The sequence below is a fragment of the Bos grunniens genome, chromosome 11 (genome assembly GCF_055505025.1).
Source record: "Bos grunniens cultivar Pamir isolate PY7600 chromosome 11, Bosgru_T2T1.0, whole genome shotgun sequence".
NCBI classification, from domain to species: domain Eukaryota; kingdom Metazoa; phylum Chordata; class Mammalia; order Artiodactyla; family Bovidae; genus Bos; species Bos grunniens.
In genome coordinates this window covers 101,164,978-101,294,693 of record NC_141175.1, presented here as the reverse complement: position 1 = coordinate 101,294,693, position 129,716 = coordinate 101,164,978, and the positions used below count along the sequence as shown (strand labels likewise).

The 129,716-nt window shown below is 46.6% G+C and overlaps 2 protein-coding genes across 4 annotated transcripts; both read right to left on the bottom strand.

Moving 5' to 3' along the window:
• Positions 1 to 14,368: 14,368 nt before the first annotated feature.
• Positions 14,369 to 53,285, bottom strand: CREG2 (cellular repressor of E1A stimulated genes 2). Of its 3 annotated transcripts, none has more exons than XM_086323884.1 (4): positions 52,748 to 53,283; positions 49,896 to 50,065; positions 37,777 to 37,890; positions 14,369 to 14,715 (listed from the first exon to the last, which is right to left on the bottom strand). In XM_086323884.1, the coding sequence occupies exons 1-4, from the start codon at positions 53,153 to 53,155 to the stop codon at positions 14,502 to 14,504; spliced, it is 906 nt and encodes a 301-aa protein (XP_086180010.1). In that variant the 5' UTR covers positions 53,156 to 53,283; the 3' UTR covers positions 14,369 to 14,501. The 3 variants fall into 3 exon arrangements, with proteins under 3 accessions (XP_086180010.1, XP_086180012.1, XP_086180011.1); XM_086323886.1 differs by lacking the exon at positions 14,369 to 14,715 and adding an exon at positions 18,044 to 18,485 and having other exon boundaries at positions 52,748 to 53,285; XM_086323885.1 differs by lacking the exon at positions 14,369 to 14,715 and adding an exon at positions 34,997 to 35,534 and having other exon boundaries at positions 52,748 to 53,277.
• A 13,246-nt stretch (positions 53,286 to 66,531) lies between these two features.
• Positions 66,532 to 118,777, bottom strand: RFX8 (regulatory factor X8). The gene is made up of 16 exons (XM_086323887.1): positions 118,625 to 118,777; positions 114,188 to 114,311; positions 104,328 to 104,389; positions 103,136 to 103,222; positions 94,530 to 94,593; positions 92,967 to 93,077; positions 91,865 to 91,942; positions 87,795 to 87,908; positions 86,119 to 86,269; positions 84,209 to 84,289; positions 83,860 to 83,918; positions 82,410 to 82,566; positions 80,999 to 81,093; positions 75,984 to 76,098; positions 71,718 to 72,034; positions 66,532 to 66,889 (listed from the first exon to the last, which is right to left on the bottom strand). Exons 1-16 carry the CDS (start codon positions 118,696 to 118,698, stop codon positions 66,695 to 66,697), a joined length of 1,884 nt encoding a protein of 627 aa, XP_086180013.1. The 5' UTR covers positions 118,699 to 118,777; the 3' UTR covers positions 66,532 to 66,694.
• Positions 118,778 to 129,716: the final 10,939 nt, after the last annotated feature.

Genomic DNA, 129,716 nt, shown 5'->3' with positions numbered 1-129,716 from the left:
GATCACAAGAAACTGTGGAAAATTCTGAAAGAGATGGGAATACCAGACCACCTGACCTGCCTCTTGAGAAACCTATATGCAGGTCAGGAAGCAACAGTTAGAACTGGACATGGAACAACAGACTGGTTCCAAATAGGAAAAGGAGTACGTCAAGGCTGTATATTGTCACCCTGCTTATTTAACTTCTATGCAGAGTACATCATGAGAAACGCTGAACTGGAGGAAACCCAAGCTGGAATCAAGATTTCCGGGAGAAATCTCAATAACCTCAGATATGCAGATGACACCACCCTTATGGCAGAAAGTGAAGAGGAACTAAATAAGCCTCTTGATGAAAGTGAAAGAGGAGAGTGAAAAAGATGGCTTAATGCTCAGCGTTCAGAAAATGAAGATCATGGCATCTGGTCCCATCACTTCATGGCAGATGGATGGGGAAACAGTGTCAGACTTTGTTTTTTGGGGCTCCAAAATCACTGCAGATGTTGACTGCAGCCATGAAATTAAAAGACACTTGCTCCTTGGAAGAAAAGTTACGACCAACCTAGATAGCATATTCAAAAGCAGAGACATTACTTTGCCAACAAAGGTCCGTCTAGTCAAGGCTACGGCTTTTCCAGTAGTCATGTATGGATGTGAGAGTTGGACTATAAAGAAAGCTGAGCACCGAAGAATTGATGCTTTTGAACTGTGGTGTTGGAGAAGACTCTTGAGAGTCCTTTGGACTGCAAGGAGATCCAACCAGTCCATTCTAAAGATCAGCCCTGAGTGTTCTTTGGAAGGACTGATGCTAAAGCTGAAACTCCAGTACTTTGGCCACCTCATGCGAAGAGTTGACTCATTGGAAAAGACCCTGATGCTGGGAGGGATTGGGGGCAGGAGGAGAAGGATGAGGATGAGATGGCTGGATGGCATCACTGACTCAATGGACGTGAGTTTGAGTGAACTCCAGGAGTTGGTGATGGATAGGGAGGCCTGGCATGCTGCAGTTCATGGGGTCACAAAGAGTCGGACACGACTGAGCCACTGAACTGAACTGTATCTGAATAAAGATATTTTGTTCACATCTTCAGATATTTTAACTTTTTCAGAATAGTATCAATCAGGACAAACCTGGGTCTGCTGCACTGCAGGCAGATTCTTTACTGTCTGAGCCACCAGGGAAGCCCCAAATCTGCCTCAGTTCAGTTCAGTCACTCAGTCATGTCCCTTTGCGACCCCATGGACTGCAGCACGCCAGGTCTCCCTGTCCATCACCAACTCCCAGCTCTTTTAATTTCATTCTTCTTCATAGTTTGTAAAAAAAATCCCTAATAAATAAATATCTTAATGGGTGAGGTTGATAAAAAAAACAGAAAGTATCATTCATTACCCCATTAAAGAATTTTGTATTCATTGAAATGGTTCTTTTTCTCATTTTTTGACTTTATAATATGTGTAGTGGGGAGAAATCTCAGTTTATTAATACAATTTTACAACCTCAAAGAATTCTTCACTTCTTTGTTCTTTTTAATTGTTTAATTAGTCCACCTAATTCCTTGTCTAATTGCTCAAGGTAGGACTTCCAAATACTGTGTCAAGTAAAACTGGCAAGAGTGAGCATCCTTGTCTTGTTCTTGATTTTAGAAGTAAAGCTTGCAGCTTTTCACCTTTGAGTATGGTGTTAGCTAGGGCTTAGCATGAAAAAAAAGTTAGTCTCGCAGTGGTGTCTGCATTCCCACGGACTTCAGCCTGCCCCGCTCCTCTGTCCATGGAATTCTCCAGGCAACAGTACTGGAGTGTGTTGCCATTTCCTTTTCCAGGGGATCTTCCCAACCTTGGGATCAAACCCTGGTCTCCTGCATTGCAGGCATATTCTTTACCAACTGAGCCACTAGGGAAAGGCTTATCATATATGGCCTTTAATACATTGAGGTATGTTCCCTCTATGCCTGTTTTGTTGAGATTTTTTAACATAAATGTTAATTTTTATCAAAAGCTTTTTCTGCATCTATTTAGATGATTATATGATTTTTACCCTTCGTTTTGTTAGTGTGGTGTATCATACTGACTGCTTTGTGGATACTAAACCAGCCTTGCATCCCCAGAAAAAACAGCACTTGATCATTGTGTATGCTCCTTTAATGCATTGTTGAACTTTGTTTGCAAATATTTGTTGAGGAGTTTTGCATCTATGTTCATCAGGGATATTGGCCTTTAACTTTCTTTTCTTGTGGAGTCCTTGTGTGGTTTTGATATCAGGGTGATTGTGGCCTTGTAAAATGAGGTCGAAAGAGTTTCCTCCTCTTCTATTTTTTTGGAAGAGTTTGAGAATGATTGGTATTAATTCTTCTTGGATAGAATTAAATTCACCGGTTTCACTGGTGAAACCTTCTGACCCTGGACTTTTGTTTGTTGGGAGAGGTTTCAATCTCCTTAGTAGTAATCAGTTTATTCAGATTTTTAATTTCTTCATGATTCAGTCTTATTTTTAGGAATGCATCCTTTTCATCTAGGTTGTCCAATTTGTTGGTATATAACTGTTCATAGTAGTCTCTCATTATCCTTTGTATTTCTGTGGTATCTTTTGTAATATTTCCTTTTTTATAGAAAACACTAAAGACTCCATAAAAAGCTGTTAGAACTAATAAATGAATCCAATACTATTGTGGGATGCAAAATCAATGCACAAAAATTAGTGCATTTCTATGCATTAATAATGAAATTTCAGAGAAATAAGAAAACAATTCAATTTACAACTGCATCAAAAGGAATAAAATACCCAGGAATAAATTTAACCAAGGAGATAAAAGACTTGCACACTGAAAAGTACAAGACATTAAGGAAAGAGATTGAAAAAGACACACAAAAAAGAACCATATCCCATGCTCAAGGACTGTTGCTTGCTGTTGTTCCGTTGCAAAGTTGTGTCTGTCTCTTTGCAATCCTAGGGACTGTAGCCTATGGGATTTCCCAGGCAAGAATACTGGAGCTGGGCCATTTCCTTCTCCAGGGGATCTTCCAGACCCAGGAATCAAACCCACATCTCCTGCGTTGGCAACAGATTCTTTACCACTGAGCCACTGGGGAAGCTCAAGGACTGGAAGAATTAATATTGCTAAAATATCCATACTACCCAAAGCAGTCTACAGAGTCAATGCAATCTCCATTAAATACTAATGACAATTTTCACAGAACTACAATGAATAATTCTAAAATTTGTATGGAACCACAGAAGACAAGATTGCCAAAGCAATCTTGAGAAAGAACAAAGTTGGAAGTATCATGCTTTCCAACTTCAGGCTATATCACAAAGATACAGTAATGGTATGATATTGGCAAAAAACATGTAGATCAATAGAATAGAATAGAGAGCCCAGAAATAAACCACACACTTATGGTCAATTAATCTACAACAAAGAAGGCAAGAACATACAATGGAGAAAGGACAATCTCTTCAAAAAATGGTGTTGGGAAAACTGGACAGTCACACTGCAGAAGAGTAAAACTGGACCACTGCCTTATACCAGACACAAAAATGAACTCCGGATAAAGACTTAGATCATGTAAGACCTGAAACCATAAAAATCCCGGAAGAATACATAAGTAGTAAGCTCCTTTACTTATTACTTATGTATTCTTCTGGGACTTTTATGGTTTCAGGTCTTACATGATGTAAGTCTTTATCTTGAATTCATTTTTGTGTATAGTATAAGTAGAAAGCTCTTTTACCTAAAGCTGAAACTCCAGTACTTTGGCCACCTCATGCGAAGAGTTGACTCATTGGAAAACACTCTGATGCTGGGAGGGATTGGGGGCAGGAGGAGAAGGGGACGACAGAGGATGAGATGGCTGGATGGCATCACGGACTCGATGGACGTGAGTTTGAGTGAACTCCGGGAGTTGGTGATGGACAGGGAGGCCTGGCGTGCTGCCATTCATGGGGTCGCAAAGAGTCGGACACAACTGAGCGACTGAAATGAACTGAACTGAACTGAAGCTCCTTTACATAGGTCTTGGTGATTTTTTAAAAATCTGATACCAAAAATAAAAGCAACAAAAGCAAAAATAAACAGTGGGATTACATCAAACTAAAAAACTTTCACAGAGCAAGGGAAACCATCCACAAAACTAAAAGGTAACCTATGAAATGGGAGAAAATATTTGTGAATCATATATCTGTTAAAAGGTTAATATCCAAAACAAATAAAGAACTCATATAACTCAATAGGAAAAACAAAACACAAAAACAGGACTTCTCTGGTGGTCCAGTGGTCAAGAATATGCCTGCCAATGCAAGGGACACGGCTTTGATCCCTGATCCGGGAAGATTCCGCATGCCCTGGAGCAATCAAGCCCGTGCCCCACAACTACTGAGCCTGTGCTCTAGAGCCCGGGCTCTGCAACAAGAGAAGCCACTACAGTGAGAAGCCTGAGCATGGCAACGAAGAGTAACCCTGCTCCTGGCAGCTAGAGAAAGCTTCGCAGCAGCAAAGACCCAGCTCAGCCAAAAATAAATGAATAAACATTAAAAAGAAAAAATCTGATTACGAAAAAATTCAGAAGTTCTGAACAGACATTTTTCCAAAGAAGACTTACGGGCGGTCAACATGTACATCAAAAACGTGCTCAGCATCACTAATCACCAGGGAAATACAAATCGAAACCACAGTGAGATGTCACCTGCCAAAAAGACAACAAAGATGTTTTGGAGAGGATGCAGAGAAAAGGGAACTCTGTGCGCTGCTGGTGGGTATGTAGACTGGTGTAGCTACTATGGACATTTGTATGGCGGTTCCTCAAAAAATTAAAAACAGAACTACCATAAGATCCACAATTTCACTTCTGGAAATTTATCTAAAGAAAACGAACACCCTAATTTGAAAACATGTAGCAATCCCAAGTTCATCGCAGCACTATCCACAGTAGCCAACCTAAATGTCCGTTGATGGATGAAGAGATCAAAGCTGTGGTGTATATGCACAATGGAATATTATTTAGTCATAAAAAGCGAAATCTTTCCATTTGCAGCAACCTGGACCTTGTCTCATTATGCTAAGTGAAATAAAGCAGACAGAGAAAAGAGCTTACCTTGTGTGACCTCTCCTATGTGTGGAATCTAAAAAGAAACAAATAAAACCAAGCTCAAAGGTACAGAGAACAGATAGATTGTGATTGCAGGGGTGGGAGAGAGGTGGCAGTCAGGGGTGGAAAAAAATGGATGAAGGGGTCAAAAGTTAAAAAGATAATAATTATAAATGTACCTGCCCAGCATTTTCATGTCTAAGTATTTATCCTGCAGATAAACCTCCATATAACTTAAAGGGATCGAAAAAAAAAAAAGCTCATCTCAAGACTTCAGGTTCAGGATGAGCAATTTAAGACATGCATTTTCTTTGCACTCCCAAGTTGTAATATAAGTTAACATTTTGAACCTCACCACACTTGTTCCTTGGCTAACCATGAAAGTATTTGAGTCTGTGACCCCTATTTGGAGGATTCTGTCTTGTTAGTGGGCAGCCCTGAGGCAGTTCGGTGGTCAGGAAATTTTGAGCCAGGTCAGAGGGATTTTTCCAGTAATCATGTACAGATGTGAGAGTTGGACAAAGGAAATCAATCCTGAATATTTCCTGGAAGGACTGTTGCTGAAGTTGAAGCTCCAATACTTTGGCTACCTGATGTGAAGACTCATCAGAAAAGACTCTGATCCTGGGAAAGATTGAGGGCAGGAAGTAAAGCGGGTGACAGAGGATGAGATGGTTGGATGGCATCACTGACTCAATGGACATGAGTTTGAGCAAACTTCTTGAGATAGTGATGGACAGTCCAGCACTGGCGTGCTGCAGTCGCAAGACTTAGCGACTGAACAACAACAGAGCGACCAGTTAACGAGCAGGATCACAGGTGGCCTTGCCCCTTCCTCCTTCCTCACTTTCTCCACGCCCTCTCCTAACCCCGAGTCTGCTTCTACATGTTGGACTCAAGGCAGGAGCCCTGGCTCCAGGAGCCCAAGTGCAATTTCTCAAAGTGAGTCACAGCCATCAGTCAGTCAAGCTGTGGGCTCTGTCCCTGGGTGGGTGTTGCACCACACGGCCCTGCGGAATGCCGTGGGCTCCAAAGGGGTCCAGAATACAGGGCTGGAGGACCAGGCAGGGCTCTGATGAGTGGCCCATTGTGGACACATTGACCTTCACTGTCAAGGCCTCCAGTGGTTCCTTGAAGCTCATTCACACCCTGCTTCCCTGCCTATCGTGGGGGGCAGGAGGAGGCTTGGCCGGGGGGGCAACCCCAGGCCACCTCACCTGAGGTCTCAGCATCTTCCTGGGGCCTGCCCTGGAGCCTGGCTCCTTTCTTTCCTCCTTCCTCTACTTTGTTACCTTTCCTCTAACACAGTGGCTCCCTCACCTTGATATGTGTGCTCATCGTCTGAGGAAGTTCTTACAAAATTTCCCTGGGCCTCACCCACAAAGATTCTAATTCCAGGGACCTGGTGGGACCCCTGGGCTCACATTTATAACAAGCCCACAGCTCCTCAGAGGAGCACTCTTTCTGTAACACTGGAGAGGACCCCTTCAAAGGATGGAAGAGCTTTAGGACAGCTTCTGTTGTCTGCTCTGCAAACTTCCCAAGGCCACGAAAAGACAAGCCCTGGACCTGCTTGTGTAGGGGAGGGGTGTGAGATAATGTGGTCACCGATAGGAGAACAAAGTAGGATTTCACAACATGCTTGCCTGCTAAGTCGCTGCAGCTGTGTTGGACTCTGTGTGACCCTGTCGCGCGAGTGTATGTTCCTTGGTTCTTTGTCTCGTCACAACAAAGATTTGGAGCAACGGACATTAAGGCCCTCGACGCGTCACAGCTCTCGGGTCTTGGACAAACCGTGCTACAGCTCTTAGGCAAATCAGTGTTACAGCTCTATTTTATTTAGAAGATAGTAGGAGAGTGAGTGAGAGAGAGAGAGAGACAGACAGAAAAGAGCGCACGCACGCGGGAGAGAGAGTCCGTGAGAAAGTGCTTTGGCTCCTCCTTTTATATGTTTTTTCCTCCACCTGGGCCTGCCCTATGCAAATTAGGCTTAGCCAGGAGTGCTGTTTGTTCTGCCTGAAGTCTTCACTCTGGTCCTCGGACCTTCCTTTGACCTTCCTTGTCTTTTAGCCACCGCCATTTTGGACTCCTTTTCCCTATTCTACCTACCTAACAGTACCAACCAAGAAAACAACTACTATTAACAACTACATGATTTCCATTAAGGTCCTTTGCCAGACAACGGACCCAACCCAATACTCAGGTTGGGTCAAGGTGAATGTGTCTTGGAGAATTTTAGTAAGCTATGATTTATTCATTCATTCATTCATCACTGTGAGTTCACAAACCTAAAAGTCACAACCCCTACCATCAGGAAGGTCCCTTGTCTAGGAAAGGGGGTTTTAAGCTTCTTTAGAAACTTTTTTAAATCCCAATGGAATTCTAATGTGCATATAGTCCACATGGCAATCAGATAAGTGATGCTTTCATCATGGAACCCAGTTTTATAATTTCAAACTGGTAATATCTGTTCTGAAATCCTTGTGGCTTCCCAGGTGGCACTACTGGTAAAGAGCCCACCTGACAACGCAGGAGACACAAGAATGAAGGTTTGATCCCTGGATGGGCAAGACGTCCTGGAGAAAGGCATGGCAACCCACTCCAGTATTCTTGCCTGGAGAACCCCATGGACAGAGGAGCCTGGTGGGCTACAGTCCATAGGGTCTCACAGAGTCCAACATCGTCCATAGGGTTGTTAGGTAGGTAGAATAGGGAAAAGGAGTCCAAAATGGCGGTGGCTAAAAGACAAGGAAGGTCAAAGGAAGGTCCGAGGACCAGAGTGAAGACTTCAGGCAGAACAAACAGCACTCCTGGCTAAGCCCAATTTGCATAGGGCAGGCCCAGGTGGAGGAAAAAACATATAAAAGGAGGAGCCAAAGCACTTTCTCACGGACTCTCTCTCCCGCGTGCGTGCGCTCTTTTCTGTCTGTCTCTCTCTCTCTCTCTCACTCACTCTCCTACTATCTTCTAAATAAAATAGAGCTGTAACACTGATTTGCCTAAGAGCTGTAGCACGGTTTGTCCAAGACCCAAGAGCTGTGACGCGTCGAGGGCCTTAATGTCCGTTGCTCCAAATCTTTGTTGTGACGAGACAAAGAACCGAGAAACATACACTCGGGTGACAGTACTACTCTGAGTAAATTTTCTTTTTTTTTTTTTTTGGCCATGCTGTGTGGTATGGGGGGCCTTAGGTCCCCAACCAGAAATCAAACCCACGCTCCCTGCATTGAAAGCTTGGAGTCTTAACCACTGGATTGTCAAGGAAGGCCCTCTCTGAGTAAATTTTCTGGATTTAGCTTTATTTCACTATGAATTTTTAAATTTTTATGGGCTTCTCTGGTGGCTCAGATGGTAAAGAATCTGCCTGCAGTGCAGGAGACCCAAGTTCTACCCCTGGGTTGGGAAGATCCTCTGGAAGAACAAATGGCCACCCACTCCAGTATTCTTGCCTGGAGAATCCCCAAGACAGAGGAGCCTGGTGGCCTACAGTCTACGGCGGTTGCAAAGAATTGGACATGGCTGAGCAAATAACAAACAAAAAAAAATTGTAAAAAAACTCCTCTATTTTAGAACTTCTCTTTAATGCGCGTATCTGACTTCATTGGTGGAAAAACAAATCTTAGAAGCTTAAGTGAAGCCTAGGTCTGCAAAGCCTTCCGGGTTTGGTTTGGGGTGTTAGGAGCACGTCAAGAGAGAACAGGTCACACACCCGGTGGGACAGGACAGGGCTTTGCTGGGCTCCCTGGGGCCTGTGGCGACACCTCAGCCTGGCTGACCCCAGGTGGGTCGTACAGAACCCAGAGGCACACACTCCAGGGTGAACTTCCACTTGCTTTATTCAATCTGAAAACGTCTGGTGGCTTCTAGAGAGAAGAGATCTCTCTAGGCTCGTGAGTGCGTAAGTCACTTCAGTCATGTCCAACTCTTGCAACCCTATGGACCATAGCCCACCAGGCTCCTCTGTCCATGGGGATTCTCCAGGCAAGAATACTGGAGTGGGTTGCCATTTCATCCTCCAGGGGATCTTCCCAACCAAGGGATCAAATCCCTATCTCTTGTGTCTTCTTCACTGGCAGGAGGATTCTTTACCATTGAGCCACCTGGGCAGCCCATGATTCTCTAATTAATATTTCTAAATGGATCAGTGGAAACTGCCTTACAACCATCTGAAAATTTAGCGCCAGTATGTGAAACAGATAGGTTACCAGATGGTGAGAAATTGTGAGGTTGGATATTTACCAAAATACTTATAGACCTTTCTCTATCCTACTGAAATAAGTGACTGTGACATCCTACGAATTTCATAAATGCATAGATTTGTAAATGGTTGTTAAATGCTCACAAACAGGGTTGTGTATAAGGCTTTGCTGCTGGTGTAGCCTGCAATTTGTAAGTCCTTAAATGCATTCCTAATACAAGGTCATCCAATGATTATACTTTGTGTTAGCAGAGCCTGTTATGCAATGTCATAGTTCATCCTGGTAAAATGTCTTCCATTTTCTCAAGCTTGTGTGTTGCACTGCTTTTCTGGAAGCAAGTAGTACATTAATTCATTTATATAATGAGGGGCTTTTCTGAGGACATTAAAAAAAAGAGGCAAGGTTTTTCAACTGTCCTTCATTAATCCTATTTAGATAATCACTTGTACCTTTGGGGCTTCCCTAGTGGCTCAGATGGTAAAGAATGCCTGCAATGCAGGAGACCCAGGTTCAATCCCTGGGCCGGGAAGATCCTTTGGAGAAGGGAATGACAAGTCACTCCAGTATTCTTGCCTGGAAAATTCCATGGACAGAGGAGCCTGGCAGGTTACAGTACGTGGGGTTGCAAAGAGTCAGACACAACTGAATGACTAACACTTGTACCTTTAGAGGGAACCTAAGAACAGCCTGGTGGGCTGCAGTCTATGGGGTCGCAGAGAGTCAGACACGACTGAAGTGACTTAGTAGCAGTAGCAACTAGGGACTTCCCTGGTGGCTCAGTGGATAAGAATCAGCCTGGCAATGCAGGGGACACAGGTTCGATTCCTGGTCTGGGAAGATTCCACATGCTGTGGAGCACCTAGGCCTGTGCACCACAACTGCTGAGCCTGCGTGCTGCAAGTACTGAAGCCTGCATGCCTCGAGCCTGTGCTCCACCACAGGAGAAGCTGTGCAAGGAGAAGCCTGTGCACTGCAACTAGAAAAAGCCGGAGCAAAGCGATGGAGACCCAGCAAGGTAAAAAAAAAAAAAAAAAAATCATAAAAAAAGGAGGCATATGACAGGCTCTTTTACCAATATTCAAAATGTTCTATCTCCTTCCTTAATTTTCAGTTAGTCTTTGAACATATGTGCTTATGGACAGGCAAATAAATATAGCAGCATTTTGTAGGTAACTGTTATATTTGTCTTTCTGAGAATTTTTCTGTTTCATCTAGTTATCTATGTTGACAAATGAATGTTCATAATATTCTCTTAGAACTCTTTTTATTTCTGGAAGGTCAGAAATAATGTCACCTCTTGTTCCTGATTTAGTAATTTGAGTTCATTTTCTCTGGTCAGTCTAACTGAATGTTTGTCAGTTTTTTCTGTGTTCTCAAAGAGCCTATTTGCATTGATTTTCTCTATCATTTCCCCTATTCTCTCTCTCATTTATTTCTGTTTTAAGCTCCATTACATATGACTTTCTGCTTGCTTTGGGTTTAGTTTGCTCATCTCTTCCGAGTGAAAGTTTAGGTTATTGATTTGAGATTATTCTTTTTTAATGAAGGCATTTACTGGTATAAATTTTGCTCTAGGCACAGCTCTACCTGCATCCTGTTTGATATGTTTTGGGTATGTTTTATTTTTCATTTTCATTCATTTCAAATTATTTTCTAATTTTTCCTTATTTTTAAAAAAATTTTTGACCCGTAAGTTATTTAGAAGTGAGTTGCCTAATTTCCACATATTTGTGAATTTCCCAAATTTATTTCTGTTACAACTTCTAATTTTATTCCACTGTGTTTGGGGGACACACTTCTCATGATTTCAATTATCTTAAACTTATTGAGAACTTTAAAAGTGTTCTTTTCATTTCAATCTAATGGACCCTCTTTAAATTTCTTGTAAAGCAGGTTTGCTGACAAATGCATTCTCCTAATTTTTTGTTTGTTTATCTTGCAATGTCTTAATTGCTTCTACATTTTTTTTTGAAGTACAGTTTTCCTAAATGTAGAATCCTTGGGCTATATTTTCTGAATATTAATATTTTCTGAATATTGGTTAATGAATGGTCTGAGATTTTCTTAGGTGCCTTGAACCATTACATCTCCTAGCCTTTGTTTAAGGGCTCTAATGGGGCATGTTTTTTTTCAATGTTCCGGAAGACAGTTTACAATTCTGCCTTAATTTTCCTTTCTGAGTTGTGCAAAGCCTCAAGGTTATTGTGGGTGAGATATCAGGGCCTTTTCAGTTCTGTGCGGGCATGTACCTTTAGAGTCCCAAGAATACACTGGAGCTGGATAGGAGGGGAGTATGGGGGAGAATGGACACCTGTATACGTATGGCTGAGTCCCTTTGACGTTCACTTGAAACTATCACAACATTGTTTATTAATCAGCTGTACTTCAATACAAAATAAAAAATTAGGGGGAAAAAAAGAATATGCTGGAGGTTTTCAAAGTCCCTATACTTTAATTCATCAGCTTTCCAAGTTTTTTTGATCAGCTTCTTATTTGCTGCAAATATTAATACTACTTCAGTACAGTACAGTTCAATCACTCAGTCGTGTCCAACTCTATGCGAGCCCATGGACTTTGGCACACCAGGCCTCCCTGTCCATCACCAACTCCCGGAGCCTACTCAAACTCACGTCCATCCAGTTGGTGATACCATCCAACCATCTCATCCTCTGTTGTCCCCTTCTCCTCCTGCCCTCAATCGTTCCCAGCATCAGGGTCTTTTCCAATGAGTCAGGTCTTCGCATCACGTGGCCAAATTATTGGAGCTTCAGCTTCAGCATCAGTCCTTCCAATGAATATTCAGGGTTCATTTCCTTTAGGATTGACTGGTTGGATTCCCTTTCAGTCCAAGGGACTCCCAAGAGTCTTTTCCAACACCACAGTTCAAAAGCATCAATTCTTTGCTGCTCAATTTGCTTTATAGTCCAACTCTCACATCCATACATAACTACTGGAAAAACCATAGCTTTGACTAGATGGACCTTCGCTGGCAAAGTAATGTCTCTGCTTTTTAATATTCTGTCTAGGTTGGTCATAGCTTTTCTTCCAAGGAGCAAGCATCTTTTAATTTCATGGCTGCAGTTAACATCGGCAGTGATTTTGGAGCCCAAGAAAAGAAAGCCTGTCACTGTTTCTATTGTTTCCCCATTTTTTGCCATGAAGTGATGGTACTGGATGCCATGATCTTTGTCTTTTGAATGTTGAATTTTAAGCCAACTTTTTCACTCTCCTCTTTCACTTTCATTAAGAGGCTCTTTAGTTCTTCTTCGCTTTCTGCCATGAGGGTGGTGTCATCTGCATATATGAGGTTATTGATATTTCTCCCGGCAATCTTGACTCCAGCTTGTGCTTCATCCAGCCTGGCATTTCGCATAAAGTATTCTGCATAGAAGTTAAATAAGCAGGGTGACAGTATAAAGGCTTGATGTACTCATTTCCCAAGTTTGAACCAGTCCGTTGTTCCATGTCCGCTTCTAGCTGTTGCATCTTAATCTGCATTCAGGTTTCTCAGGAGGCAGGTAAGGTGGTCTGCCTTCCCATCTGTTGAAGAATTTACCACAGTTTGTTGTGATCCACACAGTCAAAGTCTTTGGTGTAGTCAATAAAGCAGAAGTAGATGTTTTTCTGGAATTCTTTTGCTTTTTCTATGATCGACTGTATGTTGGCAATTTGATCTCTTGTTCCTATGCCTTTTCTTGAACATCTGGAAGTTCTTGGTTCACGTATTGTTGAAGCCTGGATTCATACAATACTTATGTACATACAATACAACTTCAGGCAGCTGACAAATATAAAAATTGCTGGTTATTTTAAACAAATATCCCTAGGGAAAGGCTAGTCCCACTAAACAAGCTCTGAATGAGGTCAAACAAAGATAAACTCTATTGTGTTTCCAGGGAACTTCCAGACAGCTTAAATAATGCAGTTCTCTGGGAATGGGGCATTATCCGGTGCTCTGAGCCCATCATGCTAGACTGAGCTGGTTGCCAGATAACTGGTTTTCATGACTATTACAATTGCAAGGCGGTTTTTTTTTTTTTTAACCTTTGGTAAATGTTCAATAGCAGATTTTTAAAATTTATGTGCTACTGTGCTGTGAGGCATGCGGGATCTTAGTTCTCCAACCAGGGATGGAACCTGGTTGTGGCCCTGCAGTGAAAGCTCAGAGTCTTAACCACTGGATGCCAGGGAAGTCCCAGGCTGGTGTTCTTTTTTTTAAATTAATTATTTATTTATTTTTGGTGGCACTGGGTCTTCACTGCCGTGCTGGAGTTTTCTCTTGGTGTGGAGAGCAAGGCCATCTCCTTGTTGCGGTGCACAGGCTTCTCCTGTGGTGGAGCTCAGGGTCTAGGCGCACGGGCTTCAGTAGTTACAGCGCGTGGCCTCAGTAGCTGTGGCACACGGGCCTAGTTGCTCTGATACATGTGGAATCTTGGCACGTGGAATCTTTTAGGACTGAACCCATGTTCCCTGCATTGGCAGGCAGGTTCTTAGCCACTGCACCACCAGGGAAATTCCCAAGGTTGGTTTTAAACTCTGGAGCTGGGGAGACATGGAGGGAGGGAGGGTGTGTCAAAAAAACCACAAAGCTTGCTGTTTTCATGGAGATTTGGCCATTTTTCTTGAATTAATGCCTTTCAGATTGTTGCAAAACTTTGGCTAACTTCCACAGATCTGAAAAGTTGATTTAGTCTGTTTCCTGGGAGTGTTTTTATTGCTTTTGTGGAGATTTGGCTTTCAGAGGTTCTTAATTGGCTAATCCAGAAGTTTTCTTTCTCTGTGTATTACATTTGATAAACTTACCTTCATGTTAACTTGCCAAGATGAAAGATTCTACATCAAGAAGCGATGAAAAAAAAAATTACAGGGAACTAAGACAGATAGGGAACTAGCATGTGACACTAAGTAAAAACTAGTGAATAAGGTTATCGATAATGACTTTTAATAGAGAGGAGTCAGACTGCCCATTGACCAGCGTACTATTCATTTAAAATATGTATTGGAAGATACTGTGTCCCAGGGCGGCCCTACCTGTATGTGGACTGGTGCCAGTCTGTAAGCTGCTTGTCAATGGTCTGCCAAGGGACAAGGGGCTTGTGCCAGAGGGTAAATCAATCTACTGTTTCCTTTATCAAAAAAAAGCTTTGACATAAAAAGAAAAAAATTCAGCTGAACTGAGTAGTGTGCTTAGTGACAGGGACCATACTTTGCATGAGGCACTCTATTGCTGTTGTTTAGTCGTTAAATCGTGTCCCACTCTTTGCAACCCCATGGACTGTAGCCCACCAGGCTCCTCTGTCCATGGGATTCTCCAGGCAAGAACACTGGAGTGGGTTCCATTTCCTCCTCCAGAGGATCTTCCCAACCCAGGGATTGAACCCATGTCTCCTTCATTGGCAGGCGGATTCTTAACCACTGAGTCACCAGCAAAGCCCATGAGGCACTGTATGGGAAGCTGCAAAGATAGATCAGATACAAGATTATTTACAATTAGCAGGGATAAGATGCACATTTTTCTATGTCTCATTACTGGGCAAGTTTTAGTACGTATCAGAGAAGCTCCAAATAATAAGAGAACTTTCTAGTGGAAAAATCTGGTGATGCTTAAAGGAAGCAGTGAATATGAACTAAAATTTGAATGATGTTGAAAAAAAAACTTTTAGGGAGAAAAATATTATTTTTCAGCTTTATTGAGGCATAATTGACAAGTGAAAATTGATGTATATGGTGTATGATGTATATGGTATTGATGTATATTGTACAATATGGTGATTCGATATGCATTGTGCAATAATTACCAGTCAAGTTAATGTAATAATCTCATGTAACTACCCAGGCTTCCCAGGTGGTGCTAGTGGTGAAGAACCCGCCTGCCAAAGCAGGAGACATAGAGGCATGGGTTTGATCCCTGGGTTGGGAAGATTCCCCTGAAGGAGGGCATGGCAGCCCACTCCAGTATTCTCGTCGGGAGAATCCCATGGACAGAGGAGGCTGGTGGGCTACAGCCCATGGGGTCGAAAAGAGTTGGACACGACTGAAGCAACTTAGCACTCACCCACATAACTACCATTTTAAAAGCAATTTTCAAGTATTAAATATAGTATTACTAACTCTTTTCACCATCTTGTACATTACATCCCCAGAATTTATTCACCTTATAACTGAGAGTTTGTGCTTTTTGACCAACATTTCCCTATTTCCCCCACCACTCAGCCCCTAGAAACCACCAGTCTACTCTCTGTTTGTACAAGTTTAATTTTTTTTTCTTCTTTTTAATTCATTTTTTACTGGAGAATAATTGCTGTGCAATAGTGTGTTAGCTTCTGCTATACATCAGTATGAATCATCTATATGTGACTTCAGTTTTTTTGGTTTTAAATATGTCATACCATATTGCTTGTCTTTGTCTTTCAGTGCCTGGGTTATTTTACTTATCATAATGTCCTTTAGCTTCTTTTATGTGGTCACAAATGGCAAAATTTTCCTCTTTTTTATGGATGAACTATGTGTATTCTTTATCCATTCATCCATTGACAGACACTTAGGTTGTACCATATCTTAGCTATTGTGAATAGTGTTGAATGGATGATGATATCTCTTCAAGATGAGGATTTCATTTCCTCTGGTTATACAAGCAGAAATGAGATTGCTAGGTTGTATGCTGTGTGCATGTGTTAGTTGCTCAGTTGTATCCAACTCTTTGTGACCCCATGAACTGCAGCCCACTGAGATCCTCTGTCCATGGAATTCTCAGGTAAGAATACTGGAGGGGGTTGCCATTCCCTTCTCCAGAGGATCTTCCCGACTCAGGGATTGAACTCAGGTCTCCCACAGGAGAATCTCCCACAGGCAGATTCTTTACCATCTGAGCCACCAGGGAAGTCCAGATTGTATAGTAGTTCTATTTTTAATTTTTTGAGGAAACCGCATAACATTTTCCATAGTGGCTGTACCAGGTTACTTTCCCACTAACAGGGTTTTCTTTCTCCACATCCTTGCCAACACTCATCTCTTATCTTTTTGATAACAGTAGTTCTAACAGCCATGAGGCAATATGTCACTGTGGTTTTGATTTGCATTTCCCTGATGATTAATCTTTTCATATACCTTTTGACTGTTTGTATGTCTTCTTGGAAAAACTTTCTATTTGGATCCTCTCCCACTGTTTAATTGGGTTGAGTGATGTTTAAGATTTTGATGGGGTTGATAAGGTGAAAAGATGAGGCATTTGATGTAGGACATAGTATAAGAAAAGATTTGGAAGTGGGAAAATGAGGGTTGTGTTTGGAGCCCAGCAAGTAGCCAATTTTGAATGGTAAATAAGTATAGAAGTTAGAGTGAGATAAGGTCAGAGTGGTCATGTATGGATGTGAGAGTTGGACTGTGAAGAAAGCTGAGTGCCGAAGAATTGATGCTTTTGAACTGTGGTGTTGGAGAAGACTCTTGAGAGTCCCTTGGACTGCAAGGAGATCCAACCAGTCCATCCTAAAGGAGATCAGTCCTGGGTGTTCATTGGAAGGACTGATGCTGAAGCTGAAACTCCAGTACTTTGGCCACCTCATGCAAAGAGTTGACTCATTGGAAAAGACCTGGATGCTGGGAGGGATTGGGGGCAGGAGGAGAAGGGGACGACAGAGGATGGGGTGGCTGGATGGCATCACCAACTTGATGGACATGAGTCTGAGTGAACTCCGGGAGTTGGTGATGGACAGGGAGGCCTGGTGTGCTATGATTCATGGGGTCGCAAAGAGTCGGACACAACTGAGTGACTGAACTGAACTGAACTGACTGAAGGTCAGAATGTATTTGAGGCCAAGTTACATAGGACTTGTATTCCATACCATGAAGTTTACCCTTGACTTGGTAGACAAGAGGGACCCACTGACATTTTTTTAAACCAGGAAGTGACATGATTCTACTTTGATTTAGAAGATTAACCTCATATCTTTGAGGACCAGACATCTACAGAGGATGAGACTGGAGTGAACGAAGACTAAGGGACTATTTACATAATAAGAGACCAATAGGATGGACTGAACAAGGGTATTGGCGGCGGGATCTGAGTGGAATGACAGTGTATAAAGAGCTGTGATTGAGGCAATATTTATAGGTTTTAAAACTGCTCAAATATGAACAACAAGGGAAAGAAAGGGTGCTTGGAAGGATGACAGTGCCAAGCAAAGGCAGAGAAAGCAGCAGGAAGAACTGGTTTGGTGGGACAATGATGAGTTGGCTTGGATTGAGTTTGAGGTGCTTGGCAAGTCACTCATGGAGAAATGTGCACTGGAAAGGTAGGTCAGCAGCTAGAGACAGGTGAGGTCTCGGATCCTAATTTGAGAGGTGGACGGCATAAAGATGATGAGGGAGCCATAAGGATTGAAATGCCCAGCAAAGGAAACTATTTGATGAGAGAAGGTAGAAGACCTTGAGAGGAAGGAGTAGTGGTTGGGAAGGGCAAGAGAATGAAGAGGAGGCATTGGAAGGAAGAAGACCACAAGGACATTATTGACTGTAGGATTGGGGGCTGTAAGTATATGCTGTTTTAAATCACTTGAGGAGAAGCAAGACTGGGAATGAAGGTTCGATCCCTGGGTCAGGAAGTTCCCCTGGAGAAGGAAATGGCAACCCCTTCCAGTATCCCAGGAAATCCCATGGACAGAGGAGCTGGTGGGCTACAGTCCAAGGAGTTGAAAAGAGTCGGAGAGGACTGAGTGACTAAACAACAACAATGTAGGATTGAGGGAAACATTTTCTTTCTTGGAGTGGGGGAGCTGGGAAAGTGCGTAGGGTGAGGAGACAGAACCAGGGATAAGTGGAGATAGAGGGTGGAGGTTAGAGTGAGTGAGTGAGTGGTCAGGTCTGCAAAAAGTTGCAAAAAGGTGGGATCGACAAGCTTAGAAGAAAAGGGGTATATACCTTCTTTCATCACAGGAGAGGATGAAATGGCAAGTTTGGATCCAAAGACAGATCAGGAAGCCGAAGGCATTCTCTGTGGGCAACTCACATTTCTCAAGAGAACGGAAAGTGAGGTCACCAGAGACTGCGATGGGGCGGGTATGGGGTTTTAAGGATAAAGGAAAGAACTGAAACAGCTGCTGGGGACTGAGACTCCGAGTAGGCTGGATATGGGCAAATGGATTTCTGAAGACCACTGGGAGCCCAGCTGCAACTAAATCCAGGAACTTGTGGTAAAACCAGTTGGCAAGGCTCATCCATCTGGGGCCCCTGGAGGATGAAGAAAAGAAAGCAGAGGGTGGAATCTTCTAAAGATAGAGTCTAGCCATTTATCTATATATTTTACATTATCACTGCAAGTGAAAAGCAGGCTCATGCCTTACTCAGCATTGTAGTCCCAATACCCAGTACAATTGCCATGCTCATACTTAATAAATGTTTATTGAACAAATAAAGGAAAAGTGCAGCAAGATCAAAATTCTTTTTAACTGGCTACTATATAGCAGAAAGAAAGAAGCAGAGATATTACTAAGGCTGAGTCAGTGTTCTGATGGCAGCCACTCTATCTCCACTTGCCAGAAAGAAGATGCCAGAATCTTGGCTCCCTCTCCTCTGTAGAAGCTTCCCACACCTGCTCATGACATTTCAGAGATCCAGAAAAGTCTCCCCACTGCCTCCGTCTTCCTTTGTCCTGAGGCTTACCTTGCAGTATTGCTAATTTGGCTTCAAACCTAATAGTTCTAATATCAAAACCAACGATTATGGTTTACTACAAATATTTTATTTTTTTAACATTAATAAGTTTGAGCATTATTTAGCATTGCTTTTCTTTGGGATCGGAATGAAAACTGACCTTTTCCAGTCCTGTGGCCACTGCTGAGTTTTCCAAATTTGCTGGCATATTGAGTGCAGCACTTTCACAGCATCATCTTCCAGGATTTGAAATAGCTCAACTGGAATTCCATCACCTCCACTAGCTTTGTTCGTAGTGATGCTTCCTAAGGCCCACTGGACTTCACATTCCAGGATATTTGGCTCTAGGTGAGTGATCACACCATTGTGATTATCTTGGTTGTGACGATCCTTTTTGTACAGTTCTTCTGTGTATTCTTGCCACCTCCTCTTAATATCTTCTACTTCTGTTAGGTCCCTACCATTTCTGTCCTTTACTGAGCCCATCTTTTCATGAAATGTTCCCTTGGTATCTCTATTTTCTTAAAGAGATCTCTAGTCTTTCCCATTCGATTGTTTTCCTCTATTTCTTTGCATTGATCACTGAGGAAGGCTTTCTTATATCTCCTTGCTATTCTTTGGAACTCAGCATTCAAATGGGTATATCTTTCCTTTTCTCCTTTGCTTTTGGCTTCTCTTCTTTCCACAGCTATTTGTAAGGCCTCCTCAGACAGCCACTTTTCTTTTTTGCATTTCTTTTTCTTGGGGATGGTCTTGCTCCCTGTCTCCTGTACAATGTCATGATCCTCTGTCCATATTTCATCAGGCACTGTCTGTCAGATCTAGTCCCTTAAATCTATTTCTCACTTCCACTGTGTAGTCATAAGGGATTTGATTTAGGTCATATCTGAATGATCTAGTGGGCTCCAAAATCACTGCAGATGGTGACTGCAGCCATGAAATTAAAAGATGCTTACTCCTTGGAAGGAAAGTTATGACCAACCTAGATAGCATATTAAAAAGTAGAGACATTACTTTGTCAACAAAGGTCCATCTAGTCAAGGCTATGGTTTTTCCTGTGGTCATGTACAGATGTGAGAGTTGGACTATAAAGAAAGCTGAGCACAGAAGAATTGATGTTTTGAACTGTGGTGTTGGAGAAGACTCTTGAGAGTCCCTTGGACTGCAAGGAGATCCAACTAGTCAATCCTAAAGGAGATTAGTCCTGGGTGTTTATTGGTAGGACTGATTTTGAAGCTGAAACTCCAGTACTTTGGCCACCTGATGTGAAGCGCTGACTCATTTGAAAAGACCCTGATGCTGGGAAAGATTGAGGGCAGGAGGAGAAGGGGATGACAGAGGATGAGATGGATGGATGACATCACCGACTCAATGGACATGGGTTTGGGTGGACTCTGGGAGTTGGTGATGGACAGGGAGGCCTGGCGTGTAGCGGTTCATGGGGTCGCAGAGTTGGACACAACTGAGTGACTGAACTGAACTGAACATTAATAAGTTAGCACGATGCCTTATAAATCAGTTGCATGTGGATTCAATTCATGTTGTTGTTGTTTAGTAAATAAGTCATGTCCAGCTCTTTGTCACCCCATGGACTGCAGCATGCCAGACTCCCCTGTCCTTCACTATCTCTTGGAGTTTGCTCAAACTCATGTCCATGGAGTCGATAATGCCATCCCACCACCTGATATGAAGAGACGATTCATTAGAAAAGAAAGATCCTGATGCTGGGGAAGGTTGAGGGCAGGAGGAGCGGGGGCAACAGAGGATGAGATGCTTGGATGGCATCACCGGGTTCCGGCAGCCAGTGTTCTGAGGACAAACCCCATGGTCAACAGGTTTCCCGGCTCCTGGGAAGGTAGACTGCATTCCAGCAGAGCCTAAGGCATTTCATCAGTGAAAGAAAGAAACCAGGTTATTATGTGATATAGGGGGAAAGGAGTCAAATTTAAATGAAGCAATGTTTGGGTAGCCTCAATGAGGCAAACGGGTCAGCTTTGGGTCTAAACTGCAAAGTGGACTTAGGGCCCTGTTTCTTGGAAATGACAAGTCAAGATACCAACACAAGGTCTTTCCTATAAAGACTTATGTTCGGAGCCTGCATTAGGGTTGAAATAGAGGCTACTTTCTATGTTAAAGACATAGATCTTCCAGGCAAAGTGGAATATTTCCTTTCTACTATAAGCAGATAAGGTAGTGGGTTCCTGGAGAAAAAGAACCAGAGGTAGCTTTTTTTTCGGCTGCACCATTCAGCATGTGGGATCCTCGTCCCCCAGCCAGGACTAAACCTGTGCTCCCTGCATTGGAAGTGCCAGGGAAGTCCCCTAGATGTTGCGGTTTGACACAAGAGAAGCCATTTTAGGTTTTAAGTGTTTTTCGCTCAGTCATGTCCAACTCTTCATGACCCCAAGGACTATAGCCCACCAGGCTCCTCTGTCCATGGGATTCTCCAGGCAAGAATACTGGAGTGGGTTGCCATTCCCTTCTCCAGGGGATCTTCTCAACCCAGACATCGAACCTGAGTCTCCTGCATTGCAGGCATATTCTTTACCATCTGAGCCACCAGAGAAGCTCCATTTTAGGTCTAAGCCATTTAAAAATATATGTATATTTGGTCTTCTACTATTTTTTACTTTTTGGTTGCACAATGTGGCATGGAGGGTCTTAGTTCTTTTTTGTTTTGCTTTTTCAATTTTTTTCTCTTTTTATTTATTTTAAGATCTTAGTTTCTTGACCAGGGAGTGAACTATGTGCCTTGCATTGGGAGCTTGGGGTTTTAACCACTGGACCACCGGGGAAGTCCCAGGTCTAAGCCATTTTGTGATCTAAGCCTGGTCACAATGCTTGCCCTTGAACAGGTCTCAGTAATACTGATCTTACAGGAAGAAAGAACAAGCAGCTGTTATCAGGCAACAGAAAAAACAATAGCAAAGATAATAAATCAGTTGTAAAGACTCCAAGTTCTGTTTCAATGGTAAAGATTAACCTGAAGCTGTCTTGAGCTGTTTTGCAGAATTTGAACCCCTCCTTCCTTGAGCACTCAACCACCGGATCAACTGGAGCCTCTCCAGTTTGTGGGCTGTCTGCCTGTGCCCTTTGTTGGGGCTAATGGCGACCTTCTCCAGGACGACTGATGCCACATGCTGCACTTCCTAGATCTGCTAGAGCCAGAGCCCCTGTCCCTGAGGCAGGCCACTGCTGACCTGTGCTTCTGCAGGAGACACTCAAACACTCAAAGGCAGGTCTGGCTCAGTCTCTTGTGGGGTCTCTGGGTCCTGGTGCGCACAAGGTTCTGCCGGGTATGGACTTTGAATCTAAACACAATTTTGCCCCTCCTACCATCTTGTTGAGGCTTCTCCTTTGCCCTGGGGCTTGGGCTATCATTTTTTGGTGGGATCCAACGTTCTCCTGTTCATGGTTGTTCAGCAGCGAGTTGCAATTCTGGAGTTCTCACAGGATAAGATGAGCAAATTTGGAAAACTCAGCAGTGGCCACAAGACTGGAAAAGGTCAGTTTTCATTCCAGTCCCAAAGAAAGGCAATGTCAGAGAATACTCAAACTACCACACAATTACCCTCATCTCACATTGGCAACCCACTCCAGTACTCTTGCCTGGAAAATCCCATGGACACAGTTCACAGGGTCGCAGAGTCAGACACAACTGAGCGACCTCACTCACAAGCTAGCAAAGTAATCCTGAAAATTCTCCAAGCTAGGCTTCAACAATACGTGAACTGAGAACTTCCAGATGTTCAAGCTAGTTTTAGAAAAGGCATAGGAACAAGAGATCAAATTGCCAACATCCATTGGATCACAGGAAAAGCAAGAGAATTCCAGAAAAATATCTACTTCTGCTTCATTGACTACGCTAAATCCTTTGACTGTGTAGATCGCAACAAATTGTGGAAATTTCTTAAAGAGATGAGAAGGCAGACCACCTTACCTGCCTCCTGAGAAACCTGTGTGCAGATCAAGATGCAACAGTTAGTACCAGACATGGAACAACCGACTGGTTTCAAACTGGGAAAGAAGTATGTCAAGGCTGCATATTGTCACCCTGCTTATTTAACTTCTATGCAGAGTACATCATGCGAAGTGCTGCGTTGGATGAAGCACAAGCTGGAATCAAGTTTGCTGGGAGAAATATCAATAACCTCAGATATGCAGATGACACCACTCTTATGGCAGAAAGTGAAGAGGAACTAAAGAGCCCCTGATGAAAGTGAAAGAGGAGAATGAAAAAGTTGGCTTAAAACTCAATACTCAAAAAACTAAGATCATGGCATCTGGTCCCATCACTTCGTGGCAAGTAGATGGGGAAACAATAGAAACAGTGACAGACTTTCTTTTCTTGGGCTCCAAAATCACTGCAGATGGTGATTGCAGCCATGAAATTAAAAGATGCTTGCTCCTTGGAAGAAAAGCTATGACCAACCTAGACAGCATATTAAAAAGCAGAGACATTGCCAACAAAGGTTCATCTTGTCAAAGCTATGGTTTTTCCAGTGGTCATATATGAATGTGAGTTGGACTGTAAAGAAAGTTGAGCACTGAAGAATTGATGCTTTTCAACTGGGTTTTGGAGAAGACTCTTGAGAGTCCCTTGGACTGCAAGGAGATCAAACCAGTCAATCCTAAAGGACATCAACCCTGAATATTCATTGGAGGGACTGATGCTGAAGCTGAAACTCCAATACTTTGGCCACCTGATGCGGAGAACTGACTCATTGGAAAAGACCCTGATGCTGGAAAAGATTGAGGGCAGGAGGAGAAGGGGACGACAGAGGATGAGATGGTTGGATAACATCACCAGATGGATGGACATGAGTTTGAGCAAGCTCCAGGAGTTGGTGATGGACAGGGAAGCCTGGCATGCTTCATTTCATAGGGTCACAAAGAGTCAGACACTACTGAGCGCCTGAACTGACAAACTGAAGAGATGATGATGTTAACTTTTTCTGACCCTTGAATTTTATCTACTAAAGCTTGGACTCTGTTGACCTTTGCCCCAATTCTATGCTGAATTCTCCTCTACTCAAGCCCCTTCATGCATGTGCATGTACCCGTTAGCTTAAAATTATCTCGATTTTGGGAGGCACTCCTTTGGGAAAGAGCCCCAGTGTTTTCCTTATTTGTTGCAGATAATGAATTCCTTCTTTCCCATCCTTCCTTCTCCCCATCTCTGGCTTCGTTGTGCCTTTTGGCTTGACACTCACCAAGAAGTGAGCCCAATTTTGCAGTAACATTACTGATTAGACTTCAAACATCAAAGTTTCTGACAGCTGCTGAATTTAGAATGTGATTTCTCACTGAGAAATCAGAAGTCACCCAAAAAGGGGTTGGTTATGACATTTTACAGTTGTAGCATGATCTTGGGAGAAATGTTGCCAGTTAAGTTTGCAACTGACTCTACATCTAGTGTGCCAGCCAGATTCAGGGCAAGGACAGGGCAGTTTTCCTTTCTCAGTATAGTGTCTGGAGAGAGAATTGAGTCTTTATTCAAAAATTTCAAAATCACCAGCTACATTCCAGAAGGATACCATGAGTACAATTTTTATTTAAAAATAACTTCTAGGGACTTCCCTGGTGATCCAGGGCTTAAGGCCACCCTTTAATGCAGGAGGTGCAGGTTCAATAGCTGCTCTGGGAGCTGAGATCCCACATGCCTCATGGCCCAAAAACTGAAACATAAAAACAAAAACAATTTTTGTAACAAATTCAACAAAAGATTTTTAAGATGATCCACTTCCCTGGTGGCTCAGACAGTAAAGGGTCTGTCTACAATGTGGGAGACCTGGGTTCGATCTCTGGGTCGGGAAGATTCCCTGGAGAAGGAAGTGGCAACCCGCTCCAGTACTCTTGCCTAGAAAATCCCATGGACAGAGGAGCTTGGTGCAGGCTACTGTCCATGGGGTCGCAAAGAGTCGAGCATGACTGAGTGACTTCACTTCACATTAAAAAAAAAATTGAAAAAAAGAAATTTGTTGTTGAGTGGCTAAACAGTGTTTGACTCTCTGCAACACCATGAATGCAGCATGCCAGGCTTCCCTGTCCTTTGCCATCTAAGAAATTACATACATTTAAAAAATAAACAAACAAAAGACAAAAACCCTGCTGTGTTTAAAAACAAATAAACAAAAATCCCTGTTTTATTATTTCCAGACACTTTCGGGACCTTATTTTAGGTCAACTACAAAATCCTTTTAAACTGCCTATAAACAGTGGCATTCATATAAGTTCAGAACAAAGGTTTATTAAAATATTATATGATAAATTAGGAAACGTCAGACACAGTCATGACAGAACAAAGGCTTTTTTCTTGCATGAGAAACTCAGAGATCAATGCCACAAATGTTTCTTTTATGTTGAAAGGCAAGTCAGGCAGCATTCAATCACTCCAGGTATTTCAAGTAAAGTGGGGTTTAATGCAGGCACTTGGTCAAGAGAAGCTAGAAGATCTGAGGAAGTGGGAGGTTGGGAAGGTGGGGTTGGGGGCCGGGAAGATGGCAAAAGCTCCTACTGCCTGGCTGGAGGCTGTGAGTCCACACTTTAGTTACTGTTCTTGGAAGTATTATTGAATCAAAATTAAAATGTGAATCACAATTTGATACTGAAAAAGACTCAAAGAAGCCTGAGGAAGCCTTTTGGGTGGTGGTTCAGAGCATGGACTTGAAGGTCTGGGCTCACATGGGTGCCACTGCTGACCTAAACAAAGGTCAGCTATTTTTCCAGCAAAAAAAAAAAAAAAAAAAGGGATTAAGTGGCAACTCACTCCAGTAGTCTTGCCTGGGAAATCCCATGGACACCGGAGTCTGTCTGGCTACAGTCCATGGAGTCCCAGAGTCGGACACGACTGAGCACACACAGGGATCAGCAGGAAACATACTTTGGGGTCTGCGACCCTGGGGGGCAAGTGCAAGTCCCTGCACAGCAAAGGAAGAACTCTTTCGGAGTGGAGAAAGGAAGACCAGAGGGCTAAACAAAGAGCCCGTGGATTTCCATTGGCTCAACTGTACTCAGAGAAGAATCTTCTATCCTGTAGGGCAGCTTCCTCCCACAGCGTGAGAGCGCCCCCTTCTGGTCACCTGGCTCTATATAATTGAGGTTTCTGTTCCAGTTCAGTGGCTCAGTGGGGTCTGACTGTTGGCGACCGCCATGGACTGCAGTACACCAGGCTTCCCTGTCCATCAACAACTCCTGGAGCTTACTCAAACTTAAGTCCATCAAGTCGGTGATGCCATCCAACCATCTCATCTTCTGTTGTCCCCTTCTCCTCCTGCCTTCAATCTTTCCCAGCATCAGGGTCTTTTCCTAAGAATCAGTTCTTCGAATCAGGTGGTCAAAATATTGGAGTTTCAGCTTCAGCGTCAGTCCTTCCAATGAATATTCAGGGTTCATTTCCTTTAGGATTGACTGGTTTGATCTCCTTGCAGTCCAAGGGACTCTCAAGAGTCTTCTCCAACACCACAGTTCAAAAGCAATTCTTTGCTGCTCAGCTTTCTTTATGGTCCAACTCTCACATCCATACATGACTACTGGAAAAACCATAGCTTTGACTAGATGGACCTTTGTTGCCAAAGTAATGTCTCTGCTTTTAAACATGCTGTCTAGGTTGCTCATAGCGTTTCTTCCAAGGAGCAAGCATCTTTTAATTTCATGGCTGCAGTCACCATCTGCAGTGATTTTGGAGCCCCCAAAATAAAGTCTGTCACTGTTTCTATTCTTTCCCCATCTATTTCCCATCAAGTGATGGGACCAGATGCCATGATCTTAGTTTTCTGAACTTTGAGTTTTAAGCCAACTTTTTCACTCTCCTCTTTCACTTTCATCAAGAGGGTCTTTACTTTTTCGCTTTTTGCCATAAGAGTTTCTGTTTAGGCATTTCTTATTATGATGTTTTTTTTGTTTCTCTGTTTTTGTATTATTTTTTTGGCTGCGCTGGGTCTTTGCTTTGCTCGGGCTTTTCCTAGCTTTGGAGAGCAGAGGGCTACTCTTTGCTGTGGTGTGAGACCTTCTCACTGTGCTGGCTTCTCCTGTTGTGGAGCACAGGCTCTCGATGCTCGGGCTTCAGCAGCTGCACCTCCTAGGCTCGGGAGTTGTGGCATACAGGTTTAGTTGCTCCGTGACATGTAGAATCTTCCTGGCTGCTGCTGCTGCTAAGTCGCTTCAGTCGTGTCCGACTCTGTGTGACCCGATAGACGGCAGCCCACCAGGCACCCCCGTCCCTGGGATACTCCAGGCAGGAACATTGGAGTGGGTTTCCATTTCCTTCTCCAATGCGTGAAAGTGAAAAGTGAAAGGGAAGTCGCTCAGTCGTGTCCCACTCTTAGCGACCCCATGGACTGCAGCCCACCAGGCTTCTCGGTCCATAGGATTTTCCAGGCAAGAGTACTGGAGTGGCTTGCCATTGCCTTCTCTGGAATCTTCCTGGATTGGGGATCAAATCCGGGTCCCCTGCACTGGCAGGTGGATTCTTAACCACTGGGCCACCAGGAAAGTCCTGTTAATGATTTTTTTTTTCATCACTGTTTACTAGTTGGGGACTCTGTTCAGGTTTTCTCACTTGGCAATTAGAATTCTCTACATCCTGTGGCTGGTAGGATAACTAAACCAGGTCCAGCTTGTGAAGAGCTAACAGAGCACTTAGTAACTTCTCCACCGTCTTTGCACCTGCCCCTCCCTGAGCCTGAGGGCACACCGGGGACAGCCACTCACCTGGGGCCTCGGAAAGAAGGCGGAGAAGAAAAACCAGAGATCCACCTGGCTCTCCTCCAGTCCTCTCCCCACCCACCGAGCATTGAGAAGAGGGAGGGGAGGCTGGTGTCAGTCCTCAGACGGTCCTGGGTTTAGTACCCACTGGGCCTCTGGGGCCGCGGAAAGAAGGCAGAGAAGAAAAACTAGAGATCCACCGGGCTCTCCTCCAGTCCCCTCCCAGTCCTCAGACGGTCCGGGGTTTAGTACCCACTGGGCCTCTTGGGCCTCCTACCTGGTCCTAGTTCCCAGGAACGCCGGTCTGAGAACTGCTTACTGAGCAGATTTCCCACATAGAAAACGGAAGTTCCTTCCTTCCTTGCAGGGCGGATGTAGAAACTAAAAGAGATTTCTTAAAAAGTATATAAAATACCTAGCTCACAGGATGAGTTAAATGACAGTAACTGCTGCAATTAGCTAATTATTTATACATAACTAAAATATAAATAAATAATTTAAAAGTGAAAGTGTTAGTCACTCAGTCAGGTCCGCCTCTTTGGGACCCCAAGGACTATAGACCACCAGGCTCCTCCGTCCATGGGATTCTCCAGGCCAGAATACTGGAGTGGGTTGCCATTTCCTTCTCCAGGGGATCTTCCCAAACCAGGGATCGAACCCAGGTCTGTTGCCTTGCAGGTGGATTCTTTACCTTCTGAGCCACTAGGTTATTAATAATTATCAATGAAAATATCACTATCCAAATGTCAGAGTATTTGTGTTTGTCCTGCCATCACATGCAGGAAAACACTGTATTTTCCAAGTGAGTGCAGAGCACTCGGTGAGCACGGCTGGTGCCTCTGGGAACTGGCCTGGACTGTATACATTCTAGGTTCTTCCTCCGCCAGGAGTCTGGTCTAAACAAGGGGAAGTTTCCAGATCTAGCCACCAGGGGGAGCGACGGTTCTTTGCCGCGGCTGTTAGGACTAACTGCTTTGTCAGAGGCTCTGGTCAGGATGGACGGCCTCCGTGAGGACACGCAGGCTAGGAGGAGGGCCAGAGCTGGAGGAGGAGGAAAGAATACGTGTGACTGAAGGTAGGGGCTCTGGCCCACAGCCCACAGATCCTTTGTCCACTTGCCAAGCACTAAACCATGAGCCACAAATGGCTGGCGTGTTAATCGGCCCCTCGAGTGGCTCACAGCCTTACTGAGGAGGCTGACCCGTGGGCAGACGACCAACATGCACAGGAGAATAATGAGACATATGACGCCTTCATCTCTAACCCTGAGTCCCCTGCACTAGCGGATTCGTTACCACGGAGCCGCCAGGGAAGCCCCTCAGTTGACGCCTTTAAGCCCCTACTCTTAAAGACACGCTATATTTCCCCTTGTCTGACCCTCCTCCATGGCATTTGCTGTTGGTGCTACTGCTAAGTCGCTTCAGTCGTGTCTGACTCTGTGCGACCCCATAGACGGGGTCGTCCCTGGGATTCTCCAGGCAAGAACACTGGAGTGGGTTGCCATTTCCTTCTCCAATGCATGAAAGTGAAAAGTGAAAGGGAAGTCGCTCAGTCGTGCCCGACTCTTAGCGACCCCATGGACTGCAGCCTACCAAGCTCCTCCGTCCATGGGATTTTCCAGGCAAGAGTACTAGAGTGGGTTGCTGTTGCCTTCTCCGAGCCTTGCTCACACTTGCATCCAGAAAACTAACCCAGCCGCAGAGTGTTCAGAGAAGGGGAGCAACAGAGGAGGAGACAATTCTGTGATGGAGGTTGTGTTTATTTGACAGTTCTCCGGGAAGCACTTTTTTCTTTTTTGGCTGGAGAGTGAGGAGGTTGAGGGGATGGGCTCCCAGGGGCTGACGACTGTGGATGGCCCTGGAGACCACTGCGTATGAGAGCCGGAAAGAGCTTCAGGGAGAACCATGTCGGGGTCCCCGGGCAGCCGGAGGGCTGGTCAAGGATGAGGAGCCCTGATTTAAGGTGAGACCGCTCCTGGTAGCTGTGGCTTTTCTCTGTTACAAGTGAAGCTGCAGAGATGGTCACGGAATTTATCCAGGACAGGGTCTGCTGTACAGTGGGGATGCTGAGGATCCGGGCTAACGTGATGGAGCCGAGTCCGCAGACATTACCGTATCACCTGGTTTCAAAACCTGCTTGGTCACCTATTGTTTACAGAACACAAGCCTCCTGGGGGCTGCGCCTTCTTCTCCACTGTAATCCCACCACGTTGTCAGACGCCTGCTTGGGCACGTGAGTCAGACGGTGTCAGAGAAAAGGCTCGGGGCTCCAGAGCAGGAAGAGAGGGATGGGAGGAGGGTGGAGAGGTTGGAGGACGTGCCTGGATGTCCGAATGCATTTTCCGAGGTGGGCCGGTTCTGGAGATGACCCGCTCAGGACTGGGAGTGTGAGATGGAGTGGAGGTACGGTGACCAATCCATCTTGGTTTGCCCTAAGCTTTCTGACTTTACCACTGAAAGTCCTGTGTCCCGGGCACCCCTCAGTCCTGGGTCACTTGGGCTGCTGGTCGCGCTCTGTTTTGTCTCCAAGACAAGAGCATCTCTGAGAAGCCCGAGTGTCAGAGGCTGGTCTGCGAAAGCTGCAGGGTCACTCATGCTTGCAGGCATGCGTCATCTTTTGACCTACGCTTAAGTGTGTGTGGTATATTTTCTCATCAGCAAAAGGGAGCTTTTTTTTTGGTAGCCCTGAATTCTAGGAATAACAACTATGCTAAAAATGGCAAAGATGTCTAAGAGTGGGAACACTGAAATGTGGTTATATCAGCATTTCCAGTCTGCAAATTAACTGCATTGTACTCAGAGCTTTAAAAAAATCATATCAAGGGGCTTCCCTGGTGGCCCAGCGGTTAAGACTCAGTGCTTTTAATGCAGGGGGTCTGAATTTGATCCCTGGTCAGGGAAGGAGATCCCACACGCCAATCCCACACGTGACAAAGATGTGTGCTGCAGCCAAATTAAAAAAAAAAAAAGCCATATCAACAACAGTCACCCAGCTAGTTCTTTTCTTTCTGTTGGAAATGTAACTGCTGATTTACTATAATAGCATCTATTTTCTTATTAATCTAATAATGTCAATTGGTAATATTCCATGAAAGGGCTGTGTAGAAATATTATACATTTATTTAATTGAGCATGGAAGTCATATCCGGAATGAAATAGTGTTTAATTAGATAGACATATCCAGTTGCAAAAATATATTTTACACTCCACATGCATTACATAGCGCAAACCATAGCTTCATTATAATTCAAATTTTTTTTTTAGCAATTGACTTGGTATAAGCAATCAAGCATCAAGAAATTATTCTAGAGAAGTTTTATTTTCAGAACAGTATTTGATGGTTAAATTATTAAAAACGAAATACAGCCTTTCTGGAAAAATTGTAGAAATACATTTTAACCGCAGACAACTCTCTTAGAATGAGTTGACATATACAAGACTGTATATGTCATGTACGTATATGTATACATATACAAATATATACGTATATGTTGACATATAAAAGGCATATTGAAACAAGTCACATCAGAATTACACTGTCTACATCAACATCATAGATTGTACAATCATGGAAAATAACAATGTGTGGGGCAGGATATAGCTTATTCTTAGAAACAAAAAGAATTTTTAGTGGAAGATAACTGTAAATACAGCTCTTTGCTATGAACATCAGTGGAGAGTCACTGTGCCCAGACTTGGAGGCCCATATACGCCTATACCTTAATGTGTTTCTGCCAGAAACTGGAAGATTTCCTCCTCTTCTAAGTGGCCCACATAAAATCCATACAGCAGATTTGTTGAATTCTTATTAAGTTGTATTCAGTATTAAGTTGAATGCCTCTCGAAAACTTTGAAAGAAACATTCTCCCTCTTCCAAAAAGTGCATATATTAATGGCTAAAGAAAACAAACTGTCGTCTGTTTTGCTAGGCTTTGGCACAAGATCAGTCCTTAACTTGATTCGAAACCATTAAGAGGACATAAATGTCTTATTTAAGCTAAGCCTTAAATTTTGTTTGTTAAACTTTTTACTCTGAGAGAATTGTAGATTCTGAAGAATTGCCGATAACTGTAGATTCAAGGGAGTTGAAAGATTGAATAGGGAGACTCTGTGTGCCTTTTATCTATTTTGCCCCCAGTCTTGCAAAATGATACAGTATCACAGCCAGGATTTTGACATTGATACAAACAAGCTAGAGAACATTTCCATCACAGCAAGTACCCCTTTATGGTCACACTCACCTCTTTCCTTCTCCACCCTCCTCCCTGGTGACCCTGATCTAGTCTCAGTTTCTAGAAGTTTACATTTCAAAATGTTCTATAAATGGAGCTACATGGTATGTAACCTTTGGGGATGGGCTTTTTCACTCAGCATAATTCTCTGAAGACTCATCCAAGTGGTTGCTTGTATCGGAAATTGTTTTTTATTGCTGCATGGTATTCCACGGCTTGACTGTATCACAACTTGTTTCACCAGTCACCCATTAAAGGACATCGGGTTGTTTAGAGATTTGGAATATTATGAATAAAAATGCTTTGAACATTCATGTACAAGTTTCTGTGTGAACATAAGTTTGCACCTCTCTGGGATAAATGCCCAGGAGTGCATTGCTGAATGGTATGACAGTCACTGGTTTAGCTTTGTAAAAGACTGTGAGTTGGTTCTCCAGAGTGGCAGTTCTGTTTGATTTTCCCACCAGCTATAGATTGATCCCATTGCTCTGCATCTTTGCTAACATTTGATGTTGTCACTATAATTTAGCAATTTTGGTAGGTGCCCCATGGTATTTATTGGCATTTTAATTTGCAATTCCCTAATGACTGATGATGTTGAATATCTTTTCATGTGCTCATCTGCCATATTATCTTCAGAGGAAGTTTGTTCATGTTCTCCATCATCTAATTGGATTTTTTAAAAACTGTTGAGTTTTATGCATTCTCCCTCTATTCCAGATGGTAGGCTTTTTTGAATATGCCATTGGCAGGTTTTTCCTCCCAGTAGGTAGTCCGTCTTTTCATTTTCTTAACATGATGATCTTTTGTAGAATGAAAGTTTAAAATTTTGATGAAGTCCAATTTATCAAACTTCCCTTTTATGGACTTTAGGCCTTTGGTGTCAAGTCTAAGAAGGCTTAGCTTAGTTCAGCCCTGGGTCTCATAGATTTTCTATCTTTTAAAAACAGTTTTATGGCTTTATATTTCATGTTTAGGGTTATGATCTATTTTTTAAATGGATTTTTATTGAAGTACAGTTGCTTTACAATGTGGTATTATTTTCTGCTGTGCAGCAGAGTGAATCAGTTATACTTTTACATGTATTCCCTCTTCTTTGGGTTTCTTTCCCAATCAGGTCACTACAGAGCATTGAGTAGAGTTCCTTGTGCTACACAGGAGGTCCTCATTGGTCATCTATTTTATACATAGTAATGCATATATGTCAATCCCAATCTCCCAGTTCATTCCCTCCCCTCCCAGTATCCATACATCCGTTCTCTATGTCTATATCTCTATTTCTGCCCTGCAAATAAGTTCATCTGTATCATTTTTTTTCTAGATTCCACATATAAGTGACATTGTACGTTATTTGTTTTTCTCTGACTTACTTCATTCTGTATAAGTCTCTAGTCAAATTGCGCAGTTTTGTTTATTTTTATGGCTGATTAATATTCTGTTGTATATATGTACCACACCTTCTTTATCCATTTCTCTGTTGATGGACATTTAGGCTGCTTCCATGTCCTGACTATTGTAAACAGTGCTGCTATGAACATCAGGGTGTGTGTGTCTTTTTGAATTATGTTTTTTTCTCTCCTCTTGCCCAGCAGTGGGATTGCTGGGTCATATGGTAGCTCTATTTTTACCCTCAAATTTACTTTATTCTTCTATATTAAACATTGCTATTGTTAAAGAATGCTTTTGTGACTTGACTTTTGATAAATAAAGAATTCTGTGCATTTGACTATGCTTTTATGAATAGGCACTTAAAAATATTTTGACAACTCAAACTCTCTTTATGTCTTAATTTTTTAAACAAAAATATAACAATAACACTATTATTTATTAAGTGAATACTTCCTATATTTTGCAGGCTGTGTTTTTAATGTTTATACAACCTACCTAAGCCACCAAAGAGGGTTTAGAGTCATAAAAAGGCAGAAAACTGGGTCTTGCTAGATCCCTTATAAATTTCAAATATAAGCAGTCTCCAATGTGTACTCATAGGTCCTTGAAGGCCTTAGGTGTATACAAAGGTATGATGTGGGTGCTCCTGTGTATAATTTGTGAAAATTTAAAATCTAAAGTAAGAATCAAATTTCAGAGACTTTTTTTCTTTTTTACGTAGAAAATGGTAGCTGATCATCCACAGGTAGGTTAGTCATCGCTTTACCGATTTTGCTGATTCAGTGACTACCTGTGTATTTCAGTAACTCTTTGTCTTGTTCTCAGAACTGGAAGTTGTCTGGGCACCACTCTGTCCATGGCGTGCAGTGCATGCTGGGAGAACCGGAGGCCGTCTGGGTGCCCGTCTGTCCACTGTGAGCAGCGCGTGCTGGAGTCAGACCCTGGGATGCTGACCTCAGCGCTCTGAGCCTCAGTGTTCTTGTCTGAAAGCGGCAACGATGATGCGTCTCCTTGGTTGTCAGACTCCAGTGAGACGATCCTGTCGAGGGCCTGGCCCACGGATGGGCAGGAAGCATGCCTTCAGCTACTGACTTCCTTCCTCCCTTTTCCTGTATGTGGCCTCTTCTTCTTTTCCAGCCTCTCCCTCTCTCCTCTTCTCTCTACACCACAGACTGAGTACCACTCCCTGTGTCTAAGAGAAGGGGGTGCTTTGTCACAGCACCAGGAGAGGGGGTCTGGGGAGCCTGATGGTGAAGCTGCCCTCCCCTAACGCACTATCATGACCTAGAACAGGGCTGCGCACCAAACTCAGGGTTCTCACGTGGTTTGTCACGGTACAGTGGGGAAAAAGCTTCATGAGTGACCAGTACATTTTAGCAGATGAGACTCAAGAATGCATCCACCATTCAGTAGAGGGATGGTAGGGAAAAAGTGAAAGTGTTAGTCGCTCAGTCACGTCCACCTCTTTATGATCCCATGGACTGTAGCCCGCCAGGCTCCTCTGACCATGGAATTTTCCAGGCAACAATACTGGAGTGGGTTGCCATTTCTTTCTCCAGGGGATCTTCTCGACCCAGGGATTGAACCTGGGTCTCCTGCATTGCAGGTGGGATTCTTTACCACTGAGCCACCAGGGAAGCCCAGCAGGATAGTAACCCATAGACAAAGATTCCTGCACCCTCAGCCTGAACACAAGATGACAGCTATATGATGCGTATTTAGTTCTTCTGTGGTTGCAATGAGCTTAGAACCAAGACACGGCTTTGGGCACAACAAGCAACAAACATATTCTTATAATACAAAACAATCACGTTGTACATACAGGCATACTTTTTGTTTGAATGGAACAGCAGCTGTCTCAACATGTCACTATGACAACCAACAGTGCTCCCACGCAGGTGAGTCTGGTTTGAAAGCATGTGAACAGACTCTCCAGGTGGAGTCCCTGTGTGATCTGGGTATTTGCAAAGGGCCACTTCACTCTCCTGCCAGCACAGGGGTCCCTGGTGACCTGCTCTCGTCCTGCTTGCTGTCAGGGAGACAGGCCTGCTGTGAACCCTTCCAAAAAGAGACAGCAGTCAACCACTGTCTGGCAGCGCTGTATAAAAGGTTTCCATTTCACGCAAGCATCACGGACTTTCTTCTCCCTCCATCAGGCCTTTCTTGGAACAGCTCTGAAGTACTCCTCCCTGGAGATGTCGGCTACTCCTCCATACCATTTCTGAAGCCAGATGTGTTCTACCTTCATCTTCATGAAGAACCATTCATATGGCCGAGGCCACTTTCTCATCACTGGGTGTCTGCAGAAATAAAGAAGTCACCAGAGAGCAGTTTTCATTAGAGGCTGTGCCTCTGGAGCACAGGGCCAGATGTAGCCTTGGCCAGGTCACAGGGCCAGATGCCAGGTCTCTTGGGCTTGTGCTCAGTTGCTCAGTCGTGTCTGACTCTTTGCGACCCCATGGACTAGACCCTGCCAGGTTCCTCTGTCCCTGGGATTCTCCAGGCAAGAGTACTAGAGTGGGGTGCCACTCCCTTCTCCAGGGGATCTTCCTGACCCGGGGATGGAAACTGCATCTCCTGCATTGCATTCTTTACTCACTGGGCTACCTGGGAAGCCCCCAGGTCTCTGTGAAACCTGCTCAAACCAGCCAGAGGCCAAAGCCAGGGAGCCAGGGCTGGGGTCTGGGACCCCGAAAGGAGGGCAGGACACTGTCGTCCCCAGAGGGTGGTGGACAGCTCAAGTCTGGAGCCATGCAATGTGGTCTGAACCACAGTTTGGCTGCTGATAAACCGGGAAGCCTCACATGCTATTTGCCCTCTCCTTGCTGGTCATGTGGGGTGATAGGGACGCTGCTGGGATCACAGGGCTGCGTGGGGAACAGACAGTGAGGCTCATAAGGAACCTGCATGGAGGAAGTGTTCAGGGGACGTGGGTCATTGCTATCAAGTGCATCCCATCCGTGGGAAGCATCAAGAAAGGCTTAAAATATCTCTGTGCTATGCTATGCTATGCTAAGTCACTTCAGTCGTGTCCGACTCTGTGTGACCCCATAGACGGCAGCCCACCAGGCTCCCCCGTCCCTGGGATTCTCCAGGCAAGAACACTGGAGTGGGTTGCCATTTCCTTCTCCAATGCGTGAAAGTGAAAAGTGAAAGTGAAATCGCTCAGTCATGTCCGATTCATAGCGACCCCATGGACTGCAGCCCACCAGGCTCCTCCATCCATGGGATTTTCCAGGCAAAAGTACTGGAGTGGGTTGCCACTGCCTGCTCCGAATTAAGGATATAAAGAGTGGTTAAATCTCTGTATGAAATGTTAAAAGAATTTTGAGCCCTCTCTCTTTTTATTTTGTTGTTTAAAAACTGAGTATTTATTTATTTTCTAAATATTTATTGGGCTGTCCAGTGGTTAAGAATCCACCTTCCAATACAGGGGACTCAGGTTTGATTCCTGGTCTGGGAACTAAGATCCCACATGCCTTGGAGCAACTAAGCCCATGAGCTACAACTAGCAAGAAGCCCCAGTGCAGCCAAAATAAATATAAATAAATGTTGTTCAGTTGCTAAGTCATGTTCAGTTCTTTGCGACCCCATGGACTGCAGTACGGCAGGCTCCGCCGTCCTTCACTATCTCCCAGAGTTTGTTCAGACTCATGTCTGTTGAGTCCGTGATGCTATCTAACCATCTCATCCTCTATTGTCTCCTTCTCCTTTTGCCTTCAGTCTTTCCCAGCATCAGGGTCTTTTTCTGTGAGTCAGCTCTTTGTATCAGGTGGCCAAAGTATTGGGGCTTCAGCTTCAGCATTCGTCCTTCCAATGAACATTCAGGGTTGATCTCTCTTAGGACTGACTGATTTGATCTCCTTGCTGTCCAAGGGACTCTCAAGAGTCCTCTCTACCACTACAATTCGAAAGCATCAATTCTTCGGCATTCAGCCTTCTTTATGGTCCAACTCTCACATTCATACATGACTGCTGGAAAAACCATAGATTTGACTAGGTGGACCTTTTTCGGCAAAGTGCTGTCTCTGCTTTTTTATTTTTTGGCGTAGTTGGCAGGACGTCTCTGCTTTTTAGAATGCTGTTTGTTTATTTGGCTGCACCAGGTCTTAGTCCTGGTGTGCAGGCTCAGTAGTTGAGCTGCTTGGGTTCAGCTGCCGCACAGCATGTGCGATCTTACTTCCTGGACCAAAGATCGAACCCGCATCTCCAGCATTGCATGCAGATTCTTTAAGACTAAGCCACAGGGGGAAGCCCCTTAAACCATATGTGTGTATGTGTGTGTATGTGTGTGTGTGTTAGTCGCTCAGTTGTGTCCGACTCTTTGAGACCCCATGGACTGTAGCCCACCAGGCTCCTTTGTCCATGGGATTCTCCAGGCAAGAATACTGGAGTGGGTTGCCATTTCCTTCTCCAAAAAGGCTGTTAGGGCGGGTCAATAACTCCACAAATATTTACACATGAAGGAAGACACTATTGATGTCAGTGTCACAGTAACTTTTAAGGGTTTGGTAAGAACAAACACTTGAACCATATACCAACCTTGAAAACATGGCTTGCTTGGCAAATTCGATTTCTTCTGGAGACACTGCGACCATCCGACCAGTGAGCGTTAACCGGGCACAGCGAGGATCTTCTGGGTCCACGATGTTTTTTCTGCATTTGAAGGACAGTTTCCAGATATTAAAATGATGATAGAACATCAGCTGGACATATGAAGGGTTTTACTAAAAAGAGAAAATAATAGTTACATTGCTAGTTATATCACTCAGGTTTTTACATTTTTCTGGAATTACTTGAAAATACTTTGACACATCTGATCCAGAAATCCCACTGCTAGGCATATATCCAGAGAAAACCATAATCCAAAAAGATGCACACACCCCACTGTCTACTGCAGCACTACACACAACAGCCAAGACAAGCGAACAACCTCGGTGTCCATCGACAGATGGTCGGATGAAGATAGGGTCAGGTGAGTGGCGCCCCCAGAGCTGTACAGAGCAGCGAGCTGACTGAACAGGGGCTCCCACTGAGGGTCTGGCAGAGCCCTGGCCTGGCCTGGGTGCTCTTGCCTAGCACTTCCCAAGTTGTCTCCTGCCCCAAGGGTGCAGACTGACAGCTAGTGTACACACAAACACACCTGTCACACCGCCTGTGTGAAAATAGTTTAACTTTTTAATTTTATTGGAACACAGTTGATGTACTGTGTTCCAACAAAATTACTGGAAGGTTGTGTTAATTCCTGCTGTGCCGCAAAGTGCTTCAGTTTTATACATATATATATATATATATATATATATATAAAATGCTAAAATATTTAATATATTTTATTATTTAAAAATATTCTTTTACATGATGGTTTATCATAGGATAGTGAATATAGTTCCCTGTGCTATACAGTAGGGCCTTGTTGTTTATCCATTCTAAATGTGATAGTTCACATCTACCAACCCCAGGCTCCCAGCCCATCCCTCCCCTAATACCCTCCCCCTTGGCAATCGCAAGTCTGTTCTCTATGTATGTGAGTCTATTTCTGTTTTGCAGGTAAGTTCATTGTGTCATAGTTTAGATTCCACATATCAGATCAGATCAGATCAGTCGCTCAGTCGTGTCTGACTCTTTGAGACCCCATGAATCGCAGCACGCCCGGCCTCCCTGTCCATCACCAACTCCCGGAGTTCACTCAAACTCACGTCCATCTAGTCAGTGATGCCATCCAGCCATCTCATCCTCTGTCGTCCCCTTCTCCTCCTGCCCCCAATCCCTCCCAGCATCAGAGTCTTTTCCAATGAGTCAACTCTTCGCATGAGGTGGCCAGAGTACTGGAGTTTCAGCTTTAGCATCATTCCTTCCAAAGAAATCCCAGGGCTGATCTCCTTCAGAATGGACTGGTTGGATCTCCTTGCAGTCCAAGGGACTCTCAAGAGTCTTCTCCAACACCACAGTTCAAAAGCATCAATTCTTCGGCACTCAGCCTTCTTCACAGTCCAACTCTCACATCCATACATGAGCACAGGAAAAACCATAGCCTTGACTAGACGAACCTTTGTTGGGAAAGTAATGTCTCTGCTTTTGAATATGCTATCTAGGTAGGTCATAACTTTCCTTCCAAGGAGTAAGCGTCTTTTAATTTCATGGCTGCAGTTACCATCTGTAGTGATCTACATATAAGTGATATTATATGATATTTGTCTTTTTCTTTCTGACGGATGTGGTACATATATACAATGGAATATTACTCAGCCATAAAAAAAGAGTGAAATAATGCCATTTGTAGCAACATGGATAGACAGACCTAGAAATGATCACACTGAGTGAAGTCAGAAAGAGATTTCAGGGGCTTGAGGTGTTGGGGAAACGTTCTTTTTATTTTATATATTTCTATATTCTTTGAACATTACAATTATGTAATGCAGAAAAGTGGTTTCCAGGGGCTAGGGGGGCAGATAGGGAGTTTGGTAAAAGGGTATGAACTTGCAGCTACAAGATGAAGAAAATCTGAGAATCTAATTTATAACATGGCAACTCTTGTTAACAATGCTATACTGTATAGTTGAAATTTTCTGAGAACTTGAATGTTCTCACAAAAAAGATAAACAGGAGGTGACAGATATGTTAGTTAGCTACATGGTGGGATTTTTAAAAACTTTTTATTTTGTATTGGCACACAGCCAATTAACAATGTTGTGATAGTTTCAGGTGGACAGCAAAGGGGCTCAGCTACACAGATACATGTATCCCTTCTCCCCAAACTCCCCTCCAGTCAGGCTTCCCTGGAACATTGAGCACGTAACCTTGTGTATCCTTGTGGTACACAGTACATCCTTGTTGGTGATCCATTTTAAATATAGTGTACATATCCATCCCCAATTCCCTATCTCTTCTCCCCTTCCTTCCTCCCACTCCCCACAACCATAAGTTCATTCTCTAAATCTGTGAGTCATTTTTTGTTTTGTAAGTAAGTTCATTTGTATCATTTTTTCTTAGATACTACATATAAGGGATATCATACGATATTATTCCTTCTCTGATTTACTTCACTCGATGACAAACTCTAGGTCCATCCATATTGCAGCAAATGGCATTATTTCATTCTTTTTAATGACTGAATAACGTTCCATTGTGTATATATATACACACACACACACCACATTTTCTTTCACATCTGTATCCATCCTTCGGTTGAGGGCCATTTAGCTTGCTTCTGTGTCCTGGCTATTGTAAACAGTGCTATAATGAACACTGAGGTGCATGTATCCTTTTGGATCATGTTTTTCTCCAGATATATGCCCTGATTGCAGGGTCATATGGTAGCTCTAGTTTTATTTTTTTAAGGACTCTCTCTACTCTTCTCCTTACTGGCTGTAAGGTGGTGGGAATTTTTGCACAATGTGTAAGTATATCAAATCATCAGGGTGTGTACTTTAAATATCTTATAATTTTGTCAATTATACCCCAATAAAGCTGGAAAAAGACCAAAAAAAAAAAATAATAATAATAACGGTCACATACCGTTGTCTCCTGGTGGGCTGTGAAGGGGTAACTCGGCAGACCTCGGTTCTGAAAGGCCTGTCTTCAGGAGGACCAACCCCCTACTGGCTCCTCAAAGATGCCTCTGAGCCCTTGAGATCTCCCACTTCATAAGCATGTTTTTGTGCCTGCGGCCCTGGGCCATGCTGGCTCAGCTTGACCTCCTGGGCCCTGAGTCTGAGTAGCTAAGACCAATCATGCAGATGTTGAAACTGCCAAGTGACTGGATTCCAATAAAAACCCTGGACACCAAGGCTCAGGTGAGCGTCCTGGGTTGGCAATGTCTTGCATCTGTCATCACACATCATTTGTGGGAGGATTAAGTGCATCCCCGTGTTGAAATTTTAGTGGGAAGGAGCCCTCGGAAGCTCAGGCCTGGTTTTTCCCGGACTTCATTTCATGCACCTTTTGCCCTCGATGACCTTGATCTGTATCCTCTCACTGGAATAAACCACGAGCTGTTGAGTCCTGTGAGTTCTTCCAAGGAACTTGAGGGTGGTCTTGGGACCCCAGGTACAGATGACCAAGGAGACTCTGAGGATGCTCTTTTCAAAGATGGTATATATCACAAAACGGTGGCTTTGAGGCTTGACTCGTCAGAACTCATTCCTGTCCATTATAACATTAACTTGAGAAAGGTACATTTGTTAAGCAAAACACATGTTTTGCTTATACTTAGGGAACTTGTTTTCACCTGCCTTCAAGTTTTTCTTTATTACACACCCTGTTGAATCATAACAGGAGAAAGAGTGGCCACGCCCACATAAATTGCTTCATGTGAGAACATTGTGTACCATTTGAAAGTGTTACCATTCATGGTGGTTTTGACATTGCAAAACTGTTGTTGCTGAATTGTGAATTTTTCTAAGATGAAAGAAGGATGGAAGGCAATCTACATAATAGCTGTAAACACTGAATTGACATTGAAGTTTGTATAAAAACCTGAGATGGATAGGAGAAAGTAAAAATAGTAAATGGGAACTAAATTTACATATACCCGACAAGACTGTCATCAGTTGTACTGAATATGATTGCTATTAAAGCCATTTTTTCCCCACAAAGTTGCTCCTTCATGAAAGCAATGAAATGAGGATTCATAAGTAAGTCATAATAGAAGCACACACTGCATTTAAGAAGGGGGCATTTTGCATCTCCACTGGTGGTGATTACACCACCTAGAAAAAACATGTGTGTGTGTGTGTGTGTTAGTTGCTTAGTCGTGTCTGATTCTTTGCAACCCCATGGACTGTAGCCCACCAGGCCCCTCTGTCCTTGGGATTCTCCAGGCAAGAACACTGGAGTGGGTTGCCATATCCTTCTCCAAAAGGAACTATAGAAAGAAAGAAAGTGAAGCCGCTCAGTCGTGTCCGACTCCTTGCGACCCCCTGGACTGTAGCCTACCAGGCTCCTCCATCCATGGAATTCTCCAGGCAAGAGAACTGGAGTGGGTTGCTATTTCCTTCTCCAAGAAAGAAGACAATGTGTTTAAATAGGTAAATTGAAAGCTTTTCATTTACACAGTAGGTAACCCCTCTAAACATCATATAACTTCCTTCCCACCTATGATAGGCAGGATAATGGCCCCTGAAAAAGTCCACATACTAATCTTTGAAACGTGTGACTGTGTTACCTTTTTAACTTTTAGTTTTATATTGGCGTATAACCAATTAACAATGTTGTGATGGTTTCAGGGGCACAGCAGAGCAACTCAGCTATACAAATACATGTGTCCATTCTCCCCCAAACTCCCCTCCCCGCTCAGGCTGCCACATAACACTGAGCAGAGTTCTCTGTGCTATACAGTGGGTCCTTGTTGGTTATCCATTTTAAACATGGCAGTGTGTACTGCTCCTGCTGCTGCTGCTAAGTTGCTTCAATCGTGTCCGACTCTGTGCAACCCCATAGGCGGCAGCCCACCAGGCTCCCCTGTCCCTGGGATTCTCCAGGCAAGAACACTGGAGTGGGTTGCCATTTCCTTCTCCAATGCAGGAAAGTGAAAAGTGAAAGTGAAGTTGCTTAGTCATGTCCGACTCTTCGTGACCCCATGGACTGCAGCCTACCAGGCTCCTCCATCCATGGGATTTTCCAGGCAAGAGTACTGGAGTGGGGTGCCATTGCCATGTCCACCCCAAACTCTCTAATGTGTCACCTTTCATGGCCAAGGGGAGTTAATCAGCTGACCTGGATTACCAACCTGGGATCAGTGTGATCACAAAGGTCCTTAAAAGTGGAAGAGGGAGGCAAAAGAGAAGGTTGGAGTGATGTGATGGGAAAAAGATTCTCCTGGCCATGGCTGGCTGTGAATATGGGAGCGGGGGCTGAACCCAGGAGAGGAGAGAGCCTCTAGAAGCTGGAAAAGGCAAGAGAATGAATTTTCCCTGAAGCTTGTTATCTGTTCTTTAGACAAAATATTACATCTTACAAGGGTTATAGAGCAAAATAATGGAAAGAGATGTTGCTGGTACTGTTTGGAATCCTTGAATGGCCTTGTTCTGTCTGGACCAGTCCAGGGTTTTTAGGGGCCCACTCCCCTATCTGGCGGTGTTAGCAGGCACAAAGGAACTGCCTGCTCTGCCTCCCTGAACCTCCGGAGGCCTCCATACCCCTCCTGTTTCCTGCTTAGCATGTACACAGGCTCCCTAGTCTGAGACACCATCTGCTACTCCTTGACCTCTGACTCTAGCTGAACTTCATTCCTTGGCTCCTAATGGAGCAAGAAAACATCACTATTAAAGATTTTTAATAGCAACTGCTGCCGATTTTGCATTTGTGCATCTCTGTGTGACTGAAGTTGAGGTGGTGGTGATAATGGAGGGGAGCAAATTCATTTCAGGAAGAGTCACTTTTTCTTTTCAAATAGTCTTTTTTAAAAATATTTGGCCCAATATATATATTTATATTGATTTATTTTTACTTTTTGTCAGGTGGCATGTGGGGTCTTAGTTCCCTGACCAGGGAACCCACGCCTCCTGCCTTGGGAGCACAGAGCCTTAACCACTGGACCACCAGGGAGTCCAACACTATTTTTTTTAAACAGTCCGTTCTGGAATAACTGAAAGTTATTTGGGTTCATCTGCAGGCCCTTCCGGAGAAGGCAATGGCACCCCACTCCAGTACTCTTGCCTGGAAAATCCCATGGATGGAGGAGCCTGGTGGGCTTCAGTCCATGGGGTCGCTAAGAATTGGACATGACTGAGCGACTTCACTTTCACTTTTCACTTTCATGCATTGGAGAAGGAAATGGCAACCCATTCCTGTGTTCCTGCCTTGAGAATCCCAGGGACAGGGGAGCCTGGTGGGCTGCCATCTATGGGGTCGCACAGTTGGACACGACTGAAGCAACTTAGCAGCAGCAGCAGCAGCAGCAGGCCCTTCCAGCCTCTATTTTTTGAGACTCTGAACAAGTTGGTCCATTTTCATGCTGTTGATGCCATTTCCACTCCACAGTTTGATGTTCTTATCCATGGCTTCTCTGAGTTTCTTGGGATGAAATTGTTGTCATTTGGAAGCCTTGGCCATGTGTCTTTGTAGGACAGGCTGCTACATTTCTGTGTGTGTCTTGGGCTAGGATTTTCTCTGATCTAGCATCAAGTCTTGTGATTCAATAGACTCCAGAGGGACACGTGCAGAGGTACAAGACATGCAAAAGGGGGAGCTAGGTCCACTTCCAGGCAGGAGAGCAGCAGGGACGCTAAAAACAGTTCACTCTAAAAGGCAAATTACGATTTCACAGGACCGTTCAATTTACAACCCATTTGTCTGCAGTTTTTACCTTTCTCTAGCATTTTGCCATGCTAAGAATATATTAAAGTTTATATGAATTGATTGCATATCACGTGTGAGTCATTTTAATATCTATATTTAAAAACCATGTATATTATAAATAGGAACAATCGTGACTCCCTCAAAATACCAATGAGAGCCTTAGCATGAATCAGAATGAATTACCATGTTTCTCTCCACACTTGCAAATGCACTGAAACTGCACATCCATCCGTGGTGGGCTGAGTAAAGCCTCCCCACAAAGATGTCCACGTCTGAGTCCCCAGAACGTATGACTGTTATTTATATGGCAGTGAGGACTTCATCGGAGAAGGCGATGGCACCCCACTCCAGTACTCTTGCCTGGAGAATCCCATGGATGGAGGAGCCTGGTAGGCTGCAGTCCATGGGGTCGCTGAGAGTCAGACATGACTGAGCAACTTCACTTTCACTTTTCACTTTCACGCATTGGAGAAGGAAATGGCAACCCACTCCAGTGTTCTTGCCTGGAGAATCCCAGGGACGGGGGAGCCTAGTGGGCTGCCGTCTATGGGGTCGCACAGAGTCAGACATGACTGAATCGACTTAGCAGCAGCAGCAGCAGCAAGGACTTCATAGATACGATTAGGTTAATGACTGTGAGATGGGCAGTTTATCCTGGATTATCTGGATGGGCCCAGTGTAAACACAAGGCCCCTTAGAGAGGGAGGCAGAAGATCAGATTAGAGGACATGTGCTCAGTAACTCAGTGTCTGACTCTTTGTGACCCTATCACCATAGCCTGCCAGGCTCCTCTGTCCATGGGATTCTCCAGGCAAGAATACTGGAGTGGGTTGCCATGCCCTCCTCCAGGGGATCTTCCTGGCCCAGGGATCAAACACACATCTCTGCATCTCCTGCATTGCAGACGGATTCTTTACCCACTGAGCCACCTAGGAAGCCCAAGAGAATACAGTGCAGGATAATAGCATTCAATTCAATATGGCCTGAGATGGGAGTCGAGAGAACTGTACCGGCAAAAACATACATGTATTAATAGATGAATGGGACAGAATAGAGCCCGGAAATAAACCTATACACCTATGGTCAACTCATCTTTGACAAAGGAGGCAAAAATATACAATGGAGAAAAGACAGTCTCACATAAATCAGTGAAGTTAGAACACTCTCTCACACTACACAGAAAAATTCAGAGTGTTTTAAAGACCTAAATAGAAGACATGACGCCATAAAATTCCTAGAAGAAAACATAGCCAAAGCATTCTCAGATATAAATTGCAGCAATTTTTCTTAGCTCAGTCTCCCTGGGCAAAAAAAAACAAAAACAAAAATAAACAAATGAGACCTGCTGCTGCTGCTGTTAAGTCGCTTCAGTCGTGTCTGACTCCGCGAGATCCCATAGGCGGCAGCCAACCAGGCTGTGTCGTCCCTGGGATTCTCCAGGCAAGAGCACTGGAGTGGGTTGCCATTGCCTTCTCCGAAATGAGACCTAATCAAACGTAAAAGTCTTTTACACAGCAAAGGAAACCATCAACAAAATAAAAAGACAACCTGTGGACTGGGAGAAAATATTTTAAATGATATGACTGACAAGGGGTTAATCTCCAAAAGATACAAACAACTCATAAAATTCGATGTCAAAAAGACAAACAACTCAGTCAAAAAATGGGCAGAAGACCTAAACAGACATTTCTCCAAAGGAGACATACAGATGGCTAACAGGCACATGAAAAGATGCTCAGTATCACTGATTATCAGAGAAACACAAGTCAAAATCTCGGTGAGCTATCACCTCACACTGGTCAGAATGGCCACCATCAAAAAATCTACAAATAATAAATGCTGGAGAGGGCTTGGAGAAAAGGGAACCCTCCTGCACGGGTGGTGGGAATGTAATTGGTGCAACCACTACAGAGAACAGTATGCAGGTTCCTTAAAAAACTAAAAATAGAGTTATGACATGATCCAGCAACCCCACTGCTGGGCTTATATCTGGAAAAGACAAAAGCTCTAATTCAAAAAGATACATGTATCCTGAAGTTGTGTCTGTTGACAGATGAATGGATAAAGATATAGCACATGTGTACAATGGACTATTATGCAGCCATAAAAAGAGTGAAATAATGCCATTTGCAGCGACATGCATGGACCTCGAGGGCATTACACTAAGTCAGATAAAGACAAATGCTGCATGATATCCTTATATGTGGAAGCTACAAAAGCCGAACACACTGAAACAGATTCAGTGGTGGTTATGAGTCTAGGGGCTTGGAAACTGGGGAGATGTTGCTCAAAGAGCACAAATTTGCAGTCAGAAGATGACTAAGTCCTGGAAATCTAAAGTCAGCACAGTGATCATACTCAACGTTGTTGCTCAGTCATTCCATCGTGTCTGACTCTTTGCGACCCCATGGACCACAGCATGCCAGGCTTCCCTGTCCTTCACCATCTCCCTGAGCTTGCTCTAACTCATGTCCAGTGCGTCATTGATGCCATCCAACAATCTCATCCTCTGTCGCCCCTTCTCCTCCTGCCCTCCATCTTTCCCAGCATCAGAGTCTTTTCCAGTGAGTCGCCTCTTTGCATCAGGTGACCAAAGTACTAGAGCTTTAGCATCAGTCCTTCCAATGAATATTCAACATTACTGTGTTATAAATGTCAAAGTTGCTAGGAGACTGTTCTCACCACAAAAAAGAAATGATAATTATGTGATGTGATCAAGTTGTTAGCTAGGACTTCAGGGGTAACATATTGTAATACATAAATGTATCAAATCAACATGTCAATTATCACAAATTTTAAAAAAGGACTTCTGAGCTACTTGCCAAACACATACATCAGCTTAGATGACAAGTTTTCAGGTTAAAACTCTCACTTAATAGAGTTAGTCATTCAGTCTTGTCTGATTCTTTGTGACCCCATGGACAGTAGCCCACCAGGCTCCTCTATTCATGGAATTCTCCAGGCAAGAATACTGGAGTGGGTTGCCATTCCCTTCTCCAGGGGATCTTTTCAACCCAGAGATCGAACCTGTGTCTCCTGCATTGAAGGAGGGCCTAAATCACATATTAAGTCAATTATTGATTATTAGGGGTCATTAACTTAATTATTAGGGATCATATTAACTATTAGGGATCAGGCATTATTTTTATTCTGAGAGGTAGGTGGAGCTCCCAGGCAGGGTCTCCTAGGCCATATTCAGGGTTTTGTTATCTTTTCCTAATGAAAGAGTTTAGGCAGGTGAATCTTAGGATCTTGTGGATCTTGTCTGGGTTTTGAAAGATGCCCAGGTAGAGCACTGGGTCAGCTGAACTGCCTCCGGCTGGATGGATGGATCTCCACTGTCAGCTCCAGTGCGGGGAGCGGGGTGGGGGCAGGGATCGGGGCCGGGTTGGGGGAGGTGAAGGGTGGGGGGGAGGTGTAAGCAACAGAGCCTTATCCAGGCTGCATTTTATGGCGCATTGTTGCTCTGATTATTATGACCTCCCTCACCCAAAGAAGCGCTTCCCTGGTGGCTCAGCAGTAAAGAATCCTCCTGCAATGAAGGCGACTTGGGTTCCATCCCTGGGTCAGGAATATCCTCTGGAGAAGGACATGGCAACCCATTCCAGTATTCTTGCTTGGAGAATCCCATGGACAGAGGAGCCTGGTGGGCTACAGTCCATGGGGTCCCAAAGAGTCAGACATGAATGAAGCAACTGAGCATGCCCCCTAAGAACTGACATCTGTTCACTTAGTATGTTTTTCATGCTTTGCATAAAGAAGTACAGCATTTTGGAGCTGGGAGGAATTTTACCTGAGTTCCCAAAGCATCACTACATTACAGGTGAAGACAAGTGAGGCTCCGGGGGCAAAGGGACTCTCCCGAGGTCTCCCGCCACCTCTGCTCCTCCTGCGGGGGTGTCCCTTCCATGCACCACCCTTCAGGAGCTAGCTGGGTGCAGACATCTCCCTAGCAGCACCACATTTTTAGTTCAGACAAAGGTGTTACAGTGTTCCATTTCTGCCTAACTGTCCTTTCTTTTAGAGAGTTGTCTTTTAAAAAAGAAGTGTTTATTTATTTTAAAATATTTATTTATTTATTCCTCTGTGCTAAGTCTTTTCGTTTTAGCATGTGGGGTCTAGTTCCCTGAGCAGGGATCAGACACGGGCCCCCTGCACTGGGAGTGTAGAGCCTTAGCCACTGGGCCACCAGGGAAGTCCCTAGAAAGTTTTTGAGAAAGTGATTTTAGGGACTCTGGGTCTTCATCGCGCATACCTCATGGGGGCAGGTAGAAAAACACGAAATAGACTTCAGGCAGGCTGTTCCTGGGGAACAAACCACTGGCTCTTCCTTCCCCACCCTCTCCTCCCCACCTCCACCTTTGCCATCACAACAAGAGCTATCATTTACTCAGCCGTGGTGTGCAAGACACTCAAATCTTTCCAACCCTCCCCATCACCCTAGGAGGTAGAAATTGCTATTTCCATTTCACAGATGAGGAAATGGAGGCTCCCAAAGTTCAATAACTTTGTGCCCCAAATCACACACCACATGAATGGCAGAATTCTATCCATCTGATTCCACGGCTTATAATACGTTCTTACAACATATGTTGCCAATGTATCTGGAACACACTGGCACTGGACTTTTATAGGTTTTTTTGGCCGTGCACCTTGGCATGGTGGGATCTTAGTTCCCTAACTGGGGATCAAACTGTACCCCCTGTGTTAGAAGCACAGAGTCTTAACCGCTGAACCACGAGGGAAGTCCCTAGCATTAGACTTTAAAAATATATATTTTAAAATATTTTATTTATTTGTTTATTTATTTGCCTGTGCTGGGTCTTAGCTGTGGCATGTGGGATGTAGTTCCCCGACCAGGGATCAAAGCCAGGCCCCCTGCATTGGGAATTCAGAGTCTTAGCCTGTGGACCACCAGGGAAATCCCCCCAGCACTAGACTTTCAATTGCTTGAAATGATCTGTATTTTAAACCAAGATCAGCTTCACATTTCAGTTTCATGTCTTCCAAAGGTGTGTCTTAGGGACATAAAACAGAAACATGAAAAACCATTTGGGAGCTGCCTAAGTGGTTACAATAACTGCCATCCTCGGGATAAAGCTGTTGCTTTGATAATTTTTTTCAAAACAAAAAAGAACCTTCAAAACTACCTAGTTCATCACTTAATTCCGTAGATGATGAAAGCAGCATGGAGACCCCAGGGCCTCGGCCAGTCTTGGAGCCTGGTGAGACCCAGAGCCGGGACCAGAAACAGCCCTGGCCGAGTGGTGAGGAATGGCTTTGCATCTCAGGGCCCCATGAACGCCACAACCTCCCTGCCTTGTGTAGAGGAGCTGGGTGACGGAGGCCAGGCCCTTGCCTACCTGCAGAACTCTCCTTCAGATTCTGGCAGCAGGAGCGAGGCCATGGGGTTCTTCATCAGATCGGCCACCAGGAGGTCCTTGGGTGTCACATAGAAGAAAGGAATCCCAGTACTGTTGTCGAAGGGGCCATCACTGATGGGCAGGCAGGTCCCAAATGGCAGGCCTGGGATCTAACAAACATCAAGGGGAAAAAAAGGGCCTTTTCAATACAGGGCTGTGGACTGACTTGAGCTGGGAGCTAAGTCTGTGTCTCTGACCAGAAAACAGAGCATCGGGGATGCAACAGCAGCATGACATCACCACGGTTTTGACAGGTCATAAACCCAGGCAGAGTGGTTCCCAATCTATCCCCTTTACCCGTTGATGGCTTCATGATTTCTACAGAGGAGCTTAGCAGTGGCGCCTGTGGATGGGGAGTGGTGAGGGAATTCTTCTTGAAGCTTCAGAAAAACAGCAAACACACTGTATTGTGACTTCCCTCGTGGTCTAGTGGTTAGGACTCCATGCTTCCACATGGGGGCCCAGGTTCGATCCCTGGTCCGGGAACTGAGATCTCACATGCCATGTGGTATGGCCCAAAACAAACCAAAAAATTAAGGGACAAAATAAAAAACTAATTAAAAAACCACTCTATTAAATTGAAAGTTATTTGGGGGAAAGGCAATGAAATTCATGGAGGGGTGGAGGGATACCAAAGACCTTTCTCACAAGCTGCCCCAGGAATCCCACTGCCTTCACCACCTGCCCCAAATTTTTGGCAACTCTGGGGATAGAATTTAAACCTCACATCTTACCTGGTCTTTGGAATTCAGGAACTTTCTGTTATAGTTTCCTTTAGGGTTCTACCACTTCCTCACTTATCACTCACATATTTTATTGTAGTAAGTAATATTTCAGTCATATAATTCAGTAACTTAAGGGAATTTGTTTCTTACCCTATTAGCTTCAAGGGAGACACAGAAGCATGCAAAAGCAATTTCTGTTCACGATCATTCAGTACAGCAGGTGAGATTCTCAGACATACACACAAATATTTCTCAGGTTTTTCCCAAGCCCTGCTGGGTCCAGCATCACGACCTTTACCCTTTATAGAGTGTGATTCTCATCGTTACTTAGCTCAGCACTCGGGGGCTGTCTTTGAAGTATCACTTAACAACAGTATGTAGAATTATGATAAGGGGTGGCTTTAACCTTTGAAGAAATCCTACAAAATGGTAACATGTCATTACCAGATCCTGTTTTCAGCTGTCATTCACAAACTTTGTGATGGGGTTGCAAAGAGTCGGATACACCTGAGCGACTGAACTGAACTGATTCACACACTGGCTGGTCATGCTGGGCACACATGCCAGGCATGCAGTGAAAGTTCTCTGAATTTATTGGGCTTGGTGTAAATGTCAATAGTGGAAAAGGGAACTACTAACAAGGCTAAGAAAAGGGATGTTGAAAGTCATAATATCTTTGAATACTTTGGCATTAGACTTTTAATTGTTGGGAGGGATCTATGTTTTAAACCAAGATCAGCTTCATATCCTCTGAAGGTGTGTCTTAGGAGCATAAGATATTGCTGTGGAAAACTATTTGAAGGCTGCGAGAGACGTTAAGATCATCTCCATCATCAGAATAAAGTTGTCATTTAGATTCTTTTTTTTTCCAAAGCATAAAAGGACCTTCAGAACTACCTAGTCCAACACACTTTCATAGATGAGAAAAGCGAAGAGAAGGACCCAGTGACTTAGTCATAGCTTCAGAGCTGGTGAGACCCGGATCTGGGCCCAGAACCTTCCCCCGCTGCCCTACCCCATGACCTACAAATGTCATAATAAAATAAATTTTTTTGCATTAAATAAATAGGGGTTCAAATTACTGCCCTGTAATAAAACCCTTACAACTATCTCTTTTTAAAATTGTATTAATTTATTTTAATTGGAGGATAATTACTTTACAATATTGTGATCGTTTTTGCCATAGGTCTCTTTAAGTTTTTTTTTTTTTTTAAGTGGACCGTTTTTACTTACTGAATTTGTTACAATATTACTTCGGTTTTTTGTCTTTTTGGGCGCAAGGCAGGTGGGATCTTAGCTGCCCATCAGGGACGGAACCACACCCCTTGCAGGGGAAGGCCAAGTCCCAACCACTGGACCACCACTGGACTCCTTACATCTATCTCAACAGCCCTAAAAGCTTTACGGAGGGTGCTCACGCAGGAACGCTACATCCTCATCAAGTGTCCATGTTATTTCAGCTTCAGGTGGAATCATGTCTAACAGGTGAATAAAATAGCCTGTGAACTGAAGGAGGAGAGCTGCAGCTGGTGACAGCGCTGTCGCTCCGGCACTCACAGCTTCGGCACAGGAAGCCTCCTTTCCAGAACGGTTCTCAAATGCCATTGTTTTAAATGTAAATTTCCACCGAAACCACTGTTCTGGCGTCAGCAGGGGACAGGGCAATTCCGGTCGGTGGGCGGGAATGGGGCTGGATGCGGGGAGGGGCTGGCTGTGCGGCTTGGTGATGCCAAAGGCGGCTCTGGCGTCTTTTGTCCAGGTCTCTGGTCAGGCGTGGTGATTTGCACCCCCTCTTTGGCCATTTCAAGACCGCGCTTCGGTCCTCATCCACCTGGCAGGAAGCCTGCTTGTCGTCCTTCCTCTCGCACCCCGCCGCCCCCGCCCCCGGTTTGCCCGGGTAACCGAAGCAAAATCTGCTTTCATTAATTACACGCTGTCCACCCCGATCCAGACCCCCGCTGGCGTCTGCTAGACCTGGATCGGAGCACGGGAGTGGCCCCAGGCTCTCCGGGTCCCCTGGGCGCGCCAGGCACTCCCCTGCACGCGGCTCCGGCGGGGGCGGCTTACCTTCTCATGGGCGGACACGGTGGCCAGACAGCCCCAGGCGCTGGCGTGGGCCAGAAAGCGGGCGATGCCCGGGCGCAGCCTCGTGCCGCCCTCGCGCGGGTAGGAGAACATCCCGGGCGGCGCGGGGGGCGACCTGGCGCGGGCGGCGCCCTCCGGGGGAGGCAGGTGTGCGTCCTCCTTGTGCGCCGAGGCCGGGAAGCTCCGCTGCCAGAGGCTGCCCGAGTCCCCCAGCAGCGCGGGCAGCGTCTCCTCCGTGGAGGCTCCGTCCAGCTCCTCGTCCACCTCGTTGGTGACGGCCCAGGACACGGAGCTCACGATCACGTAGCCCGCGGCCGGGGACAGCAGGGCGCCACACCACAGCAGCCAGGACAGGCGGGGCCCGGGCCGCCGGCCGCGGCGCCGCGACATCTTGCGGAGCGCGCGGGGCCCCGGGGACCCCGAGAGGGACGCGCGGCCCCCGCCGCAGGTGCCCGGGTGGGGCCCCGGGCGGTCCTCGCAGCCGCGCGCTGCGCTGGGAGGTGGGGCTCCCGCACGCACTGCAGCCGCGGTGCGCAGTCCTCCCTGCGCGCCTGGCCTGGGCTGCGCTTCTTTTCCGGGTGGATGGCACAGCGTTCTCCAGCCAGACGCGGGGCCGTTGAGGTCCCGGCTCAGCGCACCCCTCCACTCACCAACTGTGCGGCCCTACCGAGTCACGTAACCTCTCTGTGCCCGGTTCCTTCATTAGGAAACACAGAAAACAGTATTTACCATCGCGGGGGTGAGGGATGGGAGGATGAAAGCGGTTAATGTTTGGAGAGGTTTAAGCCAGTGTGTGGCGTGAAGCAAGCGCTACGTGCTGTGAAATAGACAAGAGGCAGGGGTGGTTGTCGTTTGGTCCAGGAGGAAGCTGAGCGAAGGGGGATGGTAAGATTAGTCTTACCAAGTCTTCTGAGGCCAAGGCCCTGTCCTCTTGCTCTGTAAGCACCGTGGTCGTCTTACACTTGGCTGTGACAGGAGAGCATTGCCACCAGTTCATCTAAAACTCCAAGAAGTAAAGAACCCACCTGCAGGAGCCTGCAAGTTCCGTCCCTGGGTGAGGAAGATACCCCGGAGGAGGGCACTGGCAACCCACTCCAGTATTCTTGCCTGGAGAATTTCATGGACAGAGGAGCCTGGCGGGCTACAGTCCATGGGGTCGAAAAGAATGAGACACGACTGAGCACAGGGCAGGGCATCTAAAATCATAATCAAATTGCTCACTACTTATATGTTGTGTCCAGCTCAGCAGATAGGGATTGCAAGTGGTCGACGCACAGTTTGGGGAAAAGAAACTAGAGACAGAATTAAAGTTTTAAAGATGGGACCAGGGGACTCAAGACCTCTTGGGTCCAGAGCCCTGTTCCTCGGGCCCACATCATTTTTATTTAGTGTCTTGGCAAGCAGGAAGTATCTGTTGTGCTACAAAGTCAGCTTCCTGTGTCCCCGGTCACATCTCCCATTTTATTGATTACTTTAAACTATCTTTGTTATTTTCTTGTACAAGGGCTCTCACCTAGCTGGAGGTCATAAACCTGCATACGCCTTGGGAAAACATCTTAGTGTGCGCACAAGCAATGTTCTGAACTTACGCTGACCCGGCGTCCCAAGGTCCACACTATGTTTTTCCTTAGCCTAGCAGGGTATGCCGACCCCAACTGATCAACCCGATGTACTTTTATTTGGGTTATGCTGTATTGCTATATTTTGCTTTCATTCTTTTCCCATGGTGATTTTCTCAAGGCTTAGCCAGAGCAATGGAGAAGGCAATGGCACCCCACTCCAGTACTCTTGCCTGGAAAATCCCATGGATGGAGGGACCTGGTGGGCTGCAGTCCATGGGGTCGCTAGGAGTCGAACAGGACTGAGCGACTTCACTGTATTTTTTCACTTTCATGCTTTGGAGAAGGCAATGGCAACACCCTCTAGTGTTCTTGCCTGGAGAATCCCAGGGACGGGGGAGTCTGGTAGGCTGCCATCTATGGGGTCACACAGAGTCGGACACGACTGAAGCGACTTAGCAGTAGCAGCGGCAGCCAGAGCAACAGGCGGCTGACTATTAACCCCTGCACTTATACACTAAAATGAAGGTGAGGGACTTTCCTGGGGGTCTGGTGGTTGGGACTTCCAGCTCCCATGCAGGGGGCCCTAGTTTGGTCCCTGGTTGAGGAACTGGATCACACATGTCTCAACTGTAAGTTCATATGCTTCACCGAGCATGCGAACTCTCGATTATCCCTCGTGGGTCAACTGAGACCCTGGCACAGTCCGATAGAAGGAGAATAAATGCCTGCAGCCGGAGAGAATGTGGCCAGGATGGTGTGACAGAGGACTGTATGAGAGGACCACTATGCAACAACAGTCTCTGACTGATGGGTGGCATCACTGACCTGATGGACATGTGTCTGAGCAAACTCCAGGGGATAGGAAAGCACAGGGAAGCCTGGTGGGCTGCGGTCTGTGGGGTCACAACGAGTCAGACACGACTGAGCGACTGCGTAACAACTGGTGGATGGGAATTTGACTTGTTTCCAGGAACAGAGTTCTATGAACAGTCATGTATGCCAGTGTGTCGGCTTCTTCCACACCCTTTCTCACTTCCCTCAGCCCCTTTGTTTTCTCCGGTTGTTGCTGTGGTGACTGTTTAATGGGGTACAGACAGCATCAGGTCGCCTCAGCGGTCCATGTCCCTTGCTTTCTGTCTCAGAGCCTCTGTGCCAACTGCCACATGGAACATCAGTAGGGCTCGGCTGAGCAACGTGGAGACACACAGTTGCAGAACGTTAATCCCCACCGGGACAACCTTTGACCAGTGGGTTGAGGAACCAGAGGATGAACGCGCCCCACTTCCAAGTTGCAAGTGGATGATTCTGAAGGTCACGCTACAGAGTTTCCTGGAGGGTCTCCAACAGGGCCGAGCCCCGGTTCCGCACAGTGGTAAGCGGCTCAGTGATGCTCCCCTGGAGTGGCTCTCCTTCCGCCATATCCCCGTAATTCTGGCCAGTGCCCTCCACTGCAGTTCTGCAGAACCACATCCCAAAGCGAGCACCTACGTCAAGTCCGCTTCTTAGACTCAGTTCCTAGGAGGAAGCCAAGCTCAGGCCCAGGTGCGCACACACAAGCGTTCTCTAGAGAACGTATCTTGCGGTGGAGTTGCGGTCTAGGCGAGTGTGTTTCACTTTATTATATAACGTCACACTGATTTCCTGAACGGTTGTATCAGTTTATCACTACCATTAGTGTGTGGTGGTTTCTGCTGCTCCATATTCTCATCGGCATATATACTGTTAGGTTCTCAACCGCCCCCTGCAATTTATGGATGAGTAATGATAATTCTTTTTTTTTTTTAATGTTTGATTTTTGGTTTTTGGCTGTGCCACACAGCATGTGGGATCTTCCTTCCTCAACCAGACATTGAACTTGTGCTCCTTGCATTGGAAGGGTGGAGTCTTAATCCTGGGACCACCAGAGAAGTCCCTGATAACTCATTTCTATTTTAATGGCTTATGTGGCTCATTGCCTTCTCATACATGTGTTGGTCAGTTGGATACTCTCATTTTTTGAAATGCCTGTCAATACCTCCTATCTGTTTTTATTGGGTTGTCTGTGTTTTCTTGTATTGATTCATAAGAATTCGTTTTATTTCCTATGTATGTTCCCGCTTTTGGGTGTTGTGTTACAAATTGTCTTTGGCCTGTGGTGATGGTTAATTTCATGAGTCAGCTCCGCTGGAGAAAGAGATGCCCAGATAGCTGGTAAAACGTTACTTCTGGCTGTGTCGGTATTACTGGGAGAGATTAGCATTTGAATCAGATTGGATAAAGAGCATCGCGCTCACTGATGCAGTGGGCATCATCCACTGAGGACCTGGACAGGACAGAAAGCAGGGGGAGGACCGATCTGCTCTCGGCCTGATCGGGATGTGCATTTGCCCTTGGACATGGACACTCGTGGTTCTGGAGCCTTTGGACTCTGGCTGGGACCCACTGTATTGCTTCCTCTGGTTCTCCAGCCTTTGAGTTGTCAGCTGTCAGTTTTGAGAGCCCACAAGCCTCACAGACCAGCTAGTACCTGGTCTGGTGCTTGCCAGGCTCTAGAACTATGAGAAAATAAACTTCCGTTGTTTAAGCCGTCAGTCTGGTATATTAGATGAATACCATAAATACACGGAAGCTGGCGTATCCACTCTCCAATGGATGGGTATTAGTATTGTTTTCAGGTGTTATCTATTATGACTAAAGTTGCTATAAGCCCTCTTTACAAGTCTTTTTGTGAATATGTGTTTTCTTTCCTTTGGGTAAGTACTTAGGAGTGAAATCATTGGGTCCTAGAATAGATATATGTTTAATTGTATACAGAATTTTCTGTTCTGGTCTGAATATTTGTGTCCACCTTCATATGTTGAAGTTCTAACCCGTAATGGGATGGTATCTGGAAGTGGGGCTTTTAGCAGCAGCAGCAGCAGCAGGGTTAGATTAGGTCGTGATGGGTTTAATGGCCTTCTAAGAAAAGGAAGAGACAGAGTGCCCGTACCCCTGCCTCACTCTATGTTCCGGGGAAGCCCATGTACAGACACAGCCAGAGGCAGATATTTGCAAACGGGAGGAGAGCCTTCATGAGAAACCTGACTCCTCGATCTCTGAACTTCCAGCCTCCACAGGAGGGACAGATATTTCTTTTCTAAGTCACTCAGTTTATGACATTTTGTTATGACAGCCCAAGCAGAAAGAAACACTTTCAAACCATTTTCCAAAGTGATTTTGTGTGTGTGTGTGCCATGTTATAGTCCTACTGGGAATATATGACTCCATGAGGTCGCTAAATGATGCAAAGGAGCTATATGGAATTGGAGCTCAGTTACGTGGTTTAGTAACATTTCCCACAGGTTTCAGATTTGTGTATTGTAAACAATCCTGAACCATCATGTATGTGTAGTTATAGAAAAGTATTCCCCTACTAGCAAATAATGTGAGGTTTGGTTGCCGGAAATTGGTCCTTGGTATATTTACAAGCAGATTTGACTAGTAATAGGAGAAATTAGATTGTAGGTCTGCTGCTTACCCATCACTTGCCATTAATGAATACTTTGTTAAGGACAATAAGAGGCACACAGTCAAAAGTAACAAAGCACAATTTAAAGTTTGGGGCTGGAGATTTACAAGAGGAGCCTGGGATGTTTTCTTGAGTCAAGAACATTTCTTTCTTGTTCTTGTTCAAGAAACAGCAGCTAGAAAAGACCAATTGAACATGTCAAAGAGGCAACTTGAAAGATATTCCACTGGGAAAAGATGGAATAATATAAGTATCAAAACGAAAAACAATGGCAGTTTTAAAAAAAAAAGTCTAAACTTACATTTATCAATTTACCATACTTCCCAGCAATTGCACTCCTGGGCATTTATCCCAGAGAAATAGAAAAATGTTCCCCACAAAACCCTATATACACCACTGTTCAGAGCAGCTTTATTCACGATAACCCCAAACTGGAAACAATCCAAATATCCCTCAATAAGTGCATGAACAGCAGTGTATCCATACCATGGGATACCCCTCAGCATTAAAAAGAAACTATTAATACATGCAACCACTTGGATGGATCTTAAAAGCATCCTGCCGAGAACAGAAGCTAGTCTCAAAGGTTACGTATTGTGTGATTTCATTTCCGTAACATTCTCAAAAGGACAAAATGGTGGGAGTGGGAAACAGCGGGCTGCTGAGGGTTGGTGACGGTGTGTGGCTGTAAACAGCTGTAGCATGAGGGAGCTCTGCGGAATCACAGTTCTGTTTCTTGACTGTGGGGTTTGTTGCCCACAGGCGAGAGGAAGTCCCAGAGCTATATGCACAGACGGCACCATGGCAAATTCCGGCTTTTGATGTTATAATCTAATTATGTAAATTAGTATGGGGGAAACTGGGTGGAGAGTGCACACGTCTCTGAGTTAATAATGATTAGAAACAACTGAAAACAAACCCTCATTAGTCATCAGTGGAAACTGTTAGGACATCCAACTTAATCTGAAAAAACTTTTTCTTTTTCCAGATAATTCTAAACAATTAAAAATTTTATTTTATATTGGAGTTCAATTGATTAACAACATTGTGTTAGTTTCAGGTGTACGGCAAAGTGATTTCGTTATACACACACATCTGTCTGTGCTTTTTCAAATTCTTTTCCCATTTAGGTTATTACAGAATATTGAAAACAGTTTTCTGTGCTATGCAGTAGGTCCTTGTTGGTTCCCTATTTTATGTACACTAGTGTGAATATGTCAATCCCAAATTCCCAATTTATCCCTCCCCCACTTTTTTTTTTTTTTTAAGCAAAAATAACTCAAGCATTGATCCTGCCTTCCCTCTATGAATTATACTTCAAGGTAACCAAATTGTTCTGGAGAAGACTCCTGAGAGTCCCTTGTACAGCAAGATCAAACCAGTCAATCCTAAAGGAAATCAACCCTGAATATTCATTGGAAGGACTGATGCTGAAGCTGAAGTTCCGGTATTTTGGTCGCTGATTCAAACAGCAGACTCATTGGGAAAGTCTCTGATGCTGGGAAAGATTGAATGCAGGAAGAGAAGAGGGCATCAGAGGATGAGATGGCTGGATGGCATCACTGATGCAGTGGACATGAACCTGGGCAAACTTCCTGAGATGGTGAGGGACAGGGAGGCCTGGCGTGTGCAATGCACGGGGTCACAAAGAGTCAGGTATGACTAGGGGACTGAACAACAACAACAACCAAATTGTTGATGAGGAAAAAATTTGCTTTCTATGTGAACTCCAGCTAATACGTTAGAAACAATTATAAAATTGAAAAAGTCATCATTTTGCACCATCCATTGGATCATAGAAAAAGCAAGAGAATTCCAGAAAAACATCTGCTTCATTGACTACGGCAAAGCCTTTAACTTTGTGGATCACAACAAACTGTGGAAAATTCTTAAAGAGATGGGAATACCAGACCACTTTACCTGCCTCCTGAGAAATCTGTATGCAGGTCAAGAAGCAACAATTAGAACTGGTCATGGAACAGACTGGTTCCAAATAGGAAAAGGAGTACATCAAGGCTGAATATTGTCACCCTGCTTATTTAACTTAAGCATCATGAGAAATGCTGGGCTGGAAGAAGCATAAGCTGGAATCAAGATTGCTAGGAGCAATATCAATAACCTCAGATATGCAGATGACACCACCCTTATGGCAGAAAGCAAAGAGGAACTAAAGAGCCTCTTGATGAAAGTGAAAGAGGAGAGTGAAAAACCTGGCTTAAAACTCAATATTCAGGAAACTAAGATCATGGCATCTGGTCCCATCACTTCATGGCAAATAGATGGGGAAACAGTGGAAACAAGTGACAGACTTTCTTTTCTGGGCTCCAAAATCACTGCAGGTGGTGACGCAGCCATGGAATTAAAACACACTGCTTCCTTCGAAGAAAAGCTATGACCAATCTAGACAGCATATTAAAAAACCAACAAAGGTCCGTCTACTCAAAGCTATGGTTTTTCCAGTAGTCATGTACAGATGTGAGAGTTGGACCATAAAGAAAGCTGAAAGTCGAAGAGTTGATGCTTTTGAACTGTGGTGTTGGAGAAGACTCATGAGAATCCCTTAGACTGCAAGGAGATCCAACCAGTCCATCCTGAAGGAAATCAGTCCTGAATATTCATTGTGGCTCAGATCATGAACTCCTTATTGCCAAATTCAGGCTTAAATTGAAGAAAGTAGGGAAAACCACTAGACCATTCAGGTGTGACCTAAATCAAATCCCTTATGATTATACAGTGGAAGTGAGAAATAGATTTAAGGGCCTAGATCTGATAGATAGAGTGCCTGATGAATTATGGAATGAGGTTCGTGACATTGCACAGGAGACAGGGATCAAGACCATCCCCATGGAAAAGAAATGCAAAAAAGCAAAATGGCTGTCTGTGGAGGCCTTACAAATAGCTGTGAAAAGAAGAGAAGTGAAAAGCAAAGGAGAAAAGGAAAGATATAAGCATCTGAATGCAGAGTTCCAAAGAATAGCAAAAAGAGATAAGAAAGCCTTCCTCAGTGATCAATGCAAAGAAACACAGGAAAACAACAGAATGGGAAAGACTAGAGATTTCTTCAAGAAAATTAGAGATACCAAGGGAATATTTCATGCAAAGATGGGCTCGATAAAGGACAGAAATGGTATGGACCTAACAGAAGCAGAAGATATTAAGAAAAGGTGGCAAGAATACACAGAAGAACTGTACAAAAAAGATCTTCATGACCAAGATAATCACGATGGTGTGATCACTGACCTAGAGCCAGACATCCTGGAATGTGAAGTCAAGTGGGCCTTAGAAAGCATCACTACGAACAAAGCTAGTGGAGGGGATGGAATTCCAGTTGAGCTATTTCAAATCCTGAAAGATGATGCTGTGAAAGTGCTGCACTCAATATGCCAGCAAATTTGGAAAACTCAGCAGTGACCACAGGACTGGAAAAGGTCAGTTTTCATTCTAATCCCAAAGAAAGGCAATGCCAAAGAATGCTCAAACCACCGAACAATTGCACTCATCTCACATGCTAGTAAAGAAATGCTCAAAATTCTCCAAGCCAGGCTTCAGCAATACGTGAACCATGAACTTCCAGATGTTCAAGCTGGTTTTAGAAAAGGCAGAGGAACCAGAGATCAAATTGCCAACATCCTCTGGATCATGGAAAAAGCAAGAGAGTTCCAGAAAAACATCTATTTCTGCATTATCGACTATGCCAAAGCCTTTGATTGTGTGGATCACAAGAAACTGTGGAAAATTCTGAAAGAGATGGGAATACCAGACCACCTGACCTGCCTCTTGAGAAATCTGTATGCAGGTCAGGAAGCAAAAGTTAGAACTGGACATGGAACAACAGACTGGTTCCAAATAGGAAAAGGAGTACGTCAAGGCTGTATATTGTCACCCTGCTTATTTAACTTCTATGCAGAGTACATCATGAGAAACGCTGGACTGGAAGAAGCACAGGCTGGAATCAAGATTGCCGGGAGAAATACCAATAACCTCAGATATGCAGATGACACCACCCTTATGGCAGAAAGTGAAGAGGAACTAAAGAGCCTCTTGATGAAAGTGAAAGTGGAGAGTGAAAAAGTTGGCTTAAAGCTCAACATTCAGAAAACTAAGATCATGGCATCCGGTCCCATCACTTCATGGCAAATAGATGGGGAAACAGTGGAAACAGTGTCAGACTTTATTTTTTGGGGCTCCAAAATCACTGCAGATGTTGACTGCAGCCATGAAATTAAAAGACGCTTACTCCTTGGAAGGGAAGTTATGACCAACCTAGATAGCATATTGAAAAGCAGAGACATTACTTTGCCAACAAAGGTCTGTCTAGTCAAGGCTATGGTTTTTCCTGTGGTCATGTATGGATGTGAGAGTTGGACTGTGAAGAAGGCTGAGCACCGAAGAATTGATGCTTTTGAACTGTGGTTGGAGAAGACTCTTGAGAGTCCCTTGGACTGCAAGGAGATCCAACCAGTCCATTCTGAAGGAGATCAGCCCTGGGATTTCTTTGGAAGGAATGATGCTAAAGCTGAAACTCCAGTACTCTGGCCACCTCATGCGAAGAGTTGACTCATTGGAAAAGACTCTGATGCTGGGAGGGATTGGGGGCAGGAGGAGAAGGGGACGACAGAGGATGAGATGGCTGGATGGCATCACTGACTCGATGGACGTGAGTCTGAGTGAACTCCGGGAGTTGGTGATGAACAGGGAGGCCTGGCGTGCTGCGATTCATGGGGTCGCAAAGAGTCGGACATGACTGAGCGACTGAACTGAACTGATTCATGGAAGGACTGATGCCGAAGCTAAAACTCCAATACTTTGGCCACATGATGCGAAGAACTGACTCATTGGAAAAGACCCTGATGCTGGGAAAGATTGAAGGTGAAAAGAGAAGGGGACGACAGAGGCTGAGATGGTTGGATGGCATCACCAACTGGATGGACATGAGTCCGAGCAAGCTCCAGGAGTTGGTGATGGACAGGGAAGCCTGGCGTGCTGCAGTCCGTGGGGGTCACAAAGAGTTGGACGTGACTGAGTGGCTGAACAGAACTGAATGGATCAGTCAGTATAGGCAGCGATAATCTATGTAAAAATTATTAAATGAAATATTGATGTGGAATCCTGTAATGGAAGGATCAGCCTGGTCCGCATCACACCCGAGTCCACTGACCAGTCTCAGTTCTTAATGTCACTCAAAGTGGGACAAAGGCCTATCTTAGTCTGTTTGGGCTGCTATAACAAAATACCATAGGCTAGGTGGTTCAAAAAAGGACATTTATTTTTCATGGTTCTGAAAGCTGGGAAGTTCAGGATAAAGGGGCCAGCAGATATCTGGCGAGGACTCTCTTCTTGGCTTTAAATTCTTTTAGGTCGTCAAAGTTGTTGTTATTCAGTTGCAAAGTGTCTGACTCTTTGCAACCCCTTGGACTGCAGCACACTAGGTTTCTCTGCCCTTCACTATCTCCTAGAGTTTGCTCAAACTCATGTCCATTGAGTCGGTGATGCCATCCAACCATCTCATCCTCTGCCACCCACTTCTCCTTTTGCCTTCAATCTTTCCCAGTGTCAGGGTCTTTTCCAGCGAATTGGCTGTTTGCATCAGGTGGCCCAAGTATAAGAGTCAAGTATAGATAGTCATGGGAGGGAATATATTTCTTTGAAGCCTGCAGGATCCCCATGCCAAAGTGGAACATTCTGGGGAGGCTTGTTCTGAACTTCTTCATCCTCTAAGAGCAGGGAGATGCCTCTTTTGTTCTTTGATGATCCCCCATATTTAAAAAGGACCTGGTAAATGAGTGCATGACAGTTTTGGGACACATCACTGTACATTTTAGATCAAATTTCTGGTTTCGGAAAAATCCACTGACAGTGTTAGCAGGCCTCCAACTCACCATCATCATGAGTGAAAATTCATGTTCCAAGATCTACGTGGGTGTAGTTATGATTATTATGTGAAGAAAATTCAATGTGCTGCTCTCGCTGTAGGCACCACACTGACAATCAGTGATGTGCCCTGGGGAGATTTCCATCTGCACAAGTTCTCATTGTTATTCCTACTTAAAGTGACTGTTTCGGAAACTACTGTGGGCTCTTCGAAGCACTAAGGAGCTAATGTCTGTTTCTTATCAGGTTATGTTGCCTGAAGGCAGTGCTGTCAAAATGTCACAGTGGTCGATGCCATGGGGTGACTGTGGACCCTGTTCTGATGATCAGGTTCTCACTGTTGTCCAAATGACCTTGAGCAGGTCATTCTCCTGCAAAACTGTCTCCCTAATCGAACATCTGGGATAATGATTTGGGTAGCGGGTAGCAGTTAGCATTGACCTTGATATGGGAGATTGGAAAAATCCACCCATTCGACATCCCCTCTGTGTGCACACCCTTTCCTAGAACCGTCTCCACTTTGCTTTGAAACATGGGGCAGGCACTGATGCAAACAGAAGCATGAAAACCTGTTTCTATTTCTGCTTCCTTGGCCCCCAGCTCTGCTGTGAGAACATGCCCGGGCTGGGCTGCTGGAGGGATGTGGGAGAGGAGCCTAGGGATCCCAGGGGAGACCACCCTAGACCTGCCGGCCCCCGCGAGCCTGTCAGGGACAGCAGCTGGCTGAGTGGGCCCAGCCCAGGTTCACCAAGTCCAGATTAGCAGAACCATCCGAGCACCTGACGATGATGGAGAATGAGAAATAGAGGGCCCTCGTTGCTTTCCAAACCCTCCTGTGTGCTTCTAAGCCTCATTCTCTCCTACAATGTGCGCACTGATTTTTTTTTTTAATGTAAACTTTTTATTGAAGTACAGTTGATCTGTGATGTCATGCCAATCTCTGCTGTACAGCAAAGTGACTCAGCCATACATATATAGACTTTCTTTTTTAAAATACTCTTTTCCATGATGGTTTATCACAGGATATTGAATATAGTTCCCTATGCTATTTAGTAGGACTTTGTTGTTTATTGATCCTATATATAACAGTAGTATAACATATCTATGTGTATTTTGTAGTAGTTTATGGGCTTCCCTGGTGGCTCAGCAGTAAAAAATCCACCTGCAATGCAGGAGCCTTAAGAGACCCAGGTTCGATCCCTGGGTTGGGAAGATTCCTTGGAGAAGGAAATGGCAACCCACTCCAGTATTCTTGCCTAGAGAATCCCATGGACAGAGGAGCTTGACAGGCTACAGTCCATAGGGTCACAAATAGTCAGACACGACTGAAGTGACTGAGCACTCAGCCCTCACTGTAGTAGTTTATAAGAGTTCACTAACCCCAAAACTCCCTGTCCTTCTCTCCCCCACCCTCTCCCTACGTGCACAGACTTCTGTTTTAAAAAGTACATTGTCATATAGAACATAAACAGAAAAGCAATCAAAGCAAATGTGAAGCTTTGAAACACATTTTTACAAGGCGAACATGCCGTAGGGCCACCCCCAGACCAAGAGCTGGAGCAGATGAGGGCCCCAGAAGCCCCTTCCTCTCCTCTCTGTTACTCACCGCCCCCCCCACCCCCTATCCTAACCCTGCAGATAAACAGATAAGTGGAATTTTCTTTGATTGCCTGGATGGTCTTTTCAAGGATGAATGCCCTCTGCCAGCTCTCAGCTAATCAGTTTACCCCAAAGTATGCAAACACAATTAGCTGTTCCCGGACCCATACAGCTTATCGTTGCCTTTGTTCCCTGACTCAGCCCATTACCTGTCCGCTTAGATGTGAGCAAAGGATACGTGAAGTCACTGAACAGTAAGCCAAAGGATGCAGGCCTCTGAGTGTGTGTGTTTTTTTTTGCTTTTGACAAATAACTGCTCCCAGATGGCTTAAGAAATTAGATCACATATTCAATGTAGTAGTAAAGGCTCTAAAACATGATTACTTTTTAAACCATAATGATGAATAATTCTTAATGAATCTAGTGATCTAGAGTTCTGATGTTTCTTTAAAATTCCCAAGCATTTCAAGAAATTTAATTCATTTCTTATGTAATAGGAGATCAATAAAACATTCCCTTATTTCCACTGCTACCAGACATTGTTAAGCATGAATTGTTAAATTCCTTTCAAGTATCATAATCGGTTACATAAAAATGGTCTGGTTTAACAGGGATCTACCTCAGTGTCAGGGTTTTTTGGGATTGTGCTAGAGAGGAACAGAGCATCAGCAGGACATCCACATTTGTGGCAGCCACCGTTGGGTTCATAGTTCTGTATCACTTTAAGAAAAGAGCCATGTGAACGAAGCCAAGGTGGGATCCTTAGCGGGGGTCCCCAAACTTTTTGGCACCAGGGACCAGTTTCTTGGAAGACCATTTTTTCACACACTGGGGGCCTGGGGATGACTGAAGTGCATTACATCCCTCGTGCATTTTATTTCTATTGTTATTGCATCAGCTCCACCTCAGAGCATCAGGCATTAGATCCCGGGGGATGGGGACCCCTGCTATATTGGAGCAGTGAGTAACTCTAACAGCACTATCAAATAATGGAGTTTTCCCCCTCTTCCTCAAGGCCTGAAGGGATCTTTCTACAAACTCTATGTTGATTAGAGTACTCCTGAGGGGACGAAAAATATTATGAGGGGCCTTTGACTGCTTGTACTACTTGCTCTTCTACAAACTTCATCTTTCACTGGAGAATGATCCATGTTTTTATTACCAACAGGATTTCTCAAATTTCTCTCAAGTCCCCACAGAAATACTGCAAAAGCCCTGAATAAAGGCAACAGAGGCAAAAATTATTCTCCAAATCAATTTATATGATTCATCAAAACCAATTCCTTGAAATACATATAAACAGAAAACAGTGCTACCTCTATCATTTACACAGAATCTTCTTTCTCACCAATACGAAAGTGTTACCATTTACTCTATCCTTAATGAAAAAAATGTATGCTTTCTCAGGTCCTAGTCCAATAAATAATCTCCCGTGTCAGCATTACTTTCCGTAAGATAAACATCCTCAGAGCTTTGGGATACATCTGATATGTGGATCACAAATTTCTGTCCATCTGTCAGGGTTATGAGGGTCTCTTGTCCCAGAGGAAGGGTGAGTTTGATGGTGCTTTCTGTGGCTTTATCCTCCAACAATACCTGGATGAGCTGTTGTGGGGTGGGTGGGGCAGGGAGGCGGTGTTTAGAAGAAAAGATGAAAAGAGAAAGTTACGCTTTTCCATTTCAGGACCCACCATTTGAATTCTGCTAGCACATGCTCATTTCACCCTGGACCTAGTGCAGGGGACCCCGACTTCCCAGGGGAGCACTCAGGGGCTGCTAAAGACTTTGTGGAAGGAATCTCAAACCCAGGATGGCACAAGAGAGGGTGTTGGGGGTTGGCGCAAGAGTGGGAGTGGGTGGCTCCCTTGAGGAAAAGGACGGGGGCACTGCAGGTGTTTGTGAGGCCAGAGAGGGACGACACTGCCCTTAAAGGCACGGGGGAGGGCTTCCCTGGCAGTCCAGGGGTGAAGATCCTGTGTGTCCAATGCAGGAGGTGTGCGTGCGATCCCTGGTTGGGGAACTAGGATCCTTCATGCCATGAAGCTCGGCCAAAAAATTAAAACTTAAAACAGACGCAGAGAGCCTGGATCAGTTGTGAAAATCAGGAGGGAGCCTGTGAAGTGCCCACGGGTCACCTCGCAGCTGTAACGCTCGTCACCTTGGCTGCTTTCCAGATGGATACTGACCCTATGAGCCGACACAGTTGGCTCAAGTTCCCACGCAGACCCTCCCTCCACCACTGGTCAAATAGACCAGTATATAAAGGAGGAAGTCTGTGAAGACTCTCATGGGTTACATTAATACTCTGCTGCTAAGCTGCTTCAGTCGTGTCCGACTCTGTGTGACCCCATGGACTGCAGCCTACGAGGCTCCTCCATCCATGGGATATTCCAGGCAAGAGTACTGGAGTGGGGTGCCATTGCCTTCTCCGTACATTAACACTCTATAGGGTAGTAATTGACATGAGACATTCACAGACTCTGATGTTGGCTCTCAGATAGTCATCAAGTTGCCTGAGCAAACCTTCCTATCAGAGAAACAAGGATAATACGCCACCCTCAGCTCCAAGGGTATTCGAAAGATGGGCAAATCCTCGGATATGATTACTTTCAAACTGACAGAGATGTATTTTCTTGGTCTGATTTCTTCAACAGTGCCCCCTCCATCCCCATAAGCTAGCATATTTTGACAAAGATGTGCAAAAGGTGACTTTGAACACAAGGTTAATGAAAGTACATATCTCACCCATTCTCCATAAATTCAATGATAACCATCACCAACCAAGGAAAAGATGTTTTTCTTCTCTCAAAACAAAAAAACAAACAAACAAAAAAACAAATACCATCTGTCTTCATCTTTACCTTTTGGCTGAAGTCACTTATTTTTAAATATTTTTGCCTTGCTTTCCTGCTTGAGTATATGACCTAAACTGAAAACTGTGTGTGTGTGTGTGTGCACGTGTGCATGCTCAGCTGTGTCTGACTTTGCAACTCCACGGACTGGAGCCCACCAGACTCCTCTGTCCATGGGTTTCCCAGGCAAGAATACTGGAACTGGTTGCCAGGTTAAGGAGAATGGCCTTTATTTAATATCAGTATAATTTTCCCTTTATTCTTAAGACATGCCTTGGCATCTTACTATTTTGAGCATCGGGAGAATGGACAAGAGCGACAGATGGAAGTGGCGGTGGGGATTGCTGACTTGAGTTGCTGCTGTAGATGCAGGGACTGAGCTGAACTGTCCAGGGGGGTCAGCCCCAGGGGTGCAGCTGAACAGGTGTTAGCTCGTGGCAGATGAAAGCAGATGGGACCCCGAGCGTGTGCTTTTTTGTTGAGGACAAGTGCACAGGCTGACTAGTGAGGGCAATGGAAATTAGGCGAGCCTAACTTTTCAGTGTTGGAGTGTCTAAGTCATTATAGCTAAATTGGCAGGCTCGCGTGCGCACAAGCAGGCTTAATTAATCTCTAATGCATATTACCTTGGGTTATCTGACATTTATCTGCTTGTATTGCTTTATTATGTTGTTCAATTATTTAATGTTCTCTCTACTGTTGCCACCAATTAAATATAGGTGGAATACACCCACTGCAATAAACTTCAGAGTGACTAGTGGATTGGGTAGAGAGTGTTCTGTAAAGGTGTTCAGATTAGGAGGTTTTGTTGGAGAAATAATAACAATGACTAGGATTATGGGTACTTTTTATGCTTCTAGGAATTTTACAAATAATTAACGTATTTATACCTCATTATAGCCTATGGAATTAGACGTCTTTATTTCCATTTTGTAGAAGAGGAAGCTGAGCAGACAAATAAAGCAACTTGCCCAACGTTCTCAGCTCCTCTGTCCATGGGATTTCCCAGACAAGGATACTGGAGTGGGTTGCCATCTCCTTCTCCAGGGCATCTTCCCGACCCAGGGATCAAACCCATGTCTCCTGCACTGGCAGGGGGACACTGGCAGGGCTCAGTTTACCACTGAGCCACCTAGGAAACCCGCTTAAGTGGAAGACGTGGGATTTGAACCCAAAAAGTTATGTACCAGAACTGCTCACAGTAGGCTACAGATATTTTCCCAAATCATCAGACTTGAACATCCAGCTCAGACACGCATCCTGTTGGGGCTCCCAAGTGACTAGGGTAAGCCCCCCGGATGGGTCCTGTCACCCAGGACAGGATGTATTCTCCAGAGGGTCAGGAGCCAGGAGAGGGTTCTCTAGGGCACAGTCTGGCCAACCTGTCCCTTCTCCAGACTGAGCTGGGCCTTCTCTCTGCCCACGGCCCTGAATCACCAGCTCAGTGAGTGCAGCCTGAACCGCCTCCATCTGCTCCTTCTCTCAGTGGCCCAGCACCCCTCCTCCCTCACCAGTCCTGATTGGGGGCCAGTCTTTTCCTGTTTCCCGGTCTCCTCTGTCTTGTTGGCTTCATATACACACTCCCAGGGGAGATGAGTTTCTTCTTTACAGATTCACATTAGAGTCTCTAGCACAGAAGCACCGGGTGTTGAATTCACTGTCTCGAGGTCAGCAAATGAACGCCTGATGGAGACAGAGGGCTGGTGACTGTGAGAACTGGCTCTTTGGCTCCTGTTTCATTTGTCCAGGCCAGTGGGTGTCTCGTCCAGTCCAGCTCAGTAACAGTCTGCCGAGGTTCTGCGTGCTTGGAATGGGAAAGGGCTGCGGGGCATGGACGGGCATCCCAGATGGCGTGAGCAGTAAAGAACGCACCTGCCAATGCAGGAGACACGAGTTCGATCCCTGGGTCAGGAAGATCCCCTGGAGAAGGAAATGGCAATGGACTCCAGTATTCTTGCCTGCAGAATCCCACGGACAGAGGAGCCTGGTGGGCTACAGTCTATGGGGTCACAAAGAGCTGGACACAACCGAAGCGACTTAGCATGCACACAGGGCACAGACAGTTCCAGCTATGACTCAGCCACATGGCTTTGACCATGTTTCATCCAGGTTGAGGTCACACTCCTGCCTTCAGTGGTCTCCTAAGTAGACTCCTCATCTACTCAGAAGGGGAACTTGTGGATGTGAAAAGAACGCCAGGTAAAGAGGCCAAGCTTCCAAACATGTGTGCAGGAGTTTTAGAAATTACTACTGACAGGTGTTGTCAGGGTTTTTTCCCCCAACCAGCCCACTCCCCTGCCTCGCATCTAGCTGAACTTCCTGCTCAATCTGCCTCCCCTCCCTGGCACTCAAGACCCCATCTCAGATCTCTGTATCCTATGTCCTAGTCTTCTGGGGGCCTGGACCATCCTCCTCCCATCTAGCACTGTAGGAGAAGAATGATGAGATCAAGCAGGCCAGGGTGTCAGCCTCTGTTCTGCAGTTTACTTGCTGTGTGACTCTGGGCCTCCGCTTAGCTTTTCTGAGCCTCTGTCTCCTCATGCATGGCATGAAAATGATAAGAACAGATACTGTGCAGGGTTGTATGGCTTTGAGACAATATATATCAAGTGTGCACAGTATATTCGATAGGTAGCCATTCTTACTTTCATTATTTTTTTAATATGTATTTATTTTTTATTTACTTGGCTGCCCCAGGTCTTAGCTGCAGCATGCGGGATCTAGTTCCCTGACTAGGGATCGAACCCCAGCGTCCTGCACTGGGAGTACGGAGTCTTAGCCACTGGACCACCAGAGAAATTGCCTTACTTTTCATTATTTTAATTTTCTGGCCATGCTGCAAGGCTTTCAGAATCCTAATTTCCCCACCAGGGATCAAGCCTCAGGCCCTGGGACTGAAAGCGCAGAGTGCTACCCACTGGACTACCAGAGAATTCCTGCAACCCTTATTTTTGTATCTTTCAAGATGGACCCCAATTCTACCCTTTCAAAAATCCTTTGTACTCAGACTGTGCAGTGTTTCCTTTCTTTAAACGCTGCCAGAGGCTTTTTCAGTGTATGTCACTCCTCGTAGCTGTAGTGATCTGCTGCTCAGTGAGTCTGTTCATGCCAGGCAGGCTCTGGGAGGGCCAGGGGAGAGCAGTCCCCATATTGCACAGCTCTCATCAGACCAGGCATGTTTTGGAGCTAAGCAGTGGTCAACAGACACACTGGCAAAATCGCTTATAGCAGAGATGAGTCTAGAATCCTGTGTCCTTGTTTGGACAATGTATAACCCCCTCTATGGGTTTCTTAGGGCTTCCCTGGTGGCTCAGATGGTAAAGAATCTGCGTGCAATGTGGGAGACCTGGGTTCAATCCCTGGGTTGGGAAGATCCCCTGGAGTAGGGAATGACAACCCACTCCAGGATTCTTGCCTGAAGAATCCCATGGACAGGGGAGCCTGATGGGCTACAGTCCATGGGATTGCAAAGAGTCAGACACAACTGAGCGACTACGCCCAGCACGTGGGTCTCCTAGCCCTCTGGGTTCTCACTTCCTGAGAACACCGGTGGATGGAAGGCTGGGCCACGGTGTACATACCTTGTTGCCCGTGACGGTGTCTACGAGGAAGCCAGGTACCCTGACCACCACACTGCTCCCCGCCGTGGCACCGGGGCTCTGGCCCTTGCATCTGAGCATCACCCGGGGGGGATCCGCACTCAGGCTTTCATGCTCCTGAGCTGGGGGGCAGTCTGGAGGGTGGTGGGGCTCATGGTCTGGCTGGACAGGAGACTGGTCATCTGGCAGTATCTCCTTGAGACTTCCCACGTTGTCTTCCTCCTCTTCCTCCTCAATGCACGACTGAAGTATGTGAATCACATATTCCGAAAGCAGCAAGTGAAACAGGTGCCAGGAGCCTACATGAAATAACAACCCCCAGTGAATAAGCACACAGACAGATGGACAGGTAAACGGATCCCCGTGGAACCAACAGCTTTTCCAGGGCTCTCAGCTCCTGTGCACTAGAGCCTCACTCCTCCTGGCAAAGCCTGAGTCCCTGCAGCGTCCATCACCCTCGCAGCATCCCACACCCAGAGGACCCCAGAAGGTGGCTTTAGCACAAGGTGCTCAGTGAGCTGAGTCATGACAGGGAACATCAACACAGCTGCTGTGACATGGGAGGAGGGCCACCTTGCAGAGAAACGGGTGCCCTTCCCAGAGGTGGAGAGAGTGCCCCTCGACTACCCACTACCTGGCTGCAACTCCTGGGGGGAAACGGGTGAGGGGCACAGGGGCTGTCCTTAGGGAGCTGGTGGGCAAGGGCCAGCTGAGTGGTCTGAATCCCAAGGCCTCTGGCTCCAGAAAACAAAAGGATAATTAACGTTCAGTTGAGAAACGGGGTGGGAGGAGATCTAGCCTAGAACAGTTCTTAAAAGACAATTTTTTAAATTAATCTTTAAAAATCTTTTTTTTTATTTTAAATTTACTTATTTTTTAATTGAGGGATAATTGCTTTACAGAATTGTGTTGGTTTCTGCCACATATCAAAAAGTAATTTTTTAATGAAGATAAACCGTGATTCTCACACAGATGTAGAATGGACGCATTTCAAAGATTTTTATGGGACTCAATTCATGAGAGAAATAGCAAGCTGCTGCAACTGATTATAGCACTGGGAGCTCAGCTCGGTGCTCTGTGATGACTTACAGGGGAGGGATGGGGCAGTGGGAGGGAGGCCCAAGAGAAGGGGATATATGTATACATACAGCTGATTCATGTTGTTGTACAGCAGAAACCACCAGTATAATAGTAAAGCAATTATACTCCAATAAAAAATAAATTTAAAAAAGAGAGAATTCAAAGGACTAAGCATACACAGACAGTAAAGCATGCCACTGACATTAATTTACAAAGAGATGCCACACAGCTGTCCTCAGCTGTACCCACCTGACACATGATAGTTTGCATTTCTGGGCAGGAGAATCATATTACCTGTTTGATACAATTTACAAGACTTGTAAAATAACTCAGACCATGAACGATGGCACCAACCCCAGAAGGGCGTGTGGACCCTTTCTGTGCAATTCAAAGCTCTGCACAAGGTCCACTCTTTTCTGTTAGGTCTTGGGTGAGAGAGCCTGGTTCTGTGACATGACATGGTCTGGAATAAGTCTGACCCCAAAACAACTCTTCACTTGTTTCACTTTGTGAAACCGCGGTCCGTGTGCAGAGAAAGAATGGGTGGTGTGAGTACTCTGATTTCATATGAAGGTCCAAGAAGGTGGAGGGCACCCGCTCTATGAGTTATCAAAGGATGCTGCAGCTTCCAAGCCATCACATTACAGCCCCGACAGTGAGCCCTGGGGGGACTCGGGATGGAGGCAGGGTGTCCACCCCGCGTCTAGTAATCAGCTGCTGCAGCCGTCCCAGCAGCACCCCCCGAGGAGATTCAGGGTGAGAAAACACAGGATACTGGCCCTGGAGAGCCGAGAAGCATATCAAAGGAATGATTTCAGTGAGCCCAGACTCTTGCATCCTCCCACAGACAGAAGAGCACTAAATTCCTTAGGGCTTCCCTGGTGGCTCAGATGGTAAAGAATCTGCCTGCAATGCAGGAGACCCAGCTTCCATTCCTAGGTCTGGAAGATTCCCTGGAAGAGGGCATGGCAACCCACTCCTGTATTCTTGCCTGGAAAATCCCATGGACAGAGGAGCCTGGCGGGCTACAGTCCACGGGGTCTCAAAGAGTCGGGCATGACTGAGGGACTAATACACACACACACACTCCTTAACTTGAGATGTCAGGTTTTCTTTAATTAAAAGCAATCTTTTGATGTTCCCACTACTTGGTCTTTGTTGCAAAAAACTCAAGTACATCCTGGCTCCGCCCCTCACCTCTTCAGTCCCTCAGAGCTACCTGAGATGCTGTGTCCTAGGCTTACGTCCTCAGTTTTGTCCATTAAATAAAACATTACTCAACTTTCAGCTTGTGCATTTTTTTCAGTCGGCAGTACAAACTGCTGAAAGGGCTGGTTTTCCTTTTGTGGTTGTACCTGAACTCTGCCCTGGAAGAGCACCAACATTAAGCCCGTTGTCCTGACCTTCATGGGCAGGGCCTCATGATGAATGGGTGTCACCTGTGTGGCTGCTTACAGCCGAAACCCTCCAAAGAGACCCAGAGTTTGCAGAACGGTCTAGACTGGGGCTTGTCTGCTCTTTGTCCGCTCTTCCTGATCCCCGTACCTGCTGCAAGGGCCTCTGGCAGCCCTGGGGCAGGGGTTCCTCACCCTGACTGGTGTGCGAGCTCGTGTGGTAGAGGCTCTGTCTGTTTGTCCATGGCTGTGTGTCCAGTGTCCAGGAAGGAGCCTGGGACTTTACAGGATGCACAGATATCTGCTGAAATGAGTGATCCCCTCCACGGGGCCGCAGGCCTCAGGGATGACTGTCCCTCCCCACGACTCTCCTGTCCTGTGCATCAGCACCACAGCTGTGACAGGTGAGACCTCCCCAGAACAGGAAGACCATCCATTTGACAAGAAAGTCTGCAAGACAGACTCTGATTTATTCTTCCATCTGCACACAGTGGTGTCAGTCATTCAGTCGTGTCCAACTCTTTGTAACACCAGGCTCCTCTGTCTATGGAATTCTCCAGGCAAGAATACTGGAGTGGGTAGCCATTCTCTTCTCCATCTTCCCGATCCAGGGATTGGATCCAGGTCTCCTGCATGGGCAGGTGAATTCCTTACGGTCTGAGTCACCAGGGAAGCCCACAGGGGGAACTTTATCAATTGTTATTCCTGGAAGTTAAATCCAGGTGCCCCAAAGAACCCATTTTTTTCCTCCATCTCAGCTGGGAGTAAAAGAGGGTGCCTGGTTCTTTTCTCAGAATGTCCCAAAGCAGATAATTCAAAAGTCAGAGGAGATTTCCTGCATATCTGACAATGACAGCAGGGGAATGATAAAAGAAACTTCCACATATTGAACTCTAGAGGAGGCATCTGGCTTTATACATGAGGGAACTTGACTCTGATGCTAACGAAAATAGTATCAAGTTTGTGGCCTATCAACCCTACACAGGTCTTCTGCTTTGACTGTTAGAGAAAAGGACATATTGACAAGAAGTAAAGAACGTCCATGTTGAAAACAAAGATTAAACGCCTCCCTTCTGGGGACACCAACGCTGGTCCTCCTTCAATGATAAGACTCCGCTTCCAGGTGCCAAGGCCTCTCTCTCTTTTTTTAAACACTGAGGAAATGACTTGCTTAATATTCTTTGTTCTGACAAGATATGAAACTGTGCTGCTCTCCAGAGCATCCAGAGCAGCTTCTCAGGGTCATCTGGAGAGCGGGCTTGTGGGCCAGACATAGTGCGTGTGTGTTAAGTTGCTTCACTCATGTCTGACTCTCTGCGACCCCATGGACTGTAGCCCGCCAGGCTCCTCTGTCCATGGGATTCTCCAGGCAAGAATACTGGAGTGGGTTGCCACGCCCTCCCCCCGGGGATCTTCCTGACCTAGGGATTGAACCCACAACTCCTGCATTGACAGGAGCATTGTTTACCAGCAGGGCTACCTGCGAGGGCTGGTCCTTAGTCTGGCTCAAGTAAAACTTTGTTCTTATTTTTGATTGTTTACTGATTATTTTCATGGACAGGAGAGTGAGGCAGGGTCCAGCCATTTGATGAATCATCGTGGTGTTGTTATAAAAAGATTAGCATGGTTTTGTGTGATTCTCTGTGTCCGCGTTGTATTTTACATAGAAAGGCGAGAAGATGGTGAGTGGGTTTCACACAGCCATATGGGAAGCACTTAGCTGTAACCACACCTGTGGCAGGTAGACTGCACAGCACTGCGTTCTCGGACTTACCGAAGCTGTCTCTATGACAGAGGGTCATGGCTTTGCTCACTGCCATGAGGAGGAAATTCCACCTCAGCTGGAAGCTGGCGGCCAATTGGAGAAATTCCTCTTTGCTTCTGCTTGGCTGTTACATTTTAGAAAGAAAAAAAAAAATGCTGGGGTTTATGATAAAAATTGAGGCGAGCATGTTGTCAAAGTCGCCCACGGTGGGTGCAGACACTGATGTGGCCAAAGTGGGAGAGGAGGCGGGAAGGGCAGGGTGGGAGGCCCAGGCCTGGTCTCTCGCCATCCCTTGTCGGGGGTGATTCCTGGCAAGACCTTTTGAAGTGCGGGGAGAGAAGGCAGGAGGTGGGAGAGGGGCCTACTTCTTTTTTTAATCCCCACAATTTTTTAAAAAGAGGTCACTTGTGAGGACCCCTTCAGAGTGACCCCTGCAGGGCAGTCCCACTGAGGCCCCCTTGGCAGTTGCCATCGGGGACATCGGGGGCTAATTTATACTTGGCAAGTCTGATGCTGTGATAAAGGGGCCCAGAATCCCACAGTGATGGGAGGAAGGGGGCCGATTTTGGAAAGCACCAAGCTGGCTGCTGCACTGGGTGAATTATCGAGGCCCGGAAGGTCCACCTGTGTGGTCATCCGATGGCCTGAGTGGCACTAAACTGGGTGCTGGGGGATGCTGTATGTGCAGACCAAGGAACTCCCCAGCCAGACCGACAGTAAGCAGCCTTGGGTTGCACTTCTGGTGAATTACAAACTGACAGAGCCGCAGGAGCTCCCCCGCACAGGCTGGGGTGAACCCCCTGAACCTCCCCTGCGTGGGGACCACCCACAGCCTCAACCACAGTCTCAACCACAGTCTCCAAGGAAGAGAGTGGTGACTGGCCAGGAATAAAGAGGTGCCTTTCCATCTCTGCTTAGCTTCAGCCCCCACCGAGAACCCCCAAAGGACCACTCGGGGCTCTGGGTGGGTGTGGACCTGTAACCAAGCAAGACCCTATGGGGGGGGCCTCCCTGGGACAGGCACCCCCCACCCCCATATCCTCTGCTGGGGCTCCTCGCTGAAGTACCCAGATGATAGCATCTTCTGTATTTTTCCTGAGTTTTTCCAATGCTAAACATCACCAACAAGTGGAAGAAACTACTTAATGATCAGGAGCACACAGCCCGCAGGCCTTCCAGTGTCTAAGGATCAGTAACGTTAACTGCCCTGTTATCTCAACATCAACCAATCAGAGAACTGTGCAAAGCTAATCACACACCCCGAGACCCTCCCCCTCACCTGGCCCTTGAAAATGCTTTGCTGAAAGCCTCTGGGGAGTTTTGAGCATAAGCCCCTTGTTCTCCTTGTATGGCCCTGCAATAAACCTTTCTCTGCTCCAACCTCTGACCTTGTAGTCTGTTCGGCTTCTCAGTGCATCCTGAACACGAACCTGGGTTTGGTAACAGACTTGCCTTAGCAGGGGCATCCTCTCCGCATGCTTCTGGACCTCCTGGATAGGGGGTTTCTTGGGAGGACCCCTGCTGGGGTTCAGCACACACAAAGATGTGCCTAAACCACCCAGAGAAGGCGCAGTGGGCGATCTCAGCCCAATCCCCGAGCTTTCCCCCTCTTGCCAGTAGCATGACGCCTTGGGTTCCCACGTTTAGAAATTCCTCTTGGGCCCAAACTGCACGAGAACTGGGGGAACCAAATGAAGCACAACACAGCTGAGCGTCTCCTTGTGTTCCAGATGCTAACAACTTGAGATGATTAGTCATCTTGGACATGCCGGAGGCTTCACATTTTAACAGCCTGAGTATTTTATTGACAGTAGTCTTTTTTTTTTTTAATCAGACAAGCTGTTTTAGAAAAACAACCCCATCAAATGCAGGCAGACACAAAACCACCGCTTTCCTGAGATGTCTCATTCATGAGGGCTGTGGAGGTGAGGGTGGACACACCATGTCACGTGGGCTCGGACGCAGGCTGGGCCTGTGCTGCTGCGGGGCAGGACTGGTACCCGTGGTCTCAGTGGGCTCGGCTGGGGTACAGCTAGGCTGCGTGAGTGCCCGAACCGAGGACCAGAGGACAGAGAGCTTCAACCTGTTGAACAAATCGGAGCCTCCACAGCTATGCAACTGTGCACGTGACCTCTGGCACAAGTGAGCTTTGCCAAGGACCAAGGAGGAGAAATCAAAGCCACGCGGCAGGGCTTCCCTGATGGCTCAGTGGTAAAGAACCACCTGCCAACCTAGACGCTGGTTCGATCCCCGATCCGGGAAGACCCACATGCTGTGGAGCAGCTAAGCTCATGTGCCACAACTACTGAGCCAGAGTTCTAGAATCTGGGAGCCATAACTACTGAGCCCACGTGCTGCAAGTGTCGAAGCCTGTGCACCCCAGAGCCAGTGCTCTGCTACAGGAGAAGCCACCGCAACTCAAGAGTCAGCCCCGCTCACTGCAGCTAGAGAGAAGCCCACGGAGCAAGAAGACCCAGCCAAAAATAAACAGATAAATAAAATGATAAAAAAAAAAAACACACAGAATCTGAAAAGATTATTTCTAAGAAGCAAAGAATGAGAATAGACACCTGCAAAGGCTTAGAACCCAGCTGTCAAGCTCCTCCCTGGGCTTTCTGGGGGAGGGAGGAATTGGGAAGACCTGTTGTTGGAGACTGCTGGAGGAAACTCGAGTCACATTCTGGTTCCAGGCCCTCCAGGGCTCTCTGGTGCAGAGATGTCTCCCCTCTTCCCTAGACTGGTACCCCGCTTTCCCTATGCCCACTCCACTCCTCCGACCTCTCTCAGGAATGCTGCCTCCCTTTCTCAGCTTAATTTACTCTTACCTGCCCTTCACCTCCCAGTCAAGCCCATTCCCAGATGCCTTAGCTTTCAAAGGGTGGTGTCTTCAAGGGCAGAAGGCGTTTGGGGTCCACTGGGGCCTGGTGCTGGGGTTCCCCCAATAGCATCATCAGCTCCAACAGGGTGACTGGAAGCAGCCTTTGGCAGGAGGTGCTCTTTGGAGGAGGCCCCTTCCATTCTGTCATTAACCTCAAACCAGGCACCACCCCCCACCACCCCCCGGCTCTGCCCTGCGCATTTCCTGCTCAAGTACACCTTTCAGGCCTTTTGATCATGCAATGCTTTGCCTGACCTATTGCTTCTTCCCGCAGATTAAAGAAGTAGAAATGAAGAGTAAGAATCAACAGATGACCAGATCTCTTTCCCAGCTTCCCCTTTAGTAATCTCCTGAACAAACTGTGTGAACAAGAGAGCATCTAAAGAGAAGGAAATGGTAACCAACTCCAGTATTCTTGCCTGGAGAATCACACGGACAGGGGAGGCTGGCAGCCTACAGTCTGCTACTGCTGCTGCTAAGTCACGTCAGTCGTGTCTGACTCTGTGTGACCCCATAGACGGCAGCCCACCAGGCTCCCCCGTGCCCGGGATTCTCCAGGCAAGAACACTGGAGTGGGGTGCCATTTCATTCTCTAACTCGTGAAAGTGAAGTTGCTCAGTCGTGTCCGACTCAGCGACCCCATGGACTGAAGCCTACCAGGCTCCTCCGTCCATGGGATTTTCCAGGCAAGAGTACTGGAGTGGGTTGCCATTGCCTTCTCCAGCCTACAGTCTATGGGGTTGCAAAAAGTCGGACACAACTGAAGCACACATGCAGACATGACAAAAAAAATAAAAAGAGAGAGAGAGAGACTGCCAGGAGTGGATAAGCCTGGACACAAGCCTGCATGCAGTGGAGGATGGCGAGGACCCTTCCCTCCTCTTCTCAGTGATTAACTGAGATCACTTCCCCGTTTCCCTTTAAAGATGTTCAGGGCCAAGCAGAATCTCTAGAGGTGGTTTTGGGGACACCAAGTTTCATCATCTCAATCCAGATTGCAAGCATTCTGATCAAAACCAATTTTTTTGTCTACCAACATGTGCTTCACTCCAGTATTGATTTTTGAGCAGTGAGCGGCTGAACCTGATTCAGTAATGCGACTTTCTGATACTGGTGATGATGACAATCAAGCCAAAGGGTGTACTGAACCCAAGTGACGTGTCTGTCAGGAGGACCAAACCCACCCACATCCAAAACCAATTCATCCTGGCTTTCATGAACCCAAGCCTGACACTTTCCTGGGACCGTATGTAAAACCCCCATATGAGCACCGTTCTCCCTGAGAAATCGGGTATCTCCTGGCACATCAGTAAACAATGACGTCACAGTCATCAGTGATCCCAGCCCTCCAAATGCGAATTCCTGAGCCCTCAGGGCACCAAGGGAGGAAAAGAATAGCTGCAATCTGGCACCCACAGGCTGCAGCCATTCCCTACGGTGAGCCCTGAGGATCTCTGGGTGTGAAAAACACAGGATTCTGGCCCCAGATGGCTGAGATGCATATGAAAGGAACGACTTCAGAGAGCCCAGACTCCTGCATCTTCCACACACAGAAAAGCACTAGATTGCTTAACTTGGGATATCTGGTTTTAATTCACAAAATGCTTTTGATGTTCAGACTACCTGCCCTTTCTTTGTTGCAAATTTCTATATAACCTGACTCTTCCCTCTGCCTCCTTGCAGCAGTTCTCTCAGGGTCATTTGAGACGCTGTCTCCCAGGCTTCAAGTCCTAAAAACTTCCGCTGAATTAAACATAACTCTCAACTTTTAGGTTGTAACTTTATTTTTAAGTCAATATCCCTCAATGGACAAACCTATCTCCCTCCTAAACACTCCTGCTTGGTGTTCACACACTCACAAGGGCAAACGTGCTCACACTTACCTGCCTACACCCACCCACACACATGCTCACCCATGCACACATGTGGCACTTGCAAGCAAACACACACACTTGTATGATGTACAAGCCTCCGAGATACCACTTCCCCATCCTGAAGTACCATCCCCACCATGACACACTTTTGTCCAGAGCCCCAGAGAAAACCCTTTCCCTCTGCACCAGGTCCTGAGCACTCAGTGCTATAATGTAGCTAGAATGACCAACACTTGCTTCTTTTCTTTAAAAAAAAATATATGTTTTTGTACCTGGAAGACAAATTCTTGGAGATTCGAAGACAGACAATTCATGAATACACTGAGATCTGTTGATGTCCCCAGCAAAGAAATTAAACTGCTCAAACCTATCAACAGACAAAACAAACCAAAAGATGGTGAGCCATGCGGCAGAATTCCCCAGTAGGTATTTGTATACCAGGTAACCTAGGGGACCACATCCTCACAGCAGTTCAAAGGCATCCCCTGGGGCCTCACACTCATTGTGAACACAAAGGCTGCCTTCTTGGGTGGGATGTGTCACCCCAGGTCGTCTGGTTCAGAGCTCTGTGCTTTTGCCTTCCAGTGACCCCATCTGCTCCTTGTTGAAATGGGAAGAAAGATTTTGAAATCATAACTACACCTTGTAATTACGCAGAACCCGGCTCCAAGTGAGCTCACTGCATGATACAGACATGACCTCACCCATCCCCGCTGTTTTTATAAAGGGGATGAAGGACATCAAAGCCGCTGAGGGATGTTAGGTGCCTTGCCGGGGGCTGTGGACTCTGTCAGCACAGACCTGAGGGGTGGAGGCTGGGAAGTGATGGGGGGACCGGGGCCCCCCCACCTGTGCAGGCAGCAGTGGGGGAGAGAGGGCATAAGGACAGCCTTTGGTCCCCCCAGCTGAGTGCCACCACACGCCAGGAAGATTTGGAAAACCCAGTGGACTGCCTCGGCCCTGGCAGAGGCACCGCCAGGCTCCATCCGGAAGTATTTCCAGGCACGTCTTGAGCATTCACCTGTTAGGCTGTCTCCCTGCCAGACCTGTGCCCCCTTGGAGAGACACACAAGGAGGCCCTGGAAGGCTGGCAGGCACTTGGGGGAGGCTGGCAGGCACTCACACCTCCTGGGTCTCTCTGAGCTTGGGCTGAGGTTGAGAGCAAGGTTTGGGGAGTCACCTGGGATTTCTAGCAGAGTTAGTGGCCTGGGAGGCGGGGTTTCCGTAGCCCTGAGGTCTACTGGGTTTGGTGTATGCTTTTCAGATGCTGGTTTGGTTGGAGGGGAGTCTCCTGGGGGAGGATCTGGGACTTGGGACAGCCGGGTAGTGGGGAGCAGGGAGATCTTCAAGGGACAGACAAGCGGTAGGGGAGGGGCTACTTATCAAGACTGTTGTTGTTCAGTTGCTAGGTCACGTCCGACTCTTCGCAACCCCATGAACTGTAAGCCCGCCAGGCTCCTCTGTCCATGGGATTTCCCAGCCAAGAATACTGGAGTGGGTTGCCATTTCCTTCTCCAGGAGATATTCCTGACCCAGGAATTGAACCCGTGTCTCCTGCATTGGCAGATGGATTCTTTACCACTGAGCCACCAGGGAAGGATCAGATTCATTTACTGGGGATGGCCATGCCAGCCCCGATCATATACCAAACACTGCCCAAAGCAGAGGCTGAAGGAGGATTACATTTCATCTCTGTGTTCTCTCCCAGGACATTGGCGCCGCTCAGGTCCCTGGGCAGGACTTTCTGGGAACTATCCAAAACGCCCTGATGGAAGATGGTGCATAGATCCGACTTCAGGACGCTGACCCTCCTGCTGTTTCTCAGCACCATCCTCATGGTCTGAAGACAAAGGACACACACAACACTTACTGAAATCTCATCATCTTACTGTGGCCTGATGCCCCCCTCTCCAAATTACCATGATTGTGTAGTTATCAAAGAGAAAGAAAACTGGATTGGGGGTATTGCCCACTAAAATGGAATCCCAGCTGACAATGAAAATGTCTAAATTTTCCACATTCTATAACTGCCTTTCTGAAATGCAGCATTTAGAACACTTCTGCTTGGGGGCAGGTGGGGGTGGGGTCTCAGGGCCTGTGGTGCCTCCTCTCCCAGCTCCTTATCCTCTGTGCCCCCAGCAAGGAGCCTGAATGCTCCAGAGAGAGAACCAGTGGGTGACTCGGGGTCTACAAGGCAAGTGTGTTTCTGGAAGAGCAAAAGGTGGGTGGACTCTACAGGGTGGCCGAGGGGACTCAGAAGCCATGTCTTTTCTTCCCCTGGGAGCCCTGGGCAGTGAATTTGGCCTCCAGTGTCCAAGGGGATCTTCCCTGGTGGCTCAGCAGTAAAGAATCAGCCTGCAGATGCAGGAGACGCAGGAGATATGGGTTCAATCCCTGCGTCAGGAAGATCCCCTGGAGAGGCGAATGGAAACCCACTCCAGTACTCTTGCCTGGAGGATCGCATGGACAGAGGAGCCTGGCAGGCTACAGTCCATGCAGTCACAGAGTCGGACACGAATGAGCACGCACATGTACACCCAAGGGGACAATCCAATCCCTTCCACACTCAGGGTCTGTAGGACGGGAGGTGGGTCACCCGTATCCCAGCCCCAGGAGCAGGTGCTACAGTCACTTCAGTTTTATGGAGAGGAAACCGGCCCTTGGGTGCTAAGTAAACCCCCAGGGCAATACTGAAGGGCTGGCTCCGAGCAGGGCTGGCTCTGGAGCCTGAGGTGGCTGCTGCAGACGGGTCAGGATGGAGGCTGTGCTGCAAAGTCATGGCCATCAGCCCTCGAGCACAGAAGGGGGAACCAGCTGGAGGAGCTGGGTCTGGGGGAGAAGTTCTGCGCCGGGAGGATGGAGACTGTCAGAGGCGGGCCTGGCTGGACGCCTCCCTGGCCGGGGCTGCTTTAGGGCAGAGGACTGTCTCAGGCTCTGTCCCCATCTGCTGCCATGGGATTTCAGCACAGAGTCCAGAACCTTTTCCCTGGCCCCTCTCCTCCCCTCCTCTAACAGTGAAGCTGTGTGGTCACTCAAGACAGAGAAGGTCAGAGCCCAGAACCTGGTGGCCCCAACACACACCTGGGTGGGTGGGGGGCCAGGACAGGGCCCGGGGGACACTCAGGAAACCTACCTTCGCCATGTTGGAAAGGTATGTCTTTCTTCTTAGCCTTTTGACAAACACAGTAACCTCTGTCAAGAGCAATACAAATGGCCATTACTGATCCTATGACTTCAAGTTCACATGACTGACTGGAGCGGGGTGGGGAAGGGAGCAGGCAGGGAGAGGAGGCGCACACAGGTGGTGCCCACAGCTGGCACACTTGTCTGCCCAGAATGGCACAGCCGCCGGCCTGCCCCACACAGCCAGGCCCCCAGTACCCTTGCCTCCCTTGCCTTTTCCCACATGGCTCTAGATCCTCCGGGGCAAGGTGACTAACCCCCTCCCCCGCCCAATGCTAGAAAAATGGTGTCAGCAGCACCTGCCTCGTGGGCTCTGTACAGGTGACCATTTTGCCCAGGAACTCTGAGTTCCTCCAGCTTCCACATCTTTGCATGCTCTCCTTGGGAAATGACCAGAAATGCGAAAATGAGAGAGGGGGACGCCCTCCTGGATGGGTTCATTCACTCATTTCATTCATGTGTTCATTCATGGGGATACTCCCTCCAGCACCTGCACGGCTGGAGGAAGGAGAGGGACCTCCACTGTCCAGGGGCTCCGGCTAGGGACGGGTCACCAAGGCACAGTCTCCCACCAGCAGGGCAAGCGCTCCCGGCAACATGAGCCATAGGGAGAAAGGAGCGAAGGCTTCTTGGGGCAGAAAGTGTCGGGAGCAGCTCCACCTGGAAGTGGATCTTCAGTCTGGGTCTTAACACGTAAGTAGGAGTTGGCCAGGCAAGGGGTTGGGGAAGGCCGATGGGGTACAAACAGCAGCAGGAACAAGGGCTTCTTGGGCACAACCAGTCAGGAGTCTCTGGGGAGCGCCAGTGGGTGCTGGAGGTCCCTGGGGGCAGGTGGGCGGGGATGGGTCAGAGGTCAAGCAGTGAAGAAGCGTGGCCCACCCACACAACAGGGACATGGTGATCACACAACCTGGGCCTGTGAGTTTCCAAGTGGGTCAAAGAGGGATCAACATAGCCACAGGTGCTGGGGAGATGGGAGGGGAGGGCTGTGTGACCAAGGAGAGTGAGGCTGAAGGCAGAACCATCAGTGTGGAAGCTACTGAAGAGCCTGGGGAGGGGAAGGGATGAGAGCTGGAGGGCAGGATGAGAGCAGGTGGGGAAGGGGCCATGGAAAACTGGACCCCTGTCCTAGGTCCCCTTTCCAAGCACGCACCAGACCTCACGGTTCTCTCTGGGGGACCCTTCCTGGCACATTCCTGACTGGTGATCACACACCCTGGGCCTGGGAGTTTCCAAATGGGTCAAACAGGGATCAATTTTAGCCAGGGGTGCTGGGGGTGCCAGGGGTTGAAGATAAGGCATGGCCCATTCTGTGGGCCCTCGGGGGAGATGGCACACACAGGGTGCCAGGGAGGCGGACTTGCAGGGCGGAGGGGAATAGGTGGGGAGGGCTGGGTGCCGGGAGAGGCCTGAGCTGCCCAGGAAGGGTGGGGCTGGGCGGGGAGAGCTAGAGGCGATGATGGAGAACCTCACAAAGGCAGGAGCGGGAAACAAGGGTATTTTCAGGACTGTAAAAGACACTGTCCGTCCAGTGGGCGTGTGCTGGAGTTTATGAGGACCACGGCGTCAGAGGGACACCAACAGTCAGCTTCAGGAAGGCCTGGAGCGGCCGCTGCAGGCTTGAGCAGACCAACAGCCTCCTGTGTTCACACTCCACGTGGGTGTGAATGTCCGGAGGCCTGGAGTGTGGGCAAGTTGGGCCTTGGGAGGAATTTCTAAGGAGGGAGCGATACTCTTGGAGCCTCGTGGGGCCTGAGCAGAGCACAGAGGGTCCAAGACCCTTGTTGGCCCTGCTTGAGTGGGCAGTGAGCCAAGGATGGCAGAGCTGGTTGGCCTCTCCCTTGCCTTTTCTACCTCCCCACCCCCTTGGCCCTGCTTGGGGAATCGGCAAGAGGGTGTGGATGGATCAACACACGCCTCCCTTATGGGCATTAAAGGAAAAGCTGAGAAAGCCGAAGTGGCCAGGACTTGTGGACTGCAGTTCAGTGCACGAAGGCAAAGAGACACCAGAGGGGAGAGGGGTCTTCCCTGGCAGTCCAGTGGGTAAGACTTCATGCTTCCACTGCAGGGGGTGTGGGTTTGATTCCTGGCTGGGGAACTAAGATCCTATATGCCTCAGGCTGCAGTAAAGGGGAGACGACCTACTCCACGTGGAAAGTTAGATGCTGCACTTGCATTCACAGAATCCACGTTCTCCATGGAAACCCACCTTTGAGTTTGGAGATCTGTAAGAGGGCTGGAAAGCCCTCCAGAGCAGAGAGGAGCCACAGCTTGAATTTCTTACTAAACAACCGGACAGATTTCAAATACTGAATAGAAACATCTTCCAAAAAGTCATGGAGGAGAACGTCCTCAATTCCCTACAACAGAAATGACAAGACACATGGCCGCCAGCCAGTGTGGGCAGCCTCCGGTCACAAGAGGCCGGGGGTCACGCGAGCCACAGCCCGAGAGAGGGGCCCCCACCCAGCTAAGGATGCAGCCACCACGGAGTCTTGGCTGCTGCCCCCTGGGCAGGACAGCAGGCTGCAGAGGCTGGAATCAGAACTCTTCCAAAGATTTCAAAATATTGAGGACAGATTCACAAGTGTATACAACATGAATGTTGGCTGAGACTGGTTTTGGTTTTGAGGTCAAACCAAAATACTTAAGGGCTGAACCCAGCCTCAAGTTTTCAACCTTTATGTTAAAAATTTTAGAAGCCCGATATTTTTTTTTCCCTAAAAAAAAAAATATAAAATAAAAGGTAAAAGTTCATGACAAGCTTAAGGAAAGCACATTTCACTCCAGAAATTACATATAATTGACTCCCAAACCACAATTAATCATTCTACACACAGAGTTCAAAAAACAAACCTACAAACCCCAGAAGCTGTGTACAATCCAAAGCAACGGTTCCAATTACCTATTTTTAAAAGTCCTCTTTTGTTGAAACATCAGAGTAAGGACTCTGACTCAATTCGGCCGGTCACCCTGTGTCTGTCCCTCTTTCTAATTTGTCCCTCTTTCTCTCTAGTGTCATCGGATCTCTCAGTCCAACCTTCCTCCCCTGTCACCTTGACTGTGGCGAAGCCTTCTCCCCACCCTCTGCTCCAATAATATGGCATCAATGTCACTGCCAACCCACCGTCTCCTCAGGAAGTCCCAAGTCTCCCACAGGGCAAGTGAGGCAGTAAGTCCAGTCACTGCGGCCTTCCCGCCCTGTGACACCTGTGACCACTCTCTGCCTCTGCCTGCCCCACGTGTTCCTGCCTGCACGTGTGTTCTCCTCCGTTTTGAGTCCGTAGAATTTCCCCTTTCCTGCGAGACTTGCCAGCAACATGGCCTCCTCTGGGAAGCCCTCTCCAGGCATCTCTGTTCTTCCTTTGAGCACCCAGAACAGTGCAATCACACTGTGTTCCAGAACTTTCCAGACTGTATCACACTCACTGGCTTTTTCTCTACACGAGGTCACTTGGATTCTCAGTGAATTCAGAAAGGAAAACTGAGTCTGAGGAAAAGATCTAAGGCTCCTGGTCCACTGGCTCCACCACTGATTTCTCAGAAGATCTGAGATCCATGGACACCCCAGAGTGTGAGGGCTGTGGCTCTAACCCCAGTGTGTGCATGCTAAGTCGCTTCAGTCATGTCTAACTTTTCTGCAACTCCATGGACTGTAGCCCGCCAGGCTTCTCTGTCCATGGAATTTTTCAGGCAAGAGTACTGGAGTGGGCTGCTATTTCCTTCTCCAGGAGATCTTCCTCAACCCAGGGATCAACCCCACCTCTCCTGCGTCTCCCGCACTGGCAGGCGGGTTTGTACCAGCAGCGCCACCTGGGAAGCCCCCAGCACTGGGTACCAACTTCTGGACAGGACACAAGCCAGCACCTGGAAGGAACAGCCTACCTTGTACAGCTGCACGTCGTAGCACTTAAGGAGCCGGCACACGTCGGGCAGCGACAGGAGCATCACTGTGTCTTGCTGCAGAGACTTCCAGAAGGACATCAGCAAGTCCTCCACCTGACGTGAGGGACAGAACATAGCTCTGAGCCCTGCTTTTGTGCCTGGTGAGACCAGTCCCCCACAGGCAGTTCATCAACCCTGAACGGTAACTGGATGAATTTCATTCCAACCCATGGAAAGCTTTGCCTGTCGGCTTTTCCAAGCTGTATTTAATGTATCGTATTTTACTTTTAAAAATGTTTATCTAAGTAAGTAAATCTCATTATTTATTAATAAATAAATGCTTTATAAATGATATTTATTAATAAATAATAAATTTATCTATAATATAACTAAGACCTGCTCCAGGTCTCAGTTGTGGCACACAGGATCTTTCAGCTGCAGCATACAAACTCTTAGGGCTTCCTGGTGGCTCAGATGTTAGAGAATCCCCTACAATGCAGCAGACCCAAGTTCAATTCCTGGGTCTGGAAGGTCCGCTGGAGAAGGGAATGGCAACCCACTCCAGTATTCTTGCCTGGAGAATCCCACAGACAGAGGAGCCTGGCGGGCTACAGCCCATGGGGTCTCAAAGAGTCAGACATGACCGAGCGACTAACACTTTCACTTTCATTCGAACTCTTAGTGTGCCTTGTGGGATCTAGCTCCCTGACCAGGGATGGAACCCAGGCCCCCCGCCTGGGGAGCACAGAGTCTGCCACTGGAGCACTAAGGAAGGTCTCCCAAGCTGTATTTTAGAAGTGATTTTACATCCATCAGAGGGCACCTGCTGGGTGGGTGGAAGACTGGTCCTGAGGCAGTTTTCTAGAAGGAAGGCTGATTATGATAACAAGGGGGCTCTACTGATTACAGTAGGACGAAGATCGGGCCCTGGGGCACAAACCAGAGTTCAGAATGCATTTTCAGTGACTGACTGACCTCTTCAATTATTTTCAGCTCAAGAAGACATGTAACCACATATAACCGAAGATACATTGCCTCCTCCTTGACATCATGTTGGAATTCACCTACGACAGTTCAGTTCAGTTCAGTCACTCAGTCGTGTCCAACTCTTTGCAGACTGCAGCACGCCAGGCTTCCCTGTCCATCACCAACTCCTGGAGCTTACTCAAACTCCTCTCCATAGAGTCGGTGATGCCATTCAACCATCTCATCCTCTGTTGTCCCCTTCTCCTCCTGCCTTCAATCTTTCCCAGGATCAGGGTCTTTTCAAATGACTTAGCTCTTTGCATCAGGTGGCCAAAGTATTGGAGTTTCAGCGTTAGCATCAGTCCTTCCGATGAAAATATTCAGGACTTATTTCCATCAGGATGGACTGGTTGGATCTCCTTGTTGTCCAAGGGACTATCAAGAGTCTTTTCCAACACCACAGTTTAAAAGCATCAATTTTTTGGCACTCAGCTTTCTTTATAGTCCAGCTCTCACATCCATACCAGACTACTGGAAAAACCATAGCTTTGACTAAGGACAGTGCCAGCTAAAGGGAGCCAGTGTGATTCTACAAAGGGTACTTCTTTTTATTATTAGCAAAATATTTATTCATTTTAAAGTGAAATAGCATTTTATCATGAACTGGGTTAATGCTATAAACCTTGGTAAAAGAGCCTATAATTCCATAATGTATTTGCCACTTTATTCTGAGTGTACCTCCTGAAAGCCAGCTGCATCTTTTTAACTTTTTATTTTGTATTGGCGTCTAGCCAATTAATAGTGCTGTGATAGTTTCAGGTGGACAGCAAAGGGACTCAGCCACATATACATGTGTCCATTCTTCCCCGAGCCTCAGGAGCCTTCTTTAAAGACTTCTGTTGAGAAACAAAATGGCAGGGCCCTTTCTTTATCTCCTCCCATGTGGACCTGGTGGCCCATCTGAGTTGCCAGCTCATGAAGACTCTCGCCTTCTGAGATTTCTGCAGCTCAGATATCCTGAGGCAACACAGTACTGACTCCAGGTACTCCAAGAACCCCAGACTCTTAAGCTGTTTCTTCTGTGTAGGCTGTGAGTGCTGACCCCGGATTTGAAAATCTCTTCAGATTTCTCTTCAAAAGAAGACATCTCCGAAGAGACTCTGGTATTTAATGATAAAAACAAGAGCCTGAGCAGGGAGGAGGAATCCTTTGACTCCGAGGCTGGAGGCTTCTGGGGCTCATGGGTCTGGATGAGAGAGCACTGTCTCGGCCCACCCGTCGTCCCGCCTCCCACGTTCCGAGTCATCCATCCCGATTCGCCTGCTACAGAAATATTTCTCTGATTTGTCCCTCTTTCTCTCTGACGTCATTGTCACTGTTCCAGACCCAGCCCTCCTTCCTTGTCACCTTGACTGTGGCAAAGCCTCCTCCCCACCCTCTGCTCCCATAATATGGCATCTGATGTCACTGCCAACCCACCACCTTCTCAATAAGTCAGGGTTTCCCACGGGGCCGGTGAGATCATAAATCCGGTCATAGCCACCTTCCTGTCCTGTGACGCCTGTGACCACCCTCTGCCTCTGCCTGCACCATGCGTTCCTCCCAGAATCCCTCTTCTCCCCCATGTAGCGTCTGTTGGACTTCTGCTTTTCTATGAGACTCGCCCGCAACATGGCCTCTTCCGGGGAAACTTCTCCAGGCGTCTCTGTTTTTCTTCTCTTGGGAGCCGAGAACAGTTCGATCACACTGTGTTCTAGAACTTTCCATACCATATCACACTCATTGGCTTACACTGTTCCTTTCAGTACCACACTATCAGCTTCTCAAGACTCCAAGGGAATACCCTCTTTGTTCCGGAAATGGTGCTGGTCACAGGGTAAGTATTCAGTTAGTACTTGATGAAGCATCGTAGACAAGAAGAAGTGGATTGGATATTCAACTTGGGGGGTGTTTATAACATGGTGTTAATAGGCCAGGGGTCACTCTGAAGACAGCCTGGTCCCTCCCTCAGGCCAATGTTTTCTACAAAGCATGAAATGCCTTCATGCTGAGTAAATATTATCTCCCAAAGCGGAAGTGCTTAGAACACTGAAGCCTCAGAAGACTTTTCATTTAAATGTGCACTTGCTTCTCTGGAGTTTCATTTTATACGGTAAAAGATAGAATTCAGAATGGTTAAAAGATTTCTTCATGCCTTTCATGGCCAACTCTAGAATACAATCCACTCTTGATGATTCCCATGTCAGAGCACCCTGCTTCAAACTGCTTCTTGCGCATTGCTGCTGCTGCTGCTAAGTCACTTCAGTCGTATCCGACTCAGAGCGACCCCATAGACGGCAGCCCACCAGGCTCCCCCGTCCCTGGGATTCTCCAGGCAAGAACACGGGAGTGGGTTGCCATTTCCTTTTCCAGTGCATGAAAGTGAAAAGTGAAAGTGAAGCCACTCAGTCGTGTCTGACTCTTAGCGACCCCATGGACTGCAGCCACCAGGCTCCCCTGTCCATGGGATTTTCCAGGCAAGAGCCCTGGAGTGGGGTGCCATTGCCTTCTCCGTCTTGTGCATTAGCATGTATCAATAACAGCTCTGAAAACCATCTCTGAGAATCCCAGGGTAAATAAAGTTGTTGTTCTTTAGTCGCTAAATTGTGTCCAACTCTTTGGGAATCCATGGGCTGTAGCCCACCAGGCTCCTCTGTCCATGGGTTTTCCCAGGCAAAAATACTGGAGTGGGTTGCCATTTCCTTTTCCAGGGGATCTTCCCGACCCAGGAATAGAACCCATGTTTCTTGCGTCTCCTGCATTGGCAGGCAGATTCTTTACCACTGGGCCATCAGTACTTTATTCCAGATCAGCTGGAATTAGGATCTAAAAATAGCTGAGTTTATATTTAAAGCGTAAAATTATCCATATGAGCACCTTGGAAAATTTCCAGATGATTAAACTGAATAAAAATATCACCTTCAAGAGCTCACTGACTATAAAACAGCTGCATTCTAAGCACTTTAGTGCGATGAATTCCTACTCCACATCCCTTGAGGGGTCTTTTCAAGCCGAAAGGTTAAGAACAAGTCATAAATGCTTGCGTTTTGTAGATAAAACCCTACCCTCTCGAGTTCTTGGTTCCTCACACGTTGCAGAATGTCTTGACAACAGTTGCAGTATTCATCAGCAAGGAAGGCCACCTAGGAGGATACAGAGAGTCGTTTCGGCTGGCAGCCCACTTCTAGAATTACCTGCTTCTCACAGACCTTGCCGAGGCCCTAGTGTGTGTCAGCGGCTCAGCTGGCTCTGACTCTTTGTAACCCCGTGGCCTCCAGGCCACCAGGCTCCTCTGTCCATGGAATTCTCCAGGCAAGAATCCTGGAGTGGGTTGCCATGTTCTTCTCCAGGGGATCTTTCTGACCCAAGGATTGAATCCAGGTCTCCTGCATTGCAGGCCCTATAATAATACCATCTGGCTGTGGCATCAACCAAACTCTTTCCTGGGGCCGTGTGTTTTTACTGATAGTTATGCGAAGTGGTACCCCACTCCAGTATTCTTGCCTGCAGAATCCCATGGACAGAGGAGCCTGGTAGGGTACAGTCCACGAGGTCACAAAAGTCGGACCTGACTGAGCGACATTTTCATTTCATGTGGGGTAATGCATAACTTCAACTAAAATTGAAGTCACTTCGTTTTTGATGCCATAACTCATTTATTTCTGGGTCTGTACCACCCACTCTAAAGACCACCGATCTTTGCCACCTTTCCCTCTAAAGCCCAATTTCCCCTTCCATATGCCCCCAGACCCAGTTGCTAGAAAATACACAGACCTCTTTCTTGCTCAGTGATGGAGACCCTCATTCTAGAATGTGACATGATCCCAGGTGGAGTCTTTTTATAGGGTGTGAGGAGAAGCCCTGAATTTCCTGACCATCACCCAGCCCAGGAGGGAATGACAGTCCTCACGGGCCTGGCAGAAGGCAAATCTTAGTTCATTTTGTACAACTGTGATCACTGGCAGACTAAGAAGCCATTTACTGCCCTAGGCAGCAAGGCACGGAGCATTAGTCTCCCTGATGTGTGCAATCTTACTGTTAAAAAAAAATTTTTTTCCCCACCCTGTGTAGTATGTGCAACTTCCCAACCAGGGATCAAATTCATGTCCCCTGCAATGCAAGCACAAACTCTCAACCACCAGACCACCAGGGAAGTCCCAAGCCTACCACGTGGTAGGAGTATTTCTTTGCCAGTTCCTGCTCCCAGAATGGACATCTCCTGAATTCAGACAAAGGGGATCCAATGGGTTCTGTCTTGATCGGTGAATGATTGTCACCCTAAAACCATTTTCACACAGATTATTTCTTTAAGTCAGATAATAATTATTCACTGCTACTATAGGTTAATCTTTCATCCACACCCCTGGGCACTTTCTTGATCCCAGCAACTATTTCCTCTTGTTTCATTGAAAATGATACTAACCTTCCTCTATAAGACTATACTCTCTAGTCACCAGAGAGCAATTAGGATTTAATATTTTACATATTTAATATTTCAAAATGACCTTGCATTACAAATGCTGTATGTGTGTGTGCGTGCTAAATCGCTTCAGTCGTGTCCAACTCCTTGGGACCCTATGGACTGTAGTCCACCAGGCTCCTCTGTCCATGGGATTCTCCAGGCAAGAATACTGGAGTGGGTTGCCATGCCCTCCTACAGTGGACCTTCCCGACCCAGGGATCAAACCCACGTCTATCTCTTGCACTGGCAAGTGCGTTCTTCACTAGTGCCACTTGGGAAGCCCACAGATGCTGAATATGAACAACAAAAAGCCTGCCTATGAAAAACCCGATGCCATAAACACATTCTACAATGCTTGTCTACACCGTTGTCCGCCCTTGAACTAAAACCATCTCCTGTCTGGGTCACTATCCCTGGATTACAGAAATGGTCAGTCATATATAAAATCTCAGGGCCGAATGAACAAGGAAAGTGAGGGGCACTGACTTGCCTTTCGAAGAACAGATTACAGAATATAAAACATTTTCATTAAGAATGGAAAAAGGCCATGCGGCAGAAAGTGAACTCAACAATCCTGCTGCTCACCTCCCTGCCCTACTCCCACCCCGGAGCAAGGGGAGGCATGGCTGCTCCTGATTTGCATGAAGGACTGTACTCAGATGATTTCTTCAGGATTTCCCTGACATCTTTTGAATAATTTCCATTCTAATAGAGTAGGTGAGAGCATTCCTGGGAAGCTGGAAGTTGAGCCCCAGAGCCTGCCCTGCTGGACTGCACCAGGGTCGGGGGAGTCCCCCTCATCCTCTCCAACCTAATGGCCTGCTCTGTGGCAGCACAGCTCCAGGGTCAGTATATCCTCCTTGGCTTTCTCATTCTGCACTCTGAGCCTTCCTAAGCTTCTCACCGAGCTATTCACTTCTGAGCTACTCAATTTGCTTAGCAGATCGTTCATGTGGGTTTGCAGTAGGCCCTTGTCTACACGCCACGGGAGGACAGAGAGGTCTTCTGAACTGCTCGCCCTACCCAGAGGGCTAGGAGTGCCACCCCAACTGTGTCCCACGGGCACTGCGCTCACTGAGAGCAGCCACCAGCTTCCTCCTCACCTGATGCTCCCTCATTATCAGCCAGCATTGCCTTGAGGATCAGGGGGTGAGTGGCTAAGGGCTGCCCATAATAACATTATACACAGGAAAATAATTGCATCTAATTCAACAATTACTGAGTATTTCAGGGTCTATCATAGCAAATCTATTTTATTCAACACTCACTGCTCCTTCTTCTTGGAGAATGCGGTTATAATTAGTAGACTTTTCAAAGGCAACAATGTCTCCACTGTGACATAACAGATAAGAGAGAAATAATTTTAGTTAGACCCCTATTTCTGAGCTCAGGCATAAAGGTTCTTTTGCAGTGAGGTTATTTGTGTGGGGGGAATACCGTCCATAGGGTTGCATCGGAACCGACTCAGCACACACACACACACAAACACACACACAACTTTGATTTCAAAACCCTCCTCCAAGTTTCTCTCCACAACTGCTGATTATCACCTGCTTAAAGTTTTTTTTTTTTAATTCATTGTATAACTGTGACAATCACATATTTATTTTTAAAAGTTTATTCCCTTCAGAAGCAAGAATATGATGTCCTCATGGTTAGAACTTGCTCTGGTGAGAAAAGAAAAATCATCATGCAGATGAAGTCTTCTATTTTCTGATTTAGAGCTTTGAAAATGATCAACTCAGAAATGATAATAATATCCTGTGAGTCAATGGATGGGGCAGGGCACTTTCACAGAACAAGGAAACTGCGAAGGAATAATATGTAAGGTCCATGTCAGCACACCATGTGGGTTCACATGTCATCATGGAGAGTAGATTCAGTTCTGTGCACGTGGTGTGAGGTAGCAGACCAACACTCTGCTTCTGCTTCTGGATGCAAGTTCAAGGTCTTCAAGGCAGGGATGGCCTGGGATGGTGGTAGTCAGAAGGAAGTGGAGGAAAATGGCTTTCATCTCATGCAGGAAGGTCCTTCATCCCCTTCAAGCCTCTCTAAAGTCCCAGGAGCTCTCCCTTGACCTTAGGTTTGGGTCAGTCCATTCTCGAACAGTCATGTACGGATGTGAAAGCTGGACCATAAAGAAGGCTGAGCACTGAAGAACTGATGCTTTCGAACCGTGGTGCTAGAGAAGACTCTTGAGAGTCCCTTGGACAGCAAGATCAAACCAGTCAATCCTAAAGGAAATCAACCATGAATATTCACTGGAAGGACTGATACTAAAGCTGAAGCTTCAATACTTTGGCCACCTGATGCAAAGAGCTGACTCACCAGCAGCAGAAGGGGGCGACAGAGGATGAGACAGTTAGATAGAATCACTGACTCAATGGACATGAATTTGAGCCAAGTCTGGAAGATACTGAAGGACAGGGAAGCCTGGTGAGCTACAGTCCATGTGGTTGCAGAGTCAGATATGACTTAGTGACTAAACAGAAACAAAAAAGCTGTCAAATGACCACAACAGAAACAAAGCCAGGGCACAGGAGTTACCTGGAGGTGAGTCGGCTCGGAGAGGTCACTTGGCTTCCATGGGGGCTGTCCCCTTGGCTCCTGCCCCACAGGCAGGGCCCAGGCGGTTAAGATTTAACTGCTGGGGGACAGGGAAGGGCAGCTTGGGAAGGAGGTGGCAGCTAACTCCACAACAGAACAGGCATCCTTGGCTGCTCTTATTTGTGTCGCTTGAGCTCTGAGAGCTTCAATTTTCCACCCGACGAAGGGGAAGGATGGGGTAGGTTCCATCCCTTAGTTGGGAAGAGCCCCTGGAGAAGGAAATGGCAACCCACTCCACTATTCTTGCCTGGAGAATTCCACGGATAGAGGAGCATGGCTGGCTATGGTCCATGGAGTCGCAAAGAGTTGGATACCAACGAGCGTCTAAACAATAACAATCTCCCACCACTAAAAGAACTTTTCCAACCCCCCGAGCCTGTAACCTTCGCTCAGAGTCTCCAGGGTGTGCATGAAGGTTAGCAGATTCTCCCAGCCTCACAAAGGGGGTCAGAGGAAGGTCAGGGTCCCTTCTGGGTCCTGCAGACTGTCTGCTTCACTCAGCACAGTGTAGACACATAAAAAACACATTTGACTTTCATTAGCTTTTATGATCAATTTGGCTAAAAAGGGTCCAGCGTAAAGAGGGCTGGGACATGATTATATGCCACACGACTCAGCCTTTTTTTTTTCCTTTTCCCGAAAGTGTTGTGTTAGCTGAATACGCTTTCTGGCATATAACTTTCTTCTAGCTTAACTACAATTTGCATCCACATTCTCAGGTTCTGACATCATTTGTCATTAATCCAGACTTTCATTTGCATCATTTTGGCATCATCATTTGCCCTTGCAAATCATCCTAACAGCAGTGAAACAACAACGTGAAGCAATTACAAAGGTAAGAAGATAAAAATGTAATAAAACAGAATTCACGTCCCGGACGTGTTCAGCCTCAGACTGTGGAGGCAAGGTGTTTCATCTTCTCACCGTTGATGGACTTCATTTCCATTTTTACTCAAAGAACATGAATCAACGACTCTGTTTTTGGTTAGGAGTGTGTGTTAGTTGCTCAGTCGTGTCTGACTCTTTGCAACCACCAGGCTCCTCAGCGCATGGGATTTTCCAGGCAAGAATCCTGGAGTGGGTTGCCATTTTCCTCCTCCAGGGGATCTTCCTGACCCAGGGAATGAATCTGGTTAAGACACCCTTAACTTGTTTTTTAAATTTTAGGCCGTGCCATGCGGCATGTGGGGTCTTAGTTCCCCAACCAGGAACTGAACGCGTGCTCCCTGCGTTGGGAGCTCAGAGTCTTAACCACTGGACTACCAGGGAAGCCTCTCAACTTGATATATTTTTTTCCCATTTTATTTTTCTATCAACTTGATACTTTTACATCTCAAGTTAAATAGTCAATGTATGTATTCATATCAGGGTAGGTCTTATGATTGCAAAAAGCTTTATTTAATATCCTTTTGATTGCACTAAGCACACACACGACACTAACGGTTAAAATACACTGAGCATTTGCCCATTGCTAAGTGCCTTATTCACTCCCCCTTACTCCTCACAACAACCCATTATGTAGTGGAGAGTAATTCATTATTTTCCCCAGTTATGTACAGGAAACAAGAAACAATTCACAGAGCCAGAAATCCAGCTCTGACTTCACATCTTCATCACTATTACCTCTTCCACTCTTTCGTCTTTTAAGACAGGGGTCCCCCAACCTCCAGGAGCTAATGCTGGATGACCTGAGGTATAACTGATGCAATAATAACAGAAATAAAGTGCACAGGAAATGTAGCGCCCTTGAACCATCCCGAAATCATCTCCCACCCCAGGGCATGGAAAAACTGTCTTCCACGAAACTGCTCTCTGGTGCCAAAAAGGCTGGGGACCACTGCTGTAAGACACACGTATGTGTGATAATAAAGAATGCACACGAGGAGGGCAAAGAAGATGCGAGGGTTTTGAAACAAAGTGGAAAAGAACAACTTTTAAAATTTTTATTTTATATTGGAGTATAGCTGATTAACAATGTGGTGTTAGTTTCAGGTATACAGCAAAGTGGTTATATACACATATGCATGTATCTATCTACTGTTTTGCAAATTCTTTTCCCATTTAGCTTATTACAGAATATTGAGCAGAGCTCCCTGTGCTATACAGTGGGTCCTCGCTGGTTATCTATTTTATTTTATATTGGCACAGAGTTGATTAACAAAGTTGTGTTAGTTTTAGGTGTGCAGTCAAGTGATTCAGTTATACACATACATATATCTATTCTTTTTCATTCTTTTCCCATTAGGAAGAACAGCCTTCTTTTTAAACTGGATTGGCTGAGTGTGGCTGAGGGGCGTGGGTTCCTTATTTTCTGTGCTGGGGGCTGTTGATTTACATTGCTTAACTCTATCCCCATTAGATTTTTATGAGCAACTTAATTGCAAAATGATGATCTAACGGGACACCTTTGAAACTGCTGAAAGTCTGTCGTTCCCGAGGGAAAACGGCAACCGGAAGCCAGGCCTCCTCGGCAGACAGACGGCACGTCTGGGCGTCTGGGCTGGAGAGGAGGATGTGAGGGGTGCTTTGAACAGGTGAGATGGTTTGGGAGCTTCACCTGCTTTTCAAACCTCCCCCCAGCAAGGGTGCAGTCCAGGGCGGGATCCTCCACACCTATGTTTTGTGAGCTGCTAGACAACAACCAGGTAATGCCTATTTAAAAAAAAAACAAAACACACCTCAACAAGTTCCAACCAGCCTTGCGAAGCACAGGGTGGACACGGCCCAAGTGCGGGTTGCAACTTGGACCCCTGATTATACCTGAGAAGGAGGCCGCCCGGGATGCAGCAGAGCCCTGCTGTCGGGGGAGGGCTGGCCCCAGGAGGGTTTACCTCCTGCAGGCCGTGGGGCCACGTGGACTCCGTGGGAAAGACACCGAGATGTTCTGGGTCTGCGGTGCCCACGATTGCTTGGCTGACAGCTCCCTTGAACTCGCCCTCCCAGGGTGATGAATGTGAAAGATAAACTGGAGCCTTTCTGCTCCCCTGGGCACAACCAGCCAGCCATGGACCCAAGGTCCTGGGTTCTGCGGGCTGCCAGGCAGCCCCCTGAGCTCATGAGCTGGCAGAGGAACAAACGCACAGAGAACAAAGGCAGGCATGACTTGGGAAGGCCCGATTTTAGAAGCTTTTTACAGGCTTTTAATATGCTAAGTTGGAAAAGCTGAGTGAGTGTGTGTGTGTGTGTGTGTGTGTGCGTGCGTGTGGACTGGGGGACGGATGAGGGCAAGGGCTAGTTTTCATATGTCCTGAGAGAAACCTGGGCCTCCGTCCCACTAATCTCAGAAGTCACATTAGATAGACCAGGGACTCATCTATTTGGAAAATGACAACGTTTTCCTTGTGACATGTCAGCCAGGAATGTTGCTTACGAGGTGGAGAATAAACATGTTAAGCAGAGCTGTTTCTCTAGATGTGACAACCACACACACACTCACACACACACACACTCTCTCCATTTCCCTCTCCTTCCCCTGACAATAACAGAGCATTTTATACTTTGGCCTCCATTCGCCAAGAATTTCTAGGTCAGCGCTTAGACCCTGGTCCAGGGCTCAGTCCGGCTGCCAGCTAAACAAGACTGGGATCTGGGAAGGTCTGTTCCCTGTATAAAGATGTTACCCTGGAGAGGGGAGCAAGGCAAGAAGTGCCCTGGAGTTGGGAAAGGGCTTCTTTGCATCTGGCACACGCTGCATATTTATAGTCATTTTCCTTAAAAAAAAAAAAAAAAGCCTCAAGCTGCTCGTTGGTTTTGCAAATCAAATCTTGGTCTCTCCTTGGAAATGCTGCCTCAGCAGTTTTCAGTGGGATCCACCACAACACGGTTGTCCACCCCGCCCCCTCCCTCACCTCCAGGGAAAACAAACGCTCTGACACCAGGGCTCCGGGTCTGCTTGCTCCTGGGCCACCTGTGAGGAGTCCAGTGAAAGAGGTCCCAGGCTAGGGATCCTGTCCTCCTGCTAAGCTGCTGGCGTCAGGAGAGGGCGGGGTGGATGGTGGCAGAGAGCTGACAGTAGAATTTCTCCTCTGAAGGGGCTCCGAGGGACAATATGGGGAGACAGGGAGGAGACAGGGGCTTATCTCAAGACTAAACTGATTTTAATTAGATTATCTGCTTTTTCTGCAGTGCCTGGTGGTGGCAGTGATGAGAAAGCAAAAAACCCCCAGAGTCCCTTAAAGCCACTAGCCTGGCTCCCAGCCAAATCTCTATCCTGATGCTCTCATCCGCGGTTTCCATTTCTTTCCTTAACATGAGGTCCAGAAAACACACACACACACACACACACACACACACACAAGATGCCCTTGAAAAATCCAGATGCCTTCTCCTTCCCGAGGCAAATATTAGCAGGAAAGTGCTAATCAGACCTCAGTTGGCTGCACCCTCAGAGAAGCGCCTGGCTCAGTGGAGCTGTCACTCTGGGGAACAAGGAAGATGCTGGTCTGTGGTTGGCTGGGGGATCCCCTCCGGGTTCTGAATGCTAGTGAGCCTGTAACAGCGGGACCTGAGGGTGTGCCCTGGGCGGACACAGCCACCTGCCTTCCTCGGTGTGTGAGGACAGGGGGAGGTGCTTGGTTAGGACACTGTGTGAACACGTGTGCTACCTGTCCAGCCCCCCGGCCCCCAACACACACACACACACACACATGCACACAGGCCAGCGTGAGGAGGGCTCTGAGACTCAGGGACAATCCAGACTCTAACTGCCAAAGGGGGGATGGATGCCAGCAGAAGACGTCGGCAGGGGAAGACTGGCCACTTCCTAGGACCTGTCATCACATGTTTTCCTGGACTGAAGGGTGAGGTTTGATTCATTTGTAATGTAGGTAGCAGAAGTAAGAAATCATTCAGGGTCCCGAGCTGAGCTCCCTGCTAACAGCAGGCCCCCACCAGCTGTCTGTTTTACACACATACAGTATCTATATGTCAATCCTCCTGTCTCAATTCACCCCACCTTCCCCTGCTGTGTCCACAAGTCTGTTCTGTATGTCTGTCTCTACTCCTGCCCTGCAAATAGGTTCATCACCACCATTTTTCTAGATTACACATATGCGTTAATATACGATATTTGTTTTTCTTTTTCAGAATCCACTCTCTGATGACCTAGAGGGGTGGAGATGGAGCAAGGGGAAAGGAGGGAGGTCCAAGAGGGAGGGGATATAGGTATTCATATACCTATGGCTGACTCATTTTATTGTACAGCAGAAACCAACGCAACATTATAAAGCAATTATACTCCAATAAAAAATAAAATAATCATTCAGAGAGCTCCATTTTACCTCTGCCTGATCTCCCCCAATGGTGACATCCTGCCAAACTCTAGTACAATATCACAATCTGGTTTTGACACTGATACAAATCCACTGATCTCACTCGGATTTCCCAAGCCTTCCTTAAACTCATTTTTGCATGTGGGCATGTAGCTCGCCTGTGGAAATGCCTGCATCCAGCACCACGGCTGGGACACAGTGCATGTCTTATCACAAGGTGACCACGGCTGCACCATCTCTTGCTCCCTCAGCCCAACGCCCCTAACTCCCGGCAACGAGGAAGCTGTCCTCCATTCCAGAAATTTTGCCATTTCACAAATACCACATGATATCACTTATTTGTGGAACCTGAAATATGACACAAACAAACCAATCTACAAGACACAAACAGGGTCACAGACATAGAGAGCAGACTTGACGTAGTCAAAGGCAAGGAGGGTGGGGGAGGGATGGATTTGGGGGCTGGGGTTAGTGGACGCAATCTGTTATACATAGGGTGGATAAACAAGGTCCTGCTGTGGAGCACAGGGAGCTGCATTCAATATTCTGTGATAAACCATATGGAAAAGAATATGAAAGAGAATATGTGTGTATGTGTGTGTGTGTGTGTGTGAATCATTTTGCTCTACACTTGAAAACTAACACAACATTGTGAATCAACTACCCTTCAACTAGAAAGGAAAAAAACTTTGTCATTTCAAAATGTTTTATAAATGAAATCACACAGTATGGAACCCTTTGAGATGGTTTTTTTCCACTCTGTAATTCCCTGGGGATTCATCCAAGCAATTGGATTGATAGCTGGATTGAGAGAGAAGGAATGATGTCTTGCAAGGACGGGATGATGGGGAGCCAAGACAGACACGCATTTGATGTCCTCCGAGCAAAGCTAGCATGGCTGAAACCAAGGCTGTGCATTCGGGAGAAACTGGCAACGTGGATGGGAAGTGCCTATAGAAAGAGCTGGGGACGGTCACCAGTCTGGGAAGAGGGGGCTGTAGGCTCTACACAGGAGGTAAGAGCAAGCTCCTGAGGTTTCCGAGCAAGAAAGAGAAAAACTGAAGAACTGGGGGCAGGTTAGTCTCATGGCTGTGTTCAGATAGTGGTGAGGTGAAGGGAGGGAGCTTACATAGGACCCATGAAAATAATCTCGATGTGAGACGATGAGGACATACAGGAAACACCTGTAACCAGGAAGAGCCATCAGGAGACCCAGGAGGGGAGAATTAACAGGACTTGTGACCCGGGAGTCAGGGAGGGCTGCGGGGTGATCCTCTGCATAGGTTCTATCTCTTGGGATCACAGATGGAAAAGAGGGCGTCAAGAGGCAGAGGTGATGGGAGGGAGCGAATGAAGTTAAAGTTCTACCTCTTCAGTGGGAGGGACCAGTGGGTCCTCTGCATGGGAACATCCAGGAGATGGCCCAACAGAACGTCCCTGGGGGTGGGTGAGACGAGGAGCAGGAGAAGTGATTCAGGAGGAGGACTCATCCGTGGAGGGAACGGCAGGTGAGAGACAGAAAAGAATGCGGTGTCCTGGGGTCAAAGTGTAGGAAAAGCGTCATTAATGATGAAGCGACGGGTCTCTGGGAGATGCCTGCCCTGGTGGGGAAGGGAAGGGCTCATTCTAGGGAAGGGACTGGATGACGCAGAGTCCTGAGGGCTAAAGGCAAGTTCAAGCAGGACATGGCCAATTCTGTCAAATTTGACAGAGGAGAAGAGCAAAGACAGTGCAAAATGGCCCTGGCCGTTGAGATGATGATGAAAATGAGTGGTAACTGAGGAAATGAACGTGGTACACGTTTCTCTGGCAGACGATGTTGCCAGAGACTGACGTGCATGTCAGAGGAGTGTTGATGTGATGTGCGTGTTTCCATCCTTAAGAAGGATGAATGGCACAACAGCCAAAGAGCCAGTTCGAGTCAACGCAAGTACAAACGGTCCTAATATGAACTAGGCTGTGACCAAGACCAAAGTACCTAAGTGACAGGTACTAACCTGGTGCACCTTTTTCCACCCAGAAGGTAGCAGTACTGGGCATAGAAGAAAGAACTTCTCTTGATACAGATTCCGTCGTAATGATACCTGAAAAATAAACACGGTCTTAAAGATGGTGTCAAACCACTAACTGGGCTTGGGAGAAGAGACAGGACAGCCTAGCCAAGGAAGACTTAGAGCTGTTCTCTAGGGTTCATCATTGACCCCATTTAGCAGGAAAAGATAATCAGTCATTCAGCCTGACCAGGCTCTGGTAGGTGGACCATTTCATACTATCTCACACGCATCGGCTTTGAAACAAGCTCGCGTATGTCCTCCTCTGCTTTCCTGACTTATGACACTTGAATATGAGAGATGCCACAGGGAAAGCCTCCTGTCGTCTCTGCCATCAACTTTCTCAAAGAAATGCAGACCAACGCCAGTGTTCCCTCTGCTGAATGGACTCAGGTTCTCAAACCCCCATAAGGAAGTTTGGTTCCTCCTCTGCTAAGCCCAGGAAAGGAAGCAGCTTGTATGGGCTCATAGCAGCCCAACAATTTTTTTTTTTTGAAATTAACTATTGCCCAATGCTTAACTTGGCAAACACTTCCCATGCCTTCAACTCCTTCATGGGTGGCAAGTCCTTCCCTAACTTGGCTTCTGTCCCTTCTTAGTGATTTCTTGCTCTCGCTGATTTCTCCTGACTTTTCTTGATTTAAAACAAACAATAAGTAACAATGATAACTGAGTGATAATTATAACAGGATACACCCGATAATACTGGAATTTCCTTTTGTGTTAAAAATATCACCTGGGTACCTTGGTCTCTTGAATATAATTCAAATATGCTAATTAGATGGAACACTTAGCAATTTTAGTTCAAAGAGTAATTAAAATAGTTTTATTGTTCTAGGGCTATCATTACTTAACTATTAGACATTTACATGTCTAAACATTGAAAGTGTGGAAACAGAAAAATACAGTGTGACTTTTGTACTTTAACACAATCTCTTGAGAAGACAGAGACTCAAATTCGGTTCTGGCATCACCTGAATTGTATCAGGCACTGGGAATTTCATTTAATTATGGGAATTCTTTGGGAGGAGTTGATATTTATAGTTTGTTTAGTTTTGTACTTTTTGGTCATCCATTTTGTGATTTTTCAAAATGTATGTTTTTAACATTTAGAATAAAACCAAAATGATCAACCTACCTGGCACTGCCTCTCGTTCCCAGCCTCCGGGTGCCAAGATCAGGGAAAACCAAGTGCACAAGCTAAAAGAATAAGTTAGATTTAAAGTTGCAATTTTAAAATTTAGAAATAGAACTTTCAGCTTCATCTTTTGCCATGTTTAACCTGCATTCCCTCTTTTCTAATCATAAAGAAAATACAAATAAATGAAATTTGGAATAATCAGACAAGTATAAAGAAGGAAACACAGCACTCCAAGGGAACCACCATGTAAACTCCAATGCAGTTCATTCCTGACTTTTTTCCAAAGCCTTCCTGTGCGAGTGGATTCTGCAAGTCTACGCTGGAAATACTGGCATCGTCACAATTCTCGTGTCAGCAGCTCTGCTTCCCACTTTCTTCCCCCTACCTTGTACTGTAAACATTTCCCCGTGTCATTAAAAATCCTCTAAAAACAGGGCATTACTGACACTGCAAAGCAGTCCATCATGCTACTTCCCTTTTTCCAATGTGATTGGCATTTTCATGTTAAAATGTATTCATTTACTTTTCATTTGAAAGATTTTGCTAGCAAATGTTACAAAATATTAAATGAGAGCTACTTCTGACTCAATGTTTCATCTCCCCATCATTTATTTATTTATTTTTGGCCATGCCAAGTGGCTGTGGAATCTTAGTTTTCCAACCAGGGAATCAAACCTGCATTGGGAGGGCAGAGTCCTAACCACCGGACCACCAGGGAAGTCCCCATCCACACTATCTTTTTTTTTTTTTAATTTATTTATTTTTAATTGAAGGATGATTGCTTTACAGTATCTGTGTTGGTTTCTGTCAAACATCAACATGGATCAGCCATAGGTATACACATCTCCTCCCTCTTGAGCCTCCTTCCCACCTCCCTCCCTACCCACTGTCTTTCTGATGTACATTCTGTTAGCACTGATATGATATCTATGACCAATTATATTTTTTAAAAACCAGAAGTCTGTTCTGTCTGAAGGTCCGTGACAAACATAGTATCCAAGTGCATGACTGTTGAAAAGGGAAATCCTGTATCCTGGTAAAACTACAAAACTACAGAGCAGGAGGGCAGGATGTTCCAGGCGGCCCTGTAATGATTTCTTCCATGTTCTCTACGTCTCTGGGTCTGCCTTCCTCTCTCTTTTATTCTCAGCTTCCAAGTGGGAGGGTTGGATGTCATGAAACATATCTCCTGCCTGCCTCAGACCCTACCTCTTCCTACAGGAAGGCTCCCCCACTTTCCCCCGCCCCGCCGGACCCTGTGTGGAGGCACAGAAAGGGAGAGGAGGGCAGGTCTGGAATGTTATTTTTTTTTTCCATATTTACTTTACATATATTTTAATTGGAGTATAATTGCTTTAGGTCTGGCACAATTAACATCAAAGTCATGAGGCCAAATCAAGGAAGGAGAACCGAAAGGGACGCGAAACATAAGCCACAGGAGAGAGCTCCCTCAGAGGCTCCCTCCCTCAGAGCCTCAGGGCTTCCCTCCCTCACAGCTGCCTCAGACCCACCCTCACTCAGAGCTCCCTCAGAGCCTCTCTTCCTCAGAACTAACTCACACCAACCTCCAGAGCTCCCTCACCCTCACACCCTTTTCCACTCAGAGCTCCCAAGGACCCTTCCTCACTCAGAGCTCCCTCAGCGCCTCTTCATCGAGGCTCCCTCAGAGCTTCCCTCAATCAGAGCTGCCTCAAAAAAGTCCCTCCTTAAGAGATCCCACAGAGTCTCTCTCTATCACAGCTCCCTCAGACCATCAGACCCCCTCTCGCTCAGCACTCCCTCAGAGCCTCTCTGGATCAGAGCTCCCTCAGACCAGCAGACCATCCCTCACTCCAGCTCCCCTAGAGCCGTGCTCCCCCAGACTCTCCCTCCTTCAGTGCTCCCCCAGACTTGCTCCCTCAGAGCCTCTCTCCCACACTGGCCCCTCAGACCCTGTCTTGCTCAGGGCTCTCTCAGAGCCTCTCTGGATCAGAGCTCCCTCAAAGCCTCCCGTTCTCAGCACTCCCTCAGAGTCTCTGGACCAGAGCCCCCTCAGACCCTCAGACCCTCTTACTCAGAGCTCCCTGAAAGCCTGGCTCCCTCAGCCAGCCCTCCCTCCCTCAGAGCCTTGCTTGCTCAGCTCTCCTGCAGACCTTATCTTGCTCACAGCTCCCTCAGAGCCTCTCTCCCTCAGAACTCCCTCAGATCATCCCTTGACCTGTGAACAGTGGGTAGGATGGGGTGGTCCAATCACCTCAGACCCTGGGGAAGAAGATTCAAGAATTAGCGTCAAGGACTGATGTTGAGGCCCCTGCGTTCAATGTCTGGCTTGGGCACCAGACTCCAAGTCGACGAGAGACAGCTGGCCAGTGGCCTTGGGGGCAGGCCGAGGACTGTGGTCACTGCCCTGGCTCCAACATACCCACAGCCTGTTCAAGACAAGAATGGCTGAGAAGTTTCCACACCCAGACGCTGGCCACAAGTGGTAAAGAGCTGACAGGTAGAGGACTTCCCCGGCAGTCCTGTGGTAAAGACTTTACCTTCCAATGCAGTGGATGTGGGTTTGATTCCTGGTCAGGAAGCTAAGATCCCACATGCTTCATTGCCAAAAAACCAAAACATGAAACAGAAGCATTATTGTAACAAGTTCAATAAAAAACTTTTAAGAAAATTTTAAAAAATGGTCCATATTAAAAAAAAATCATAAAAAAACAAAAGCTGACAGGTGAGAGGGCCCAGATTCTGCCTAGCAAGGCCCCAGGATGGGCAGTCAGGTTTTGGAATGAGTTATTCACTAAAGCCAGGGATGCATTCTAGAACATTCTCAAGGGTTGCCCTGCAGAAGCCACAGGTGGGGGGGGGGGACCAGGAGACAAGGGTCTGCCTAGCCCCCAAATGTGAAGATGTGTGGTAGAAATTTTCCGTCCACTTTTACTTCTCCCAAAACCCAGAGAGGTGGTGGGAGAGGGGAGGGAGGAAAAGCAGGTCCCCATTCCTAGTAGCCTGCTCATGAGAAACCTTGCTGGAGGATTGGGGAAATCATTCCACTTTAACCTCAGCTCAGAGTGTGGATGTCACGTGGGGCTGGATCTTGTTAGGCAGGTACCCTTTGGTAAACTAGAATGGCAATGGAGCTTTGTATCACCCAAGGATTTCTAGGGAGGTCAGGCTGCATTTCTGGACAATGAGGCCATGGCCAACATTTGCCTTCTTCTTTTGTACACGTTTCTTGAATCTCCACATTTTCTATTAAGGGAATGTATTATTTCATAATCAGAAAAGCATCAGGAAATGCTACTTTAAAAAAAAGGAAGTCAGCGTTTGGGAAGTTTCCTCATCCTCGTAAGCCTGTTACTTGCACTGGGAGTGAGATGACCCGTCATGTACCCGGGACTGTGGAGCAGAGCAAGAAACACCCCAACATCTGCACAGGAACTTGTGTGGAACCTGGAATCAACTCTATTCCCAGGGGAAGAGGCAGGAAGTGAGAAGTGGGTATTTTGTTGTTTCTCTTGTAAACAAGCTTTGGGATCATATCCTTTTCCCCTTCCTCTCCCTTCTTTGAGTCACAGATTCAGCAACTCAGAGTCCCTTTCCAAGACCAGCAACACTGAACTGGCTCATTCTTTGGGCAAATTCCCAACAGGAACTGAAAGCCAGGACCCCAGTGTCTTGGGGGATGGATTTGAAAGGAAGTTGGAAGATCAAAAACGCTGGACAAATGCCCGCGATCATACCGGAGGCTCTTTTTAACACTTTCTGTGGAACACTGCAGTGGGACCACCCTGGATGAGAAACGACTGAGAAGGAAATCGAAGATGGGTTTTGAACAGGAGCCTTAGGTTTCTTAAAAAAGGAGGCAGGGATGATCCAGAGCCCAAATGTGTCAAGCTCAAGTCACCCCATTCCCATCTGATAAGGCTGCCAGATAAGGAAAGTGCTGTAGTGCCAGGATGCCCAGACTCAAAAGCCTTAGAGGAAGTGTCCCAATCAATATGTTGAGTGATGAAAGGGCAAAATATGGGCTGAGTGATAAGACAGCTGGGGAGTTCCTGGTGGGTTGGAAGACCTCACCCAGAGACATTCAGGGAGCTCCAGAGCCTAACACCTCATTCACGCCCACATCACTTTTGATTTATTGAGGGAGGGCCAAGTGTGAGCTTCAGCAGCTGACAGCAGATGACTCTGAGTGTAGAAGATTCAGCAGGTCGGAACTAAGAAGCTGCAACTTAGAATAAGGAAACAGCCACTCTTGGGTTCCAACACCCATCTGCATTGACAACAATCTGATAACAAGGATAAAATATTCTATTTATCTGGAGTGTTTTACAGTTTACAAAGCAGTTTTGGGAGGCCTGTGCCCAGTCTCTCAGTGTTGTCTGATTCTTTTGCAACCCTCCAGGACTGTAGCCCACCAGGCTCCTCTGTCCATGGGATTTCCCAGGCAAGAATACTGGAGTGGATTGCCATTTCCTACTCCAGGGGATCTTCCCAACCCAGGAACTGAAGCCGCATCTCCTGTGTCTCCTGCATTGGCAGGTGGATTCTTCATCACTGAGCCACCTTACTTGTAATTCATGTGTTAAAAAAAAAAAAAAATGAAGGGTTACTTTTGCTGACCACAAGCTTTAAATGAAACCAACATAATGGCAGGGAAGGATAAAAAGGTTAGTACTCAAAAAAGTAACAAAAAATACAAATAAAAGCTCCATCCTGAGCCCTCCTGAGACACTGAGTTGTACCCCTGGGGAACCTGTCTTTGAAGAGAAACACCAATAAATTGAAGTCATAATGAAACAAATGGGCAGGGAAGTTAAAAGTTGGGAGCCAAGAATATTCAGTGGAGAAGTGAGTATCAGTGGAAACATCACTGGAATTCACAGAATTGCCCTTGGGAGCCCAATGGGAGCCATCATTTCAGAAAATGATGTCAAACAACCCATCAGCTTGCAAATTAACCCCCAGACACATGCCCAAGAGAACAGCTCCACGTGCACAGTAGGAGACACATGTGAATGTTCACAGCAGCAAAATTGGGAAACAACTCAAATGCTCATCAATTGGAGAGTGAACGAATCAACTGAAATATTATACAGCAGTCAAATGAATGTAGAGGAGTCTTGATATAAGAGTAAGTGGAACAAGTCCCCAAAGATGACACATAACATGATCTTCCTTCTAAAAAAATTCAAGCCACAAAAATTAAAACTGGGCTTTTTGAAAGAAATGCAATCTATAAAATAAGTCAGACAGAGGAAGCCAAAGATGGTATGATCTTGCTTATATGCGGAATCTAAGAAACAGTGACAAAACAAAAGCAAAACTAAAAACAAACAAACAAAAAAACTCACTGATCACAGAGAAGAGATTGGTTGTTGCCAGAGGTCACAGGAGGGGTAGGGCATGGGCAAAATTGGGTTAAGGGGATCAAAAGTTTAAGAAAAAAAGAAATGATATAAATGTAGTAAGATTCTTTTTAAAAAGGCAAGAAAGGGACTTCCCTGGTGGTCCAGTGGTTAAGACTCCACGCTGCAAATGCAGGGGCAGTGCAGGCAGCATCCCTGGTTGGGGAACTAATGCTCCCACATAATGCACAATGCAGCCCAAAAAAATTAAAAAAAATTTTTAAGGCAAGATAATGATGAAGGGGTTGATGGTTCCCAGGAGCTGGGGAAGGCGGGGACAGGGGTTTCTGACCACATGGTTCCTATAGGGTGGTGGATTCACAGATGCTTATCATATTGTTTAAAAGAACAAAAGAACCTGAGAGAATCAGGCCGTGAGTGGATGGAAGGTTGAGGGCATGTCAGGAACCAGTTCCACTCTGTCCACTGAGGAACACTGAGAAAGGCAGCAGACAGGAAGGGAAGAAAGACTGGAAACTGGAAGGAGGCTGGACTGACACCTCTGTGGCCCGTGAGCAGGCTCCTTATTCCCAGGTCATTTCAGCACCAGCTAGGGGCCTCCTGTGGGGGTCTGATCCTGCAGGCTGTGAGCTGCCCCAAGGCCTGCAAGGAGCCAGGCGGCTTTCCATCCGCCTGTGTTCTGCTTGCCAAGCACGGATCCTGGGGGAGGACTATTTGCCCAGGGGAAGAGTCACTTCCTTGTAACGGAGACATAAAAACACGCTGCCCCCTCACAGCTCTGAGTCCCAGGCGTGTCTGTCCCCAGAGGGCATTCTGTTCTCATACAAAGCTCCCAGCTGGAGGTGACTTTGAAGGGCTTGTCATTGGATATGGAGTTGGACCAGTGACCGCCAAGGTCTTTTGGGAGTACAGGATACTTTTGAGGGAATAACAGGTGGAAAGAGGTCTGAATGAAGTCAGTTGAATGAAGTCCATAATGAAGTCAACTGCCCCAGCGTTGCAGCAAGCTGTGGGAACCTTGACCTTAGTCACTCATGGTTCGTTCCTTGACTTTTAATGCTATCTGCCTCGGCGGATGGCTGTCACAAGACCAAGCATTAAAGATGCCAACTGTTTCCTCCCACCCACCCATCCTTCCTGCAGGCCTCTTTTGCCTGCAGATCGTTACAGGGTCAGGCCCTGGAGCAGAAGGTCAAGTGAAGCATCTTGGGAAGCAAGCACCATACAAGCAGCCATCATGGGAAATCATGACACTGGAGGAAGAAGCTGGCTTCTGGGATGGGCCTGGAGCAGGACTGGCAAGAGAAGCAGCATCACAGTGGTTTACAGACACACCAGAGGGAGAGAGGAGATGCCTGGTGACTCAGAATCTTGTCTAGGTTGTCTGAGAGGGGACCCAGCAGGCACAAGTGGCCACTGAGCACTTGAAATGGGCTGGTCTGATTGATGGGCTGTACATGTAAAGAGTCCATACAGTCAAGGCTATGGTCTTCCCAGTAGTCATGTACGGTTGTGAGAGCTGGACTGTAATGAAGACAGAACACCAAAGAATTAATGCCTTTGAACTGTGGTGCTAGAGAAGGCTCCTAGAAGTACCCTGGAGAGCAAGGAGATCAAACCAGTGAATCTTCGGGGAGATCGACTCTGAATACTCACTGGAAGGACTGATACTGAAGCTGAAGCTCCAGTATTTTGGTCATCTGATGCGAAAAGACGACTCACTGGAAAAGTCCCTGATGCTGGGAGAGATTGAGGGCAGAAGGAGAAGAGGGTGTCAGAGGATGAGATGGCTGGATGGCATCACTAATGCAATGGACATGAACTTGGGCAAATTACGGGAGATAGTGAGGCACAGGGAGGCCTGGTGTGCTGCAGTCCATGGGGTTGCAAAGAGTCAGACACGACTAGGTGACTGAAAACCAACGTGTAAAATAATGCATTTGATCTTTGAGATCTAGCATGAAGAATGAACAAAACAACTCAGTGAGTTTTAAATACTGATTCCATCTTGAAACAACATTATTTTGAATATTTGGGATAAAATTTAAAATTTATAAAATCAATTTCACCTTAAAAACTTTGAAAAGGAGGATCTAGAATATTTAAAAATTATATATCTGGCTCCTGTTACATTTCTATTGGGCAGCACTAGATTAGATTCTATGAGGTCCAGTCAAACTTCTTGCCATTGGATTAAATGAGATATCCCTCTAAAAAAATTCTCCTTTCGAGACCTTTGGTGGTCCAGTGGTTAAGAATCCACCTTCCAATGCAGGGGATAAAGGTTCGATCCCTGCTCAGGAGCTAAGATCCCACATGCCATAGGGCAATGAATCCCGAGTGCTGCGATTAGAGAAGCCCACATGTCACCATTAGGACCCAGTGCAGCCAAAATAAAATTTAAAAAATGATAATAATAAAAATTCTCCTTTTAACTTGTTTTGAGTGGATTCTGTCTATTCTTGAAAACCAGACTGAAAGTAAATATGATGCAATATGAAAGCTATTATTGTTACTTTAATAACAATTAAGCTCTGTGATTCTAACAATTCTTTCCGTCAACAAATCCTATTGGCTGTCTTCCAAATACACCCAGGATTTGACCCCTACACACCTGGGCTTCTCCCACCTCCCAGAGTTGAGCCTCTGATCCTCTCTTCCTGGTCTCTGCCCTCCAACCACTGCAGCCTCCTTTGTGTCAGCCCCCTCCTGCCTCGCGTCTTTGACATTGGCTCTGCCTGCTCTGCTCTTTGCTCATATAACCCCATACTCACTGTTTCATCTTCTGGAAGTCTGGACTCAAAAGTTACTTCTTGCCTCCCCTCAAATTACAGCCCTTCCCCTAACACACACATCCATATACATATGCACACAGGCACACACACACACATGGATCCTTTACTCTTTCTACTCTACTTAGCATTTACACAATCTGCTGCTGCTGCTGTTGCTAAGTCACTTCAGTTGCGTTTGACTCTGTACGACCCCACACACAACTCACCAGGTTCCTCCATCCCCGGGATTCTCCAGGCAAGAACACTGGAGTGGGTTGCCATTTCCTTCTCCAATGCATGAAAGTGAAAAGGGAAAGTGAAGTCGCTCAGTTATGTCCGACTCTTCGAGACCCCATGGACTGCAGCTCACCAGGCTTCTCCGTCCATGGGATTTTCCAGGCAGGAGTACTGGAGTGGGGTGCCATTGCCTTCTCCATTTACACAATCTAATAGACTATATATTTTATATTCTTTATCTGTCTCCATCAACTATAATATATTAATAATAAATACAGGACTTCCCCAGTGGTCTAGTAGTTAAGAATCTGCCTGCCAAGGTAGCGGACATGGGTTGACCCTTGGTCCGTCCGGGAAGATTCCACATGCCACAGACCAACTAAACCCATGTGCCACAACTAGTCAGCCTGCACTCTAGAGACTGCTCTGCAACCGGAGAAGCTATTGCATTGAGAAACCCAAGCATCACAAGCAGAGAGAAACCTTGGCTTGCTGCAACTACAGAAAGCCCACGTGCAGACAAAATAAAAACATAAATAGAGTAAATTTAAATAAAAAAGTAATAAGTGCAGTGAAGGCAGGGATTTCTCTCTGTTCTCTGTTAATTGCTGTACTCTCAGCATCTAAAACAGTGCTGAAGTAGCAGTTGCTCAATGAATATTTGTTGGATGTAGAGGGTCTTAGATGGGCCATCCTTGTGCTAACATTTGCTGCGTATTGCGTGGTATAAACAAAGCCCCTGGCAGAGCTCTTAACCTCCAGAAGAAACCTTTGAGAGCCCAAGAGTTCTCTAGATATGAGCAAATTGTGGGAAGGATCAGCTGTTTGACCTCACAAGGTAGCTCTTAGTGCTTGTGGCGTCCTGAGCTGTGGCATGTCTATGCAGGAACAATGACCCGGCAAGCCTGGCTGAACGCTGCGGGTCTCTGGGGCTGCTAGAGCTGCATTCTCTCTGGTGAATGTAACCCCACCCTTCCCTTTCCTGGCCCCTCACTATGAAGTGTGGACAAAGGATGGGATGGCTTTGGGAAGGTGTGAGGAAGTAGGCTAATCATCTGGCTGGTTTCCAGGGTGAGGCCGGTTATATCCACTTCAGTTCAGTTCAGTTCAGTCGCTCAGTCATGTCCAACTCTTCGTGACCCCACTAATCGTAGCACACCAGGCCTCCCTGTCCATCACCAACTCCCAGTGTTCACTCAGACTCACGTCCATCAAGTCAGTGATGCCATCTAGCCATCTCATCCTCTGTCGTCCCCTTCTCCTCCTGCCCCCAATTTCTCCCAGCATCAGAGTCTTTTCCAGTGAGTCAACTCTTCGCATGAGGTGGCCAAAGTACTGGAGTTTCAGCTTTAGCATCATTCCTTCCAAAGAAATCCCAGGGCTGATCTCCTTCAGAATACCCACTTAGACCCAAATAAACCCCAGCATTTCCTCATTGATTATTAATAACTTGCATACTTTTTTACTCAGTGGACATTGTATTTTTATCTTCACAACAGACCTTCCCAAACATGGCTGGGTTGACTTGGTTCTGAGCATTCTGCCCACAGGTCTCCACGTAAATCTCATACATGAGGCAGCGAGGCACACTGTATCCTTCGCAGATGCAAAAATTGTCAACCAACCTGGGGGTGGGGTGGGGTGGGGAGGAAGAACAGGAAGAGGAGGTTGGCATCAGTGATTCTAGGGCAGGATGCTTTCATAAGGGTCAGAGACAAGGGTGGATCTAACTAAATGAAATATGCTTAGTTTATTGAATGAATGCCATGGCTCATCTGCCAGTATCTGCAATGTACCCTTTTGTGCTTAGCCCAGAGTTAAGTATCAGTATGTTGATTGTGACTTTAGACTTCCAACGTGGTGCAGTATTGTTGCTTTTATATCTTTTTGGTGTGCAGGCATATTAATAAGAAGCCCAAATTGTTGGGTTCAGCAGACACTGCTTCATGTAACTTAACAAAGGTGGCAACCAAGATCTCTGTAACTATGACACAGGATTATTTACTCACCAGGACAAAAAACAAGGCCACTCCCCCTGCCCCCATAGAGTCAACACCCCTGGGGGTGACAGCTGGAGCCCATGTGGCTTCCCAGTGCCCGTGTGCCTGTGACCTGGGACATGTGTGCACAGCCCTCCCCTCCCCTCTTTCTCTGAAACAGTTGTTTACATAACTTTTAAACCCAAGTGACTTAGGCCAGCCACTATATATTTGATTAATTTTTAAAAATTAATTTGTATTGGAGTGTAGTTGATTTACAGTTACATGTTTCTGCTGTACAGCAAAGTGAACTAGCCATGAAGTGTTAGTTGCAACTCACGGACAGTGGCCCACCAGGCTCTTCTGTCCCTGAGGTTTTCCAGGCAAGAATACTGGAGTGGGTAGCCATTTCCTTCTCCAGGGGATCTTCCTGACCTAGGGATCAAAACTAGATGGCTCAGACGGTAAAGAACTAGCTATACATATACATCTATCCCCTCTTTCTTGCATTTCTTTCCCATTTAGGTCACCACAGACCACTGAAGAGAGTTCCCTGTAGGTTCTCATTAGGTATCGATTTTATATGTAGTATCAGTAGTGCATATGGGTCAATTCCAATCTCCCAATTCATCCCACCGACTTTCCCTCCTTGGCGAAGCCAGCACAGTTTTTAAACACAGAAGCATTTTTTAGCAGGGAATTTACCGACAATCTGGGATTCCTTTGTAGCTTAGACGGTAAAGAATCTGTCTGCACCGCAGGAGACCCGAGTTTGATCCCTGGGTTGGGGAGATCCCCTGGAGAAGGAAATGGCAACCCATTCCAGTATCCTTGCCTGGAAAATCCCATGGACAGAGGAGCCTGGTGGGTGGCAGTCCGTGGGGTCACAAAGAGTCAGGCAGGACTGAGTGACTAACACTTTACCAACAATGCATCTCCTTTCTTACTGATGACCTACGGCTTATTTTCTGGGATGAGGCACGCTGAGGCCTATTTCCTTGCAAGCTAGAGGCCATAGTTGTTAATCCCATCTGCTTTATGGAAGGAGGAAAAGTCAACATATGGGGATGGAGGGAAGCTTTGACCCTGTCTTGATTTCCTCAGGTAACAAACTACCATAGGCCAGGTGGCTTTAAGCAACAGAAATGTGTGCTGTCACAGTTGGGGAAGCCGATGGTCCAGAAACCAGGTGTCAGCTGAGTCGGCTCCTCCTGAGGCTTGGGGGAGCATGTGCTCCATGTGCTCCTTCCCTCCTCGCTGCTGCAGAGGCCAGGAACCCTTGGCCTTCCTTGGCTTGTGGATGCTCCACACCAGTGCCCCCAAGTCCAGTGAGAGCTCTTAACTGGTTACATCTGCAAAGGCCATCTTCTAACATCCTCCAGGACACCAGGCTGGCTCTGTTACAAACTGAGGGGTTCTGTTTTTTTTTTTTTCACTGTTCATTTTTTAAAATTCTGATAATATATATATAACATAAAGCGTATTTTAAAATGCAGAGTTCAGTGCCGTTAAGTATCTCCTCATTACTGTGAAATTGCTCGTGCCCTGCTGTGTATCACCATCCATCCAGAGAACTCTGGCTGTCTCACAAAACTAAAACTCTGTACCGGCCAGAAACACTCTCGATTCCCTGCCCTTGCCCGTGTGTGTGTGTACTAAGTCACTTCAGTCATGTCTGACTCTTTGTGACCCCTATGGACTGTAGCCCACCAGGCTCCTCTGTCTATGGGATTCTCCAGGCAAGCCGGAGTGGGTTGCCATGCCCTCCTTCAGGGGAACTTCTTGATCCAGGGATTGAACTCTCGTCTCTTCAAGATTCTTGCATTGGCAGGCAGGTTCTTTACTGCTAGCACTTCCTGGGAAGCTCTCCAGCCCCTGCTAACCACCATTCTTCTTTCTGTCTCAACAAATCTGACTCCTCTCAGTGCCTCATACACGTGAAATCATACAGTGTTTATCCTTTTGGGACTAGCTTATTTCATTTAGCATAATGTCTTCAAGGTTCATCCATGTTGCTGTCTGCATCAGAATTTCCTTGCTTTCTATATCTGGAAAATAGTGCATTATGTATAGACCACATTTTGTTTATCCATCCATCCACTGATGGACATTTGGGTTACTTCCATCTCTGACTATTGTGCATAACGCTGCTATGAACATGGGGGTACAGATATCTGTTCCAATCCTTGCTTTCAAGGGGAATTACTGGATAACACGGTGGTTCTCTTTTCAGTGTTTTGAGGAGTCACTATAATTTTCCATAGTGGCTGTACCAATTTACATTCCACCCACAGTGCAAAAGGGTTCTAATTTCTTCATGCCATCCAACCATCTCATCCTCTGTCATCCCCTTCTCCTCCTGCCCTCAATCCTTCGCAGCATCAGGGTCTTTTGAAATGAGTCGGCTCTTTGCATCAGGTGGCCAAAGTATGGGAGCTTCAGCATCAGTCCTTCCAATGAATATTCAGGGTTGATTGTCTTTAAGATTGACTGGTTTGATCTCCTTACAGCCCAAGGGACTCTCAGGAGTCTTCTCTAGCACCTCATAGACTGGATGCCTAAAGATCAGTCATCCTGGGGAAACTCTGCCCCTCCTCACCTCCTGCCCTCCCAAGCTTGAAGGGCACAACCCCACCCCGGGATCCCAGGCCTGCAGGGGCAGAACTGGTGACACAGGCCTTGAACACCATCCTGCTTTTAGGGCACCAGCTTTGTGGGCAGCCTGCATCCCACCAGTTTATAAATGACCTGAGGAGAAGGTCCAGGTATTTTTTTGAATCCCTAATCATTCTTTCGAGTCTCTAGACTTTTCCAGTCCTAGAAAGTCTAATTGACTAAAGGGTGACCTGAAAATTGACAACGGCCTCCTCAGAGCCCTTTTTTGTAAGAAGGTTGCTGATATGATGAGGGGTCTGAGTAAGTGTGAAAGAAGCAGAGGCCTGCTTGTAACACTTTGAAAATACTGTGTGTACTGTGGTTACTGTTTTCAATATTTTAAAATTATTTTAAAACATTAAAAAATATTTATTCTCTTGATTTTCTTTCTTATGCCAGAGAAAAGACATCGAGAATCTCCTTTTGGAGAAAAGGGGTGGCCAATTAGGACTTTTGGGGTTCCAATCACAAACACACTGTTCATTTTTCTATCTCACCCATTGAAACTTTCCAGAAAGTCTTTCTTGAGAAATACGCCTTAAAACTTAAAAAGAGAAGTAATCAGCTGTCTACTGGTTGTTCACCTTCTAAAGCGAAGGTTTTAGGGCTGGTTTCAATTATTTTGCTACTTAGGAAGAGCTACAAACCCCTGAGTTCATCAGTCCCAAGGGCTGGTGGTGTTTTTCTTCCAGTAACAGCCAGAAGTGAACTTCACAAGCAAATGTGGAGTGCATTGTTAGAGCTAAAAAAACGGCTTTGCCTTAACTTAGAGAACTTCCCAGGCGGAATGGCACACTCAGAGAAAATACTCTCCTGGCCTAGCTGGGTGCTCTCCATGTACACGGAAGCCCAGACCCACCACCAAGCCCCTTGAGGGCGGGCTGGATTACTTCCTGCAGGGAAGTGTAACCAACGGGGAGCCCCCAGGTGGGAAACCCCCATGGCCCGTGGTGTGTGTCTGACAGAGACCAGCAAGGTAGCCCCCAGGCGGAAAACCCAAATGGCCGATAGTGTGTGTCTAGTCCCATTCCACCAGCGGTAAGTGGGAAAACCACATGGCCCATCGTGTGTGTGTGTGTGTGTGTGTGTGTCTAGACCTATCCCACCAACATTAGAAAGCGCTGGTCCTTCCTGAGAGTGAACGGCTGTCCTTTCGAGCCTTTTATCTGCCCCGGGCGCAGGCGGTGGCCCCTGGCGCTTGGCCGGAGGTCCCAGGGGCAGCAGCGGAGGGAGCTGTGCCCCTCTTCCTCGCCCCGCTTCTCCCCTCCCCTCCGCCGGGCGCCCCCCGCCCCCCGGCCGCTCACCACTGGATGATGCCGCTGTGCAGGCCCCGGCTGCCCGCGCCGCCCAACGGGGAGGCCGGCACGCCCTCGGCCATGGCTAGAGCCGCCCGCTGCTCCGAGGAGGCGAGTCCGCAGCGGCACCGTCGGGCCGCCGCCGCTCCTGCTGTTTACTTTAGAGCCGGGCGCGCGGGGGTCGGGAGGAGGCGCGCGGGGGCGCGGGGGCAGCGAGGGGCTGGGGACCTCGGGGGTCCGCAGGGGGCGCGTGGAGGTCTGGGCAGCGGCTGGGGACCTCGGGGGCGGGGCGCGCATGGGGGGCGCGTGGCTGGAGAAGGGCTGGAGAGCGCGGGGTAGGGGTTGCTGCGGGCAGTGGGGGAACGCGTAGGGAGCTGGGCTGCGGGCCTGGGGGGGTGGTCCGGGGGGCCCCTGGGCCTGAGGTGGGTTTGGGCCACGCCCCGCGCCTGCTGGGAAGGTTTGGGGGGCGGTGTCCTCGCCTCTCCCAGATCCAAAGACCGTAGAACAGAAATACACGTAGCGCTCTCCCCCCTTCCAACCAGTCAGACAAGGTTGCAACACACAAAACCCAGTGCACGCACCAAGTCAGGGCATCTGATGAACGGTGGTCCTCAACCTTGACTGCGCTTTGAAGTTACTTGGGCACGTTTCAAAGATGTAGCCTTCCAAGAGACACCCCCAGAGGGTCTGGGGTTTGAGGGGAAGGCTTGCTCAAACCCGCTTTTATAAGCTCCTCAGAGGTTAGTGATGCTAACCTGCGACCTGGGGTGAGAACCTCTGGTGCTGGGAATTGGAGGGAGGGGAGGTGGGGGCGACTCCAACTGGAGCCTAGTGAGGCCACCTGCAGCCTTGCCTTAGCGGTCCTTCCCTCAAGAAGTATTTAATGACTACCTTTCGGAGAGACCAGCTGCTTGCTCTTGCCTAACCCCACTTCTCAGGGGCCTGGCATGTGTGTTATTAAGCAGCCCATAAATGTAGGGCATGTGGCAGGGACACAGGCTCAGTCAGGCCACTATTACTTGGGCCCCTGACAGCTCCAAAGTCCCTAGGAAGGACTTCTTCATCTAGATCAAAAACACATTGGACAGCTGAATGATAAGAACAGTCATATCTGACTCTTTGCAACCCCATGGACTGTAGCCCACCAGGTTCCTCTGTCCATGGGATTCTCCAGGCAAGAATACTGCAGTGAGTTGCCATTCCCATCTGCAGGGAATATTCCCGACCCAGGGATCAAACCCAAGTCTCTTGCATTGCAGGCAGATTCTTTACCTTCTGAGACACCAGGGAAACTGTAAGAACAATAGAATTGCCCAGTTAAAAAATGAGCAAAGGATTTTGTTCTCCCAAAGAAGATATCCAGATGGCCAATAAGCACAAGATGCTCAACATCATTAGTCATTCAGTTCAGCTCAGTCGCTCAGTCGTGTCCGACTCCTTGCGACCCCATGAACCGCAGCATGCCAGGCCTCCCTGTCCATCACCAACTCCCAGAGTTCACTCACACTCATGTCCATCGAGTCAGTGATGCCATCCAGCCATCTTATCCTCTGTCGTCCCCTTCTCCTCCTGCCCCGAATCCCTCCCAGCACCAGGGTTTTTTCCAGTGAGTCAACTCTTCACATGAGGTGGCCAAAGTACTGGACTTTCAGCTTCAACATCAGTCCTTCCAATGAACACCCAGGACTGATCTTTAGGATGGACTGGTTGGATCTCCTTGCAGTCCAAGGGACTCTCAAAAGTCTTCTCCAACACCACAGTTCAAAAGCATCAATTCTTCGGCACTCAGTTTTCTTCACAGTCCAACTCTCACATCCATACATGACCACAGGAAAAACCGTAGCCTTGACTAGATGGACCTTTGTTGGCAAAGTAATGTCTCTGCTTTTGAACATGCTGTCTAGGTTGGTCATAACTTTCCTTCTAAGGAGTAAGCGTCTTTTAATTTCATGGCTGCAATCACCATCTGCAGTGATTTTGGAGCCCCCCAAAATAAAGTCTGACACTGTTTCCACCGTTTCCCCATCTATTTCCCATGAAGTGATGGGACCAGATGCCATGATCTTCGTTTTCTGAATGTTGAGCTTTAAGCCAACTTTTTCACTCTCCTCTTTCACTTTCATCAAGAGGGAAATGCAAATCAAAACCTGTGCTGATTTACCATGCCATACTCATTGAGATTGCCATTATTTTTTTTAAAAAAGAGTAAAGATAAAGGGTATATATTAAATATAAACAATTGTATCAGTTCAGTCACTCAGTTGTGCCATCCCATGGACTGCAGCATGCCAGGCTTCCCTGTCCATCACCAAAGAATTATCTATAAAGTGTATATATATATATATATATATATATATATATATATATATATATATATATAGGGGCTGGGGGAAGAGAGATGGAGAGTTGTGCAGTGGATACAAAATTTCAGTTTGGGATGATGAAAAAGTTCTGGAGATTAATGGTGGGAATAGTTGCATCACTATGTAAAAGTACTTAATGCCACAGAATTGTACACTTTAAAATGGTTAAAATGGTAAATTTTATGTTCTATGTGTATTTTCCAGTAGTCATGTATGGGTGTGAGACCTGGATATAAAGAAAGCTGAGTGCCGAAGAATTGATGCTTTTGAACTGTGGTGTTGGAGAAGACTCCTGAGAGTCCCTTGGACTGCAAGGAGATCCAACCAGTCCATCCTAAAGGAGATCAGTCCTGGGTGTTCATTGGAAGGACTGATGTTGAAGCTGAAACTCCAATACTTTGGCCACCTGATGTGAAGAGCTGATTCATTGGAAAAGACCCTGATGCTGGGAAAGATTGAAGGCAGGAGGAGAAGGGGACGACAGAGGATGAGATGGTTGGATGGCATCACTGACTCAATGGAGACGAGTTTGAGTAAACTCTGGGAGTTGGTGATGGACAGGGAAGCCTGGCGTGCTGCAGTTCATGGGGTCGCAAAGAGTCAGACACGACTGAGCAACTGAACTGAACTGATGTGTATTCTACCAAAATTTCTAAAAATGTCAAAAAACAGATCAAAACAAGAAACGAGGCACCACCAATAACACTACATGTACATTTGACAACCATTTCTGGAAGCAGGGCAGAGATTCAGTCCACAGACAGTGTCAACCCTTCCATGTGACAGCACTGTGATGTAGTTGTCAGGGGGTCCCCATCATCAGGGTGTCGGGGGGAGGCTCCAAGGCAGTCCCAGTGGAGACATCGTAGGATGTTTGTTGCAGAATCTGAGCCTTGAGGTTTGACCAGGTCAATGGAGCTGACCCTGGATGATACCTGACTCTCCTTTGCTGAGCTGTGCCAGGTATCACCCTGGTCCTGAAACTTGGGGAGGTTTTTAGGGGGGAAGGTAATAGTAGGATGGGCGGATATGTTGGAAGAACTTGTATTAAGTGATGGGGCCGCCGTCTGCCCTATTTCTCTTTTCAGCTGAATGTCCTTTTTATGGACTGACTTCTTTAAAAAGTCATCCAGCAGGGAACAGCTGACCCCACATCATGTGTGCATGCTGAGTCCCTTCAGTCATGTCCAACTCTTTGCGACACCATGGACTGTAGCCCACCAGGCTCCTCTGTCCATGGGATTCTCCAGGCAAGAATACTGGAGTGGGTTGCCGTTCCCTTCTCCAGGAGATCATCCTGACCAGGGATGGAACCCAGGTCTCCTGCATTGACAGGAAGGTTCTTCACCACTGTGCCACCTGGAAAGCCTCTCAAGACAGGAACTGAGGGGAACAGTGTCTGTAGAGACTTCTTCATGGAGCAAGCATGGGAGGCCAGCGGCATGGGCAAGGAGCAGGTTGGCACAGGTTTCAGGCGGTGCCAGGAAGCACTGCTAATGGAGAAAGCAGAAAGGCAGAGGTGAAGGAGGACCCGCAGGAGGAGAGAGGAAGCCACAGGGAAAATGACATGGCAGCTCCTCCAAGGTAACTTGAGGGCAGCCCTTCTTCTCTAGTTGTCTTGAGAAGAGGTAGCACCCACTTGGGTGGGGGCCCTGTGAGGCCCCTTCATGGGCTTTACTTTGGCCTGAGTGCTCAGATCCTGTGTCCCCAGGGGTGGGCATCCTTTTTGGTGGCTGGTGGGAGCTGAGAGCATGTCTGCTTCCATCCTGCAGTAGCTCCCTGCCACCCAAGAAGCTCCCCAAGATGCCCACCCATTTCCACAGACATTGGAAATAACCAAGAGACAAGCTCACTGTTATTCAAGGCCAACTCGTGGTCCTAGTGTGTCATTGCTGATTATGTAACACTGGCATATTTACTGAGCCCCAGCAAGCACCAAGCACTGAGACACCCTGGAAATACAGTAGGATACCAGGATTCTTCGGTTGACTGTTGGTCTCTCTGCTGTTTACCGCATCAAATATGAGATGCTGCAAAGTGCGCACATTACCTCATTTTGCTCCAGAGCTATTGAGGTCTGATGGTGAGAGGACATTGCTAATGAGGCCTTTGGGTCAATTTCACACCCTCCACCCAAAGGACGGGTTAATTTCACCCACCACCGCTGATGTCTCTAGTTCAACCAGTCCCTTAAGATGAAGCATTTGAATAGATACATGTTAGCACTGTAACAGTCAGGGTTTTTTTTTTTTTCAGTTTTCTGCCTTCCTTATGTGCTGGATGTGGAAAGGACACTTACCTCTGTACATGATCCTTCCACTAGCAGCATAATTACAGCTTTCATTTGAGTTGAGCTTATAGCCACATAGACTGCTAAATAGAATTAGGTATAAAATCCATTTTCTTTTCAAAGAATGTGGCCTTGCAACAGACATAACAAAAATTTTCATGAAGCAGTCAGACCTAGTTATAGGCTCTCTTGCACCTGAAAAGTCCAACCCCTCTCTTAATTCAGGCTCAGCATCTGCCCTCAAAATGTCCCCTTGTCATCACAAGGGAAAGGAAATCTTAAAGTTTATATCCACAGAATTCCAACTCCTGATGTCACATTTTGTGCACACAAAGCTCTGTCTCCCCTCTGCCAGAGACTGTATCTCTTTTAGCCAAACAGCTATATCTTTGGCCTACTTCAGTCTAATTGATTTCCAGATGATCCAGTTAGTCACATTTTATCTTTTAAAAGGGCAACAGCTGTGCCTTTTCCTTGCACAAAACCATCTCTGATCCAGGGTGCTTAATTTCATTCAATCCTCACAATTATTCACTTTCTGTTGATGTACCAGGTGTCTCTGGGCAATAGGTATAGTGTTAAATACAGCTAATGAGTCGGTCAAGAATGTAGAATGTATTTGGCATGTGCACGGACAGAGCATTTTAGAAAACAGACAACTGTATGTTCCATTTTTGCCTGGAAGGGACCTTTCTTAATAATTTAATTTATTTCTTTGTTTTTGGCTGTGCTGGGTCTTCGTTGCTGTGAGGGCTTTCTCTGGTTGCAGCGAGCAAGGCTGCTGTCGTTGCCGTGTTCTGCTTCTGGTTGTGGTTTCTTCTCTTGCTGCAGAGCACGGGCTCTGGGGCGCGAGGGTGGTTGTGGGGCTCAACAGTTGTGGCTCCCAGGCTCCAGAGCACAGGCTCAGTAGTTGTGGTGCACGGGCTCAGTCGCTCCAGTTCAGTTTAGTTGCTCAGTTGTGTCTGACTCTCTGCGACCCCATGAACCGCAGCACGCCAGGCCTCCCTGTTCATCACCAACTTTCGGAGTCCACCCAAACACATGTCCATTGAGTCAGTGATGCCATCCAACCATCTCATCCTCTGTCATTCCCTTCTCCTCCTGCCCTCAATCTTTCCCAGCATCAGGGTCTTTTCCAATGAGTCAGTGCTTCACATCAGGTGGCCAAAGTATTGGAGTTTAAGCTTCAACATCAGTCCTTCCAAGGAACACCCAGGACTGATTTCCTTTAGGATGGACTGGTTGGATCTCCTTGCAGTCCAAGGGACTCTCAAGAGTCTTCTCCAACACCACAGTTCAAAAGCATCAATTCTTCTGTGCTCAGCTTTCCTTATAGTCCAACTCTCACATCCACACACGACCACTGGAAAAACCATAGCCTTGACTAGATGGACCTTTGTTGACAAAGTAGTGTCTTTGCTTTTTAATATGTTGTCTAGGTTGGTCATAACTTTCCTTCCAAGGAGAAAGCGTCTTTTAATTTCATGGCTGCAATCACCATCTGCAGTGATTTTGGAGCCCAGAAAGACAAAATCAGCCACCGTTTCCACTGTTTCCCCATCTATTTGCCATGAAGTGATGGGACCAGATGCCAGGATCTTAGCTTTCTGAATGTTGAGCTTTAAGCCAACTTTTTCACTCTCCTCTTTCACTTTCATCAAGAGGCTCTTTAGTTCTTCTTCATTTTCTGCCATAAGGGTGGTGTCATCTGCATATATGAGGTTATTAATATTTTTCCCGGCAATCTTGATTCCAGCTTGTGCTTCTTCCAGCCCAGCGTTTCTCATGATGTACTCTGCATATAAGTTAAATAAGTAGGGTGACAATATACAACCTTGACGTACTCCTTTTCCTATTTGGAACCAGTCTGTTGTTCCATGTCCAGTTCTAACTGTTGCTTCCTGACCTGCATCTAGGTTTCTCAAGAGGCAGGTCAGGAGGTCTGGTATTCCCATCTCTTTCAGAATTTTCCACAGTTTATTGTGATCCACACAGTCAAAGGCTTTGGCATAGTCAATAAAGCAGAAATAGATGTTTTTCTGGAACTTTCCAAGCCATGTGGAATATTCCCAGATCAGGGATGGAACCTGTGTCTCTTGCATTGGCAGGCGGATTCTTTACCACCGAGCCACCAGGGAAGCCCCTGAAAGGGACCTTTTAAAATCACTGGGCTCTAAACCCATAAGCCATGGTGACTTTCAAACTGTGCTGGATCAAGACAATCTCATTGGAGAGATTCCAGATCACTACCATATGTTGAAATTTTCCTTGGTCTGGATTCACCTTCTGAGAGTCTGGATCAAGCTCTAGTTGAAACTGATGGGGGCATGACACTCCCAGGCATGTGGGTGATGGGCAGCTCCAAGATGGCAGCAAGCACGTCTCTGCCATTTCCTGCTCTGCAGCCCGTGGTCTGGAGCCGCACAGGGGCAGCCATTTCCGCACAGCTCGCTTTCCACTGACCCCGGCCTCCCTTACTCTTGGTTCACATGAAAGGTGGGCCACCTGCAGCGTGATCAACGGTACTATCTGCCGGGAACTCTCAGAATGTGTGGAAAGAGAAGGAATGGACTTCGTTCCTCACTGACTGCTTGCAAACTGTAATTTGTAGAGTAACACATTTGAACTCTTCTGTTACATTCCAAGTGGGATTTTTGTGGAAGCCTGATAGAACACAAAGCAAAAACAAAAGTGGCTTCCTTGTGCTCAAAGGAACATAGGAATGAAAGAAGTCGTCTTTTTAGATGTCACTTAACCTCAGAAGGCACTTGTTCAAATCATGATTGTGTGCAAAATCATAAATTATACCTTGACGCATTTAATAATTTCCCAAGAGAATGGGCAAAAGCATATTAAGCAATTGCTGTGCTTGTGTGCACCGTCTGTGACCCTGTGGACTGCAGCCCGCCAGGCTTCTCTGTCCAGGGGATTTCCCAGGCAAGAATATTGGAGTGTGTTGCCATTTCCTCCTCCAGGGGATCCTCCCAACTCAGGGACCAGACCCGAGTCTCCTGCATTTCAGGTGGACTCTTTACTGCTTGAGCCATTGGGGAACCCCCAGCAATTACTTCAGACTTCATAAATACTTTTCTTGTATAAGTTTTCATGAGTGTGGAGGAAGTATTTTCTCAGCAGTTTTAAAATGGTAGCATGAGCTGACTCTCTGGTACAACAGACCTTCGTCTTGTTTCATAGTTCATGTTATTCTTTGGTAAAAACATACTCTGACAGCTGTTTGTTCCCTGCTGTCTGCATGGAATTATCTCATGATGCTCGCCATGAAATAACTTTCACTAAAGCATCCCCAGAGTCACTGCCACATCTCTCTGAAAGCAACCAAAGGACAGCAGACACCTTTCAAGTGGATGTGTGACCCTCTCCTGCTAACTAACTAACAGAGTTCCCCAGCTGGGAGAGGCAAGAAGCCTGCTTTATCAGAGGGCGCTCAGTTCAGTGCTCTATGATGAGCTAGAGAGGTGGGATGGGGGGGCTGTAGGAGGGAGGGAGGTTCAAGAGGGAGGGGATATATGTGTACATATAGCTGTATATAGGGGCTTCCCTGGTGACTCAGGGGATAAGGCCATGGCACCCCACTCCAGTACTCTTGCCTGGAAAATCCCATGGATGGAGGAGCCTGGTGGGCTGCAGTCCATGGGGTCGCTAAGACTCAGACACGACTGAGCTACTTCACTTTCACTTTTCACTTTCATGCATTGGAGAAGGAAATGGCAACCCACTCCAGTGTTCTTGCCTGGAGAATCCCAGGGACAGGGGAGCCTGGTGGGCTGCCGTCTATGGGGTCGCACAGAGTCAGACACGACTGAAGCGACTTAGCAGCAGCAGCAGCTGGTGACTCAGATGGAAAAGAATCCACCTACCAATGCAGGAAACCTGGGTTCTATCCCTGGGTCAGGAAGATCCCCTGGAGAAGGGAATGGCAACCCACTCTATTGTTCTTGCCTGGAGAATCACACGACAGAGGAGCATGGTGGGCTACAGTCCATGGGGTCACAAAGAATCATACATGACTGAGCAACTAACACTCTCACCTTCATAGCTGTATCTTGGAATACATATAGCTGATACTAACACAACATTGTAGAGTGATTATACTCCAAATAAATAATTAATTTATAATTACAAAATAAATCTAAAAACAGAGGCATGTCTTATAAAGAGCATCTGCCTGGATACTTTGTTTCCAGACAAAAGTACTCATCCCAATAGGTGCCTGAAGATTGTTAAAGTCTGTTTGATGAAAAGAAGCATGTCTCCACTTGGGTTAAAAATTGCTCACATTAAGACCCCAAAGAGGGTACATTCCTGGCAGTCCAGTGGTTAGGACTCTGCACTTATCCTTTCAGGGAGCTAAGATCACAAAAGTGGCACAGTGCAGCCAAAAAAAAAAAAAAAAAGACCACAAAGAGCCAATCCAAGCTGTAAACAGTTTGTCAAGATCGTCATTCTCAAATATAATTTTCACATGTCATCACTGTGGCAGAAGCCTAGAAGCTTACATAACCCCTTTTATCCATGTTTACATGCACCTGAGCAGTCGAGGGAGATCCATGTAAGGATCTCAGGCACATCCAGACCTCCTTGGTCCTCCTTGAACCCTCTGGAGGGAGAGGGAGCAAGTCTCCAGGGAGGGTGACCGAGGTTCAGCCATGTCCAGCCTCAGCTAACCTGGATTGCTTAGCTTGGCCACACTTCTTAGGACCTTGTCCAGGAGGTAGATGAGCTGAGGGAAGCTGTCTGCAGTGAGGGGGCCAAGGATACAGGTGGCGAGAGCTGGAGAGGGCTGATGCCTGAGGACTTTCTATTCCCTAGGTGGCTCATCTGTCCCTCCTGAAGCTGAGTTCTGCAGGATTCCTCTGTGTTTTCCAGCAAACCGCCTTTGCACTTGAGCTAGTTAAAGATCTCCTTATGATGAATGGATGCGGTTTTAATACTTGTATCTTCTCAGGGAGGGTTCTGGGAGAAGCAGGTTGCTCCCACACCAACCTAGAGGGGACCATTTTGAGGTACTCTTGGTGATCATGGCTCAGCATAGGGATGGCTAGGTTTGAGCCATCACTCAATGAATAATCATGAAGCACATGCATAAGACATGCATGTTCGAGGCTGCAGAGGTCTCAGTAAGAACACATTGCGATGGTACCTGAGCTGGTGGTACCCACAGCCATCACTGTCACTAATTAAGGCCTAGGAATGAAAACAGGGCTACCCCAAAATATTCTGTATAATAGAACACATCAGACAGTGGTTGATGGGGATCTCATCAGAAAGGTCATGTAACTCAGGGTCACAGGGTGGGTCTCTTGGCATGGAGCCACCTTGGGGTAGGCACATCCAGACCTCCTTGGTCCTCCTTGAACCCTCCAGAGGGAGAGGGAGCAAGTCTCCAGGGAGGATGACTGAGGTTCAGCCATGCTCAGCCTCAGACACTGGCCTTCCTGTCACCAGAGGACAAGGCTGTGGCCTCTGGGTCCCAGCAGCCAGAGAAGAGGGCAAGATGTGCCAGGGGACCCACGGGGGTGGGTTTGCCAGGGACAGAGCAATTTATGCCTGAGGCCCTTGTGCCACTGTTTCTAGCAGTCTTAGTCATGCTCCGGAGTGGCCTGGCCTGAACCATGAGTAATGTGGTCTTCCCACACAGACCCCATGTGGCCTCAGGCCATCCTGGGGAAAGTCAGAGGAGGGAAAAGAAACTGAAAGAGAGATCCTGTTTACCTAAGGAGACCGGGAGTGAGCTCAGAGGGCTGAATGAATCATTACATGGAGCTAATTCTAGAAGACTGGACTAAAATTTAGATTGCCCCCAACCCGGTACCCCACACGTGCAAAAGAACATGGCATCCCTTAGGGTCCTATTCACGAGGCTGTAAGTCCACTTGAATTGATAATACTATTCGCCTCATTTTACAGGGAGGAAAACAAGGCTTGTAGAACCATGTCCAAAGTCACACGGCTGCAGAGGGCCACGGGCTTGACCACTCTTGGGGCAGGTCTAAGAGGCACTTTCCTTGTTTCTGAAATAGGGCGCTCACTACTAGTGAGTGTAGCTGTGAGGTGAAGAGCAGGTGGATGAAGCTTTCAGCACGATGCCTGGCACACAGTAAGTGCTCAGTAAACCTGTGACTGTTACCTATATCCAGCTGCCTTTGGAAAGAAATTGTTAACATGATTTCAGTTATTTCCTATATGTACCGTTGTTGTTGTTCAGTTGCTAAGTTGCATCTGACTTTTTGCAACCCCATGGACTGCAGCACACCCGGCTTCCCGTCCTTCACTTTCTCCTGGAGTTTGCTCAAACTCATGTCCATTGAGTCGGTGATGTCATCCAACCATCTCACCCTCTGTTTCACCCTCTCTTCTCCTGCCTTCAGTCTTTCCCAACATCAGGGACTTTTCCAGTGAGTTGGCTCTTTGATCAGGTGGCCAAAGT

Coding starts and splice junctions, on each gene's coding strand:
- CREG2 (XM_086323886.1), bottom strand. CDS start 53,155: ATGTCGCGGCGCCGCGGCCGGCGGCCCGGGCCCCGCCTGTCCTGGCTG. Junction 50,066..52,747: donor CCGTGTCCGCCCATGAGAAG/GTAAGCCGCCCC, acceptor GATGTTTGTTAG/ATCCCAGGCCTGCCATTTGG. Junction 37,891..49,895: donor TCTGAAGGAGAGTTCTGCAG/GTAGGCAAGGGC, acceptor CTTCAAATGCAG/AAAAAACATCGTGGACCCAG.
- RFX8 (XM_086323887.1), bottom strand. CDS start 118,698: ATGGCCGAGGGCGTGCCGGCCTCCCCGTTGGGCGGCGCGGGCAGCCGG. Junction 114,312..118,624: donor CACAGCGGCATCATCCAGTG/GTGAGCGGCCGG, acceptor CCCCACCCCCAG/GTTGGTTGACAATTTTTGCA. Junction 72,035..75,983: donor CTGTCATAGAGACAGCTTCG/GTAAGTCCGAGA, acceptor TATTTCATGTAG/GCTCCTGGCACCTGTTTCAC.